At 56.7% G+C, this 138,158-nt stretch overlaps 4 protein-coding genes and 2 long non-coding RNA genes across 14 annotated transcripts in view; 4 read left to right on the top strand and 2 right to left on the bottom strand.

The window, feature by feature from the left end:
- ANKRD11 (ankyrin repeat domain 11) overlaps window positions 1-49,400 on the top strand; it is a 127,835-nt gene extending 78,435 nt beyond the window's left edge. For all 4 annotated transcript variants that reach the window (XM_086847947.1, XM_023934453.2, XM_086847950.1 and 1 more), the window contains 11 exons: window positions 17,203-17,347; window positions 24,384-24,522; window positions 34,269-34,439; window positions 35,527-35,730; window positions 37,693-37,835; window positions 38,501-38,648; window positions 39,387-46,120; window positions 46,864-46,962; window positions 47,054-47,197; window positions 48,250-48,342; window positions 48,657-49,400. In XM_086847947.1, the coding sequence (XP_086704073.1) occupies window positions 17,261-17,347; window positions 24,384-24,522; window positions 34,269-34,439; window positions 35,527-35,730; window positions 37,693-37,835; window positions 38,501-38,648; window positions 39,387-46,120; window positions 46,864-46,962; window positions 47,054-47,197; window positions 48,250-48,342; window positions 48,657-48,842 (8,148 nt within the window). In that variant the 5' untranslated portion in view covers window positions 17,203-17,260 and the 3' untranslated portion in view covers window positions 48,843-49,400. The remainder of the gene's footprint in view (window positions 1-17,202; window positions 17,348-24,383; window positions 24,523-34,268; window positions 34,440-35,526; window positions 35,731-37,692; window positions 37,836-38,500; window positions 38,649-39,386; window positions 46,121-46,863; window positions 46,963-47,053; window positions 47,198-48,249; window positions 48,343-48,656) is intronic.
- Window positions 49,401-52,207: 2,807 nt separating this feature from the next.
- On the top strand, window positions 52,208-55,472 carry SLC22A31 (solute carrier family 22 member 31). The gene is made up of 9 exons (XM_086848047.1): window positions 52,208-52,575; window positions 53,059-53,162; window positions 53,239-53,393; window positions 53,585-53,753; window positions 54,027-54,148; window positions 54,229-54,337; window positions 54,417-54,631; window positions 54,741-54,852; window positions 54,937-55,472. The coding sequence occupies exons 1-9, from the start codon at window positions 52,237-52,239 to the stop codon at window positions 55,283-55,285; spliced, it is 1,674 nt and encodes a 557-aa protein (XP_086704173.1). The 5' UTR covers window positions 52,208-52,236; the 3' UTR covers window positions 55,286-55,472.
- Window positions 55,469-62,252, bottom strand: CDH15 (cadherin 15). Its single transcript, XM_086847983.1, has 14 exons — window positions 62,099-62,252; window positions 60,339-60,482; window positions 60,063-60,218; window positions 59,842-59,986; window positions 59,591-59,751; window positions 59,286-59,414; window positions 58,996-59,181; window positions 58,674-58,927; window positions 58,454-58,596; window positions 58,145-58,381; window positions 57,837-58,076; window positions 56,327-56,463; window positions 56,093-56,248; window positions 55,469-56,018 (listed from the first exon to the last, which is right to left on the bottom strand). The coding sequence occupies exons 1-14, from the start codon at window positions 62,147-62,149 to the stop codon at window positions 55,821-55,823; spliced, it is 2,337 nt and encodes a 778-aa protein (XP_086704109.1). The 5' UTR covers window positions 62,150-62,252; the 3' UTR covers window positions 55,469-55,820.
- Window positions 62,253-66,516: 4,264 nt separating this feature from the next.
- Window positions 66,517-118,192, bottom strand: ACSF3 (acyl-CoA synthetase family member 3). 6 transcript variants are annotated; one of them, XR_015275505.1, is made up of 10 exons: window positions 117,404-118,192; window positions 114,240-114,961; window positions 112,699-112,854; window positions 103,176-103,330; window positions 102,615-102,760; window positions 96,903-97,015; window positions 84,522-84,648; window positions 68,954-69,088; window positions 68,356-68,586; window positions 66,517-67,076 (listed from the first exon to the last, which is right to left on the bottom strand). XR_015275505.1 is itself a non-coding variant. In XM_086848038.1 (10 exons), the coding sequence occupies exons 2-10, from the start codon at window positions 114,930-114,932 to the stop codon at window positions 66,959-66,961; spliced, it is 1,755 nt and encodes a 584-aa protein (XP_086704164.1). In that variant the 5' UTR covers window positions 114,933-114,961; window positions 117,404-118,192; the 3' UTR covers window positions 66,517-66,958. The 6 variants fall into 6 exon arrangements, 5 of the variants coding, with proteins under 5 accessions (XP_086704164.1, XP_086704165.1, XP_023790223.2 ...); XM_086848038.1 differs by having other exon boundaries at window positions 68,356-68,467; XM_086848039.1 differs by having other exon boundaries at window positions 68,356-68,467; window positions 116,999-117,411.
- LOC147650908 (uncharacterized) lies at window positions 77,621-80,982 on the top strand. The gene is made up of 2 exons (XR_015275511.1): window positions 77,621-77,900; window positions 79,436-80,982. It is a non-coding gene; the product is annotated as an uncharacterized LOC147650908 (long non-coding RNA).
- A 4,431-nt stretch (window positions 118,193-122,623) lies between the features above and the next one.
- On the top strand, window positions 122,624-129,140 carry LOC147650907 (uncharacterized). The gene is made up of 2 exons (XR_015275509.1): window positions 122,624-122,851; window positions 127,416-129,140. It is a non-coding gene; the product is annotated as an uncharacterized LOC147650907 (long non-coding RNA).
- Window positions 129,141-138,158: the final 9,018 nt, after the last annotated feature.

Here is a 138,158-nt window from a genome sequence, read left to right as displayed (position 1 = left end):
CCAAAAATGGGCTACCAGGTTATATTTCATAGGTGAAAACTTTATTTTGGTTTAAGTCAGTATATTAAATGCCCGTGGAATATCTTCTTTGCAGTTCAAAGCATGTTAATGTCCTTAAAAATATACAAAAATTAAAAATCTACCATTTAAACTACAGAAGGATGTAGCTGTAGATGTGTTTTTGCCCCAGTCATCTAGTGCACAGCATGTATTGTAGATGTTCACAAGCATTTTTTTTTCCCTGGGAGTTTGCTGCTCTCCCACTGATTATTTTTTCCTTTCCTTTTTTAAAGGAATCTGGCTAAGGCTTGACCTAGTTTGGCTGTCATCACACCGTGAACAGTGCAAGCCTTCACCTAACATAGCTCCCTATATTTTTGTTCTGTAGGCTGTGCAAAAATAGCCAGGCACAGCCAACAGCTGGGGGTGAGCAGCAGCACCGGGTTTGCAAGGAGCGGGGCTGGGGAGGTGCTTTGGCATCAGGGATCTCTCCTGGAGCAGGCAGGCTCTGAACCTGGTCACTGGGCTGGGAGCCTCCAAGGGGCTTTGGATAAGGGGCTGGAGGGACAGGACAGGGCTTCTCACTGCCAGGGGAGAGTGCTGGGCTCTCTTCTGCCATCCCCTCTGGGTTGTTGGGACATTTGAGAGCTCCCACAGAGCCTGTCCCATGTGTGGGTGACATGGGGACCTGCATGTGGCAGGGGGTGCAGCCACGAACGCCCTCCTGGAGGTTTGAGCTTGTGTTCTGGGAATCCAAATATAGCCCAGTGTGTTCAAGTGCTCGCAAAGAAATGGAGTAATCCATACTTGGGACAAGTCCAGGGCTTAAAATTCCTAACAGCCTCTTTCCCGGGCTCGGCAGCATGTCCTGCACTGAAGGCGTTGGGAGAGTCAAGGTCTTTGCTGCTGATGGTTTAATTTGGACAATGAGCATCACTTAAAACTGGCATTTTACTGCATTCGTTTCACTCTTACTTTCCAAAGAATCCTTGTGATCCATTCAGTCTCCTCCCTTTGGATGCTAATGGACTTCTGCTGGGATTTTGTTGTTACTGTGAAGCACCAGGGTCCCGTGTGCAGGGGCTGGGGCTGGAGAGCTGCTCTGCCCCCAGACAATGCCCCCATTCAGGGCCCGGCTCCAGGGGAGGGGAGGAGCACTTCTGATGGCAATTAGTGTGCAAAGCCGCTCCTAATCGATGCCTTTGCTGGGTGTCCAAAGTGCTGAGCTGGTCCTTCCAGGCTGCACTAAACTAAACGTGTTCCTCAGGTGCTTTTTAGAAAGCAAGGGGAAAAAAATTCCCCGGTTCTCATCTCAGCAAGAGCAGAGCATCTGCAAGAATTGTGGTGGGAGAGGGTGGCCAGAGCTGGTTTGGACCGGCCTTTTTGGAAGTAAAACCTGCTACAAATAGTGCTTGGTCCTTACATCCTTCATCTGTGGGGTGGAGGGACTGGCTGTAGTGGGACAGCAAAAGGTGCTCCCATGGGATGAGGGTGTTGTGGGGCTGCCACGAGTTGTCCAGAGAAACTGTGGCTGCTCCTGGATCCCTGGAAGTGTCCAGGGCTGGATTGGACAGGGCTTGGAGCAACCTGGGATAGTGGAAGGTGTCCCTGCCCATGGCAGGGGTGGGATGAGATTAATGTCCCTTCAACCCAGAGCATTCCAGGATTCTGTGGTTTAATTTGCTGTTGTGCATCCTTAGCAGAGGACTCAACAAGCCATGCTTTGCTGTAACTCCAATGGCAGAGTTTCCAGTATATCCCAGTATACGGGATATTGTGGGATGTGCTGTGTGCAAAGCTCAGTGTGGCAGGGAAGCACTGCCTGTCCTGCACAGCTCCAGTGTGTCCTGGCACAGCGTGGCACCTGTGACATCCTGAGCTTCACGGGAAAACCCCGGCATCGGGAGCCGCGTGCTTTGTCCATATCCCAGTCTGTCCGTACCCTGCTGAAGGAAACAATCACACTCTGTGTTTCACAAGCTGGTTTTAATTTCTTGGCTCAATCCCAGTCACGAGGCTCTGAGGTGAAAGGGCTTAGAGAGACCAACATGAGTCGTGACCATCCCCACGGGCCCCAGGAGGTGGCTGCAGGGATGGAGGCCTGGAATAGCCAGACCGTGTGATCCATGTGCCAGGAGCTGCAGGAGGCTGCTCTGCTGCCCAGGTTGGCCTTGGGAATGCTCTGGGATGCAGCAGGTCCCGTGGCAGGAGCAGGAGGCTCTGGAGAACCCTCTCTGGTGGCTCCTGGTGGGGCAGTGTCACTGGATGGGTCTGTTGGCCAGTGGCATTTGAACCAGTCACGGCTGATGTGTGGCCTTAAGGAGTTTGTCACTTGTGCTGTGGGAAGGGAAGGGCTGTTTGACCTCTGGCAAGTGATGGATTAGCCTGGGGGTGGGAACTGGAGACCTGGCCCTCAAGTCCCACCATGCAGCATCAGGATGGAATCGTCACAGAATAATGGAATGGTTTGGATTGGAAGGACCTTAAAGTCCATCTCGTTCCACTGGCTAGCCTGGCCTTGGGCACTTCCAGGGATCCAGGGGCAGTCACAGCTTCTCTGGGCACCCTGTGCCAGGGCCTCAGCACCCTCTCAGGGGAGAATTTCTTCCTTATATCTGATTTGAATTTCTCCTCTTTTAGTTTAAAGCCATCACCCTTTGTCCTGTTGCACCAGCCCCTCCTGTAAGGTTTGTCCCCATGTTTCTTATGGGGCCCCTTTGAGCATTGAGAGGCTATTCTAGGATTTGCTAAAATGAGTAAAAATCACAATTATTTATAGATTGCTGGCAGGTGTAATTCCTACATGGGGGCTACATTCAGGCATCCTTTAAACCTGAGCCTGCCATGACTGCCTGGGGGGGAATCTGTGCTCAGAGGACATTGGGGATAATTGTACGTGGAGTTTTCCTTGGACTTCGTGCAGTTTGTTCCCTTTTGCATAGAAAGTGGGATTGAATGGGAAGAGTGAAGCCCCCGTGTGCTGGGGTAGCTGCTGGAGATGTTTCCAGCTCCAGCTTTGCTCTCTGATGGCTCAGCACACCCACCCCAGGTGATGGGGCTGGTGCAGCACAGTGGGTGGGATGGGCTGGGATAGACTTTCCCTGTACGGCACCGAGGCGTTAACATTTTCCCTGGAATTTTAAATAAATCTCTTCATGTGCAGGCTGGGTTGTGACTCACACCCTTGGGCTGATGGCAGCAGCAGCGTGGCGAGCTCGCACTAAAATGAGGACAGAACTCAGCTTCTTAAGGCTGGTCACATGTTAAAAATGCAAAAAGATGTAAAGATGCAAAAAAGTAAGGCTGGAAGAGAAAACCAGCAGGTGGAAGTGTCCTGATCCAGCAATTTCCATCTGTCCAGAGTAACGAGGGATTGGAGAGCTGCTTCCAGCTCTGGACCTGCAGTGTTCCCTGCTCACACACACACTTAGGGACAGTGGGTTATGGCCCAGAACTTGAAACAGGTGCTTTTTAACATTAGAAAGGCAGAAAATCGCCCTTTTCGTGGTGTGAAGGTCTTTCCTCTGCTCTCTGAGAAATGCTGAGTGTGTCTTTAAATGGAAGAGGGGGGGGGAAATGGTGTTGTGGATGATCTTTGATTTCAGACTATGGAAAACTGTACTGCTCATTTAAAAAAAGATAAAAACCCATAAAACCAAAAAGCAGGCTGGAGTAAATGTGTTGGTTAATGCTGTTCCTGTAAAACCATGTGGCCAGGTCCAGCAGAATAGGGATATACAGAGCAGTTTTGGAAAATCTGCTGGGGGAGGTCTTGAGGAAGAGAGGGAAAGAGGAGAAAATACAACATGAATGGATGACTTGACTTCAAATCCCTGCACTTCAACTTAACTCAGGGAAAATAGGTTGTGACAGTGTGTGAGTCATACAGAAACTGCTTGGAAATAGAGGGGAATGTGGAAATACCTTTGGATTTGGCCAGTGGGGACCTGTACCCTCACAGCTGGGCAGTGAGGGAGGGGAGTGGGAGCACAAAGATCCCATGGAGGTTGTAGCAAGGTGGGGGGCTTGGAGGTCTTTTCCAAACTCAGTGACTCTGGGATTCTATGTGCATGGAGCACGTAGGTTCCAGGAGGAGCCACGGCTTGGTTTGTGATCTCTTGGTGGAGGGGGAGGAAAAGGAGGAGGAGGAGGAAGGCTGGGGAAGCCCTTGATGCTCACCACGCTCTCCAGCCTTGCAGAGCAGCACAGGGAGCCCTTGGCCAGTAGAAGATGAAAGAATTTCTGTGCAGATCTGTTTGTATTGATATTCTCGAGAACGTGGGGGATAAAAAGCTCTGGGAACCACTGGGGAGTTCATTTTAAGTGTTGTGGATATGCAGCTGGATCTTCCTTGCTGAAAACAAGGCACAGGGAGGATGGAGGGTGCAGATGGATCCACGGGCTCTGGTGCCCCTCTGGTGCTGGAGCCTGTCTGGTGAATCAGCAGCCCTGGGTCAGGGGCTGTGCCTGCAGGGAGCTGAGTGCTCCTGTGGGAGCAGGTTTGTACAGGAATCTCATCCAAACCAGGCTCTGACTAAGTCCCATTGCCATGGTGCAATGCCAGGCCGGGTTTAGGATGTGGCTGCACCTTGGAAAAATCTTTGGCTCTTGCTGTGAGGTCCCTTTTAAAGCAGTGCTCATGTGACAGGCTGCTTACAGGGAAAATAGAGCTGCTGCTGCAGCACCTGGTGCATCCCCAAATCCCTGACAACTGCCTTGGAAAGCAATCTCAAAGCCTATCTGTCTTGACAGTGTCTCTTAATGGCTTACTAATAATGCCTGAAGATTTGCTGGAGCTCTGCCACAGCCCTGCTGTAGAATCACAGAATCATGGGATGGTTTGGGTGGGAAGGGATCTTGCAGCTCCTCCTGTTCCACCCTCTGCCATGGACAGGGACACCCTCCTCCAAACCATGTCCAGCCTGGTTTTGGTAGGTTCAGAGTGCTCTGCTCTCCTCCAAACTGAGAACCTCCCAGTTTTCTGTGATTAAACTAAATCCTCCCAAACTGGGAGCTTCAGAAGGTGTTTTCCAAGTGCCCTCCAGGAGGCAGCCAGAGCAGGCAGGGAGGGATCTCCTCAATTGCTGGCAGAGGTGCAGCTTTGTGCTGGGGTCAGGCCCATGGGGTTCACTGTCATCTACAGCCACATCATCATGGGGACATGGGAGTGGCTTGGATTTCTAAGAGTTGAGGTTGTTGTGTGAATCCTAAAGCAAAAATTCCAGCTCCATAAACGTATTTTGCCATAGCATGGGGTTTGTGCCTGTCATGATGGGGGTCATGTAATCCAGGCATGCAGCACTGGATTAAATTATCATGTGCTACAGGGTATTAAATCTCAGGGTTTGCTCTCGTTTTTGGAGGAAATGGGGATTTATGGGACAGAGCAGCATCACTGCCAAGCTGAAGGAGGCTTTTATTGTAAAATAAAATAGGAATCAGAAGACTCTGTGCACACTCAGTCATCACCAGAGAAGGTTTGTGTACAGCCCTGACAGCTCGGGGTGCTCCAGAGTGTTTGTGGGGGAAGAGGGACATTGTGCAAGGGAGGCTTGGGTTGGACATTGGGAAGAATTTATGGTAGAGATTGTCAGTCACTGGCAGGGAGCCGGTGGAGTCCCCATCCCTGAAGGTGTCCGAGGGATGCCTGGATGTGGCACTCGGTGTGCTGGTCTGGTGACAGGGTGGGGGTCAGTCACAGCTTGGACTTGCTGGTCTTGGAGGTCTTTTCTAATCTCAGCGATTCCGTGAAAGCAGAAGCAAATGGAAGCCAAGAGCTTTTCTGGGGAGGAATTGGGATGGTCAGTTTTACTGCTGGGAGAACATGGAGGTGCAGCCAAGCGCATGGAGAATCCTTGGGCTAAACAGGGAACAAAGGCAGCACGAGGCTGGATTTTACATTTACCAAGTCCCAGTGCCGAGTGCTCCGGCGGCCAGGCAGTGCCAGGCTCTCCTCCTGGCCCGTCCTCCTCCCGCTCCCCCGGGCTCCGCTGACGCCGTGTTAATAATTACTAGAATGTACTTTCGGGCAGGTTATTTGTTTTCCCTCCTCATGATGTGCAAGAGCGGATAATGAAATTAATTTGCACACTTGGTGAGTTTGCAAAGCCGGCTTCAGCCACGTTGCCACGATACTGTGGCGGTGCCGGCGGCTCCCGGGGCCGGTGTTTGCACAGCCGGGGCAGCCGGCTGCTGGCGTGGGCAAACAGAGCTCCGAGGGAGCTGGGGCGTACCCGGCCACGAGAAAAGCTCCCTGCAGAGCCAGCACGGAGCGTGCAGGCAGTAAAAGCCCTTCCAGGCTGTAAAACCCCTTTCCAGCCTGTTAAACCCCTTTCTGACGTGGAGTGTTTGGCGCTGCCGATTCCAACCAGTTTAGTAGGTCAGCAGCCCAAGGAAGAAATTCCAGGGTTGCTCCTGCAGGTTGTGGAGCTCGTGGTGGGATCACCTGGAGCCCATTGGTGAATTCAGGTGTTTAGTTGTTGCTTGTCCTGAGTTCTGCGTCCCCCTGCCAGGTGTGTGGTACATGAACCTCGGTGTTTTCCTGGAGCACAGGGCAGTGCTCCTTGGAGCTGGCCAGGCTCTGCTGGGCAGGTTCCAGTCAGGAGGTGTCCGGTGAAGCTGCTCAGCCTGTGGGATTCTCTGGAGAGGTGGATGAGCTTCACGGTGAACTGGGAACTGCAGCTCCAACATTCCCATCTCCCTCACCACAGGCTTGGCTGGCGGGGCAAAATCAGTCTGCGCCAAGTCGTGGTTGGGTTGTTTTCTGTACCCTAATTCACCACACAGGTAAAGGACAGAACCAAGAGCACAGAACTCAAAGGCTGACACTCCTGTCCTGCTCCTGAGGCCCCTGGGGCTGAGCCCTCCATGGGCACCAGCAGCATTTGCTCAGTGTGGCTGTGTGCTCCCGAGCCAGGCTCTGCCAGGGTTCCACTGAGAAGGTTCAGTCCTCAGGTCCCAGGGAGAAGCTGGCTGTGCTCAGCTCTCCAGGCTGTGGTTCCCCTTTGCTTGCTGTGATCCTGCTGGGAGCACGTGTGCCACGTCAGCCTGGCACAGACCTGGGAACCAGGAGTAAATAGCACCGCTCCTGTTGTTCCCTTCCAACCTGGATCCTCATGATCCTGCTCCAAGGCTTGCCTCTGCGTGTCCCTTGCCAGGTTATTTTGGTGTGCTGCAGCCTGGCTTTGGGTCACTCTTGGGGTAGAGGTACCTGTCACTCCCAGCTTATTTTCCCCCCCACCAGGGTCACAAAGGCTGGCTTTGATCCCTCCCTTCTCCGAATTCTGCTACCAAGTGCCACGTGTTCACCCCGGGCTCCTCAGCCTGGGGGAGGCAGGCGGATCCAGCAGGCAGCTGGGAGACAGACCTTGCTTTTTAAGGAAGAGAAGGAGGCGGCAGAGAATCTGTTGGGTTTTTTTCCCCCAATTTGCCACACGTATGTGTTGTCTGAGCTTTGCCTTTTGGAAGATGCTGGGGCTCCTGGGTTTGCTGTGGTGCTGGGGACATCCACAGGGCCACACAGGTCTCACCACAGCAAGTGTCTGGTCAGCTGCTCCAGGTGTTCCTAGAGTTATGGAGTCATGGAATAGTTTGGTTTGGAAGGGACCTTGAAGCTCATCTCATCCCACCCTGTTCCATGGGCAGGGACACCTTCCACTGGAGCAGGTTGATCCAAGCCCTGGCCAGCCTGGCAGTGAACTTCCAGGGATGGAGGATCCACAACCTCTTTGGGTGTGCTCAGTTTCTGGCCAGTGTTGAAGCAATAACTTTATAACAAATTGTTCTACCAGAGGCCTTGTGTCATTTGATTTGGCTCAAAATCAGGAGAGGCTCTCAGGTTTGTGTTTTTGGGGACTCATGTCCTTAGAGAAAAAGCTGTTAGTGCTGTTACAGCTCTCCATTGCTCCTGCTCCAATGGCACCTTCAACCAGAGCTCTGTAGTGAAAAAGGAGTTTCCCCACACAAGAACATTCCCTTTTTGATAAATGCATTCCTGTGTCTTTATACACAATAGAACTCCTTCAAAAGCTGTGTGATTTGGGAGATGGAAAGCTGCAGCTTTGTGGAGGATTCATCTTGCTTTGACTGTTTGCAGAGGAGCAGCAGGGTTGTGCCGTGCCCAAACCTCCCCTGCCGGCCCCTGGCCCAGGATGGCCCCTTCCCCTCGGCCGTGACGTGTGTCCAGCCGGGGTCCTGGCACAGAGCTGAGCCAGGCTGAGCCTCCTGGCACCACCGTGCCAGAGCCACCTCCTGCCGCACCAGCAGCGGGAAAACCGGGCAGGAGCTTTGGCTCCTGGAACGAGGTGGGCACGAGTGATGAAGGTAACGGGCAAGGTGCTTCTCCCCATCCCCCTGGCAGCAGAGGCTGCATGGTTTGCTCGGAGGAGCTCAGGGTTTGCGTTTCCCGTGTTGGCTGTGGCACGCAGAGCCCCACGGAAGCACAGCAAGCGCCTTCCTGTCACACAGCTCGTTCAGTAGCGATGGGCTGTCGTCAGCAGCACAGCTCCAGCCAGAGCTCAGCTTCCAGCTCGAGCTGAAACAATCAGCAAATCCACTGTTGGTATCAGGGAGCCACCGTGGCTTTCGGAGCGGTACAAAAAGTGTGGTGACAGTTCTCACCAGCAGCTGAGGATGAGGGGAGCCAGCTCTGAGTGAGCCCAGAAATGTGCATGGAAGCTTTTCCCTGCCCTTCCCTCCTGCCTGCATGGAGCTGTGAATCTGGCTGGAGCCCGGTGCTCGCCCGGCCTTGGCGCTGCGCCGAGCTGCTCCGTGGTGCGTGGTGTGCTTGGGAGAAGGGCTTCCCTGCCGAGCACTGCCCTGGCACAAGGCTGGAATTTCTCATGGCCCAGGCTTTTCCTCATCTCCCCAGGTGCCTTCCATGCTTACAGAATTCTGGTTTAATGTGAGCTTTGAATCAATCTTTTCATCGAATCGTGGAATGGTTTGGGTGGGAAGGGACCTTAAACCACCCCCTGCCATGGTCAGGGACACCTTCCACTAGACCAGGCTGCTCCAAGCCCTGTCCAACCTGCCCTTCCTTCTGTCCATGTCTATTCAGTTGTTGCCCTGTCACTTAAAAGCTGACAGTAACGTGGCAAACAAATCCCAGTGCTGCTGCAAGTGTTCTGTATGTGGATCAAATGCGAGTCTGGAATCTGGAGGCTGCTGGCCTCAGTGAGAAAAAAGAAAGAGAAAAGCAAAACTCCTGTGTTTGCAGACCCCAAATAAGAGGAAATCACTGAAGTTCTGTGCTGGGTTTTCCCCACAGCCTGATGCCTTCAGGGCCCTGTGTGAGATTTGTTCTTTTCAGACCTTGTTCCTGAATCCACCAAAATATTTCTGAGGTTCCCACACTGGGAGGAAGCATGAGGATGCTGAGATGGAAAGAGGGGTCCTGGGAAGAATTATGCAAGAATGGGAGAATGAGGAATGTTTTGCTGCCATTACCATGGATTTTCCTGCTCACAGCTGGGAGAAGATGTTACTTGGCTGTTGCGACATCATGGACTGAAACCAGATATAAACACAAACATCCCAGGGCTTTTGTCCAAATCCCCCGAGGCTCAAGCAGGGATTTCACTGGGGGGTAGCTGGTGTTGCAGAGCCCTCAGCTGAGGGTCTCCTCGACTTGAAGGACCCTGTTGCAATGGTCACGGCATCTTTTGTAAAATATTTTTGGTTTCTTTCTCATGTAATGAACGTGCTTGGTTGTGGGCTCCTCTCGGGTTGAAGCACTTAAGTCTTGTGGTTTATTTGTAGTTATGGCTGTTTCTTGTCCTAGATGTGGACCCAGTGATACCCAAAATTGAGCAGGACTGCAGTGAGTCTCAGCTGGGTTTTTCTGGGGGCTGTGTGTCCCATGAAATGTGTGTGTGTGCCCGTGCAGGTGTGTCCATGTGCATGTGTGTGTCCGGAGATGGACACTGGGAATACGGAGTATTCATGGAATTCAGGCAGCCCAGACTGCCAGGGCCAGGTCTCTGTTCAGCTGTGGTATGTCAGAGCCTATTCTGAGTGCCCAGGGGCAAACAAGGCACAGAGTTGTCGGTGATGAGGCCACAGAACGGTGCTGCCTGTGCTCATTTAAACAACTAAAAATGAGCCCAAACGCGTCCTTGATCCTGCTCCCTTCCCGAGCCTTCCTCTTGTGCAGCTGAGCAGCAGATGGGACTCGCCAGAGCTGCCACGAGCTTTCTGCAGGAGCAGTGCTGGTCCTGCAGCCTCCCCTTGGGACAGGGCCCTGGTGCCAGCAGTGGGAAGATGGACCATGCCCAGGTGGGAGCACAGAGGATCCTCAGCCTGGCTGAGGACGGAGCAGAGCGAGCCAGCAGCCCCTGCCAGTCCCACGTCCCCGCTGCCACCACGGGGTGGGTGACGCAGGTCGCTGCCGGGGCACCGACAGCCGCTGCTGCTTCATCTGTCACCCTTCGGTCCGTGATGGTCAGGAATTGTCTGTGCTCACTTGTTTCTCTGTCTTGAAAATGGAGTCTGGCTCGTTCCTGGGGCTTGGCTGATGCTCCTGACCCCCTCGAGCTGTGCTTGGAAGCCGCAGCCAGGGCTCTGTGCTGGGCACAGAGGGGCAGAGCCCAGCTCCCCAAGCTGTCCTGGGAATGGAGCTGGTTCTGCAGATCTGTGGTGTTCTCATTTTGCCAGGATAAAGCAGCCCTGGGGGATCCCTGTCTTTCCCAGCTGGTAGGACCTTCAAAGATCCCATTTGTGTCCTGGTGAGCTGCAGGTAAAGGCTTCATCCTCCTTGGACTTCTCAGCTCACCAGCATCACATTTCTCCCTTGTTCTCTTTATGCTGGGTGGTTTGGGCTGCATTTCTCCTCCCATGTGCAGCAGCACTGGGAATAGTCATGTGGAGTTGATCACTGTTTCAAGGAAGTTGATGTGCAGAAACTCTGGTAGTGACTGTGTTGGCAGATTACAGCTGTTTACAGCTCTTCCCTGGCTGAAGCCTGATGGGTGTCCAGCAGGAGCGGAGAGGAGATGGGAGAGGCTCAGGGTCCTCCCTCTCCAGCAGGTTTTGATCTGGGCTGGTGATGCAGAGCCATCCCAGAGAGAACAACAGTGTCATGATCAGCTTTCCCAGCCTGGCTATCAGTGCTGCAGCAGGGCCATGTGCTGCTCCAGAGGTTTCCACATCACAGCTAATCCCGCTCCCAGACCGCAGCACGGAGCACTGACTCAAAGTACAGTTTTGTAACTTGGCCGGGAATCAGCTCATCGGCAGCATCCCCAAATGGAGCAATACCAGAGGCAGCTGTGTACGGATAATTGAGGGAAGGGTTTGTGGGAAAAACTGCTCCCGGAGAAACCACACAGGCAGAGTGGCTGCTTGTGGGTGCAGGGCACTGTCAGGGCTCTTCTAGTCTGGATTTTGTGTCTCCCGAGAATGGTCCCAGCTGGAAGATTCTGAATCACAGCGTGGTTTGGCAGAAATTTCCAAATATAATCCTGTTAAACAGCAACACTCGGTGCAATAGAAATATGTTATCAGAATTGGAGACCACTGACCTCTTGCTGGGGCAGGAGGAGACACTGGCAGGTCACAGGTGTGGGGTTGTGGTTTGAATTGAACCTCTTGGCTGGGATGGGTTTGTGTGGTGGAGCCATCCTGGAGATGTTCATGGTGCAAAGTCACGAGCATCATCTTTGTGGTGATCCTTGCAGAGCTGGGTGCACATCCATGTGCAGCCTCAGCTGCTCCACTCTGTTGCTCTCTGCAGGTCCTGAGGAGCTCTGCGGAGGGACATCTGTCCCACAAAAGATCAAAATACTAAAAGCTGATGGAATTCAATGTTATTATTTAATTCAGTTTAATCTAAAGTAACTTAGGCTGCAGGATCATTATATTTTGTTTTGGTGAGGGTGGAGAGGCCCTGGCACAGGTAGCCCAGAACAGCTGTGACTGCCCCTTCCCTGGAAATGTTCAAGGCCAGGTTGGGCAGGGTTTGGAGTAATCTGATGTATGGAAAGTGTCCCTGCCCGTGGCAGGGTGGAATGAGATGGGCTTTAAGATCCTTTCTGTTCCAGTCTGGCATTCCATGATTCCAGCTGAGGAAGTTCACTTGCCTGGTGTGTGTTTGAGAGAGCAGCAAGCCTTGCCCAAGCCAGTCATTACATGATATCAGGAGGTCAGGATATGTGGGGTAAGGCTGAATAAATATTTTGGAAAGGTGGAAGAAAGGACAGTTACTTGGGACCAGGTAATAACTGAGAACAGGAAAGGAGAAGCAAAAAGGTGAAGAAAGATGTGTCATCTGTAAGAACTGATGAGGAGCTACATCCCCTTTCAAAAGCCAGGACCAGGTAACAGGTCCCCAAGGTAAGGCAGGATGTGGAGTTGAAGGTGAGGATGGAGCTGTGAGACTGGGGTGAGCCCAGCTGTGACACCAGGTGACACTGCTTCCCCACTGACCCTGCCCCAGGAAACGAGGGATCTCCATTCTCCTTGGTTTGAGTTCTGGCTGTAAGAATTAGCACCTTGCACTATCTCACTAATAGCTAATCTTTGTGATTACCCATTGTCAGGTGCTGAGGAAACCACCTGTGTTTGCTGTGCAGGTCTGTGGGGCTCCTGCTGCTCCTGGCCGTGTGTACTCACTGTGGAAAACCATGGACTTTGCTCTTCCAGAGCCGAGCTGGAGCACAAAGAACAATTGTTCCTTGTTCCCCAAACTGCACGTCCTTCTGGTGCTCACAGGCAGCTTTAGGGTCTAGCTGTGGCTCGTGTTGGCCACACAGGTGGAGGATGACCTGGTGCAGGGCAGGTGCTGGGAATGCACTGTGGGCTGAGGCTGGGGCAGTGGTGCTTTTGAGAAGCCGTGGCTGCCTCATCCCTGGAAGTGTTGGGCTTGGAGCATCCTGGGCTAGTGGGAGGTGTCCCTGCCCATGGCAGGGGGTAGAACAGGATCAGCTTTGAGGTCACTTCCAACCCAAACCGTTCTGGGATTCAGTGGTTCTGTGTGTTGAAAGACATCAGCTCTTGTTTTTTTTCCCTTTACTTTCCAGAGCTGGGGGACAAGTGTCAAATTGTGGGTGTGAGTTTTTAATCTAAGGCAATTTTCAAAGATTTAAGACAGCATCCTTAAAAGGAGGCTGAAGTATTAAAATTTTCATTTTTCACAGGCTTGTTCCTATTCCAACCTTTTCAGACCAAACAAACGTGTTGGATCTGTGCAAATAATGTCTGAGGCTCTAATTGCATCGGGGGGTTTGCACGGGCAGGAGCATCCAGCCAACTCCCTCCTATTCTGGCATTTAAGGAAAGCTCCACAATCTTTTTTACTCCAAGCTGGCGGGGTATGGGCAGGCTCTAGTGCACAGATCGTGGGCATGAGCTCATTTGTTGTGGCTTCAGACTGAATGGCAGGAGTTTGGCTGCTCTGCAGGAGGACAGGGAAGGAGGGCTGGGACCAGGAAAGGCTGTCATTCCCCTTGGACATACATCTGGAAACGTTCTTTATTCTTTCCTGTGAGGGTGGGGAGGTTGCCCAGAGAAGCTTCCCCATCTCTGGAAGTGTCCAAGGCCAGGTTGGATGGGGCAGGGAGGAACCTGGTCCAGTGGAAGGTGTCCCTGCCCACAGCACACACACAGATGTTGGGGTGTTGCTCACTGGTTCCATGAAGCAGGAGGGGTAGGGATGGGAAGTTTAAATGTGCTTGGGGATCCATAGGGGTGGTTAATGAGGAGCTGCTCTCCTGTCAGGCCCAGTGTTGGTGGTGTCTGGCTGGGGCTGGAGTCTGTCCATGGGCTTTGTCCTTGTTGTCTGTGCCTGTCCCAGTTTGCCCGTTGCCTTCACTGGGAGCCTCTCCTGGCTAATGGGTGCCACTGCTCCCACGCTGCCTCCCAGCTGCCCAGATGTCCTGGGGTTGAAGCCAGCAGTGCTTTCATCCTCCTCCTCTTCCTCCTCCCTCCAATGATGACACCCCTTCCCCTTCCATCCCTTTTGGGACCGCGGCCTTTTGAGGTCCTTCACAGACGTGTTTGGTCTCAGTGTGTGGCTTGGACTTGGTATGCCCTGGGCGAAATAAAAACCATTTTCAACTGTTTTCTTGGCCCATGAGGGGACAGGGGATGATTGTGGGTGGGTGTGCCCGGGGCTGGCTCTGCAGAGCCCTGCCATTCCCAGCCAGACTCATTCTGCACGGCTCCAGCCCTGCTCCTGATGGTGTTCCAGAGCCCTGTTCCTCCATCCTCTGGGAGGGTGCTCCGGGATGCTGTGGGGGCTCTGACCCCCACCCGGGGCAGGGTGGACCAGGAGGTTCCCCAGTCCAGAGCAGGGTGACTGGGCTGGGTGTCATCCCTGCTCTCCCAGCTTTCTCCTGGCTGGCTGGGACCACCAGAGCCTTCCCTGCTATCCTGAAACATCAGGAGCTGCCATACCCAGGCCAGTCCATCCCAGGGCAGGCTCCTCTCTCTGTTCAGCACTTTGTGTGGGATGCAGCCTCTCCAGCAGTGGGGTCTGCCGTGGCTGGGCTGGGGGGCTGCTGTGCACCGGGCTGGCCATGCACACAGCCAGGACTGGACCCTGGCCAGGGGTAAACAGCTCCTTTGTTTTCCTGGAGGAGTACGAGGGATTGTATTCTGTTGAGCTCACTCCATCTCCCACTTGGTATTGTGCAGCCACATGTGATCAGCTCCTCCGAGGAGCCGAGTTAATTGTTAGTGAAACAGGAAGGGTGCTGCTTGTCCCCTGTAGGGAGCTGAGCTTGAGAGGGGCATGGTGGAAAAGGGGTGGCTCATCCAGCTCCTGAATTAGGAGGGATTGAAGCCAAATTGTCGTTCTGCAGCCCTAGATTTGCCGCTCTGCAAATGCTCTGTCTCGAGCTGGGGAAGGCTCTTCCAGCCAGGAATCTGTGCCTCCGCTCTGACTCTTATTAAACGTGCTTAAAAATGAAACGAACTTATTAAACGTGCTTAAAAATGAAACGAAGGCTGCGTCGTTGTCGGTAATTGTTGTGCAAATGTGATACTCCCTGCAAGCTGTGGAACAGGCCAGGGCTGTGTTTACCCGGAGAGGCAGCCGGCTTTCCAAGTGTAATGAGTCAGCTCCGCGAACAGAAGGGGCGCAGAATTAATCTGGCATCCGTCTGGCCTTTTCTCAGTTAAACAGGTTTTGGAAGCTCCACGTGAATAGGTGCCTACCCTGGTACAAGCAGCCACAAAGACTTGGGAGTGGGCATGATTTTTTTGGGAATACATTGGCAGTGTGCAGGTCATGGGGTGCTTTGAGCGAGGCGCTGGCGGTGACGTGGGGTTGGGTTTTGGCTGCTCGTGGGAGCAGAGCGTGGCCCGGTCCCATCATCAGCAGAGGTGAAGCTGCTTGGGTTTAATATCCCTTGTAAATAAATTTCACTTGCCCAGCACTTCATCTGAATTTCCACCTCTTAGATTTGCAGTGAATTTTGAAGGGAATATTGTCCTCTGCTCCTTTCTCCTGTACCTGCACTTTAATGAGCCCCTGTAAGAGAAACCGAGGGGAAATAATTCTTACATTTCCCCAGCTGGCTAATGATGCCTGGCAGAGAGAGATTCCTGGGGCTGGGAATGGCTGGAGCTGCTCCTGCACCAGTGGATGTTCAGCATGGAGGGGACACTGTGGGCTCTGTGGGCTGTCCCCGTGTTGAGCAGGGGGCACGAGCAGGGGTTTTGTTCCTAAATACGAATAACAACCTTCCCACAGCCCAGGCAGAGGAGCTGGGCTGGAGAATCAGCTGCCTTGGGAAGCAGAGTGTCCTGCTGGAAGCACCAGCACTGTCTGTGCCTGCTGCTTTGGGCTGGCAATTTGTGCTGTTTCAGGGCTGGGCTGGGGCCTCTGAACCACCTTTCAAAACAAAACAAAAAACAAAACCCAAAATGTCCCAAGGCCTCTGAGGCATAAATGGAACAGAAATTTTGAAGGGATTTCCAGGGAACTTCTCAATACAAGACTTCTCTCTCTCCTCTCTGAGAACTCCCATCTCCCTGGACGATTTCCTGCAGTTGTAGCTCTGCAGAGCTGCTGCTGTAAGTGGCTGCAATTTAGAGCTGGCAGGTGACAATTACATGGGGAAAAGTTCCTGTCTGTGCCGTTCCAGCCCCAGGCTGGGGTTTCTGGGGGTCAGTCCTCACAGATATCCCATTGCACTGATGCTTTCCAGCCCCTGGTCTCGGGAGAGCAGATATTCTTGTTCACCTAAAAGGGCCTTGGCTCCAGCTGGTGTTCCTGAGCCCTGCTCCAGCTCCTGCCTCGCTGTATTTCACATGGCAGTTGTCTTTCCAGCCCTGTAACCAGGCAACACACGAGGAGCAGGAGCGCTTTGTCCTCTCCAGGTTGGCTTTCCCAGGCCGAGGTGAGGAGCGGGGTGAAGGAGCCGTGACAAAACCTCCCTGGGAACGCCGAGCCCTCCGCGCTTCCTGCTCCCGTCTCACGACGGCAACGGCTTCCAAAAGGGCATTTTTAACCGAGGTTTTGTAATTTGTTTGGTTCTGCAGGTGTGTCTGGGAATTCAGTGTGGCAGGCTGGGGTGCAGGGCTGTCCCAGGCCGGGGTCTGTCCCCATGTCCCTGCTCAGGACAGAGCTGCAGGAAGCTTTCTGTGGGCTTGGGGTGATGTTGGGGGTGAAGAGCAGGAGGCCTGTTGCTCTTGGGTGGGACTTGATCCCTTCTAGGCTTTCGCTTGCATATGAGACAAGCTGTGTCTGCAGCTGCAGGATCCAATTTGGAGCTGGCCTTTCCTCCCGGGATACAAGCGATAGGATGAGAGGAAACAGCCTCAGGCTGTGCCAAGGGAGGTTCAGGTTGGAAATCAGGAGGAATTTTTTCATGGAAAAGGTTGTCAGGCATTGGAAGGGTCTGCCCAGGGAGCTGGCAGAGTTCTCATCCCTGGAGGTGTCCAAGGAAGGCCTGGACGTGGCACTTGGTGCTCCGGGCTGGTGACAAAGTTGAGATTGGGCACAGGTTGGACTCGATGTTCTGGGAGGTCTCTTCCAAGCTCAGTGATTCTGTGTGATTCCATGTGTGACTCCTTGCAGCACCTGTTACTCTGTGGGAGGTGGCAGGAGCTTTTCCCACATTTCAGGGTGCTCTGCCATCCTGGTGTAGCCATCCAGGGGTTGGGAGGGGGTTTATCCCCACGGGAAGTGCCTTGTCCTGCCCCCCACAGTGGAGAGATCCTTTTGAGATGTCTGACCTCCCTTTTCCTCTCTCCCAACAGACGGTTGATGATGAGGCGATGGCAGCATAAATGAAGATCAAGTAAGGAAGGCAGAACGATGCCCAAGGGTGGGTGTTCTAAAACACCACAGTCAGAAGATTTCTCTCTCAGCAACGACATGGTGGAGAAACAAACGGGGAAAAAGGTAACGTGTTCAGACCACCTGCCTTCCTTTGGGGATGCTGCTCTTTGAGCCTGGAGTCTTGAAGCCATGGCAGTGTTTGCCATGGCAGGAGGTTTTCCTGGGCTCTTATTTACATTGGTGTGTTGGTGCTCTGCCAGCTGATGGGGTTGGGTTTATTTCCCCTGTGGCTGCAGTCCGTCCCAGGAAGCGCTCTGCTCACCTGGACCCGAGTCAGCTGGGCAACAGGGGATGCTTTGGAAAACTCTCTTTTGCGAGTTCTGTGTGTTTTTAAGGGTTTCTGCACTAAGCTGTGGAAGACCTAAGTGATGTGGTGATGGTACAAGTGTGTGCTGGGTGAGGGAGGAGCTTCTCCTCCTCTGGATGGAAATCCAGGTCCTTGTCAGCACGGCTGGTCTGGCTTTCCCCAGCAGCAGGGCTGGACCAGGCTCAGCCCAGGAGTTGCTCTGCTGAAACTGCTGCTTCTGAGGGTTGATTTGAGGTGTTGTCTGTTTTTTGGCGTGGCTTAGGTGAAACTACTGAGGTGAAATCTGAGTTTAAGGATAAATACCTTCACACTTCTCCTCTTCATCCCATTTTGCTCCAAGCATGAGCCCAGTCTGCTCTCATTCAGCTTTTTTCCCCCTTTCTCAGTAGCAGTCATTTCCAGTCAATAGCTGTGCAGAAAACTGTGCAAATGTTACCTCTAAATAAACATGAAAACCTACATCTGCTGAATTCTGCTAAGGAACAAATCTCATCCACTTCCCTTTCATCTCCTTGCTCCAGTTTCTCAGCATTCCCCTGGGAGTTTCTGCCTGGCCCGGGAGCTGAAGCTGAGCATGGTGAGCCCCAGCTCCGTCACTTCCCCTGCAATCCCACCCCAGTGATGGCACCAACTCCTTGTATGACCGAGCTCATATTAGTGACAAAATGAGAAAAATACAAAATAACCAACAGGAAAATCCCAGGCCAGGATTTGGTTATGGAGCACCGCTGGTGGCACGTGCCACATTCCCCTTTCTGTGTCACTGCAAGCGCAGGTCGGTGCAGGAGTGCTGTGGGACAGCGTGGGGCTTCTAAAGAGGACAAAATCTGGGATTAGGGATGTTGGAGGGGGAGCAGGTGCCCGGTAGCATCGGGAAGATGCCAACATTTGCCCTGGCAGAGGAGGCTGTGCCCGGCAGTGCAGGATATGTAAATACAGGCTCGGTCTGGGTAAGAGGCTTAATGCTGGCGCAGGTGCTTGGGGAGGGAGAGGATCAGTTGGAATATGAATCAGCTCCCATTTTATTCCATCCACTCCCGGCAGCTTAAAGGCTGCGTGTTATTTACAGAGCAGGTTTGTCGAGCGGCGCGGGGCACGCCGGGAAGCGGAGTTATCTCCTGCTGGCTAAATAACTAGGACACAATTCCTGCTCCCGTTCAGAGGCCTGCCCGAGAGGGGACAGGGCAGAGCCTCTGCTCCTTTAATTCTGCCTTTTTCAACGGAGGAGACACTCACAGGCTCCTGTGTTCCAGAGGCTGAGCTGAGCTCCAGCCCGAGTGGCTTTTGCCCTGTTTCTGGTTAATTCTGAAGCTGAGCTGGAGCAGTGACTCAGGGGAAAAGCACTTCGACCTCCTCCCTGCAGACGCTGTTGTACCTGCCTGTCAGCAGCTGCTGCCTTGCATTTATCTTGCCTTTGTCAACACGTTCAAAGGGCCGAGCTGGGGCTGGGCACAGCTTCCCTGTGAGACTGGAGAGGGAGGCCAGAGCCCGGGTCGTGCGCAGGGACCTGCCGTGGGCACGGGCACAGCCTGCCAAAGTGGTGCCAACCAAGTGTTTTCCTTGTAATGGGACCTTAATAATACCAGTATTCATTTAGTATTAAATGGGCTTTACATGTCTGGGCTCTGCAGCTCTGGCAGATGGAGGGGGGGTCCTGGTGCTGCAGTGGGCTGAGCACCACAGGGGACAAGGGCGCTGGCCTTGAGCTGAAGGAGGAGAGGTTTAGATGGGATATTGGGATAAAAGCTTCCCTTTGAGGGCCTGGCACAGGTGCCCAGAGAAGCTGTGGCTGCCCCTGGGTCCCTGGAGGTGTCCAGGACCAGGTTGGACAGGGCTGGGAGCAGCCTGGGACAGTGGCAGGTGTCCCTGCCCATGGCAGGGGGTAGAACAAGATGAGTTTTGAGGTCCCTTCCCACCCAGACCATTCCAGGATTCTGTGATCACCAACTTTTACACCTGAGTTCCGTGCTCCATCACATCTTGGGCTCTCAGGGGAGCTGCCCTGCTCCAGAGGGCTCCTGCTCTGAGGAGGAGGCTGTGAGCTGCTGCCTGTCAGCAGCAGAGCTCAGGACAGGAGGGAACTCCAGGCTCTCTGCTCCCTGCCCCTCCTCGGGGGGATTTAGGAATCAGTGGGATGCAGCCCTGGGAGTGGAGTGGAGTAAGGAGCGTGTCTGAGGGCGTTGGATGCTCCGTGCTGTTGGATGAGGAGCTGTTTCTCCCAGGCTTTCTGGAGCCCTTATAAGGCTGCACAAGCCTTGTCCAGGGCGGGCACTGGCAGCCCCCAGGCTCCTCCTGCTTCCTTCAGCCTGAGGGCTTTTGTAAAAATCTGCATGCCATATATGAATAATTCTCCTTTCTGGTCTAGATCCACAGATCCCCGTAGCAGGAGGAGATTACTCATGACTTAGGCTGAGCAGAACACCGCAGCAAGCGTTGTATCAGCTGCCAGAAGCGTTTCCTGATGGGGCTGCATGGTTACACCGTGTGCTCAGCACAGCCTTTGCCTCTTCATGGGGAAATGCTCCCTCTTGCACAGTCAAAAGTGAATTTTTGCTGCAGTGACCACCAAGCAGAACAGCACTTAGCTCAGTTTTTGCTTGTAGGAGCTGGTAGAGGTTAAAAAAACTTGAGGTTTTTTTCTCCTTCCCCTTCTCCCCTTTTCAGAAAAGGGAACGTGGTCCTTATTTTTCTGTTGTCATGAAACCTGCTGTGCTGCCAGGGCTTTCCAGACTGGATGAGTGAGTGCTGGGCTCTGTGTCCAGCACAGTCACCTACTGGGGTGTGAAACCTGCAGGAGTGTCTGGGTGACTGAAGAGATGACATTTCAGTGAAGTTAATCAGCCCATGCTCATCACTGGGTCATATTTCTTGTAAACTTTGGTGCCTGAGGCTCAAAGGAACAAGGCTTCAGCTCCAGTCACCTCCATGCTCCACATGTTTTATTGCAGCATTGATAACCACACAAATTCAGACTTTGTGCCATTTTCTCTGTGTGTGTATGTGTCATACCCTGGCTTTGGGAAGGCTACAAGGGGTCCAGATTTAGGGAATCGTTTGGTTTTCACATCCAGTTGCTTTCTGGGTAAAACTGCATGTGTTCCTTTTTGTAATGCAGGGTGGGAACCCTCTGCCCCCTCTCCCTTGGTGCTGGCAGAGCCAGGACAGACCCACTGGTGCAGGGACAGTCCCTCTGTGGCAGCATTTGCTTTTTGCAGCGTGGGTTGTTTGCTCACTGCACGAGTCTGATGTGGAGCACCAGCCTTGGAGCCCTCCTGGGCTTCTCCTCCCAGGCTGCCCGGGCTGGTTTTATTCCTTGCTGCCTAATTTTTACTGACATCACAACCTGAAATGCTTGGAGCTCGTTTTGGAGAACAAAGGGCTTGGGGGATTTCCATGGCTGGCAAGTGCAAGTCTCTGCATAAGTGCTGGGCTGCAAGTCAGGCTCTGTCTGAGCGAGGTGACGGGGCTGGAAATACAGATTTCTTTGCATGGCTTTGTAAATTGCAGAATCATGGACTGGTTTGGGTTGGAAGGGACCTTAAAGCTCATCTCATCCCTTCCCTGAGGTCAGGTTGCTCAGAGTCCCATCTAAATGGCTCTATCTTGCAGAAATCTGCATCAGAAATCCCCAGAGGGTTGTTTTTGCTCTGAGGGCTGGCCTTTGGCCAGTTTGTGTGTCACAGGTGCCCTGAGCAGATTGGTATCAGGGTCTGTGGTGCTGATGGGGGAAGCCCTTCCATCCCCACCCTGCAGCATCTCGCTCTGGGTGGCTGCTGGGGCCAGGTCCTGGTGGGTTTGTGCTCCAAGCACAGCAGCTGAGAGTGATTTGTGATGCATCTTCTCACTTTTGCAAGAGTAGCTCAGGGTGGGTTGTTACTCATACAGGAACTCTGCTGCAAGTGTAACGTGGCAGGAGGGGATTTTTCCTGCACTCGTGGCTGCTGACTCCCCTTTGCTAAGGCAGCTTTTATTAACACCTGCAAAGGGGAACTTGCTGCTGCTGCTGAGCTCTCAACTCTTCCCCATCCCCAAACTCCTGTCCCAGCCTTGGAGAGCCCCAGCTCTTACACAGGGCTGTTCATACAAGTTTCCCTGCAATGTTGAGGCCAGGCTGGATGGGGCTCTGAGCAGGCTGATTTAGTGGAAGGTGTCCCTGCCCATGGCAAAAAGGGTTGGGATGAGCTGAGCTTTGAGGTCTCTTCCAACCCAAACCATCCCAGGATTTTTTGATTCTAATTTGGATTTGTTCCATTCGTGAAACCTGATGCTGATGAGCCTGAGCTTACTTTAAACATGAGAAGACCTAAAAATGAAACCAGGTTTTACTCGAGTAAAGGATGACGTTCTTCATTACAGAATTGGAAATAATTAGGGAAGCAAAGCTTCAAATAAGACAACGAAAACTTTCAGGAATTGGACTCCCCAACTGCCTTGATGTTCCACCCTCTGCTGCAGGCATCCCCAGCAGGTCGCTGCTTTCCAGGGGGAAGCAAAGTCTGGATCTTCCTTGCTCCAATTAGTAGGAAAGGTTATCGTTGTGCTACTGTACGAATTAATCTTCAAAGCGGTGCCGGCGCTGCCGCCGCTTCCTTCGCTGCCTGGTATTTAATTGTGCTGAGCTGACTGGATCAGCAGCTCCCAGCCCTCGGGGTGGATGCAAAGGAAGCTCTGCCCGAGCGTGCCCGGCGCTGGGATTCACACGGACACTGCCAGGGCCACGCTGGGCTCACCTCTGCTCTCACATTTTTCACAATTCCTCTACTCTGTCTCTCCTCCAGCACGGAGATTTTAGCAACGTGGCAATAGCTATGGCTTTAAACTGACATTGGGGATATTGGGAATAAATCCTTCTCTGTGAGGGTGGGCAGGCCCTGGCACAGGGTGCCCAGAGCAGCTGTGGCTGCTCCTGGATCCCTGGAAGTGCCCAAGGCCAGGCTGGATGGGGCTTGGAGCCCCCTGGGATAGTGGGAGGTGTCCCTGCCCGTGGCAGAGCTTGGAACGAGATGAGCTTTAATGTCCTTTCCAACCCAAACAATTCCATGATTCAGACTTCTAGAATGAGCTGCAATTTTACCTGTCCTGCCCTTTTTCTCACTCCTGAGTGCACAGAGATCCCAGGCAGCATTAATCCAGCAGAAAACCCACCTGTATGTCTGAGAGCATCATCCAGATGCTTCTTGAACTCTGACAGCCTTGGTGCCCTGAGTGCTTCACCTTGCAGGAACCTCACAGACTCCTGTCTGAAGTGTTCAGAGATGCCTTTTATTCAGGTAGATATAAGGAAAAGTTAAAAATGTGAATGGTCACTGTGGAAAAAAGGTGCATTATTTATTTGGTGGCTTTTTTTTTCTAGAAATACACACATTTTCTTTTATTCCTTTGATAAAATATTTCATAGACTCATAGAACTAGGACAGAGCAGGCTACCTGCTCACAACACGACATTCCTGGCAGGTGATGGAAGCTCCCTGGCCTCGCTGCCACCTCAGAGCAGTACAAGTGGCATCATTTGTTATTCTGAACTATTTTTGTTCACCTCAGAAAGCATAAGTCAAAAGCTTTTCAAATCTGGAGGGTTTAAAGGAAATGCTGGAGTGTTTATTTTGGCTGTGGGGGCTCCGTCCCGTCGCTGTGGGGCCGGTGCTCGGCAGCTGCTCTCGAGCAGGGCTGCCCTTGCTGGGGCTCCGAGCGTGCCTTGGCTGCCTCCCACCACAGAGCCCTGGCAGGTTTGTTTCTCTTGCTTTACCAAAAAAGGGATTCCCCAACCCATTTCCTTCATCCTCGCCGGAGAGCGGTGCTGGGGCCGTGCAAACACATCCCCCTGGGGCGAGTGTCCTTCTGCTGTGGGTGAGCTGTGGGCTCCACACGGACACGGGAAGAGGAAGGAGTGACACGCACGGTGACAGTGACACCGCAGTCCTGTGACACCGGGGCCACCTGCCAGGGCAGGCAGCAGGACTGTGCCTCTCTAAACAAGGGAATGCTCTTAGGTTGGCTCCTCTGAGCTTCCAGCCACTCTCTGGCACGATTCCGTGTACTGAGGTTCTTGTGTTTAATCTCACTCTGCCTCCCAAGCGCAGAGTCTGGGTTTTGCTGGGTTGTTGAACTCAGATCTGTGACAAAGGGGCTTGTGCTGCCCTTGTTGTTCAGGCAGGGGCACAGTGGTCAGTCCAGAACTGCTCACTGAAAATAATCCTGGTCCTCACATGCAAAAACACAGGGCGTGACCTCGGGCTGTGCATTCCCAGCACACTGGACTCCTGGAGTTTGAGCTGGGAGCCAGCTCTCCCTGGTCATGTGAAAAATCTCACCTGTCTCAATATCTGTAATTTTTGCTTGGAATGTTCATTCAAAATCTCTCCCTGCTCTCTGAGCAGTTTGCAGCATTTCTGTTTCACATTAAAATCCAAACCAGCCCAAACAAGCAGGACTGATAGAAAGCAGGAATGGTTCTTGTGGTGTGGCTGCGTTTGGAAATCCTCAGATTCCTCCATCCCAGCCTGCCTTCCCTCAGTGCCCGCAGCTGGGTGCATCCTCAGCCTCACGAAAAGTGTTGGCTTCATTTTCACATGAATTGGTTGGAATTTGGCACCACACAGCTGCCTTGATTGGCCTGGCTCTTCTCTGGTCGAGCTTTGTATCTTGGTGGAGGCTGTGTTGGCAAACCCTGATGCTGAAAATCCACAGCAGAAAGGGAAGGGATTTTCTATGAGGCCAGTGCAGGATTTGGGGAATCAGGTGAGCACAGTCTGGAGAAGGCTCTTGTTGACCTTGGTCTCTTTTTTTTTCCAGGATAAAGATAAAGTTTCTCTAACCAAGACTCCGAAGTTGGACCGGAGTGATGGCGGCAAAGAGGTGAAAGAGCGAGCGACCAAACGCAAGCTGCCTTTCACTGTCGGAACAAATGGAGATCAAAAAGACTCGGATACAGGTACAGAAATGCCACATTCCACCCTCAAACCCTGACTGTTGGGGCTGCTGGGGAGCACACAGTGTCCAGTGTGCAGCCAATCCATGTGGAAGTGTTTCAGACTCCCTGTATTTCTTAATTGAAGGAAGAAGCGCGTGGACAAGGGGCTGGATAACTGCTCTGCTCCACATGTGCACATCTCTTCTTAGTGATGTTTTTAGGTGGAGCAAGCCATGGCTGTGTGAGGAGACTCCCTTCCTTCAGGTCTTGCCTGTTCTCCTTGTTTCTAACTATCCCAGTTCAGGAACTGTGGCTGGGACAGGCTGTGGAGAGCTGCATGTGAGAATCTGGAAAACAAGGGAATAAAGCTCAGTAGTCTTTAAAAGAAAATCAGCAAGTAGAATCTGGTCAAGCAGGTCAGTCTTGTAGCAGGAGAGTGGCTGGTGCATGAGGCTCCTGGATGGGCTGTTGGATTTGTTAGCAATTGGGAAGTGCTGTCACAAAGTTCTGGCATGGAGAAAATGGTCTTTTTTGGTTGTAAGGGGCTGAGCTGTGGGTTTCTGGACAGGAGTTTGTGTGGTCCTTACTGTACATTCCTAGGAAATGTGCATTTGGAAATTGTTCCAGTCAGGTAAAGCTCAGTGATTGTGTAAAGAGATAAAAACAGGTTAAAAATTGGGATTGTGCTTGGAAATGGTACAAGGGGTGTACTTGGTGGTGCTCTGTGGGGAGCCTGGGAGGTGAGCTGATGTGGGATGTGTCTCCTCTGCTTCAGGAGGGCAGGTCAGGAAGGGCCAGGAGTGCCCCTGCAGCAGGGAGAGCTGTTCCACAGGCAGGACACTCGGCAGAGACGTGTCCAGTGTTCCCATGGGTTTGTGTTCCTGAACTCCCTGGCTGGGGAGAACGTTTCCAAACGCTCATTAATTCTCTTAAACGTGTTGGCTGATTGCAAGGTTTGGGGTTGCTGTGGTGTGTCCCTTGGGGTGTCACCTTGTGGGGGTGGCTGGGGCCAGGCAAAGCTGATGAAGCAGAGCTGGAGCTGTTCTTTGTCAAGGGTGTTTGTGCCATGTTCAGTACGGGGCTGAGAGCTGAAGCCTGAACTCGCTGCAGGGCTGTCTGACCCTCGTGACAGCTGGAACGTCACGACAGGGATCTGCTTTTCCCAGGGCTCCAGTCTCTCTCTGGCCTCAGAGATGTTGGAAATGTTTGCACTGGCAGCAGCCAGAAGGAAACCAAATGCAGAGGAGGGCAGAGAGAGCTGCTGGGAGAGGCTGTGGCTGCTGAGTGAGAGCAGCAGCCCATGAGAATCCCCTGCTCAGGGGCTCCCCCGTTAGCCCTGTGCTTTCTGCAGCCGTGTGACTCTTATCTCATCTTCTCCTTCCTCTGCAGAGCTCTTCCCCTTCCTCTCCAGAGCTCATCCTTCCTGAGGAAGTGGGTGAGCTGAGGGGTAGCAGCAGCCCCAGAGGAGACCCGGAGGGGCTCATGGCACTCAGAGACACATTTAAAGACAAACTCTGGCAAGGTGTATGGGAGGTGCAGGCGAGTCTCAACAACCTGTTTGGTGGGGACTGGGGAGGGAGTGACTCTGGGCTGGAGATCCCAGCAGGGAGCTGCAGGTCAATGTGCATGGTCAGACCAGTGCTTAGCAGGAGCCTGTTTGTCTTCCCTGACATCCTTTACTCCAGGAATCAGCTGCTGGAGACGGGAAAAGACTTAGTGATAGGAAAGGACTTCCTGGCACCTTGCTCTGCTCTTGCACCACCCCAGTGTGGCTGTTTCAGGCCTGTCTGGTCCTTGGCCTGGCTGGAGGTGGAGGCAGGTACAGACATGTTTGTGGTGCTCAGAAGCTGCACGTTCTGGGGTGGAGGGGTCCCCCCAAGTCTGTGCCATCAGTGGCACCTGGCAGAGGACACAGGTGTGACACGTGGGACAGGCTTTTGTCCGGAGCAAAGGCTGCCGTGCACCCACCCCGTGTTCCTGCAGGAGGGGGAGGCTGCTGCTGCTGCTTGTTCTGCTCCTCAGCTTTGCTCCCAGCCCTCGGAGAAGCGGGATTGCACCATCGCTGCTGGCTGACCCCAGGTGGTTTATGTAACGTGGTCCTGCTTCCCAGGCTGTCCATGGGCTGCTGGGTGTGCATGAGGGGGTGTGCCAGGATGTTCCACAGCCACGTGGAATTCAGCTGTAGGGACGTGGGAGCTAGCAGAGCTCTCTCTTTGCCTCTAGTGGGGTATTTTTCTCCTTTTCAAGTGTTTAAACAATAGCGTGGATCCTCATCCTGATGTGTTCAGTGACTCATTTTCCTTAGCACGGTGTGTGTTGCTTTTTTCCCGCATGGCTCTGGCTCAGCCTTGACGTAGGGGCTCCATATGTGGGGTGAGAAACATCAGAGGTGGGTTTGTCTCCCGTGGAAGGGCAGCAAAACCCTCCCTGGCCAGGTGTGGGGCAGCAGCTGGTGCTGCAGGATGGCTGGGGGGCAGATGGATGTTGGGAAGGAATTCCTTCCTGTGAGGGTGGGGAGGCCCTAGCAGAGGTGCCTGGAGAAACTGTGGTTTCCCCATCCATGGAAGTGTCCAAGGCCAGGTTGGACAAGGTTTGGAGCACTCTGGGATAGTGGAAGGTGACCCCCACCGTGGCAGGGGATGAGACAAGATGAGCTTTAAGGTCCCTTCCCTCCTAAAGCATTGCAGGATTCTGTGGTGTGGGCTCCCAGAGGCACTACTGGCCAGCACTGTGCTGAGCCACGTTTGGGTACAGTTGGTTCAGAGCTAAATCTTTTAAAATAATCTTTCTCAAAATGGTTTCTAGAGCAACAATTCTGCCTCTTGGGTTCCTCAGAGTTAACTAAATAAACTGTCTTTAGGAGAAAAAAAAAAAAAAAAATAAAAAAAAAAAATGGCATTGAGCCGTGAGCCTCCAGACTGTGCATGTTACAGCTCCAGCACTGTGGGAGCAGCATCTCTGTGCCTCAGACTTCTCCTTCTTCCTTCTCCTTCCCTCATGTGGCATCTCCCCACATCCACAGGCGCTGCCCAGAGCCTACGTGCTGCCTGGCAGCCTCCAAACGAGCACAGCCAGCTTTTCTCCCAGCAATTCCAGCAGCGCGCGAGGCTCCGCGCGGCTCCTCGGCCGTGTGCCGCTCCGGGAGGGGGCTGCAGACCCAGGAATATTGGATAATTGTGGTGTTAACAAACACACAGAGAGCGAGCAGGGAGAGGGGAGTGGTCCTGCTGGGAAGGCACCTGGCAGGAGAGGTGGGCACGGGCAGCTGGCGCAGCGGTGCCGTGGCTGCGGCGCCGAGCTGAGTCACGGCTGACTCAACGGCACCAGACTGCCGGCGTGGGGCCGGGCACTCCCCACCTGCCTCGGGCTGGGACGGGATGGATCAGCACCAGCAGCTCCCTCTCTGCAGACTGGGGCAGGTAGCGCTGCTGGGGAGCAGCTGTGAGGCGCACGGAGCGCAGAATTCCGCGTGCCCTCTCCTCCTGCGGACGGTTTCCGTAGCTGGATGTCACGCTGGCACTTGAGTCCCTTGGCTTGAGGTGCAGCTGTTGTTTCCAGGCCTTTAGTCATCAGCAGGGAGAGTTGGGGCTCCATACAAATCTCGCAGCATGCTGAGATAATTTTGGCCTCTGACAGCTCTCCCTGGGAGCTGGGAAGGCCTGAGCGAGGCTGGGTCAAAGCTGGTGGTCCCCTCAGTGTTGGGGTCTCTCCTTGGGGTCCCACTGCCTTCCTGGGGTCCTGCTCCCTCCCTGTGCACCCAACTCCCTCCATGTGTCTTCCAGTCCCTTCCTCTTTGTCCAGCTCTCTTCCTCTGTGTCCATCTCCTTCCCTGAGTGCTCTTGGAGGAGTAAGGGAGAGAGAAACCCCCAGCAGTTCTCCAAGCTGGTCTGTGCATATCAACCTTTCTGGGCTCCAAGGGCTCTCCTGGTGCCCAGGGCTGATTCCGGGCACTTGTGGCCAGCCAGAGAGGTGCTGTGGTGGACGAGGGCCAGCCTGAATGTGGTTGGCAGGAGCTGGCCTTGGAGCTTCAAACTCCTTCTCTCTAATCCCCCGAGGTTGTTACGTGACGCTAATTAGTAGGTTAGAAAATGCTTGATGAATCAGCTGACCCAAACCATCCTCTCCCGGAGCCGGCTGCTGCTTGCCTAATGCTGGAGCGTTTGGAGCGACACGGCATGGGAACGGGCTCGTTAGTCCCAGGTCGGCAAGGCTGGCGAGGGAATCCGTGAGAAGCAAATTGCTGGCTTATTAAAAAAGGCATCTGCATCCCACAGTGGTGCTGGTGCCGTTCCCTGAGCCCGGCTGCGCTCCGGTGTGTGCAGCTGGGGGCTTGGAGGGGCCGCGCTGCAGCGGGGCTTTCTTTGCTTCTGTCATTTCAATCCTTTTACTAAAATAGTAAGAAACTGTTCTCACCTAGCAACCAGGGAGAGAGTGAATGTGAGAGCTTCTCCCTTCCTAGCTGGGCTCCATAATGCCGGTACAGTGTGGAGATCCTGGCACACACCAGCCTTCAGATCACCCTGAGAAACTCCCCGTGTGCAGCAGCCATCTGGGAAGGGCTGCGCAGAAAACCAGGTCGTTTTATGACGGGAGCTGCCATAAATCTCCCTCCTCCCCCCTCATCACCTCCTTAACATGCAGAGGGAGAGGTTGCAGTGTGCTGTGTCTCTGTGAACCAAAAATCTATCAATGATGGCTTTTTCCTTAATACAAGAGCTTTTATCAGCGCTGTCTGCAGAGTGTCCTGGCCCCAGCTCCGGGAGGGGAGGGCTGGCCAGAGCCTTCCTCCCCCGTCCTCCCTCCTCCAGCTCTTTCTATTTCGTGGGAAATGAACGGCCTGGACTTCAAAATTGGTTTTGCTCTGAATAACTCACTTTTAACATGGAGATTGTTGTTTGTGATGAAGCCTCTGGGTTGCTCTCACGGCATGTTGGGAGCCAGTGGCCACTCTGGGAAGGAGCTGCTTTTACACATCAGGGCACAGCTGTGGGGTCTGGCCTACAAGTGTAGGGAGAACACCTGGATTTGGACTTCAGGCTGTCACACGGCATTAAACCTCTCTAGTCAAATTATATTTTAAAATACTGCAGCCAGTGGGGTTGGGCCTTGCAGATCCTCATCCCCAGGGAGCCCAGCTGAGCACTGGGGATGGTGGGCTCAGCTGCACACAGTGATCTGACATGGTTATAAAGGGGCTTGTTCCTCCTGCTGGCACCTTTTCTCCACTCCTGACTTGCAGCCAAGGTCTCCATCACCCTTTCCAGCAGTGTGGGATGAGGCTCTGGCTCTGGTTCTCCATCCTTCAGGTGGGAATGATCTCCCCACGCTATGGGAGCAACTCAGGGTGCCTTCTGTCAAGGCAGGCCTTGCTTTTCATCTTGTTTTCCTTTTTGGCACTAGGTTGATAAAGCAGAGCACCTCCTGGCTGTGCCCCTGGTCTGTTGGCCCCTGGTGCCAGAGTGTCCCCCCAGCCTGAGCCATGTTCCTCTGCATTCCAGGGGTCTCCTGCTCCCCCTCCTCTGAGCTCTTCACCACCGGGTGCTCTGGCCTGTCCTGCTGCCCTGTCTTGTTTGTCCACCTGTGCCGTGGTGCTGCTTCCCATTCCATGCCGCTCCTGCCACCTGCAGCCTTCCCCTCAGCCTGCTTGTCCTTCTGTTCTGGAGTGCCCCAGAGCCCCGGCTCGTGGTGGGACCGTCAGCCTTTCACCTCCAGAGTCACGGCCACACCCTGCAGGTGCCCTGTGAGCCTGGCAGCGCATCCTCAGGCCGCGGTGCCGGGCTGGACCTGCTCTCCGCTGCTTTCAGCCGACATGCTCCGAAAGGTTTTATGCCCTCCAAGTTCTGCAGCAGGAATGAGTCACTCTTACGCAGGCTGGGCCGGGCTGGGGGGAGCGCAGCCCGCGCGCTCTCCCGGGGGTGCAGTGCAGTCTCTGTTGCTGTCTGTGCCGCTCTAATTTATTCCTATTGATCTCCTGGTCCTGCTGGCTCGGCAGGCAGCGCTCGCCAGGCCCCTCTGGCCGCTGAGCTCGGTGTGGCCGAGCCGTGGGGCACGAGCCGCTGCTTTGGGAACGGTATTTCTCCTCAGGGTTCCACGTTCCGTGCGTGTGTTGTCATGCCCAGCAGTGGGAGCAGATGCTTTCTGCATTACAGGGTGTGCGTGGGGAGCGGGGAGCCGCGCAGCTCCGGCGTCCCCACCACCTGCCAGCGCCTCGCCGTGCGTTGGACAAGCCTCCGAGAGGTTTTCCAGCGCCGCCCTGCTCTCCTCCTGCTCCTCTGCCTTTCAGCTGGGGCTGGGCTCAGCCTGTGTCTGCACACAGAGCCGGCCCAGCAGCGCTGAACCCCTCTCAGTCTGCCCTGGGATCCCTATGGAGCTGCTGAGGCGCTTCCAGCAGCTCTGGATTTGTGCTCCCCATTGCTGCGCTGCTCGTGTGGGCACGAGAACCACCCTGAAGCTGATGCCGAAGCCCCTTTGTCCTGGGAATGTGCTCCTGCTCGGCCTTTGCAGCCTCTCGGGCTCGGCGTGAGGAAAGGCAGGAGCAGTTCCCGGCTCAGCTCCTGCTTTCCCCTTTAAGCCTGCGCACGCGGTTCCTGCTGGCGTCAGCGTGAGGGAAGAGCCGAGCAGGATCCCCGAATTAAACCAGGGCTGATGCTCGGGAGGTTTGCAGAAGGGCTGAAGCAAGCAGCAAACAAGCTGCTTTAAAAATAGCTGCATGGAGGTGTGGCTCATCCCGGGCTCATGGAGCATCCGTGGGCTGCCGTGGTCCTCCTCCCACTGGGATCTGTGTGCACAGTCCTGCTGGCACTGAGGGCTCCCTGCCTGCACACCCCCCTAGCTCTGGGGTTTGTGCTTGCTGAAGGGGTTTTAGTGTCAAATAAGGTTTTTTTCTGTCAGCTGAGGTGGGTAACACTGGGAGAGTTTCTCTCCATGAGCCTCTCCATGCTGCTGCTGCAAGGTGCTCCAGAGGCGCGGTTAATTGGAGGCACAGGAGCAGCCGGCAGGAGAGCTGAGATCTCTGTGCAGGGACACCTTTAAATCTGCTGCAAATCTGACTCTGAGTAAAATCCTCTGTGCTGGAATAACACACGTGCAGCTCTGTGATTCTGGGACCAGCCAGGGCTGGGAGAGCCAGCCCAGCGCCAGGCAGGGCTCTCACCCTGCTGAGGCTCAGCATGGGAGCTGGATGATGATGGGAGCAGCTCTGTCTCCATCCTCTGCTTATGTTTCAGACCCAATTAAGGATCTTCCTTATGTGGTCCCTCCACATTACCTGAGGATTTTGCCGTGCAGGGAGCCAGGGGCTGCCCCGCTGCCCACACCAGGGTGCCAGCACTGGAGCCGTGGAATCATGGAATGGTTTGGGTTGGAATTGAGCTTAAAGCTCATCTCCAACCCTTACCACGGGCAGGTGCACCTTCCACTGGACCTTTAGGGTAGGCTGTCACACCAGGTTGCTCCAGGTCCCATCCAGCTGGCCTTGAGCCCTTCCCAGCAGGAAGCACGAGCCCGAGTCCTCGGCTGCCTCCCCATAGCGAGCGAGAACACGGCAGCCGCTTTCCAATTTATTTTTATCTTGTTGATCACATGCTTTGTAATGTTAAATGTTCTGTGGAGGAGGAAATTTCTGCAACTGCAGAATGAATAGGAGTTTAGGGGGTTTCGTTTTGAACTTGATAATCAATTTCTGCAAATCCCAGGCTCGTGCTGACAACCTGCAGCAGCCAAGGGATATTAATGAAAATGTTCCCATTCTAATTGTGGCTCCGTACGTGCAGAGCAGGCCTGGGCATCATGTACTTCAGGGACTCTGCTTGGTGGCACCAGCCAAGATGTGACCCCTTGAGTGTCTTCATGCCTGGCTTTGGGGCATGGCTGGATGTGACCAGGGCTGGGGGAAGCCAGGCCTGGCTGAGCAGGGTTTACAGCTTGGAGCAGCAGCTCAGAGTCTCAGGAGGAGCAGGGAGGTGCTGCACACATGGATCAGGTGTCCTTGTGTCCCCTGGCAGGAGACACAGTGCAGCAGCGTGGCTCCTGGAGCCACCCCGACAAAGTTGTCTTCCCGTAAGCACACTGGATTTAATTTTATTTTAAGCCATTAAAAATCCGTCCTGGGATCTGATTTCATCTTCCAGCTCTGTTACAGCTGCCAGGATGACCAAAATGTGGTTTCAGAGTAGACTGGGATTCGCTTTCAATGCAGACATGTTTCCAGGGCTTGCATTTCATAGAATCATGGTTTGGGTTGGGAAGGACATTAAAGCTCGTCCATTCCACCCCTGCCATGGCAGGGATACCTCCCACTAGCCCAGGGTGCTACAAGCCCTGTCCAGCCCGGCCTTGGGCACTTCCAGGGATGCAGGGGCAGCCACAGCTGCTCTGGGCAATGAGCAGAGCACTTTGAAGAGGGGTGGCTGTTGCTCTCTGGCTCCCTGGAACAGTTCTTTCTTAAATGTACAGGATCCCAGGAGCAGGGCTGGATGGGAATCACCTGCTCCAGGTGGCCCTGAGCAGCAGAGGTTGGCAGCTCTGTGCACTGTGCCCAGAGAAGGTTTCTGGATCCGGCTGTGCCTCAGGCGCGGAGCTGCGAGCGGCAGGAGCAGAACGTCCCCACACGCTGCTGCCCTCGTCTGCCAGAGCCCTTTGCTGGGCTGCAGTTTGGTGGGTGAAGGAGGAAATCTGTGCTGTGGTGCACAGTCTGGTGGCCGCGTGTGACCCCGTCCCCTGGCGGTTCCACCTGACCCGCTGGACTTTGTGCGGAGGCACCACAGGCTCCGTCCCGCTGGCCGCGTGCCCCTGACCCACATGGAGCGTGACAGAGCTGGGAGACGCTGCAGGATTGCTGCTCTCTGTTATGGTGAAGGTACTGAGGCACCTCCAGGTTGTCCAGCGGAGCTGCTCCATCCCTGGGAGTGTCCCAGGCCAGGCTGGACAGGGCTTGGAGCTACCCAGGATAGTGGAAGGTGTGTTCCTGCCCATGGTGGTGGGACTGGATGAGCTTCGAGGTTCCTTCCCACGCACCCATCCCATGGTTGTGTGACTGTGGTTTGGGGTGGTTGCTCTTGGTCTCTCAGGAGCTGCCTTTACAACTGGATGATTTAGGAGACCAAGTGTCAGGCTGGGATTTGGGATGACAATCCAAGCACTTCTGGGGCTTCTTCTTCCTCTTGTGTTTATTTGGGATTTTTTTAGAGGGTTGCAGAAGACCAGAGCAGGTGGGTGCTGTGGGCCAGGTGGGAGCAGCCACTTTGGGAGGAGAGGACCAAGCTGGTGCTCCCCACACCTGTTTGGCTGCAGCCTCCTCGTTTTGATGATGATGATGATGATGATGATGATGATGATGATGATGATGATGGGTGTGATGACCACATTCCTGAGCTGTCAGCCTGTTATCTTTCTCTCTTTGCTGATGCTGTTCAGTGTCTCCAGCTGGATCTGTGCTGTGATGGTGTCAGTCTGAGTGGGCTCCTCCAGGCAATCCTGGAGGCTCCTAGAGCAGGGTGGGAGCTGCAGCACCAGCTGTGGCCCCTCAGAGGGTCTGTTCCCTCTGTCCTATGCTGCTCTTGGGTGGTGGAGGAGAATGGGAGGCTGTTGGAGGAGCAGGGCATGTCCCAGCTGCACCCTCAGCCTGTGAGCTTGGGTGGCTGCTCCAGGTGCCAGTGCTCCCAGTGCAGGGATCCATCACACAGCACAGGCTATCCAGAGCCGTCAGTCCCGTGCCCAGACAGGACCATGACACTCATGGCTTGTGTCCCTGTGTCCTTGTCCCACAGAGAAGCAGGGTCCCGAGCGGAAGAGGATTAAAAAGGAGCCCGCCACCAGGAAGCCTGGCCTGCTCTTCGGCATGGGCCTCTCGGGGATCCGCGCAGGGTACCCGCTCTCCGAGCGCCAGCAAGTCGCTCTCCTCATGCAGATGACAGCAGAAGAGTCTGCAAACAGCCCAGGTGAGACTGGGGAGGAGTTTGTTCCCAAGGGTGGGCAGACAGGTGGGAGCTGCAGCGAGGGGATCCCAAATGTCCGGAATTCCCGGCTCCCGGGGTCAGCAGAGGTTCAGGTACAGCAGCAGGGCTGAGCTGCCACCCCTGGCATGGTGCAGGGGGGCCCTGGGGGTCTCACTGCTCCCACAGGGCTCTGCAGGTGACTCCAGGTACGGTGTCACTGGGATCCACATGTGGCTCTGGCTGCCCTTCCCTTTTCCACTGTCCCTTGGGCCCAATCCAGCCCCAGCCCAGCCCGCCCTGGCTGCTCAGCTGGAGCTTTGGTTCCATGGGAGCCTCCTCCACCTCAGCTTTGTGTTTCCCACTGGCCTCTCAGGCTATCTCAGTAAAGGAGGATTGTAAATAAAGACAAAATATCATCCTCTGTACGTTTTTAATGTTTCTTCTCTTGGAAGGGGATAAGATGTGTAATCAGCACAGCTGTAACTTGAGGTGTGGAGCAGCTGGAATGTGTTTACCACGGATTTTGTGTTCTAGTAATTTTTATCTGTTGCAAACGTGCCCTCCCCCCGGTTTTTGGAGGCTCTGTGCTATCCGTGTGCTCACATCCGCATCCTACACACAACACTGCAGCTTTTAGCCAAAAAACCACCAGACTCGCTGCTTGTGTTGCTGTTATTGGGGAGAAATGAAAGGGAAAAAGCTGCAGAGCATTCCAGAGTTCTCCCAGGAAATGCAGTCTCCTCCCAAGGCCATCAGACCTCACATGTGCTTGGTAAAAGGCCGCTTCCCTCGGGAATTGAGGTTTGAGGGTAAGGAGCTGCATTGTCTGCTCCCGGATCACGGGATTGCCCACAGGGTTTGCCAGGACTGCAGCTCTCCAGTGGGTCTGGCAGCCCGTGATTCCCATCTCCGTGGGACACACACAGGCTGCTCTGTTCACATCCACTCCAGAGCTTGGGTCGCCTCTTGCTGCCTTGTGGTGAATATTTTGGGAAGAGCCGAGTTGAAACGTGATGCGCGAGCTCCCTCTAAGGGCTTTAGGAGTTCCCTGGAATGGCAGCTCCTGACGCTGTTTCTCTCCTCCCTGCAGTTGACACAACACCAAAGCATCCCTCTCAGTCTACAGTTTGTCAGAAGGGAACTCCCAACTCTGCCTCCAAAACCAAAGATAAAGTAAATAAGAGAAACGAGCGAGGAGAGACTCGGCTGCATCGCGCTGCCATCCGCGGGGACGCCCGGCGCATCAAGGAGCTCATCATCGAGGGTGCAGATGTCAATGTGAAGGACTTTGCAGGTAACAGCCCAGGAATCCCAACTTTTTTCCCCACCTGGTTGCATGTTTCACCTCCAAGAGGGATTCTCAGCAGAAAAAGTAGTTTGTTTCTAACATGGGTTGCGCCTTGGAAAGAGGGGATTTGCCAAAAATTGTGATTTTGCTCTTTGAAGACGAAAAAGTCTTTTTGCCCTTTAGAAAAAAAAACCAAGAAAGCAAAACAAGAACAAGAAGCCACATAAAAAATCCCCCAAAGCATCAGTTTTTTTGATGGAGCTTGGGAGCAGAATTCCCAGGCTGTGCAGTCTGCTTGAGGTGGTGAAGCTGGCCTGGGAAGGATCCAGAGAATCCCTGGAGCTGTGGTAGCTCCGCACACCAAAACTGACCAGACCACTCCAGACCATTTCCATCTGCCCTTCCACGGGGTTGCTGTGTTGGAAGTCTGGAGGGGGATTCGCAAAGGGAGGTGGGCTGGTTTAGCTCTGTTTTCACTTAAAATAGAAGGAATTATGTGTACAGAAATACTGCTGAGAGTGGGTTTGTGAAGTCATCGCTCTGGAGTTGGGGGGCTGATGCCTGAGTTGTTTTTAAGGACTGAATGTGGGGGTGCTGCTGATGGGGAGGGAATGCGAAGGGCAAGGTTAGGCACCCAAGCTGGAGGAGTTGTTGACCATCCTGACCCTCAGCTCAGGAGTAGTACCACCTCCACCTCCTCCTCCTCAGCAGCACTGCCAAGCTCCTGCTTAGGGTGGGATGAGATGGGAGCAGCCCTGAGTCCTGGCAGGAGGAGGCAGCCATGGGATGCTGGTGAAGGGGTGATGAAGGTGCCGTTCGGTGGGGCTGGATCAGCCTTTCTCCAGCACGTCCGAGAGCTTGACTTTGCTCTTTGCTGTTCTCTTCTCATGATTTTGGGGCTATAAATAGCTGTGGCTGTTCCTCCACCCGTATGATTAATCCCAGTGCCAGACTGAAGTATCAGTTGTGATTAATTCCGGGCACAGGTGCCCCCTCCAAAGGCTCCAAGTGAAGGTAACGGAACACGCTCCCACGGCGCTATCAGCAAAACACCGGAGCAGCCGCGCTGGGAAACTTCAAAACAGGCTCTGCTTAAAAATAGTCTGTTTGAACACGATAAAATATTTTGTTCTGTGCTCTTCAGAGATTTGTTTGAGAGCTGGAGCTGCCGTTACTGTGGAGACGTTGCTGTTTGGTTTCCCCCCGAGCCCAGGCTGGTGTTGCTGTGTTTGGAGAGCACACAGAAAATCTGTGTGGGGCTGTCTCGAGCCCTTTCTGCAGCTCTGAGCTCAAACCTGATCTGGGCACCAGGCTTTCCCTTACAGAGGGATTGGAACCTAAAACCAAACCTAAAGGAGCTTGAGACAGGGCTGGAGAGGGATGTTTCACAGGATCATGGAGTGGCAGAACAAGAGGGAATGGCCAAGATGGGATATTGGGAAGAAATTCTTCTCTGTGAGGGTGGGAAGGCCCTGGCACAGGTTGCTCAGAGAAGCTGTGGCTGCCCCATTGCTGGAAGCATTGAAGGCCAGATTGGAGGGGACTTGGAGCAACCTGGGATAGTGGAAGGAGTCCCTGCCCATGGCTGGGGGTGGGACTGGATGAGCTTTAAGATCCCTTCCAAGCCAAACCATTTTATGATGGTATAAAGGGGAATGGATTTAAGACCTGCCTTTCACATGACATCAGCAATTCTCCTCATTTCCCATATAAAACTTTGCATTTCCAGTGGCTGTGTCAGGCCTGGCAGATGCTTTGACTGTAGCACACGGTATGACCAGAGAGAGAAGTGGGATTGTTTCTATGACTGCCTGGCAGGAGTAGCAGGCCAGAGCCACAGGATCCTTCCTGGGGATCGGGGCAAACAGCTCAGCCATGAGCACACAGCCCTGAGCACGCTGAGCCTGCAGGCTCTCCCTGTGTCCCAGTGTCACTGAGGCCGTGTCCTGAGTGTCCCTGTCCTTGCAGGCTGGACGGCGCTGCACGAGGCCTGCAACCGGGGCTACTACGACGTGGCCAAGCAGCTGCTGGCGGCGGGCGCCGAGGTGAACACCAAGGGGCTGGACGATGACACCCCCCTGCACGACGCGGCCAACAACGGCCACTTCAAGGTCGGGGTGCTGGGATTCACTGCTGTGCTTTAAATGGCTCTTCTGGAAACTTGTGCTTCGAGCAGCCCACTGTGAAAACACAGAGATTCTGGGTATTTTTGTCTCATTTCCCATGGAGCGGGCAGGAATTTGTGTTCAAGGCCAGGCTGGACAGGGCTTGGAGCAGCTTGGGTTAGTGGAAGGTGTCCTTGTCCGTGGCAGGGGGTGACATGGGATGGGCTTGAAGGTCCCTTCCAGCCTAAGATATTCCCTGATTGTGTGAATTTCCCTGTCTCAGGGCTGTTGAGTGTTTTAGTTGGTGCACAGGGGATGGTTCATTCTTCTGGAATTGGGACAAGAGTATGATTTTGGGCTTTGTTCTTCCCCCTTCTTTCCTGCCCAGGATCATTAGGGTTGGGAAAGACCTCCACAATCATCGAGCCCAACCATTAACCTGATGCTGCCAGTGTACCACTAAACCCTGTCCCTGAATGTTTTTTGAACGCTTCCAGGCATGGTGATTCCACCACTTCCCTGGGAATGTTGCTGGGACTTCTCCCTTATGTTAGTACCACAAGGCATGTCCTGAAGACAGGACTCTTTCAGTTATGTATGAAAATCATGCAAAAAAAACCCCTGGAATCAAAACATTCTGAGCATCTTCAAGCCTCAGTTTCTCTTTTCAGGTGGTGAAATTGTTGTTGCATTATGGAGGGAATCCTCATCAAAGCAACAGGAAGGGCGAGACACCTTTAAAAGTAGCGAATTCTCCCACCATGGTGAACCTGCTCCTGGGGAAGACCACGTACCCCTCCAGCGAGGAGAGCTCCACAGGTGAGACTGGCCTTTCTGTGGCTGTGACAGCTGTGGCCTGCAGCTAACACAGAGACCTTAAGAGGACAGTGAAGTTAGACTCTGGTCAGATGCTGTCATGGGCAGGAGCCCACCTGTAGCTGTAACCCAAATTCAGACAGCATAACCACCAGCTTTAGCTTGGGGGGCTGTTTGCCCCAGAAGCCAGCATTGAGATCACTTCCCTGGTGCGGTTGGGATGTAGGATTGCAAGCCAGTTGCAGGTAAATGGATGTCTTACCTTTGGAAGGTGGGTAATTCCGGTGGAGAGGACGAGGTTTGCCCTGTGTTCCTGTCCTTCAGCTGTCCCAGCAGTGGTGTTTCAGCTTCTCCTTCCAGGCTGTCCCTGCTAGAGTCTCTTCCACCAGTGCCACCAGAGTGGGACATTCTGCAGGTTTTAATTAGTGCAAATTAGAGTTTTCAGTCTATTGGGAGCCTTGACCTACACTGTGTGCAGTGGAACCCTGTTCCAAAGTTCTCATGATACCCCCAGGATGGTATTTTGAGGAGCACCCCATGCAGGTTGGAGCTGGAGAAGCTTCCTTCCAAAAAGATCCCCCAGCCTGGCATTCTGAGCTGTTGGCTACCAACTTGCAAAGGCTGGGTGAGGCCAAAGGGCACCAGGGCTGTTTGCAGGGGTTGGTGTGTGGAGGAGACCAGTGATGGTCCCTCCCCAGAATCCGTGGCAGTCCTTGACTCGCTGTTCTTCTCTCTCTGCAGAGACCTCAGAAGAGGAGGATGCCCCTTCCTTCGCTCCCTCCAGCTCCGTTGATGGCAATAACACAGACTCAGAGTTTGAGAAGGGTTTGAAGCACAAGCCCAAGGCCCAGGAGCCCCCCAAAACCATCACCCCGGTGAAGGATGAGTATGAATTCGATGAGGATGATGAGCAGGACCGGGTCCCGCCGGTCGATGACAAACATTTGCTGAAAAAGGATTACAGGAAAGAGACTAAAGCAAACAGTTTCATTTCCATACCCAAAATGGAAGTGAAAACTTATACTAAAAATAACACAATTACACCAAAGAAAGCTGCCCACCGCATCCTGTCGGACAGCTCGGACGAGGAGGAGACCAGCGTGGCCGTGGGCACGGGGGAGAAGCTGCGCCTCTCCACCCACTCCATATTGCCCAGCAGCAAAATTCGGGAGCCTGCCAGCACCAAGGCACCCAAGGAGAAAAGCAAAGTAAAAAAGAAGCGGAAGAAGGAGACAAAAAGCAAAGAGGTTCGGTTTGGCAAAAAAAATGACAAGTTTTGTTCCTCTGAATCAGAGAGTGAAAACGTGGAGAGTGAGGAGGATGATAGAGACTCTCTACAGAGCTCTAGCTGTGTAAAGGACTCAAGGCTAGTGCTAAAGGAATCCTCCTTGTTTAACTCTCTGTCTGCCTCATCGACCTCTTCACATGGGAGTTTAGCCTCCCAGAAACATAATCCCAATCTTACAGAACAGCACTCCAAGCACTGGAGGACGGACAATTGGAAAACCATATCTTCTCCAGCTTGGTCAGACGTCAGTTCCCTATCGGACTCCACCAGGACGAGGCTGACGAGCGAGTCAGACTACTCGTCCGAGGACTCGAGCTTAGAGTCACTAAAGCCAGTCAGGAAGAAACCAGAGCACAAAAAGAAAAACACCCCCCACAACACTGTTTCTGAGAAAAAGAATTCATTCCATAGCAATGTGGATGGAGCAATTCCAAAGCTGGACAAGGAGGGCAAGGTTGTTAAAAAGCATAAAACAAAACACAAACATAAAAACAAGGAGAAGGGACAGTGTCCCATCAGCCAAGACATTAAAATAATCAAAACATTTTCTTTTGAGTTTGAGGACTCTAAACAAAAGCCTGAGAAAGGCTTGATAGTAGAGACAGAAAATCCAGTCGAAAACAAGTTGAAAGTGTTAAAGCACGATCGGGAACATGGTAAGAAGGAGGAAAAGCTCCCCAAAGGTAAAACAGAGGAGAAGGAGTGGTTGTTTAAAGATGAGACTGGAAAATCCTCAAAAGAGGAAAAATCGTTAAGAAAAATCAAAGATGGTAGTAAAGACCTGAGCAAATCCTTCAGAGAAGGATTGAGTAAATCAGAAAAAGAGAAACCTGTCAAGGAGAAATCTCCCAAGGAGGAGAAGCCAAGAATACACAAGGAGGAGAGAAAGAAGAAGTCAAAGGACAAGCAGTCCAAATCTGAGAAGAAGAATGAGCTGAAGGAGGAGAAGGTTTCTAAGCTAGAGAAAGAAAAATCCTTCAAGGAAGAGAAGGAGAAATGCAAAAAAGAAAAACTTTACAGGGACGAGTCTGGGTTTGATGAGTTCAATAACAAAACTCAGTTTGCCGAAAGCGAGGACACGAAGTTCAGCCTTTCGGACGATCAGCAGGAGAGGTGGTTTTCAGACTTGTCCTCTGATTCATCCTTCGATTTCAAGGGTGAGGACAGCTGGGATTCTCCAATAACGGATTTCAGGGAGATTAAAAATGACACCGTGGCAAAACTAATCATAGAACCCGTGAAAGAGGAAATTAAAGACAAGAAAAAGGAAAATAAAATTAAAGAGAAGAAGGAGTACAACGAGAAGCGGAATGAAAAGGACTCTTTCTTAAAGAAGAAGGAGAGGGATTACGTGGAGAAAAGCTCCGAGAAGAAAAAGGACCAAACAGACAGACACAAAGTTACTCCCAGTTATTTGCCTGAAAAGGATAAGAAAAGGAAGGATTCTGTGGAGACTGGCAAGGAGCGGAAAGAAAAAGACACAGGTGAAACCAACAAAGACAGAAAAGATTCCTCTGACGGCTCTAAAGAGCGAAAAGATCCCAAGACGAAGCAGGAGGAGCCCTATCGAGATGACTTCAAGGAGTATGGCTGTGAAACTTTCTTCAAGGATAAGTCTGACCCTGAGTTCAGTGGGAAAACCCTGGAGAGTTGGGAGAGGCACCATTCTGGGAAGGAAAAGGAGAAGAAAGATGCTCCTGATAAAGAAAAAAAAGAAAAAGTGAAGCCAGAAAAATACAAGGAAAAATCCAAAGAGGGCGATAAGGAGAAAAATGAAAAAGCTGCTCCAGAGAAAATCCTGAAGGACAAAGAACTAGAGAAGAGTTTCAAAGAGAAGAAAGAAACCAAGGAGAAGTACAAGGATCTTCACAGCAAAGACAAGGAGAGGAAGAGTTCTTTTGACCAGGTGAAGGAGAAGAAAGAGAAAAACTTTTCCACAGACAGAGACGATTTCTCTGAGAAGAAGGATGAGAAAAAAGGCAAGGAGAAGAGCTGGTACAGCATCGCTGACATCTTCACGGATGAGAGCGAGGACGAGAGGGACGATTACAGCCTGAGTGGGTTCAAGGTCGGCGACTCGGCCGGCAGCGAGATGCATCGCCTGGACAGCCTGCAGGACAAGGACGACGGCGCGGCGGCCGAGAAGGAGCTGTACCCCGACAAGCACCGCAAGTACTCGTCCGACCGGCAGCACTCGGAGAAACAGAAGGATAAGGAGTCCAAGGAGAAGAAAAAGGACAAAGGAACATCAGAAGGGGGAAAGGAGAAGAAGGAGAAGAGTTCCTTTGAGAAACACAAAGAGAAGAAAGATAAAGACTCCAGTGAGAAGTACAAGGACAGGAAGGAAAGAATGTCCATAGATTCCACTCAGGAGAAGAAAAACAAGCAAAAGCTCCCAGAAAAGGTTGAGAAGAAACACACCAGTGACGACAAGGTGAAAAGCAAACATAAGGAGAAGCCAGACAAGGAGCATTCCAAAGAGAAGAAGTCTTCAAAAGGAGGGGAGTCAGAGAAGAGCCTGCTGGAGAAACTGGAGGAGGAGGCTCTGAACGACTACAGGGATGACTCCAATGACAAAATCAGCGAGATCTCCTCTGACAGCTTCACCGACAGAGGGCAAGAGCCAGGACTCACCAGCCTCTTCGAGTCTTCTAACCTCTCTCTGACTGATGCCGCTGAAGAAAAGTTTAAGGACTCTCTCCCTTTACCCTGCCTTCAGGACAAGCTCAAGGAGAAGGAGAGGCACCGACATTCCTCATCTTCCTCGAAGAAAAGTCATGAAAAAGAAAAAGCAAAGAAAGAGAAGACAGAGAAAAAGGAAAAATCAGAAGAATTCAAGGACTCCAGCAGCAGAAAGGATTCCACTCATTATGAAAAGGATTTCTCTGTGGATGGGGAGGCTTTTGGCTCTTCCTACAACATGAAGGCAGACGCTGATGAGGAACCGGAGAAGAGCATTGATTACTTATTTTCTGAAAAGAAGGATAAAAATGATTCTGAAAGAGAACTGTCAAAGAAGGCAGAGAAAGAAAAGACGTATGGTTCCAGCACCATCAGCACAGCTAAAGAGAAAAAGAAGCGGGATAAACACAAGGAAAAATGGAAGGAGGAAAAGGAAAAGCATAGGGACAAACACACAGATGGTTTCTTTAAACATCACAAAGATGAGCCAAAGTCAACACTCAAAGATAAGGATGGGCCTCAAGTTACCACCTTTAAAGATAAGTCCAAGGAGGACAACCTCAAATTCGGTGAAACCAAACTGAAGGAGAAGCTTAAGGAGAATCAAGACAAAGACAAATCAGAGTCCATAAAAATCAGCAACGGGAATGAAAAAATAACCCTTTCCAAAGACAGTGGCAAGAAGGACGCCAGGCCACGGGAGAAACTTCTGGGAGACGGTGATTTGATGATGACCAGCTTTGAGAGGATGCTGAGCCAGAAAGACCTGGAGATCGAGGAGCGCCACAAAAGGCACAAGGAGAGAATGAAGCAGATGGAGAAAATGAGACACAGGTCTGGAGACCCCAAGTTAAAGGACAAACTTAAAAGCTCGGAGGATGTGCGCAAGAGGAGCCTGGATCTGCCGACCAAGAAGCCGCTAACACTGGACACGCAGCTCAAGGACAAGAAACTCAAGGAGTTGGGTCCCCTGACTCCTATTCTGTCACCGGAAAACAAGGCACAGCCTGCTGTGGGGACAGACTCCAAGGACTGGATCACGGGTCCTCAGCTGAAGGAGATCCTCCCAGCATCTCCCAGGCCAGATCAGAACCGGCCCACGGGCGTCCCGACCCCGGCATCCGTCGTGTCCTGCCCGAGCTACGAGGAGGTGATGCAGACACCCAGGACTCCATCGTGCAGCAACGAGGACTACACGGACCTGATGTTCGAGTGCGCGGACTCTCAGCACTCGCTGCCCATCTCCACCATGTCCATGAACGCCTGCTCTCCTTCCTTCTTCGACAGATACACCAACGTTTCCAGCGGGCTCCCCGAGAACCCCAGTCAGACCCCAACTCGCACCATACCCTCCTCAAACCTCTACCGTTCCATCTCAGTGGATATCAGGAGGGCGCCTGAAGAGGAATTCAGTGTTGGAGATAAGTTTTACAGACAGCAAAGTGTCCCAGCAACATCAAATTATGATTCTCCAGGGCCACATACAGGGGATGAGAAAGTTCCCTCTGTTCCCTCTGTTCCTGCTGAGAAGTTCCAGTGTTTATCTCCTGGGTATTATTCCCCAGATTACGGAGTTTCCTCACCCAAAGTGGAAGCTTTGCACTGCGCGCCGGGAGCCGTCAGCGGGGTCGCCCAGTCGCCTGAAAGTGTCTTCTCTGGTTTACAAGCAAAATCCTCCCCTTCACACAGGGATGAGTTGCTGGCTCCTTCAGTGGAAAGTGCTCTTCCCCCCGACATTGGCATGCCCTTGGATACCACAGAGGAGCAGCAAGCCACTGCCTCCATCATGCCACCAGAATCCACCTACCTACCACCCATCGAGGAGAACCATTTTAGTTCGGGAATGCCCGAACAAAACAACATAGACTGGGATAACCCTCCTTCCCGAAACCCGGACACCGCCATTCCTCCCAGCCTGATGGGCAACCCCGCAGAGCACTCTGTCACCTGGTCCATGGGCTCGGAGCTTCTGATGAAATCTCCACAGAGGTTTTCCGAGTCCCCTAAACCTCCGCTCTGCTCCCTAGAGCCGATTCATCCCGCGCCGGTAGCCTTCATTCCCACAGAGACTTCCTACCCCGTTTCTCCCATCTCATACCCTCTGTCAGTGTCGGAACCGAGGCTGGAGGAAGTCAAGGAGGAGCCTGAGGAAGCAGTTCCAGGAGAAATTGCAAATGCCGAAGAGCAAGCTCCATACATGTCCCCTACTAGGTTAGACACCTTCTTCAACAACTGCAAGCCTCTTTCAGAAGAAGCGCCAGAGATCCCTCCAGAGCCCCCGTGTGTGCCAGCAGAACCTCAGGCCGAAGTTGTCGCCGCACCAGAAAACAACTATTTGGAGAACAGCAACGCAGCACCTGCGAACGCGGAGGAGGCGGTGACGTGGCCCGACCCCTTCACCAACACCGAGGATGAGTTGGACCTCGGCCCCTTCTCGCTCCCAGAGCTGCCACTCCAGCCTAAGGACGTTGCGGAGACGGAGGTGACCGAGGCGGAAGCGGTGGAGGAAAGCCCAGCAGCAGCTTCAGAACCGAGCGCTGGCATCATCAAAGGCGGCGTGTCTGTGATAGCGTCCGGTGAGCCGGAGGAGCCGCCGGCCAGCCAGGCAGCGGCCACCCTGCCCACGGACACGGAGCCACCAGCAGAGGAGCAGAAAGCAGAAGTGGCAGCACAAGAAGCAGCCTCGGAAGCGCTGAACGCAGCTGAGGAGAAGGCAGCGGAGGACTCGGAGGCGCAGGTTTTCCAGCAGACCCCGTCCGAGCCCGCGCAGGCGGAGAGCAAAGAGGTGGAGGCCGTGCACGAGGAGCTGTCATCGGCTGGTGGGGTGGCAGAGGGCAGCTCCCAGCCCTGTCCCGTGCCCGTGGCCGGCTCCGAGGCCGGTGTTCCACAGGACAGTGCCACGGCCCGTGCTGGGAGCCAGGCCCCGCCATCCCAGGGGGACACGCCTCCCGCCAGCGCTCAAGCAGAAATTGTTGAACCAGTACAAAAACCAGTAGCAGAAACTCCCAAACCACCCAAAATAGAAGAGATTCCTCAGCGGATTACCAGGAACCGGGCTCAGATGCTCGCCAACCAAAACAAGCAGAACGCCGCCGCATCCGAGAAGGAATTTCCTCCCGTCTCTGCGCCCGTCACGCGTGCCAAAGGCCGCGTCACGGAGGAGGACGATTCCCAGGCTCAGCACCCGCGGAAGCGCCGCTTCCAGCGCTCCAACCAGCAGCTGCAGCAGCAGATCAACACGTCCACCCAGCAGACGAGGGAGATGATCCAGCAGACACTGGCAGCTATCGTCGATGCCATCAAACTGGACGACATCGAACCTTACCACAGCGACAGGTCCAACCCCTACTTCGAGTACCTCCAGATCAGGAAGAAGATTGAGGAGAAGCGGAAAATCCTGTGCTACATTACTCCCCAAGCTCCGCAGTGCTACGCTGAGTATGTCACCTACACGGGCTCCTACCTGTTGGATGGCAAACCCCTAAGCAAGCTCCATATTCCAGTGGTGAGTCGCCTTCTCTCTTCAGCCTCGGGAGCTGTTCCCCCCTCACTGTTACAAACACATCCAAGTTATCCCCCTTGCCCTGTGACCACCTTGCAGTGCCCAACCTGCCTTTAGAACATGACACCAAACCTGAGCCTGGGTAACTGCCTGGCTGTGTGGTAAACACAGCCCCTGAGTTGTTGCATTTTTGCAGAGAAGACCTTGGGCTGTGCTGAGGGACCAGAGGTTTGGTCAGGGTTTAGGGCAAAGTTTGTAAGAATCCACTGGATTTGAGGCTGGAAGGTAAAACTGCTCCTGCAGCAGTGTAGTAACAGGATAATGAACCTGGAGCACGGGAAAAAGATGGCTCTAAACTCCTGCCATCATTTTCCCAAGCTCTGCTCTTTGCCTTGACACTGGGGTCAGCATTTCACTGCTGCAGGAGCAGCCTCACTAATACAAATGCCTCAATAAACTTGGTGCTGCAGGTGAATCCAGGCTGGAGGAGAAGGGTCAGTGTGACCAGACTCCATTCCTCGCTGCACACCCTGCCCTGAAGCACGAGGGCGGGTCAGGCTCTGCTTGTTCTTGCCCTCCCTGAGTCTGAGCACTGGCAGGACCTTGTCCTTGGCAGAGCTTCTCCCCAGTCTCCATAGGCCCCCCATGGGATGTCCCTGCTCCCTCTGTGGCCAGCACACATTCTGGGGGAGCCCCTGGGCAGTGCCCCACAGAGGTCCTGCTCTCACCTGTGCCTGTGCCCGCAGATCGCGCCGCCGCCGTCGCTCGCGGAGCCACTCAAGGAGCTCTTCAAGCAGCAGGAGGCTGTGAGGGGGAAACTGCGGCTGCAGCACAGCATCGAGCGGGTAAGGGGACACTCCAGCTGGGCAGCAGGCCCCAAATTTCCCCTGCTGGCAAGGCTGAGGCTGCCACACTCACTGCTCCGCTCTTCTTCAGGAGAAGCTCATCGTCTCCTGTGAGCAGGAGATCCTGAGGGTGCACTGCCGGGCAGCGAGGACCATTGCCAACCAGGCCGTGCCCTTCAGTGCCTGCACCATGCTGCTGGACTCTGAGGTGTACAACATGCCTCTGGAAAATCAGGTCAGTGCCTGGCTCAGCGGTGAGGAAATGTCTCAGGGGCTCCGCGAGACCCTGAGGGAGATGGGCTTTTCTGGAGGGATGGAGGGAAGGGTGGAGGCAGGAGTTACTGATGCTCTCCTTGCTCAGGTCACCCACCACAGCACATGGGTGCAGGATGTCACCTCCCCCAGAGGACAGGGTTAGGTGGGATATTGGGAAGGAATTGTTCCCTGTGAGGGTGGGGAGGCCCTGGCACAGGGTGCCCACAGAACTTGTGGCTGCTCCATCCCTGGAAGCGTCCAAGACCAGGTTGGATGCTTTTTGGAGCAAGCTGGGACAGTGGAAGGTGTCCCATGGCAGGAGGTGGAATGAGATGGGCTTTAAGATGCCTTCCAGTACAAACTATTCTATGGCTTGGAACATCATTTGCCTAATCTGCCTGAGTTCCCACATGTGTGCCAGAGGAGGAAATAGATCCAAGAATGTGGGATACAGGGAGTTCACATCTGTTAGAGGCAGAGATGGCTCAGCTTTATCAGTGACTCTTGGGACCTCCATCCTTCTTGGTCAGGATCCTCTGCACACTGGAAAGGTTTCCTCTGCTGCACTCCGGGGTGTCTCTTCCTGTGGAAGGAAGGGAAGAGAAACCTTACACTGCTGCATTGCAGGAGAGATCCTGGGCAGGGACAGGATCCTGGGATTTATTAGCGAGCTCCGTATTGATCCAGGAGCTCTGATTTATCCGTCGGCATTTCCCAGCCGAGTGTCTGTGCTGCTGCTCTCCTGGTGTGAGCTGGAGGAGGCAGAGAGCTGCAGGTGCTGTGATGGGCTGACATGGACAGATCCCCTGCAAAACAAGGAGAAGCAGGGAGTGTGTGCACATGGGAACATCCCCATCTGAGGCTGAATCCCTGGAGGGGGCTGCAGGAGCAGCTGGCAGCAGTGATGTGCGTCCTCCCTCCCTGCAGGCACCGCAGTTCTGAGGAGTGTGAGGGGCCTGAATATGGCCTGTGAGACCTGTAACTGCCTAAAGTACAAAACTAATCCCGTGCCCCTCCCTTGGCTGTCCTTAGGGAGATGAAAACAAATCGGTCAGAGACCGTTTCAACGCGCGACAGTTCATTTCCTGGCTGCAGGACGTGGATGACAAGTACGACCGGATGAAGGTGAGAGCTGTGGGAGCCCCGTGCTCCGGGCAGGGACATTCCAGGAGGGTTGAGGCAGCTGCCTTAGTGGTTCCCAGCACAGAGTGGGTGGCCAGAGATTGCCAGGGTGGTGTTGCATGGGAGTGGATGACGAGGCCTTTCGGACCCAAACTTTGTCTGGGCTCCTGCTGGAGCTGGGCTCAGCAGAAGTTCCAAAGCCGGGTGTCCTGTGTGTGGCATCCCTTGCTGCATTTAACACTGTGCCCACTGTGTGTCTGTCCCCTGCCTGGGCCTGCCACTCAGCCCTCACGTCCCGCTGTTGTTTCCCAACCCAGACGTGCCTGCTCATGCGACAGCAACACGAAGCAGCCGCCCTGAACGCGGTGCAGAGGATGGAGTGGCAGCTGAAGGTGCAGGAGCTGGACCCCGCGGGGCACAAATCCCTCTGCGTGAACGAGGTGCCCTCGTTCTATGTGCCAATGGTCGACGTGAACGATGACTTTGTGCTCTTGCCGGCATGACAGTTCCACCCCAGGAGACATCACTGAACACTGGCAAGGACGGGAGCGCTCCGAGGTCGGGCGGTCGAGCTCACATTCACCCTTAACCGCTTGCTGATGAATCCCTGGTCAGAGGAGGAGGAAGCAGCTATCGGCAGAAAACAAAACAATAAGAAAAAATAATTGCACTTTCTTCACGACGTGTCCCTCGCTTCCGGACTGGCGCGGCTCCGCGGGGCAGCGGGCCGGGCGGGGAGGCTCCGGGCAGCGCGGGCAGCGGGCGCTCAGCGGCCCCGGGACTGGCCGAGGCGCGGAGGGAGGAGGCCAAGGACACCGTGTGTGTGTTGCAGAAGCTGCTGAGCGGGGCCAGCAACCACGTGAACCATGTACTTGTGAACACCGTGATTTCCAGCTCTCTGTTTTCCACCGGATCTCCTCTTGGAGAAGCTGCAGTAGGAAACCATGGGGGGAGGGAGGGGAGGGGGTGTTTGAGTTTCTCGTTCCATCATGGGTATGTCTAAAAAAAAACAAAACAAAAAAAATACTACAAAAAAAAAAAAAATCACAAAAAAAAACAAACAACAATTAGAAACAAAAGGACAGTGTGTCCACGTTGGGCAGCGGCGGCTCCGGAGCGGGGACAGCTCCGGGATGTGCCGGTGGCCCCACAGCAGCCGCTGCCACCGCTGGGGACGGGCAGAGGAGACGCCGGGGCGGCACGGCCGGGGAGACGGCGACGCAGAGAAAGGACTTTGCCAACTGTGTTTTTAATGGAGTAAAATCCACGTGGTTTATATATTTTTTCCTTTAATCTTGGGCATTTCGTTTCTCTTTCTGAGAACATAACTTGAAAACACTACAGAGCCAATACTCATATAAAGAAAAATTGTATCCCATAAATGCTGTACAGTTTTTATATACATTAACAATGTACTTTTGCTGCCTTCTAGATAATTTATTTTGCAACACATTACTGCACAGTTGTAAATAACTTATGTACTGTAACATCACTTTCAGTTATGTGTAAAGAAATAAATAAATTAATTAAAATTATCTTTGTATTTATAGTTCACCCTGGGCAGCAGTTTCCCTGTCAAAGGAAAAAGTGTCCCAGATCAGCTGCCCATGGCAGGGGCTGGAGCAAGATGAGCTTTGAGGTCCCTTCCAACCCAAGCTGTTCTGTGATTTTACACATCACTGTCTCTTTTCCTTTCCTTTGTGTGCAGTGGGATTGGAACCCTCCAGGGGTGGGTCATGAGGAGAGGGGACCCTCCTGCGCTGGTGACTTCACTGCCCCCAGGGTGACTGAGCAGGAGAAGCTGTTTTCGGGTTGCAGAGTCTGGATCCGGGCAAGCTCGGTCCTCACTCAGCAGCTCAGGGATGCAGCTGGAGGCAGATCCCAGTGCCTTTCCAAGACCTCTGTGCCTTCCTTCCTTCCTCCTGCCCAGCCTCTCCTGACGGCTGCAGCTGCCAGCCCCAGGCAGGAGTGAGAGGTGGCCCCCACTGCCAGCTCTGGGATCTCAAACTTCCTCTGTTGGGTTTTCCAGGTGCTCCTGCTGGCCAAGTGTCTCAGCTGCCACTTTGGAAAGCAAAGATGTTCCAAATGCCACTTGTTCCTCTGCTGGCATCTCCTGGCTGGGGGGACCAGAGGGGACCCCTGGATTCAGCCCCCAGCTCCCCCTCACTGCCTCCAGCTTTGCAGCCACTTGAGGAGTTTTCCACGGTCAGGGCAGGGGGATGCTGGAGGTTTTCACTCCAGCACATCACAACAGCTTTGGAGAGCCAGGGGTGTCCCACTGCTCCCTGGCCAGCCCTCAGCCCCTGCCTTGGCACCGGGACTGGGGCTCACACAGCCACAGCAGGACGGGCAGTGCCATGTCCCAGCTGCAGCCAGAGGGATTTTCCCCCCATCCTTGTCCTGGGCTGTGGGATGGGTGTGGGGGGGCACTGGAGCAAATGCCGGGACCGGGAGCTGCTCCTGTGTCAGAGCCCTCAAAAAAGCAGCCACAGGTAACACTCATTCTTTGGTTAATTTCCATCCTTGGTCTTTATTTTGTTAAACAGCCATAAATTTGTCTCTGTAGTCACAGAGAGGCCTTTTATGAGCATCTAAAACTGGAAAGTCCCATAGGTTCATCTGCCCGCGGTGCTGGTGACCTTGGGAGTCCCCAGGGTCAGTTTTCCTCGGTGCTGGAACTCCCAGACCTGTGCGGGGGTGTGGATCCCTCAGATGGGAGCAAAAAAATGCAGATGGGGTTTTTTTTTAGTGTGATTTTCAACGTGATTTTGCAGGTGGAGTATTTCCACCATTGCAGGTCTGAGGCTGAGCACCCGAGTGATGCTGCTGCCCCCAGAAATTCACGTTTGTGAGTAGATTTTAAAAGGAAGAGGGAAATAAAGGCTGTTTGCAGTTTGGCTGCTCTGCTGGCTCTTGCCACGGGCTCACGTGGTGCCAACACGTTCCCTTCCCGAGGGGGTGTCACAGTTCCCACTGCCCCCTCTGAGGTTTGGGGGGACCTGGGTGCATTTGTGGGTGTTCACAGATGGGTCCTGGAACCCCCGGCTGCACCCCCGGACCCCCGACAGCAGCTGGGCCGGGGGTCCCCCGGTCTGGGAGGGGTCTGGAGCACCCTGGGTGGGGGGAACTGGGGTGGGGGCGGTGAATCGGGGCTGGGGAACGAGCAGGGCTGGGGGAGAGCAAACTGGGGCTGAGGAGGCTTGGAGAACCAAAGTGGGGGGCGTGGGAGGGGGCAAACCAGGCTGGGGGAGCCGGGTCTGGTGCTGGGGGGAGCGAACCGGGGCTGAGGCAAACCAGGCTTGAGGGGCGATCAGACCGGGACTGAGCCTCGTATCGCGGGGGTCCGAACCGGGCTGGGGATCCGAACCGGGGCTGGGGATCCGAACCGGGCTGGGGATCCGAACCGGGCTGGGGATCCGAACCGGGGCTGGGGATCCAAACCGGGGCTGGGGATCCGAACCGGGGCTGGGGGTCCGAACCGGGACTTGGCGGGTCCGAATCGGGGCTGGGGGTCCGAACCAGGCTGGGGATCCGAACCGGGGCTGGGGGTCCGAACCGGGCTGGGGATCCGAACCGGGGCTGGGGATCCGAACCGGGGCTGGGGGTCCGAACCGGGGCTGGGGGTCCGAACCGGGCTGGGGATCCGAACCGGGGCTGGGGATCCGAACCGGGGCTGGGGGTCCGAACCGGGGCTGGGGGTCCGAACCGGAGCTGGGGGTCCGAACCGGGGCTGGGGGCTCGAGTTCCGGAGGGAGCCTTCGGGGCGGTGCCGCGGGGCGGATCCGGCCGGTGCCGCCCCACCTGGCCGCGCCGAGCCCGAGCGCTCTGCCTGTGCCGGTGTCGCTGCCGGTGTCGCTGCCGCTGCCGGTGCCGGTGCCGGTGCCGGTGGCCGCGGCGATGGCGCTCGGGGGGTCGCGGCCGCGGGCCCGGCGGGCAGCGGGGGGGTGGGTGCCGTGCTTGGCGCTGGCTCTGGGCTGGGCGCTGGGGTGGGCGCTGGGCACGGAGCCCCCGCACCGCTGCCGCCCCGACACCGCGCTGCTGCCGCCGCCGCTCCGCCGCCTCGGGGGCCCCGCGCTGCTCCGCGCCGCCGTTCCGCGCCTCCGCGGCGGCTGGAGCCCCTGCCAGCTGTACCGGTACCCCCACGGAGACCCCCGGCCCAACGGCACCGGGCCCTGCACCCGCGGCTGGCACTACGCGCTGCCCGCCGCCGGGCTCCGAGCCAACCTCGTCACACAGGTGGGGTTCGGGGGGTGGGACTGGGGGGCTCCCGGGGCTGGGGACAGCGGGGGACCCCCGGGCCTGGGGCAGCCTGCGCTGCTGGAGGGGGCGGAGGGTTCCCTTGGGTAAAGGAGGGGTTAAGGGAGGGTCCTGGGAAAGCTGGAGGGTGAATACCTGCGAGGAGCAGGGGGGAGCAAATGGGGGGTCCCAGCTACCGGAGCAAGCTGGGGACTCCAGTGAAGGATCCCACGGGGAAGCTCTGGGTGCGCAGGGGGAGCGAGGCGGACGAGCCCACGGATGGGTTTGGAGCTGAGGGGCTGGAGGGTGTCCAGGGCTCTTGGAGTCACCAGCACTGTCCCCTCACATCTGTCCCCACATTTCTGTTCGTGGGGTGGAGGCTCTCCAGAAGCCCTCCAGGCTCATCCATCCCAGCCTTGTGGGCAGTGCCAGGGGGTCTGCCAAGCCCCCCACGCTGACCCCTCCCTGCTGTGTCCCCCGCAGTGGGACCTGGTGTGTGCCTCTCGCTGGAAGGTGCCCCTGGAGCAGAGCACGCACCTGCTGGGCTGGGCACTGGGCAGTGTCACCGCCGGCCTGGCCTGTGACAGGTAGTGGGGGTCCCCGGGGAGCCCCCGCGGGCAGGGCCCACCGTGCCCAGCCCCTCTCACAGCCCGTCCCTGGCAGGTTCGGCCGCCGTCCCACCTTCCTGCTGTCCCTGGCGCTGGCCGTGCCCCTGGGGCTCGGCGTGGCACTGGCTGTGGATTTCCTCATGGTCCTGGTGGCGCGGCTGCTCTTCGGGGCCGCGCTGGCAGGAGCTTTCCTCGCCCTCTACGTGGCACGTGAGTGTGATGGGGGCGTCCAGGGGGGTGTGGGGACTGCGGATGCTCCGGGATGCTCCGGGATGCTCCGGGATGCTCCGGGATGCTCCGGGATGTGCCAGGGTGCGGGACGGTCTGGAGCGCAGGATGCTCCAGGGTGCGGGATGCTCCGTGTCCTCGACACCCACTGTGTCCCCCTGACCCCCTGCCAGGGCTGGAGCTGTGTGACCCCCCGCACCGGCTGGGGGTGACAATGGTGGCCGGATTCTTCTGGATCGCCGGGGAGCTGCTGCTGCCGGGGCTGGCCCTGCTGTGCCGGGACTGGCGGGTGCTGCAGGGCGCTGTCACCATGATCCTGGCCCTGCTGGCCGCCTGCTGGTGGTAAGGACACCCCCCCCCCCCCGGGCAGGGGGCTGCGTGGGGCTGCGCTGTGCCCGGGGCTGCCCGGCACACCCTGCCCGGGGCCGCGGTGGGGATCAGAGGCCACCCGGGGCTCTCCAGAGGAGTGGGAACCTCCCCACCCTGGGTAAATGTTTGCTCAGGTTTGAAGCTGAGGGTTTCTGGGCAGCGTTGCTTTGAAGCCGGGTGGGAAGGTCAGTGCTGGAGGGTGGCCAGGCCCATGGGGAGCCCGGTGACCCGACACTCGTGCCCCAGGTGCCCGGCACTGCTGCTGGAGTCACCGCGCTGGCTGCTGGCCACGCGGCAGCTGGAGAGGGCCAGGAAGACCCTGCAGGCTCTGGCCGAAGACAACTGTCCCCAGGACAGCCTCCTCGCGGGTGCGTGGGGGGCTCCGAGCCGTGCCTCTGGGGGTGCTGGAACAGGGCCGGCTCTACCCTGGGTTCCCTTCTCCCGGCAGAGCTGGAGGGCCTGTCCGAGGGGCCCCCGCGGCCCCGGTACCACTCTGTCTGCGAGATCTGCGGCACCAGGGTCATCTGGAAGAACGGCGTCATCCTCGGCTTCGCGGCGTGAGCGCCGGGGGGTGGCGGAGGGTGGCCGTGGGGCGGGGGGTCCCACTCGCGGCCCCCTGACCCCGCTGTCCCTTAGGTTCATCGGCTCCGGCATCCGCCACTGCTTCACCCGCAACCTGGTCCCCCACCTGCCCCACTTCTTCTCGTCCCACCTGGTGCTGCTGGGCACCGAGGCCGCCGCCTGCCTCTTCGTGTGCCTGACTGCCGAGCGCTTCGGGCGCCGCGCCATCCTCCTGCTCTGCACCGTCCTCACCGGCATCTCCTCCCTGCTGCTGCTGGCCCTCACCCAGTGTAAGGCCCCGGCGGGACCCCCGGCACGCAGCCCCCGGCCCGGGGAAGAGAGGGTCCCTGTCGAGGTGGGTGCGGGATTTGCCCCCTGATGTGCTTCACCCCCTCCCAGACCTGCTGGAGCTCATTGTCCTGGCGCTGTCCGTGGTGGGCACGGCCGCCTCCCACGCCGTCACCGTGCTCAGCATCTTCTTTGCCAGCGAGGTTCTCCCCACCGTGGTCAGGTAAGGGGGAGCTGCCCCCCTCTTGTGCCAGCCCGGAGCGGGGGGCACGGGGCAGGGCCCCCTCTGAGCGTGTTCCTCCCGCAGGGGCGCCGCCCTGGGCTTGGTCCTGGGCGCCAATTTCGTGGGCAAAGCCGCGGCGCCCATCACCGCCATCCCCAACAGCCGCGGCTTCTTCCTGCACCACGTCGTGTTCGCCTCCTTCGCCATCCTGGCCGTGCTCAGCATCATGTTACTGCCCGAGAGCCAGGGCCGGGCCCTGCCCCAGTCCCTGCAGGACGGCGAGAGCCAGCGCCGCCCGCCCCTGTTCCGCCGCCCCGCCCGCGAGGACCACCTGCCCCTGCTGCCCCCCCAAGCCATTCCCCACGACTATTCCCGCCTGGCCGCCTCCACCAAGAGGATGCTGCGCTCCCCGGACGCCCCCCGCGAGGTGTAGCCGTGCCCCCCGCGCTCCCCGGGGGTCTCCCCGCTGTCCGGGGGTGTTACGGGAGCAGGCGGGGGGAGCAGCGCCCACCCCGCGCTGGGGCCGATCCCGCCCCAGGAGCAGCGGTGCTGGGAGCCCCGGGGCGGGGGTGAAGCCCCCCCGAGGGTGCTGCCGGCTCCCAATAAAAGTGCCTTGTTTCTACGGGTCGCTGCCGTGGGGGGGTCACACACCCCCGCCACCGACCCCCGCTCTTTATTAGGGGGTGACCGCCCCCTCCCCAGCTGTGTGGGGCTCACCCGGGCGTCCCCCCCGAGGTTTGCTGGGCTGGGCTCTGCGGGGTGGGTGTGAGTGCGCATCCCTCGCACGGAGGCCTCTCGTTGCACACGCGTGTGCAAAGCCGCTCCAGCCGCGCATCCCGTGCGGGTCCGTGCGTGAAGCCGCTGCCCCTGGGCATCTCCTGTGCTCCTGGGCGTGTTTGTGTGTGAGCTGCCCGCCGTCCCGTCCCCTCCCCGGGCACTGGGGTGTCCCCTCCTGCCCTCCAGCCCCGCTAGTGCCCGTAGAGGTCGGCCAGGCGGCGGAAGCGGGGCCCCCACTCGCTCAGGTAATCGTAGTCCTGGTCCTCGTCCGTCAGGCTGGACACGATGGAGCTGAGGCGGCTGGCGACCGAGCCCGAGCCCTCGTAGTCGTAGATGAGGGCGGTGTCATAGGGGGGCACGCTGGGGTCACTGTCAGCCGCCTCCAGCCCCTGCAGGGACGGGGGTCACCGTCAGCCCTCCGCCCACGGGCGGCTGAGGCCGCGGGCACCGGGCCCTGACCCACCTCGTTGATGAAATCCTCGATGTCGGAGGGGCTGCTGGGCAGCTTGCGGGGGGCCAGGGGGGTCCCGGAGCTGAGCGGGGCGTCCCTGCGCAGGGGGGGCTTGGCCCGGGGGGAGAAGAGCTCGGGGTGCCGGAGCTGGTTGATGTCGTAGGCGTCCTGCGGGGCCGGGAGGGGTTTAGAGGGTCAGGGCTGAGCTGCGGACCCCCGGGACCCCCTGCCATGGGTCCTGCTCACCTGGTCCTCCTCGCCCCCGCCCTGCTCGTCGTAGTTGAGGATGTTGTCGCGCATGTCGTCCCGAGAGCGCTGCAGGAGCCCCTGGCGCAGAGCCCGGCGGCGCCCGCGGACCCGCGCAGCGCCCAGCCCTGCCAGCACTGCGGGGACACGGGACATGGGACACGGGGACACGGGACATGGGACACGGGACACGGGACATGGGACACGGGGACATGGGACACGGGACTTGGGACATGGGGACATGGGACACGGGACATGGGACATGGGACATGGGGACATGGGACACGGGACATGGGACACGGGACACGGGACACGGGGACATGGGGACATGGGACACGGGACATGGGGACACGGGACATGGGACATGGGACACAGGACATGGGACATGGGACACGGGACACAGGACATGGGACATGGGGACATGGGACACGGGGACACGGGACACGGGACACGGGACACGGGGACATGGGACACAGGACACGGGACACGGGACACGGGACACGGGGACATGGGACACAGGACATGGGACACGGGGACATGGGACATGGGACACGGGACACAGGACACGGGACATGGGACACGGGACATGGGACACGGGGACACGGGACATGGGACACGGGACATGGGACACGGGACATGGGACACGGGGACACGGGACACGGGACACGGGACACGGGGACATGGGACATGGGATATGGGACACGGGACACGGGACATGGGACACGGGACATGGGACACGGGGACACGGGACATGGGACACAGGACATGGGACACGGGGACACGGGACATGGGACACGGGACATGGGACATGGGACATGGGACACGGGACATGGGGACATGGGACATGGGACACGGGGACACGGGACATGGGACACGGGGACACGGGACATGGGACACGGGACACGGGACACGGGACATGGGACATGGGACATGGGACATGGGACACGGGGACACGGGACATGGGACACGGGACATGGGACATGGGACATGGGACATGGGACATGGGACATGACATGGGACACGGGACATGGGACATGGGACACGGGACATGACACATGACGTGGGACAAGGGACATGGGACACGCGCGTGGGCATGTGGAGGCACGGGGGACACGGGGTGATGGCTGGGGTGGGATGCAGTTGGGAGGAGGGGTAAGGGTGGAGATGGGGGTGGGATTGGGGTGGGATTGGGGTGGGATTAGGGTGGGATTAGGGTGGGATTAGGGTGGGATTGGGGTGGGATTGGGGTGGGATTGGGGTGGGATGGGCAATGAAGGAAATGGTCACGGGGGTCTCGGTTGAGGTCAGAAGGGGTTGCTGGGTAGGGGGGAGGTGTTGAGGGTCATGGGTTGGGTTGGGTGGGAGGCCAGGATGGGGTGATGGGAGGGGGTCAAGGTGACAGAATGTGCTGGAGGGGTTCGGGAGGGGCTCGGACCAGGACCAGCACAGGGCTGGGGTGCCGGGGGGCGGGATGGAGGGGTGGGGGAAGGACGGTGGGGGTCTCACTCACCAAGGAGGAGGATGGTGCTGCCCAGGATGATCATGAGCGCCCCGAGGGTGATGCCGGCCCCGGCGGTGGCCGCGGCCAGGAGCCCGTCCAGGCAGGTGCCGTCCCGGCCGCAGTGACACACCGAGACGTTCAGCAGCTGCTGCTGCTCCCGCGGGGGGGTCCCCGAGTCCCGGAGCAGCAGCGGGAGCGAGTAGGGCCCCTCGGGCAGCTCCGCCAGCACGGCCAGCACGGCGTGGGTCACTGCGGGGTGGGCAGGGCGTGAGCGGGACCCTCTATGCAGCATCCCCCCCTCCCCGGCTCACCCTCACCATTGAAGCGGGCGAGGCTCCAGTTGCGGGCGAGCTGGGGGTGCTGGGGGCTGAGCTGGAAGTGGAAGGGGGCTCCATGGGGGGGTCGGTCATCGTCGGTGGCCCCCAGGAGCAGGGTCCCCCCGCGTCCCGGCCGCCCGCAGAGCAGCCCGGCCTGCGGCTGCAGCTGCGGAGCGTGGTCGTTCACCTCGAGGATCTCGATGGAGAGGGTGCCGGTGGCCGAGAGCGGGGGCTCGGCTGGGGACAGAGCAGAGGGGTCAGCGGGGGCGGCGGGGGCCAGGGGGGCAGCGGGGGCGGCTGCTCGCTCACCATCGTCGCGGGCGAGCAGCAGGGCGATGTACCAGCCGCCCTGCAGGAAGGCGGACGGGTGCAGCAGCTCCCGCTTGGTGCGGACGGTGCCGGCGTGCGGCTCCAGCTGCAGCCAGTCCGCGGGGTCGTAGAGCAGCGCGTAGCTGTGGGCGAGGGGTGCGTGAGCCATCCCCGACCCCCGCCCGGGTGCCGGGGGCGGCGGGAGGGGAGCGGGACTCACGTGAGGGTCTGGATCTGGTGGGTGTCGGGGTCGCTGGCGGTGTAGGTGGTGATGGGGGTGCCCGGGGGTGTCCCCTCCAGGACGCTGATCCTCCGCGGGTTCTCGCGGAACACGGGAGCCTCGTTGACGTCCCGCACCCGCACCCGCACCGTGGCCAGGGCCCGGGGGCTGGCGGGGACCGAGGGCTCCAGCGGCCGCTCGTTCTGCACCGACACCGTCAGCTCGAAGCGGTCCCGCACCTCGTGGTCCAGCGGCTGCGGGAGGGGCCAGGGGTCAGCCGAGCCATGAGACCCCCGGTGCCCCCCGGCTGCCCCGTGCCCACCTTGACCACGGAGAGCACGCCGTCGTTGGTGTGGGGGTCGGTCCGGATGGCGAAGGCGCCCTCGGGGTCGCCCTCCAGGATGGTGAATTTGGCCAACCAGCTGGGCGAGCCCGCCAGGTCCTTGTCGTGCACAAAAACCTTGCCCACGTCCACACCCGCCGCCTGCTCCTCCACCTCCATGGAGAACTGGGGGAGAGAGGTGTGGGGTGGGCTCTGCCCCTTTGGGATGCTGCAGCTCCCCGGGGATGGGGGGGCAGCTCCCGCCCCGCTGACCCCGGCACGGCCGCTACCTCCTCCTTGGTGAACTCGGGAGGGTTGTCGTTGATGTCCTCCAGGTAGATGACGGCCATGGCCGTGGTGGTCAGCCCGTCCCCGGACATGTCGGCCGCCTGCACCGTCAGGTTGTACACCCCCATGGTCTGTGGGGAATGAGGGGGGCGGAGCTGAGCCCCTCCAGCCCCCAGGGAACACAGAGATCCCCCAGCTGCTGCCCACCCACCCTGCTCCATGGAGGGAGCTGTGGTTTCACCACGTGGGGCGTCCGTGGCTGCCCCGAGTCCCCCCCAGTCCCACCGGGGTGAGCCCATCCCGCTACCTCGCGGTCCAGGCCGGGCCGTGCGGTGCAGATCTCCCCGGTGGTGGCGTTGATGCTGAACATCCCGGCAGAGCCCTGCTCCAGGATGGAATAGCGCAGAGCCGCGTTATCCGTGTCGGGGTCGTCGGCGTCGGTGGCATCCACCGTCATCACACAGGTGCCTGTGACCGCAGGAGCGCCCGTGGGTGCCGGCACAGGGCTGGCTCGGTCCCCCCAGCCCAGCCCAGCCCAGCCCCCCCGGCTGGCCCCACCTGGCTCAGCCCCCTCCAGCACACGGCCGGTGAACACGTCCTGCCGGAAGAGCGGCCGGTTGTCGTTCTGGTCCACCACGATGATCTCCAGGTCGGTGGGGTCCTCCAGGGTGACACCGCCCAGGTCCAGTGCGAAGGCTCTCAGCTGTGGGTGCAGAGCGGGGGGCTCGGGGTCTGGCTGGGGACCCCGGGGGGGCTGTGGGCACCACGAACATCCTTACCCGGTAGCGATCGTTCTCCTCCCGGTCCAGCATGGCGTTGAGGAAAACCTTCCCGCTGAACTTGTCGATGGAGAAGATGCCCAGGGGCTCCTCATCCACCCCCGGCCCTTTGATGCTGTAGATGACCCCTCCGGGCTGCTGCTTGTCTGACTTGATCTGCCCCAGGAAAATCGGGGCTGGGGGTGTCAGGCTGGGGGTCTGTCCCCTGTGCAATCCCCCTGCCCGAGGTGTCCCCGCCCTGCGAGCCGGGAGGGAGGGTGGGGGGCTCTCAGGTACCTGCACCAGGAGGTGGGGGATGCGCTTGTGGTTCTCCGAGACACTGATGGGCGGGATCACCCAGGCCCTCTTCACCCGCCGAGGGGCCTCGTGCTGCCGCCAGGCCTGGGGGGCTGCAGCGCCGGGCTGGGCTGGGCTGGCACCCTGGGGGCACACGGGGCTGCCAGTGACCCCCAAACCTCCGGAGTGGGGCAGAATGCCAGGGCAGCGGGCAGGGGGCTGGGCTGGGTGTGCAGTGGGGTACACGGTGCTGGGGTGCTCAGTGCTGATGGGGTCGGGTCTGGGGGAGTGCAGAGGCCACCCAGCCTCTCCAGGAGCCTCGTGTCAGTGTCCCTGGCACCCCGGTGTGATGGTGATGGGTGTCCTGCTGGGCTCACCAGGAAGGGGTGCCCCACAAATGACCCTGGTGGTGCCCTGGGCGTGGGCTGTGCCCCACAGGACCCCTGGGGGGGCACCTCGGGCAGGCAGCACCTACCGTGGTCTCCCCCCCATGTCACCGTCACCACACGGATGTGGCAGAGAGGGTGGGGGGTCAGGGATCAGTTCGGGCTGTCACCGTGACCTGGGGGACAGGGCTGGGCTGCTGGGGGGAGCAGAGGGAGTTGGGGGCCTGGGGTGGAGCTGGGGGCTGTGAGGGATGGAAACAAGGGGAACAGGGGTGCTGGTGGGCTGCAGTGGGGTCAGGGAGCTGTGGGGACAAGGATGGGTTGTGGGGATGTGCGGGACAAAGGTCAGGGATTTGGGGGGATTGGGGGGGTGGGGCGGAGCCATGGGGAGTGTGGGAGGTGGGAGCTGGGGGTGGGGAGGGGCCAGGGAACCTCGCATGGAGCCGCCGCCCCCCAGCCGCATTCCTCCCTTTCCTGCCCCGGGGACAGGCGCTGTCCCCCCCGCCCCGAGGAGGGAGCACATCTGGGCAGCGCCGACCCTGCACCCACATCTGTGCCCAGCTGTGCCTGCACCGCTGGCTGCCGGGGAGCCCTGGAGCCCCAGGGGCCGCGTGTGCGCCCCGATGGGGCACGGGTGGCTGTGCCGGGGGTCCCGGGGATGGGGATGGGGGGGGTGGGCTTGCACCAGCCCCACGGGGTGAGCAGGACAAGGGGCTGGTTCCGAGGCTCAGGGGTTGCGCTGTGGCCTCCAGGTCTTTCTCTGAGCCCTTCTCCAGCAGGAGAAACCCCCTGCCCGTCCCTGGGGACGGCTGGAGCTGGGGGGGATCGGGATGTGAGGGAGGGACACTGGGGACCCTGTTCTTGTGGGGGCTGCCCTGCAGATCCCCTTTCCTTCCGCCGCTCGGAAGCAGCCGAGCGCAGGATCCAGGCCAGAATCCCAACGGCCCCGTGCGGCTCAGGCCCGAGCGCAGGATGAGGGGCTCTGGGGGGATGTGAGTGGGCAGGGGGTGCAGGGGGGTCTGGGACCACAGTCGGGGTGGATAAAAGAGGAGCAGGGTGTCTTTAAGTGCCTAACCCTCCCCCAGATCCCATCTCAGCCCATCCCGGTCACAGGCACGGGCAATGTGCCGGAGCCGCAGGCCCCCCCTGCCGCCGCCATCTGTGGGGTGGGAAATGCCTCAAGAGGGGCTCCGAGCCCCCATCGCCCCCAGCCCCATTCCCGCTGCCCCCAAGGACGAGCGTCCACCCGGTTTGGGGTCCGGCCGACCCCCGGCTCTGCCTGCAGGCTCCCCATCCCAGCCAGCCCTCCCGGGGCACGGAGCTGGGGGTCCCCATCCCACCCGCTCCCACCCTGGGGGTCCCCGCGCCCCTTACCCGAGCGCAGAGCGGGGCGAGCAGGCAGGCGAGGAGGAGCGGGGGGCCCATGGCGGAGCGGGGCACAGCCCGGCCGCCGGCCCCGAGCTAAAATAGCGGCGGGACTGGCTGAGTGACAGCACATGTGCTGCGGGCACCCGACCCCCCCGCGGGCAGCTGGCCCCGCCGCCCCCGGCCCGCAGCCCCTGCCCTGCCCGGCCCGGCGGGGGCCCGACGGGGGAGATGCGGGGGGCGTGGAGGGATGCAGGGGGGCGCGGGGGGGTCCCCGCTGGCCGGGCCGGGGGTGCGCAGCCCCGGGCAGGGCGGGCGGAACGCGGCAGCTGCCGCCGGGCGCGCTCCGGGGATGCCGCGACGGGGCGGGCGGGAGGGGGAGAGCCGGGCCCGCTGCCCCCCCGGCTGCTCCGGAGCCGGGACAAGGACCGGCATCGGCACCGGGACAGGGACCGAGACAAGGACAGGGACCAACTCTGGCAGCGGGACAAGGACCGGCATCGGCGCCGGCACCGAGACAGGAACAGGCTCCGACACCGACAGTGGGACAGGGGCCGGGACCGGGACCAGAACCGGGATCAGGACAGGGAGAGGGACCAGAACCGGGATCAGGACAGGGAGAGGGACCAGAACCGGGATCAGGACAGGGAGAGGGACCAGAACCGGTTCTTCCCGCCCCGCTCGGCCGCGCCTCCCGTCGGGGCGAGCCCGTCCGTCTATTCCCGGCCGTTCCCGGTGCCATCCATCAGCGTTGGCGTCGGGGCCCGTCCCGGTGCGGGGTCGGGGTCGGGACCGGCAGCATCCCGCGGTCTCCTGGTCCCGCCGGGTTCCCACCGGCCGGGGGCTGCTCCGGGAGCCCCGACAAGGCTCTCGGCCCCCGCTGTCTGTCCCAGCGCTGTCCCCCGACTCCCCGGTCCCGGTGCTTCCCCCGCCCCCCCCGGCCAGTCCCAGCGCTGTCCTCGGGCCCCGCGGCCGGTCCCGGTGTTTTCCACAGCCCCGGTGCCTGTCCCGGTGTTTCCCCCGAGCCCCGGTGCCTGTCCCGGTGTTTCCCCCGAGCCCCGGTGCCTGTCCCGGTGCCGCCGCCGTGCAGTGGCACCAGGTGGCAGCATCGTCGCGGGCACCGGCCCCGGTCCCGGCGGTGCTCGCAGCTCGCGGTGCCGCACCGGGGAGCGACCCCCGCCCGCCCGCCGGGGCAGGGTCCCGGGGGTCCCGGTGCAGCAGGGATGGAGAGCCGCGAACCCCGCGCAGGGCGAAGGGGTCGGGAGGTTCTTGCCCTCCCGGGAAAGCGAGTCCTGGGCCTGGCAGGGAAGCGTACAATGTGACACTGGTGGCACCATCTCGTCCCTGCTCGGCAGCTGTGGGGACCCCCGCCCCGAATTGTCCCTTCCTGGGAACAAAGCCCTCGGTGCCCCCCCGTGCGCGTCACGGGGACGGGGGAACAAGGCTTAGGAAAAGGGACACAGGAGGAGGGATGCAGGATGTGTCCTGTCCATACCCAGGAGCTGAGGGACGGTGGCAGGGCTGTCGGTGTCCCCAAGGACGTGTCACGAGCGGGTGAGCGCCGGGCACGGGTGACCCGCGGCGTGGCCGGGCCGTGGCTCGGGCAGCGGCGCTCACTTGCCCGTCTGTCTGTCCGATGCCATCCGTCCGCGCCGCTGCCCCGTCACCCCGCATCAGCGTCAGGGCGAGCAGCCGGCCCGGCGGCGCTGGCCGGGGGTCCTGGCGGCTGCCCCTGACGAGCCGTGGCAGGGGGCGGCCGAGCAGATGTTCCCTGCCACCGGCACGGCGGCGCGGGGGTGGCAGATGTGACAGGCTGTGACAAGGCGCCAGCCCCGCTCGTGGGGACGCGGCTGCGGGGGGAGCACGGCAGCGGCTGCAGCGCGACAGAGACCCCCGGGTCCCCTGCTGTCCCCGCACTGACACCTCCTGTCCCTTCAAACCGGGCTCCCACTGCGGCACAGCGACTTGGGGTCCCAGCAATCTACAGGACTACAACTCGCCTCGCCGCTCTGGGCGCTGGCTCACCCGAGGTTGGAGGGTTCCCCAAGCATCGGGGGCGGTGGGAGCAGTTTTACACCACAGTTTGTGATGGGAACCAGTTGTACCCCACACTGTGTGATGGTGTCACCCTGAAAACTCAGCTTCTGAGCTTGCTAACAGTTCTCTAAAGACTTTCCCAGGACAGTAACTGTAAACATAGAGATGTGTACATTCCTTCTGTTCCACGTCTTGTGATGGGCATCTCTCATGGCCAGTGCAGGGAGAAAGTGTTATCCTGACCATCCAATCCCTGGCTGGGGTCAGAAACCTATAAATCCTGGGAGGAAAAATAAACTTGCTTCTTTTCACCACACCTCGACCTGTGTCCGTGTGATCTATTCATCTTCAGCAGCAACATGGTGGGACCAGTTTCACCCCACAGTGTGTGGTGGGAGCAGTTGTACCCCACAGTGTGTGGTGGGAGCAGTTGTACCCCACAGTTTTAGCTGTTTTAGGAGCAGTTTTACCCCACAGTGTGTGCTGGGAGCAGTTTTACCCCACAGTGTGTGGTGGGAGCAGCCACAGCTCCAGTGCAGGGGCAGCTGGACCCGTCACCACCCCAGTGTGGCACCAGCCGTGTCCCTCACGTGTGGTGCAGTGGGGCCAGCTGTGACCCCGGGGCAGAGGCTGGGGGTCAGGGCAGTGCCCAGGAGGGCAGAGGGAGCAGCTGGGAGTGCAGAGGTGCCGCACGCCGGCACAGCCCCATAAAGCCACCGGAGCTTGGATTTTATATGGCAATAAAAGATAATGTCAGCTATAAAGTGCTGGAGAGGAGGGGACAGAGGGGTGGGCAGCCCCCAGCTCCTCGGGGACACCCCAGCAGGGCAATTCCTCCTCGGGTCCCCAGCTGCCCCAGGCTTGGGGACACCCCCGGCACTGTCACAGGCTGAGGTTCCGGTCAGTGCGTTAAAGCTGCTGCTCTGGGTTGTTGTTGTTGTTGTTGTTGTTGTTGTTGTTTTAATGGTTTTATTGGGTGATGCTGGGCCGGGCCTGGCAGGCCCTAATGAAGGAGATTGATGGCTTAATCGCCTGCAGCCATTACCGGGTAATTGAATGGTTGTGTACATATGATCCCACTGCCAATGCCGATGTGGCTGGCAGGAGAAGCTCTGGGGCTGGGGGGACACACGGAGCCCCCCCTGCACCCCCAGGGATGTGGTGTGGAGGGAGCAGAGCCCACGGCCTTGGGACCCCCATCCATCCCCGCGGTCCCGGCTGTGTTGGGTGTTCCTGGAGCTCTCCAGGTTCATCCAGTGGCACCAGGTCACCCCATCCAGCTCAGCTCCAGCCAGGCCACTGTGTGCAGGTGCTTTAATGAGGCTTTTAATGAACAGCTCCCACCCACAGGGATGCACAGCACGAGGGTCCAGCACGGATGGCAAACCGGGGGTCACCCCTGACCACCCTCCCTGCGGGAATCCCCGAGGAGCAAACCTGGCAGGGCCCCAGGCAGGTCCCTGCACTGAGCCGTGAGTCAAACTACTCATTCTGTGTGTGACAACCAGGTGTTTTACAGTATTTGCTACCTGTGATCATCCATCAAAGCAATCGATAGCGTTCCTGCAGAGTTTTATTAATGATCTTGTCACCGGGCTGGTGCGGGGTGCCCGGGGTTGTCGAGAATGATAGATCATTAAGAGCTTTTGCTGCTATTTATTCTCCAGTGACCTTGTCTCTCTCCATTGTTGCTTGCTTAAGAGTTATGAATGCGAGACATGATAATTTGATATTGATCTATTTGGTAAGTTAAAAAATTTACTGCATCGTTGATGTTTTAACAAAGGATCGGCTCGGGCCCTCCCGCTGGTGCTCGGCTGCACTCGTGTCCCTGAGCCCGGGGGGTGGGACACTGAGAGGTGGCTCTGAGCTCTGCTTGTCCCTCGTGTCCCCATCTCCTTCTGAGCCTGAAGCACCGAAATCCAGGAGATGCTGCTATGGGCAGGGTGTTGGGATGGACAGATCCCTGTGCAGTGGGGTGGAGAAAGCCTGTCCCCATCCACATCCCCTTCCCCTTTTTCCCAGCCCCACTCTCATCCCATCCCCTCCCTGCCTGCTCTGGCCAGCACCATGTGCCTGCCACGGTCCTCTCCATGTTCTCTACGTGTCCTCCCAGATTTTTGTGGCTCTGGTGACCCTAACAAAGGAATCCCTCGTGTTCCTCCTGCCCTTCCTGGTGCTTCTGGAGCCTCAGCAGCTGCTGGGAAAGGCTGGAGCTCCCTGTCACCCCCTCAGCACTGGGCAGGATCAGACCAGCCGGACCCACTGGGGCTGGCAGCTCGTGTGTGGAGTCAAACAGGGACAAACTCCCATGGACAGAGGTGGGATTTACCAACAGCACACTGGGACCACTCGGTGCTGGCAGATGCACTGGATAACACAGTCAGTACTTATGTGTGATTTTGAATTTATTTAGTTCTGCTGGGAAATCATTCCCTGTGAAATTGGGGAGGCCCTGGCACAGGTGCCCAGAGCAGCTGTGGCTGCCCCTGGGTCCCTGGAAATGTCCCAGGCCAGGCTGGACAGGGCTTGGAGCACCCTGGGACAGTGGGAGGTGTCCCTGCCCATGGCAGGGGGTGGAACATGATGGGCTTTAAGGTCCTTTCCAGCCTCAAACATTCTGGAATCCTGTGATTCCTACAAAGGGCTCCCACACATGGAAGCCCTAACTGCAGCTCTGGCTCAGCTCAGCCAGGCAGGAAAAATCGTATTTTATTGGACATTATTCAAGGACTAGGCTGCAGTGAGCCCAGACCTGCCCAGGACCATCCCCGTGGCTCCTCCTCAGGGGCAGAGCGGCCGTGGGTCGGGGCCAAGCCCCCCAGGTGGGCACTAGGCTGGGTAAAAGCGCTTCAGAAGCTCCTTCTTGTTGACTTTGCCCATCTGGTTGCGCGGGATCTCGTCCACCACGATCAGCTCTGTCGGGATGCTGTAGGGAGCCATGGTGTCCCTGCAACACCGAAGTGCAGCTGTTCCAGGTGGGGCAGGACGGGCTGAGCCTCCCCGGGAGCGCCCTCAGCCCCACCTGCGACCCCCGCCCACATCCCCGCAGCCCATTTAAGCCCGGCCCCTCTGGAGACGGGTGGTGGGATGGTTTTTTTTCCCAGTCTGTCTCTGCAGGGAGCAGCTGGGGACTCCTCAGTGGCTGTCCCCGAGGGCAGGGACAGCAGCAGCCGTGTGAGGAGCACAGAACCCGCGTGTTCCTGTGCCCGCTCCGGAGGGGCCGCGCCTGAGCCGCTCCCCCGGGAGCGTGCGGGGCATTTACCGGAGCTCATCAGCCCGGGGCTCCTCCTGCTGCCCTGTGCCACCAAGCTCCGGCAGCGCCCTGGCACCGAGCCGAGTGCGAGATGCCGAGCGTGCCGAGCCCCCGGAGCCCCGGCCGGCCAGATGGAGCCGCTAACCCGGGATGGCGCCGGGGAGCGAGAGCCGCAAAATGAATCACTCTGAAGAGGGACATGTGTCTCCTGCCAGGGAGTGCGAGAACGGGGGCCAATTGAAGCTAAGTGACAGAAAAAATAAAGGGGAGAGACAGGGAGAGGCGGGCGGGGGCCGGAGCACAGCCCGACCCTCCGGGGCTTTGCGTTCAAGGGCACCGCAGCAACGTCCCTGTCACAGAGCAGGGGACAGCGATGGAAGGGACGTGCAGGGAACGCTCGGGGAGAGGGGCAGGGGGCTCAGCAAAGTCCCCTGCCTCACACCAGGGATCCCCAAGGGTACAGGTGGGGCATGAAGGGATCTCCTTGTTCCTGGCAAGAAATTTAGGGATGAGCAGCCACCTTAAACATAGTGAGCATCTCTCCTGTGAGGAAAAGCTGAGAGAGCTGGGCTTGTTCAGATGGGGAAAGAGGAGACTTTTTATGAGAGACTTTATAGGGCCTGGAGTGCTCGGACAAGGGGGAGTGGAAAACTGCCAGAGGGCAGGGATGGATGGGATACTGGGAAGGGATTGTTCCCTGGGAGGGTGGGCAGGCCCTGGCACAGGGTGCCCAGAGCAGCTGGGGCTGCCCCTGGATCCCTGGCAGTGCCCAAGTCCAGGCTGGATGGGGCTTGGAGCAGCCGGGGACAGTGGGAGGTGTCCTGGCCATGGCAGGAGGTGGGACTGGATGAGCTTTAAGGTCCCTTCCCACCCAAACATCTCCATGACTCTGTGATCCTGTGACATGTCCGTGACGAGGACACTGCTGGCTTTGAGCCTGCTGTCCCTGTGTCCCTCCCCATGGGGGTCTCACCTGGCCCAGTCCTTCAGCTCCCTGACGGAGAGCATCTCGCCCTTGCGCAGCTTCACCACGGCGCTGACGCGCTGGCCCCACACCATGTCCGGGGGCCCGATCACCGCCACGTCTGCAGGGACAGCAGGGCTGCACTCAGCAACCTCAGCAGCTCCACGTGGCCACAAGAGGGGTTCAGGTGTGAGGAGGAAAATGCCACGGGATGTCAGCGCGGGAGAACACCGTGGGATTCTGTGCTGGCACAAGAGCAGAGCTTTTCACCATGGAAAAGGCAGGAAGCTCCGGGATTTCAGGATTTAGACTCAAGGGGGAGGAAGATGATGTAGAGAGTGGTGTGGAGCTGGGAGCACCACGTCTGACCCCTTGCACAGGGTCATGCACAAGGGCAGGGCAGATCTAATTACAGCCTCATTTCCAAAATCAGCCCTGAGCTGCTGCCGACTCAGCTCCGGCCCTGGGAGCGCAGGAGCTGTGGGATTTCAACATCCCCTTGTGGGAGGGGGCTCCAGGCACGAGCTCTTGGGAGCCTGGTGCACCTGCTGAGGCAGGGCTGCCCCCAGAGCAGTGTCCCCTCTGGGCAGGGAGCAGGAGCACAGACCTGTGATGTGGGGGTGTGTGAGGAGGTGACGCTCCACCTCCAGCGCGCTGACTTTAAACCCTCCGTTCTTGATGATGTCCACGGAGGTGCGGCCCCTGATCCAGTACACTCCATCCTTGTACACTGCTGTGTCTCCTGGAAAACAAACAGCTCCATCAGAGGCTGTTCCCTCTGCCCTTCCTGGTGGTGCTGCAAGGGGGAATGGCTTCCCACTGCTACAGCAGGCGTAGATGGGATATTGGGAAGGAGCGTGGGGAGGCACAGCTTGCCCACAGCAGCTGTGGCTGCCCCAGCTCAGGAAGTGCCCAAGGCCACGTTGGACAGGGCTTGGAGCCACCTGGAATAGTGGAAGGTGGAATGAGATGAGATTTTAGGGCCTTCCAAATGAAACCATCCTGTGATTCCACAAAAAAACCAAAAAGGTAGGGAGTGACATTGGGAAAATGAGTTTGTCCTGAGCAAGGTGTTTGGTCCAACCTGTCCTTCCCACAGGTGTGATTCCCATAATCAGCCCAGGCACCACAGGATGTGCCAGCAGTGATGCTGTTTCCACAGCCCATTTCCAGCTCACTTCTGGCACTCTGGAGTTGGCATGAGGTGCAGCAAAGGCCCAGGGATTTACTTGCCAGGGCAAGGAAACACCAGAATCAGTCCTGAAAATCCAGGCTGTTCCCCAGAAGAGCTGTGTCCCTGCTCAGCTGGCACCTGCCAAAATCCTGAGCAGCTCAGCCAGAGGATGATTAATTGTTCCTGTATTTGCCTGCCCCTTGGCCCTCTGTGGATGCTGAAGGCAGTCTGGAATGTTCTGAAACTGAGGGAAAGTTTGAAACTGGGGCTCTCTGGGTGTTTGGCTGCTGGGAGTGGGAACAAGTTGTGGCTGCTGTGATGAAGTGCCTTCTGCACCCAGCTGCTGTGGTGTGTGACTGACACATGATGGGACAGGGGACATTAATTGAACGGTGGCACTGGGAGAGGCAGGAGCAGGAGCTGCTCATTGACACGGACAAGATGGAGAGAGGAGAGAGAATTCAGCCCTGGCTCAGTGGCACCCAGTTCCCGTGTCATTCTTTGGGATGTCAGCACAGGAAAACAGCCACATTTGCTTTTCCTCTGCCCTGATGGGGTGAATGATCCCTGGGCAGTTCTCTCTGCTCCCCTCCCACCCCCGTGCTCCCCACAAGCTTCCCACACGGATCCCTCCGTTCCACCGGCAGCACAGCACAGCGAGGGGATGTCACATTATTATTGTGACTATTGTGAGCTCCTGGGACCAGCTCTGTAATTCCCCCCGTCTCTTCCTTTTCATCTCCTCTCCAGCATCAGCTCCTGGCTGTCACTTCCCGCGCTGACAGCCCCGAGTGCTCTGGGGGACACCATCCGCTGAGGACAGCCCCGTTACCCTCTGCCCTGCACCATCTGCCTCCAGCCCAGCACATCAGGCAGCCTCTGCAGTGCCACATCCAGCACTCCCCGCTTCCCAAGCCAGCAGGGAATTCCCAGGGAGTGGGAGAACTCTGGGAACTCCCAGACCAAGGAGACCAGTTAAAAGGATGCTGAATTTGCTCAAGGACTGTCCCCAGCAGTGCTGAGTGTCACTTCCACGGCGGTGCTGCCCCGAGAGCCACAGCAAGGACTGTGCCTGTCTTCCCAGGGCTCACGGGTGAGTCTCTTGCCCCATGAGCCCAGCAGCCCTTGTGCTGTGTTCCATCCATCCCAGCTGCTCCATCCAATGGGATGCAGCTCACAACCACAACCAGCACTCCCTGCCCTCGGCCAGCTGCACCAGAAAGGGAATTTTGGCTTATTTGGTGTCTCTGACACCCCACCTCCTCCTCTGCCTGCCTGGGCCACTCCACCCAGCTCCTGTCAGCACACAAAGCCGTGGCAGCAGAACCTCACGGCACGTGGCTGACGCCGGAGCTGCTGAGGCCGTGGGATTATTGCTTCCCTGACAGCAGCCGGCACCGCTACCTTTGGATTTGTTTCAAGATGCTCAGTGGGCATCTGTTCTGTGAAATGTTAAAGGCTCTGCTGAGCTGCATGTTGAGCAGGCTCTGCGCCGGCGGGGGCTGCCCTTTGCTGGAGTTACAGGCGGTTATAGATATATTTATCCAGTTAAAAGCATAGAATTAGGGAAAGGTTTGGGTTGGAAGGACCTTAAACCCATCCAGTGCCACCCCCTGCCATGGCAGGGACATCTTCTACTAGCCCAGGCTGCTCCAAGCCCTGTCCAAGCTGGCCTTGGGCACTGCCAGGGATGCAGGGGCAGCCAGAGCTGCTCTGGACAACCTGTTCCCACCCCTCACCACCCTCCCAGTGAGATACAGAAGGAGACACGTGCAATGGAGACATTTCCCAACTCAGAGAGCAGAGATTTCTGCCATGAGGTTCTTCAAGTTGCAAAATCCTCACTGCAAACACGAAAAGGCCCTTGGGACTCTGCTGTAGTTTGAACACCATCCTTCACTGAGTGCTGAGACCTCGTGGGGACCAACAGGCTGCCCAAGCTGCTTCCCAGGATGTGGAGAACAAGAGCCCCTTTTGCTCCTTGAGCTGAGCTGCAGGATCAAGCCCTCACCTGTGTCAACACCCTCACCCACAGGGCAGTTTGTTCCTGGCAAACACAGCACAATCCCCACATCAAAGCTGCAACCAACTATTGACCTAGGGAACACTTTGGCTCGAGAAAAGCAACGCTGAGTGGCTTCGGGGAGCTCTGAGATAGCTGAAGTATGCATAAAAAAAGACTTTTTAGGTAATTCAGGTGACTTCAGCCTGGTCTAGATAGAGGCTCAGGAATGTTCTAGGATCTGCTGGACAAACAGGGATGGTGTTGGCCTCGCACTGGGGCTGAGTCCAAGAGTTCAACCCTGCACACGGGTGATGAGGAGAGGTCAGCATCCTGGAGCTGCCCCCAGAAGGAGCCCACCCCAGGCACACCAGCCCTGCTCTGGGGGACAGATGTCACTGGGAAGCCTGGGAGGCTGTTTGGTAACAGGTGTCACCAGCTTGGTGGCAGTGACAGCGCGGCTGCGACGCGCGAGCCGAGATCTGGCACGCGGAGCCGCGCTGAGCTGCAAACTGTCCCACGGCGCTCCTGGAGCTGCTGCCCCACCCCACATCATTCCTGCACCCACTGCTTTGTGCTCAGAGCTCCAGAGGGGAGCTCCAGGTGTTTCCCAGCTCAGAGGGGATGGGAGGAAGGACAGCGCAGCCACCTGAGGATGTGCACTCTCAGCTTTGAAACCAAATGCCACCAGCAGAGCCTGGGCCAGCAGCATCATTCCCAGGGGATTTGGCTCTTTGCAGCTGTGATGTTCCCCCCACGCCTGTCACAGCTCCAGCAGACCAAGTGCTGCTCAGCAGAAAATACCAAGAAACAGCAAATCTCCCCTTTTGAAAGGCAAATGATTTTGCTGATTATTTCAGCCTCCTGCTCTGGAGGCTGTTAATGCTCTAGTCAGGAGCTCCAGGGGCCGGAGTGGCGCCGGGAATGCTGGGGGGCTCTTCCCTGCCAGCAGCAGGATGTGGTTGGAGCACTTTCAAACATTAATTAGACCTTTTTGCTGTTAATGAATCACTCCTGATTTTTGCAAACTCTTGGCTTTCAAATGCTCCACGCAGAGCTCAGCCCAGTGCTCCTCAGAGCGGGGACAGAGAGCAGGAATGTGTCACAGCCACTTTTCCAGGTGACACGGACCTGCAGGGACACAGAAGAGCTCCTCTGGGGACAGTCACCACGTGCCACCCACGGGCAGCCAGCAGAGCTCCTTCAGACCACAGAGTGCACCTTGCTCTTTTGGGAGCCTTTATGGTTTGTTTTTCCCAAACTCCAGGAGGAATTCCCTGCTGTCAGCTGTTCTCCTGCCGCGATGATCCCTCATTTCCAGAGGCACTCACCCTCCTGCATTCCTCTGGAATTGCTGCTCTCACCAAGTGAGTGTGTGGGGGAACCAGCAAGCTCCCAGCTGGAAAACCCCCGGGAAGCTTGCAGGAAGGCAGTTGGAATAATCAGTCTTTGCCCTTCTCTGGTGCCTTTCAGCAGAGGATCTCCAAGCACACTGACCCAGAGGCTAATCAGGCAGAAAGGGAGCAGCTGGCAGGACAGCACTGGGATGTGAATGGCCTCGGTGGGATGAGGAGTGGCCTCACCCACCACGGAGCAATGGGCAGGAGGTTCTGGATCTCTGCTCTACCCTGGCATTAACTCCTACCTGCCTCCCACTTCCCTGAAATCACTGTTGATGCTGCTGGTCCATCAGGCTGAGGCAGAGCTCACAGAGACACACCTCGCTGATTACCATTATGATTTATTTTCCAGGTAGGATTGGTCCAACAGCCTGGGCAGGTGACGAAGAGCCTGAGCCCTGGTCCTGCTCCTCACCAAGTGGGAGAGCAGAGCCAAAATCTGGGAGCTCAAACCCCCTTTTGCCAGGTGAGGATTTTGTGGGAGCAAGCCTCCAACCCCAGCACCCACATTTGGACGGGACACACAGGGGCCCAACCAGGGCTTGTGATGGTCCCCTGACCACTCAGGGGCAGCTGTGGGACCCCACCTGGCAGGAAGGTCCTCCTCCATCCTTCTTTCAGCACGGTTCTCCTGCCTGCAGATCAGCTCCAGCAGCACACCACGGAAATACTCCTCCACAGGTTTTGGAATTCTCCTGCAGCCACAAGCTCCATGTGCCCATCACATTTCTCTTGTCCTTTCAGGTTCCCCTGCTCCTTCCAGGGCAGTTCAGTGTCTCACCACTTTCTTAAACCCATGGGAATGACTTTGTGCAGGTAGCACAGGCACAGTGGGGCTGGGAAGCTGCTGAGTGTGGCACAGCAGTGACATTCCTGTGGTCACTCTGCCTCTCTTCCCGTCCCTCTGGGCACAAGCTCCCTGTGCAGCTCCCCAGCCCAACGCTGTAAGAAATGGTTTCTTCCCATTCCCAGAGGTTCCTGTGCTGGAGAAAAGCCACGTGGGGTGGATAAATCATTATAAGGCAAGTGCTAAAGGCTTTTTATAGGAATTAGATAATCCATCCCCTCTGTGGCCGTGCCGTGGGATGGGCGGCCAAGCGCTGCCTCTCCGTCACGGACATCCACCTTTCCCTCCCCCCGTGCCATGAAAACTGCATCCACAGATCCCCCATCTGCTCACATACATCACACACTTCACTCCAGTTTATTAGCTGGAATAAATCATAAATATTTCATTATATATCAACGGCGCTCGACTCTGGGAAGGCGCAATCCATCACCCCGACGTTCCCCGCGACCTGCCGCCGTGCAATAAGCTTTCCAGTCTATTAAACAAGATTGATACAGTGTGCCAGGCTGGACTGGGGGGATTTATTTATGGAGCACTGGGAGAGGGAGGGCATGGAAAGCGTGGGGCTGCTCCTGGGCAGCCCAACCACAAACCCTGGAGCAGTAAGAGGCAGAGTCCTCCTCCAAGCGTGTCGTGGGAGTAGAAGAATCGTGGAATCGTGGAACTATTTTGCTTGGAAAAGGCCCTTAAGACTGTCTGGTTCACCCATTGCACAGCACTGCCAAGCCCAGCACTAACCTGTGTCCCCAAGTGCCACATCCTCATGGTTTTTAAAACTCTGCAGGGATGGAGACTCCACTGCTGCTGTGCCTGGACAGCTCTTCCCATGAGGAAAGCTCCCCTAATATCTAAGGATGTTGGATATTAGGGAAGGCTGTTTACTCTTGTCCCGTTGCTTGTTCCCTAGGAGAAGAGATGGCAAAGCAAGGTGCAACTGAAGCAACATCCTGCCTCCAGCAGGGACATTCCAGAATGTCCCCAGCTCAGGAAATTCCACCTGATCCTCCCAAGTGAGACCTCTCTCCAAGCCTCATCTCCCCGCAGGACCAACAGAACTCTCAGTGTGAGTGACTCTGGTTGAATCCTGGGCCTTGGGTGAGTTACCAGCACTCGAGAGATGTTTGGGAAGGTGCAGCTCTCCGTGATCCAGAGCCTCTCCAACACTGCTGGGATTGATTGGAGGCATCCCTGCTCCTGAAGGGATTGACGCCGCCTCGGCAGCGGTGATGTATGTGCACAGATCTATTTAATGAAATGCTAAATGATAGGCTAAATAACTGAGCAACTTTAGCTTGATTTATTGGGTGGAAGTGAGGAATGCGTGTCCCTGCTGTCAGCCATCTTGGCTGCCAACAGAGGTCACGAGCACTAATTGTAGCTAATTAACATTAATTAGACTTGGGAAAGACTGGGTCTCCTCTCCCCAGTCATCCCCATCCACCCCAGCCCTTCAGCACTCACATTCCCTGGAACCAGGCTGCATTCCCAGCAGCCCAAGGTTCCCCAGTTCCTGTTAATCCCAGTCCAGCTGAAATCATCAGCTCCTGCTTTTCCCCAACTTTTCCACCCTGCTCAGACCATGAGGGTGAGACCTGCCAGGCTCCCAGAGTCCAACTTGCTGCTCCCTTTGGAGCGTGTCACAACCTCAAAGTGACTCTTGGGGGATCCTCGAGTCCATCCACCCTCCCCAGATCACCTGGACCAGCAAATTCCTTCCTTGGGCTCACAGGAGGCCCTGTCCAAAACCACCGGGGCTGCTCCGAGGCCCGGCTCCCTCAGCGGAGCACGGAGGGTTCGGAGAGCGCCGCGATCATTAATAAAGCATCAAAGGCTCCTGAGGGGGAGAGTTTGAAACTTCCTCAAAAAACCACATGTTTATTAATACCACAGCAATTATTCATGAGGAAACCCTGTCCCCAGCAGCTCCCAGGGCTCCCACTCGCTCCCTGGGTGCAGGACAAAGCCTTTCCCGGTGTCCCTGCCCTGGCCAGCAGAGCCGCTGGCACCGGGAGAAGGGCCGGCACTGCGCTCCTGGATCCAGCTGCTATCCTGGCACCGGCAGCCCTGGCTGGCAGCACAACTCCAATCTGCTGCCAAACTCCTCCAGAGGGGCCTGGGAGGAGAGTGGCTCAGCAGCTGCAGCCCGAGATCTGTCCCTGTGCTGGGAACAGGCAGGTGAGCTCGGCATGGAGCCGCTGTTCTCCAGGCAGGTCCCACCTGGAGAGCACAGTGTAAGGATGTGGAGGTGCTGGAGTGAGTCCAGAGGAGCCCACGGAGCTGCTCCCAGGGCTGGAAACCCTCTGCTCTGGAGCCAGGCTGGGGGAGCTGGGGGTGCTCACTGGAGAAGGGAAGAGCTCAGAGCCCCTTCCAGGGCCTACAGAGACTCCAGGAGAGTCTATCTGTCCACATGAAGCTGTGGCAGGGCAGGTTTGGGCTGGAGATCAGGACAAGGTTCTTCCCTTAGAGGCTGCTGGCACTGCCCAGGGAATGGTCCAAGGCTGCCAGAGCTCCAGGAGAGTTTGGACAGAGCTTTCAGGCACAGGCTGGGATTGTTGGGATGTCTGGGCAGGGCCAGGATTTGTATTTTGATATTCTTAATGTGTCCCTTCCAGCTGAGGATATTCCATGACTCCGTGATTGATCTGGGAAAGGCACTGGGTCATCTGCAAGCTGCCTGCTCCCAGGAGAAAGGGGTTAAACAATGGACTCCCCACTCTCCAAACTTCTCCAGAGACTCCTGGAGCAGCCAGCATGAGGAAAAAAGAAAATCAGAAATAAGGAAAAAAAAAAAAAAAAGCAAGCCCCAGCCTGGAATGAATTCCTGTCATGCTCTCTAACAGGGAACTTTGTATTCCACAGGCAGCAGCGCTGAGCCTGCTGTCAGAGCCACGCTGGGAGAAAGGGCAAAACCCTGCCGAGATGAAAGAATGGGAAGCACTGGAACAGCCTCCCCTGGCATTTACACCTGGAAAAAAAATAAATCACTCAAGGGCATCTCACAAAGAGCTGTGCTAATAAGGCTCTCCTCCCCACGCTGTGTGGCTGCGCCGGCGGAGCGGGACGTGGAGCGGTGCCAGCAGTGCTGGCAGCAGCTCAGGTACCTGCCAGGGGAAAGGAGCAGGTAAGACAAGCCTGATTCAACCCTGTGCTGAGCTCTGCCCACCCTGCTTCCAGCCAGGGGACAGAGGGGGACTGCCCAGGAGTGCAGCTGGCCCTTGTCTCGGCTGGTCTAGCAGACATTCCTTCCCCTCACACATGTATTTTCCAAAGGTTCCTCAAATTTACTGCGCCTCTCAGGCAGGGTGAGAAGTCAGGGTGATGCCCACTGACCCTCCCTGGCTTGTCTGCACATCCTATTTCCTTCACCATCCAAATTCCCCCTCCACAACCCCGTCCTGGCTCCTGTGAGAGGGCTCATCCCACCACACAGACCTTTCCCAGCTCCCAAGAGGATTTTTCTCCTTCTCTGAGCACAGGGAAGAAGGCAGAGCAGTGTTTAGGTGTTATCCTCTGGTGTCACTGTCCCACTGTACCCCTTCCCCAACCCCTCTCCCTGCAAACCAGACTTCCCAACACATCCCACTGGGCAGCAGGATTGGTTTCCAAATACACAGAGCCTGTCCTGTTGTTCTGGGGCCTCAGGGGCTGCTGCAGATGGTCCCTGCTCCAGCCTTGGCCTGGGCTGGCATTGGGCACCTCACACAGCCCGTGCCAGCCAAGTCCTGGGCACCCAGCCAGGAGAGGACAGCACCAAATGGAAACTCAGCCTTGGCAAAGCCTGGCAGCACCTCAGATCCTGCCTGCCCTTGGCAGAGATGCTGCTCCTCGTTTTTATCTCGTTTCTTCAGCTCAGCATGACCAGGAGCCTCTCCAAGCCCTCAGAACTGAAGGACAAGAGCAGATGAACGCTCCCCAGGCTGCACGTCCTGCTCCAAGGGAAAACAGTGGCTAAACCAGGCAAACCTGGAAGCTTCCTGCAAAGCAGGCAGCCAAGGGTTTGGAGGTTCAGTCCTCACTAGCAGGAACTCATGGGTGACTGATAAGACACAAGCAGGGACCCCCCCTGCTCCTCCAGCCTGAATTATTGCAGATGGGTTTGCCCAGAGGATCAGCCAGAAAAGAAAATGGGTAAGTAAAAATGAAAAACGCTTCTTTTCTTCACATTAGCATTTAAATATTTATGGAAATCCCTGCAGACAACGAGACGAAAAAGAAAACTCAAGGAGTAATAAATAAATCAGTGCTCCAAGGTGTGGCTGGTGGAGCTTTGAAGAGCGTGGTAACAAAAAATAATAATGGTAATAATAAAAATATTAGAGCAGATCCCTCTGCTCCCTGCAGCTACTGAGGGATGATCAAACCTTAGCAAAAGGCAGAATCACCTCTTCTTTTCCATGCAGTGACCTGGGGCCTGGCCCTGGGCACTTCCAGGGATCCAGGGGCAGCCACAACTTCTCTGGGCACCTGTGCCAGGGCCTGCCCACCCTCCCAGGGAAGAATTCCTTCCTAAATCCCTGAAATGGGATGGAATTAAGTAAGATGGGATGGGAAGAATGATTCCCAGCAGTCAGGGGCTCGTTCCAGGCCCTCCCTCCAGGCTGTGAGAGCAGCACTGCTGTAGCAGAGCTCGAGGGGTAAAAGCAGACACAGCACAGGAGGGAAGAGCCTGGATTTGGGAGCTGCAGGTGCCTGCTGTTCCCACCGACTCTCGGCTGGGGAGCAATTGCTCCACGCCTCTGGAAACGAGCCTCAGTGCAGCAGAGGTTCTCAAAGAAGGAAAGGGTTGGCATCCAAGATGTTTGATACGACGAGAGCAGAGCTTTAGAGAGTAAACAAATTCTGTGCCAAAAGCTGCTCTCATTTACAGCTACAAAAATCCCAAGTCACTCTGAACTGCTGAAAACATCAGTTTCACCAGCAGTGAAACAGAATCACAGAATCACAGAATCAGGGAATCACGGAATGTTTTGGCTTGGAAGGGAACTTAAAGCTCATCTCGTTCCACCCCTCCCGTGTCCTGGTGACCCCAAGGCTTCCAGCTGTCAGGCAAACCTGGAAATACTGAATCCTCAAGGAGAAGGAAAAAAATACTCAAGCATTAAGCAGAAAAAGGGAATTCTCTCTCCAAAGTGTTTGAAGTGTGTGTCTAAGGAACCTCTGGGGGTGAGAAAGGCTGAAAATCAGAAAATCTTCCATCTTTATGCTCTTAATTTCAGAAACACTTCTTAAATGAGGGCTGGGTGGAAAGGGGAGCCCAGCACATGCCTGGTCTGGCTTCTGTTCTTGCCTCTTCCTACAGCAGCGTGTTTGGGGTCTGCTGGCATTTTTGGGGGTGTCCTCCCATGGCATTTGTGGGAAGGTTGGTCCCGAAGGCAGCAGCTGAGCCATGCAGCCCCACCCGTGAGCTGATCCCTGCCAGACTCCAAAAGAAGCTCCTCCAGGCAGGAGCCCCCCTCCATCCGGTGGGATCACACCGGTAACTCACATAATTTCAGCACATTACAATTAAGGAATCATTTCTTTAAAAATAGAATTTGCATTAGCTGGATTTGTGAGTAGGAAAGCCACTGCAAACAAACAGAAAACCTGCAGATTAAGATGCTAATTAGATGCATTTCTATTTATAATCTGCCTTGATCAGCCTCAAGTATTTTCTCTTTCAGGTGTCTGTGCTCCACCCACGGATGTGAGCAATTCCCCTGGCAGGGAAACACCTGCTGGTCCCTGGGGACAGCCAAACCTCGGGAAAAGCCTGTGCCAGAGGGATGGGGGTGCATCCCACTCCTGCTCCTTAGGGAGGAGGGAAGAGCTGTGCCTGGCCAGGGATGACCTGCCCAGGACCTTTCCTACAAACACCACATTCCTCACTGCTGGAAAACTGCAGGAAGCTTTGCCTTTCCCATCCAAAGGGGTGGGAATCATGGAATTAGCTGGAAAATATCTTTACTATCATCAAGTGCAACCATCAGCCCTGCACCACCACCCTGGTCACCACTGACCACCCCCCCAGGTGTCACATCCATGTTTTTTGAACACTTCCAGGGATGGGGACTGCCCTTTCCATGAAGAAATTTTCCCCAATATCCAACTTAAACCTTCTCTAAGACCATTTTTTCTCATCCTGACCCTTGTTTCCCCACCCTGGCTGTCCCCTCCTGGCAGGGAGTTGTGCAGAGCCACGAGGTCCCCCCTGAGCCTCCTTTTCTGCAGGCTGAGCCCCTTTCCAGCTCCCTCCTGGTGCTGCAGTCGTGGTGGGGGTTGGACTTGGTGGCCTTGAAAGGTCCTTCCCCACCCAAACTATTCCATGATTTTATGGAATCTCCAAGAGCCAGGGCTGGGAATGGCAAGGATCTGCAGCTGGTGTCAGTTGTGGACTGGAGAGCTCAGTCTGAAAATGACAGAGAGACAGCAGGAGGTCGCTGAAACCACTCAGAGTCACTGGGATCGCTCCCTGCACTGGGATTCATGGCTGCAGCAACAGCATGTTCCGTTTTTGGAGCAAGCTGGGAATTCAGTGCTGAGTGGGATGCTCTCAGCTAAACCAGGGCTTGTCCTTGGTGCTTGGATTTCTAATCACAGTGGAAAAACAACTCCTTTTTGTTGTTGTTGGGTTGTGGTTTTTTTAATTTTGTTTTCCTTGGAGTTTCCTCTCTCACTGCAGAACATCCAGAAGGAATAAACAGACACCAGCTCCACTCTCTCTCCAAAGCCTTAATGACAGGATATGAGAAGTGTTTTGGGCCATAGGATTTATTATTAATGGGGTTCAGGGGCATTTGTGACCTCTGCAAAAAGATCCAACAAAAATTCACTGATAAACCAAGATTTAACAATGTGAAAAACAGCTCCAAGGTTGTGGGGGTTTCTTGAAATGCAGCTCAAAGAAAGAAATTTAAAAGATATGAGTCATCATTCCGAAATGTGCATCAAACAAGTTAAATAACTCTTACTTTCTTAACGACATATTAATCAAAGTGCATTGATTCTTGAATCAGATTCTACTCCCAACAAGCTCTCTATCTTCTCCATCCTGATGCATGCATTAAGAGAGTTTTATTCTGACAGATACAATATAGCAATCAATAAAATCTTATTATATGGAGCACAGATACATGGATTTGTTGCAGGATTTACGCACTGCTTTCAAACCCGGTGCTATTTCATGTCTCAGCCTTAACCTGTAATTGAAAATAAATCTCCCTGAATACACCAGATTCTAATTTTCTGGATGTATGGGCAAATGTGAAAGGCAGCTGCCCTTCCCTCAGGAGCAGGCCGCTCTGGGGTGCTGTCACTGCCCAGGGAGCACAGCTGGGTTGGCAGATCCCTCTGCAGAAACCCCAATGCAGGAGGGAAATGTGGGGAAAGGGGCAATGCCTGGGCACTCCCAAATCATCCTCGTGCTTCCAAAGCCTCCTGGACAGGGATAACAGCATCTGACAGTGCCAGAGCCTGGCCCATGTGGGATGGATGGATGGATGGATGGATGGATGGATGGATGGATGGATGGATGATGGATGGATGATGGATGGATGATGGATGATGGATGGATGGATGATGGATGGATGATGGATGGATGGATGATGGATGGATGGATGGATGGATGGATGGATGGATGGATGGATGATGGATGGATGGATGGATGATGGATGATGGATGGATGGATGATGGATGATGGATGGATGGATGATGGATGATGGATGGATGGATGGATGGATGATGGATGGATGGATGATGGATGGATGATGGATGGATGGATGGATGATGGATGGATGGATGATGGATGGATGGATGGATGGATGGATGGATGGAGGGATGGATGGATGGATGGATGGATGGATGGATGGATGATGGATGGATGATGGATGGATGGATGGATGATGGATGATGGATGGATGATGGATGGATGGATGATGGATGGATGATGGATGGATGGATGGATGGATGGATGGATGGATGGATGGTGGAATCCATGGATGGATGGACAGACGGATGGACAGACATCAGGGTGACCACAGAATCTGCTGTTTCTCTGCTGCTTTTCCTCCAGGTTTGATTTTGCTCATAGGATCATGGAATGGTTTGGGTTGGAAGGGACCTTAAAGAGCACCCAGTGCCACCCCCTGCCATGGCAGGGACACCTTTCACTATCCCAGGCTGCTCCCAGTCCTGTCCAGCCTGACCTTGGGCACTTCCAGGGATGCAGGGACAGCCAGAGCTGCTTTGGGCACGTGTGCCAGGGCCTCATCCTAAAAAAACACCTTCCCTCTTTTCTCCTCTCCTCCCCTCAGAGCAGCACGGAGTGTTTGGAGGCTGCCTCTCACCTGGCAGGACCTGGCACAGCTGGGAAGGCTCAGCAGGGACAGGAGCCAGATGCCCACGGGTGCTGTTCCTCTGGGCTCGGCCTGCGAGGGCTCGGTGCCACTTGGATGTATGACAGCAGGTGGAAACCCAGCAGTCTCCCTGGAAATGGCTAGAGGGGACTTTGATCTCGGCAGCTCTGTCAACAGTGTTAATACAATAAAAATAATCAAATTCACTCAGATGGAAATGAGAGATGGAGGGATCGGCAGACAGCAGCGCAAATCCCAGGGAATAAAGAGGATGGGAGCTCATCCCCTCTGCACAACCAGGAGTTCAGAGGCTTCTCAGAAGAGCCACAATCTTGAATTCATCAAAGTCACTGGTTTTTCCCCCTGATTTTTTGGGACAGGATTTGGAGCAACCTGTGGAAGGTGGCACCATGGCAGGGATGTGCTTTAAGGTCCCTTCCCATCCAAACCATTCCATAATTCTGTGAAGCCCCAGCCCTGAGGGTCTTGGCCAGCAGCTGCAGCCTGCAGGTCACTGCTGGGGACACCCACGAGGGTGGGCAGTGAGCAGAACGCTGGCACGGAGTTGGGAATGCCATCGCCAGGGTTTTGGGAACACTGTGTGCTGGCATTCAGCCTCCTCTGTAAAACACTCACCTGGATGACCTGGAAGTGGCAGATACAGGGAATTACAGCCTGGCTGAGGCCAGGATTCACCTCTGTTGGATCCTGCCAGTATGGTTTTGGCTCCAGGGTAACTAATCTGTGCTTAATGGGGATAATTCACCCTCCAGATCCAAACCCTGTGACAGGACACAACCCCTTTCATTCCCTCAAGGCTTTTTTACCTCCACTGGACATTTGCCACCTTTGAGTGATCTCCAGAGGCTGCTGATGAGGCTGGGGCAGGCAGGGTGAGGATGGGGCCATGGGATGGCTCCTGGCACTGCTGGATAAATGAGGCTTGGGAAAAACCCAGTCCCATCGACCTGATGTCCACGAGAGACGGAGCAGGAGGGAGGAGAGGAAAGGAAGCTAAGGCAGAGTGGGGGTAGGGATGGGGAAGGGAGTTCAAGCCTCCTGCCCGAGGGAAGGGGGACATCAGGGAGGTCACCTGGCTGCTGGGGGGTTCTCCAAGCACCCCTTGACCCACCCTGAACCCCCCACTCCTGTCACTGCTCCCCTCCCTTGTTTCCAGCGCTGAGCTTTGCTCGGTTGGCGAAAGGGTTAAGTTTAATTTATACTGATTTCTATTTAATATCATTCTCTCCCCGTAGGAGCCGGCAGCTGTGAGCTGATTGTAGTCCCTCATTATGCAGTCTGTATCACTAATGGCCTGTGACAAAGGCATGCCATCTTCCCGGCCTTACCCCCGAGAGCCAATTAAACACACATACTCCCTTCCTGTTTGCGGCGCATTACAATGAAATTAAACTGAATTTCAAAATCATTTTCTCCTAAAGACATCTCTTTGCAATAATTAATGCACGCTATTCCTTTGCAGCTGAAATATTCATCAGGAGTGTTGACTAAAAAAATTTTTAAAGCTGATTGCCCTGCACCCCACGTGAGGGTTGGTGACGCTCCGGTCCCAGCCCGCGGTACCCGCCTGGCCCGGGGACTCGTGGTGACACTGCTGGCAGAGTGAGCTCTGCTTCGGGAGAACAATTAGAATAAATCACAGCTTCTTCAGGAACCAACAATAAATCAGGTTACACAGAAGGGATCAGAAATGCAGCCTGACTCCAGCCACCACAGCGCTGCTAACACACAGTCAAGAGGGGAGTGGGGAAACCAGAGCTGTGGATAACATGGAATCAGAGAATCCCAGAATCACCGAGGCTGGAAAAGACCTCCAAGGTCATCACGTCCAACCTGTGACTGATCCCCACCTTGCCACTCATCCCAGAGCACCGAGTGCCACATCCAGGCATCCCTTGGACACCTCCAGGGATGGACTCCAGAATCTCCCCAGGCAGCCCCTGCCAATGAACAACCCTTTCCATGAATAAATTCCTCCTGATGTCCAACCTGAGCCTCCCCTGGCACAGCTTGAGGCCATTTCCTCAAATCCCTGGAAGCCTGGAAGTAGACCTGACCCCCATCTGGCCACACCCTCCTTTCAGGGGTTTGTAGCTGGTAGTTAATGATTCTGTGACACAGTCCCTGTGTAAATTGAGACAAATCCCACCTGTCTGCAAAGCTGAATTCCCAGGAAAACATTAAGCAGTGGTATTTCATGCTTAGGAGCAAAGCACCCCAAACACCCCCCACTACTCGGTGACTCACTACAGCCAATGCAGGCAAAGCCCCTTCCCCAGCCAGCGTGTGGAAACACATCCAGCCTGCACTCCCAGCTGCCAGCCCCAGTTCCAGCCCCTCTCCAACCCTGTGCACCCACCCAGAGCTGCTGGGGGAGCCCTCCCCTTCCCTGTACCTGTTCTGAACCATCCGTCGGGCGTGAAGGCATCCGCGGTTTCCTTGGGTCTGTTCCAGTACTCGCGGAACACCGAGGGGCCCTTCACCAGCAGCTCCCCCTCTTGTCCCTCCAGGCCCGGTGTCACCTAGGACAGGCACACAGTGAGTGCATCTCACCCTCACCTGTGAGGGTGACACACAGGACCCACAGCACGGGCTCCACCACACCCTGCCCATCTGCAGGACCTCTCTCCCCGGGTGAGAAGGGCTCATCCAGCTGCTTTAGATATTCCAAAGCACTGGAAATGAGCACCTGTGTTATATGAAAACAAGGATTGACCTCCTGGAAGTGCAGGCCAGGGTGAGGCATTCCAGCTGCTGGGAGAGAGGTCAGAGAGATGTGCAGGAAATAACTCTTGGGAAAGGGATGGTCCTTTCTGACCCCTTCCAGGGATGCAGGGGTAGCCACAGCTTCTCTGGGCAACCTGTGCAAGTGCCTCATCTCCCTCATAGCCAGGAATTCCTTCCCAATATCCCATCTAAACCCATGCTCTGTCAGTTTAAACCCACAACCAAGGTGTGCAAAGCCACTGCTGGGATGGAAGGGTGTGAGGGATGTGCCTGGACACTCTGCTCCATCCCTCTGTGGAGAACAGCTCAGTAGCAGGAATTCCAAGCCACTTTCCCAGCCACTTTGTACTGAGCTGTTGCAATGGCCAGGACCCATCTGGGACCCCAAAAATCAGCAGTGCCAGAAACAGGGCCACGAGGGAAAGCTGTAATAGCAGCGCTGGAGCGCCAGGCAGTCCCAGGGCAGAGCAGGCTCTCCGCAGCCTCTGAAGGAATCGAAGCTTCCCTAATGGAAAACGCTTAGAAAACTGCTTCTAAAGCATCATTTTCAAGTATTTTCTTCCTGATGTCCTGTTCTGGAGGATGGGGTGACAAGGGGATCTTTGCACACACAGCCCAGGCTTCTTCCAGAGCCTTGGTTGGGGATCAATTCCCTGCCTGGAAGATGCTGCAGGAAAGGAAAGTCATTAATGCCAATTTTGCTGAGTGATGGCAAGGTGGGGACGGTGCTGGGTGAGGTCTCTTCACAGATCTGAAAGATGGAGCTGAAGTCTAGACTATCCATGAGAGAAACCTCAGGTCTGGAGAGCCTGGAGCAAAACTCCACACCTGCAGCAGCAAAGAGCACAAAGGTTCTAAAAAAAGGAATAAAGAGGCACAAAAAAAAGGCACAATGGGCATAAAAAAGGGCACAATGAGCACAAGAAGCACAAAGCCTCCTTGGACAAGCGTGGCAGGGACGTGGTGGGTGGCACAGAGGGACCAACAAGGGGCTCTTAGAGGCTGTGTGGGGTTTTATGATGCAGATCTTTCTTCTCACCCCTTTTCCTGCTGGTGCAGCTGGGGCATCACAAAACAAGCAGCTTCTCTGAGCAGTGTCCTGGTGTTCAGGCTCCTTCCCACTCCCCAGAAGGGCTGGGGAGGGGATGGCAGAGGTAAGAACCTGCAAAATTCCCTAAGCTTCACCCTGCTGGGCTCTGGCTTCTTCTTGTCAGTGCTGAACACAAGAAGAGCTGTAAATCTGCTACAACCCCCTCCAGCCCCATCCTGCCCAGAATTCTGCAGTGCCAGGTACCTGCACAGCCCCAGGGATCAATCCTGCCCAATGTTTACCTGCACAGTGCCATGTCTGGTGTGAATCAAGCCTTGAACCCGCTCCAAATTTCCTGTCATATCAACCCAAATTTTGGCAGTGGCTCAACCCACATCTTATCTCGAGCAGAGCCCCTTGGCAGCAGGCACCTCCCTGTTGTGTAATTTAATGATGTTAGGGCTGGCTTGCAAACAGTAAAACAGAGAGGCCGTGACGTTATCTTAATGGGATTTTGCTTGCTGCACTCGGAATGTCACCGGCACTGCTCCCCAGCGTGGCACAGGGGCACAAACCGCCCCGGCGCCGGCTCCCCGACAGCAGCAATTAAAATTCAAGGTTCACTGCATTTATCTCCTCCAAGCCCTCGTGTCTGATCCCTCTACAGTCCCAGGTACAGCAGGCTGGCTGGCTCTGGGAGCAGGGATGGCAGCACACGGCTGGGCTGGTTGTTTCCTCTCTCCCTCCAATTCCGGCGGCTCCCGTTGTTGCCGCGTGGCTCCACGGCAGGAGCAGCTGCTGGAGGCATCACATTGCTGAGTGCTCACATCTCCCCCTCTCCCAGTGCCATGTTTTAATGCATTCCAGCAAGTTTAACACCCAGGCACGGCCCTGAAGGTTGTTTGAGAGCTCTCTGCTCTAAACCCAGTCGAGCTGGACCAGCCTGCTCACGAGATAAGATTCCATTTTCCACGCATGGAAATAAAAGGTTGTAATAAATCCTTTGAAGGCCTAAATCTGGGTGATTAGAAAATGCATATTTTCCCCCCCTCCCCATTTTACCTCTTTATTAGGAGGGTGGTTTGTAAAGAGCTGGGAATCCCTGCCTGGCACTCGGCCCTGGGATTTGTTGAGAGGGGCCGTTTGTTTTCCTGCGGTCTCTGCCCCGCGCTCCTCCGGGAGCTGTGGCAAGGAGCTCCTAATGGACTCTAATGGAATTAGGGGAGGCTCAGAGCAGCGTGTCCTTCTCTGGGAAACAGGGAAGGCACAGTGGATTCCTAAGCAGAAACACGTGGGAGACACAGAGGGGAAGCTGGAAGGTGAGGTTTGAGGAGATGAGACCAAGTTCTTGGGCTGGGGATTGGTAGGAAGACAGACTTTTAGGAGAAAACCCAAATACCTTCAGGTTGCAAAGAGGTTTTAGACAGATACACTTAAACTCTACCAGATGCCTCCTTCCCCCTTCATCCCCCAAATACTCACAGAGCCATGGAAGGTCTGGGTTGGAAGGACTTCAGAGTTGATCCAGTCCCAGCCCCTGCCATGGCAGGGACACCTCCCACTGTCCCAGGCTGCTCCAAGCCCTGTCCAGCCTGGCCTTGGACACTTCCAGGGATCCAGGGGCAGCCACAGCTTCTCTGGACACCTGTGCCAGGGCCTGCCCACCCTCACAGGGAAGGATTTCTCCCTGATATCCCATCTAAGCTTACCCCCTTTGTTTAAAGCCATTCCCTGTGTTCTGTCCCTCCATCCCTTGTCCCCAGTCCCTCCCCAGCTCTCCTGAAGTCCCTTCAGGCCCGGAAGGGGTTCTGAGCTCTCCCTGGAGCCTTCTCCTGCACAGGGACCTGCAGCTGGTTTTGCTGAACTTCTTTCCTGGGGGGGAACCAAAGGCTGTGGATCAGAGCATCATATCTCAGCAGGGACCACAAAAGGGACTTCATAACTCCATGAAGCAAAAGCATTTTGACTTGTGGGTAGGAAAGAAATGCTTCTGCAGCCCTGCCTCCTTCCTGCTGTGCTGCTCGGCTTGGAAGTGCTTGGCATTTTTCCCCACCTTGTAAATAAATGATTACTGTGATCAAAATAATTAAGCAACCGAGCCCTTAAGTGACTAATAGAAGACAATAATTTATGTATGTGAGGTTTATGGAAGTGACGGAGCCCTTTTACCTCTTCTGCCAGAGAAGTAACTTTTTCCTGGTGTTTGTTGGGCTTTTTTTAAACACACCAGAGATGGGAAATGATACAAGAAATCCTGAAGGACTGTTCCAGCTCTGTCCTGCACCCCAAGTCAGGCTGTGCAGCATGGATGCCCTGCAAGGGCCCCCACTCCTCTGCTGGACCTTAATTGCCACCAGCACCTCCAGACATCTCCCTGTCCCCTCAACCAGCCCTTCAAGGCTTTGGTGGCCCAGAGCCCTGTCCCAGAATCCCAGGATCACTGAAGCTGGAAAAGAGTGTCAGGATCATTGAGTCCAAGCTGTGCCCAGTCCCCACCTTGTCCCCAGCCCAGAGCACCGAGTTCCACATCCAAGTGTTCCTTGGACACCTCCAGGGATGGGGACTCCAAAATTTCCTAGGCAGCCCCTGCCAGTGAACAACCCTTTCCATGGGGAAATTCCTGCTGCTGTCCACCCTGAGCCTCCCCTGGCCCAGCCTGAGGCCGTTCCCTCTCCTCCTGTCCCTGTTCCCCCCGGCTGTCCCCTCCTGGCAGGGAGCTCTGCAGAGCCAGAAATTCCCCCTGAGCCTCCTTTTCTCCAGGCTGAACACAGCATCCAACACCTCAGCCCCCAGTGACCTGGAGCAGGGCAGCTCCAGGCTTGGCCCACACTTTCCCAGATCCCAGCACATCCAGGCCTGGTGTGGGAGGTGAGGACATGCTCACCTGCCCCCTGAAGGAAGCTGGAGATAATAACCTGCTTGCCAGGGCCTTTAATCACCGTCTCCCAGGGCCATACTGGAATGGATGTCCTAGGACTGGGAGGCTTGTTACAGCATTACCAAATTCCCAGGCAATCTGAACTTTCCTGCACATTCCTAATTAAAAATTCCCTGCTAAGTTGCCTGTTTTTGTAAAGGCATTATCGTTCCTTGGAGCTCCGTGTCCTGCAGCATCCACACAAGCCTGGCAGGAGGCAATTTAGACACAGAACAATTTTCCTCCTGCTGGAAAAAGGCAGATTTCTGCTCCTCAGGGACACAGCACAGAAAGAGTAAGAAAAAAATAAAACCCCAACCTAAAAACCCCAAGCTCAGGCTGTAATCTGCGAGGCCACATTTCACATCTGTTTTTGCAATGTTAACTTTTATAAAAGGGTTGGGAATAACACAATCCATTTACTTTTCATTTTGGAGAGTCATAAATTTAAAATCAAGGCTGGTGCACAGTGGAGCTGGAACACTGAAACTTGTTTTCAAACAACCCAACCCTCTACTTACAGCAAATGTTGTTCCACTGAAAACAAAAGTGATTGTCTATATTTTTAGGCAAAACTGATTTTTTTAAGTTAGCAGCCTGATTAGCTCCAGATGATCCCAAAAGCACGACAGAAAACAAGCCAAGTTTGGGAAAGGTCAGTCCTCCCTGCAGCAGTTCCATGGACACAAAACTTCTTGGTCTATATTAACAGCATAAATTAAATGTGTAACACTATTGCAGAGATGCCAACAGCTCTCCATGCTGCTGTTCTCGTCCCTCTCATTTGCAGGCTGCCTGGGATAATAAACAAGGAGAGATGTCAGCACATCTTCCCACTCCCTCAGCTCTCCTCGTTAGGGGAAGGCTCCTGATGTGCCCTTGCGCCGATTCTGGGCTCGGGGCAGGCAGAGGACCAGGCAAGGACTCAATTAGTGGCCCACCTTGGGTTTGGTTTCCATCAGCCTCCCCTCCAAGTGCAGTTTGGGAGGCTGTGATGAGCTGTGACTGCACACACGCTGCCCCACAGCCTCTGATCACTCCCCACGCTGAGCCATCCCCTGCTCCCCTGGCTGCAAGGGACAGGGACAGCTCCTCTCCCCTCAGCCTCCGCTTCAGCACCTCCCCACCACCTCCTGGGCTCTTCCACAAACACCACAAACCCTCCCTCAGCTCCAAAGGGGAATATTCTACTGGAAGGTGTCCCTGCCCATGGATGAGAGAAGCTTCATCCTTCCAACCCAAATCAGTCTGGGATGCTACGGAAGAATAAAACAACAATTAAGAGATTCATAGAGCCCCTGAGGGTGCTGTGACAAAAGTGAGCTCAAAGGAAACACTTGTGGAAAGAGGGTTCTTCTTGACAGATGGATTCAACTTCCATGTGCAAGGAAATATTCTCATGGAATTGAGGCTGTCTCTGTGGTGAGAAGAGTTTTCAGCTGAGAAACAAGGGGATGTGATGCTACTGCAACCTCTGCCTCCACTTTTACTAGCAGGAAGAAATAAAATAGAGCTATGAACACAAATTAAAAGAAAAAAAAGAAATATCAGGGCAGACAGAAAGAAGGAAGGAGATATAAATACATCTGAGAATGGAATCAATGCCCAAGTTGAGTAAGGAACTGCATGTGATCAATGAGAAGCAGCTAAAATGTTTATACAGGAACAAAAGCAGACTGGGCAACAAAGTGAAGACTCTTGAATTACTTGGGCAGGACACAAAACAGGATCCTGAGGAGATGAGGGAAATATGGTGAAAAAAAATATTAACTGGAACGTGCACAAGTGCAGCACAGTGTTCAGCACTGTGAGGGCTTTGGAAGGAGGTTTGGAAGAAGCTGAGGCAAATGGAAAAAGGGAATAAATGCAGAGTGTTTTTATCAAAGGGGGATTGTGCCAGAAATCCTGAGGGCTGGGGCTGCAGATAGAAGAAAAGTTGCAGATCTAATCCAAATTGCCTTCAACAACACATTCCCCACACTGCCTGATGGAAGAGATGATGGAGCTGAGAAAAAGCTGCTCATGGGATGCTGGAGGTCAAGTTCACCATGGAGGCACCAATCCATGAGGATGGGATGGAGCAGGGACAAGAAAACCAGTGAAAAACTGGAGGAGAGCTGTTCTGGAAGTGCAGGAGCAGCGAGGACAAAGACCTGATCTAGGCTGAGGTGTGAATGGGAAAGGAAAGGAGCAATCCAAGTGTTCCTCTGGGACAGCCAGAGCCAGGACTCCCTGGGCCAGGTGATCACATCCTGCCCATACCTGGCCATTCTTAGGAATGCCAGGCACGGGGGGCATGTGCCCATCTCTGGCCTCTGGAGAAGAGCCAGCTACAGTCTCACCAACTGCTATGGATGGATGGATGGATGATGGATGGATGATGGATGGATGATGGATGGATGATGGATGGATGGATGGATGGATGGATGGATGGATGGATGATGGATGGATGGATGGATGGATGGATGGATGATGGATGGATGATGGATGGATGGATGGATGGATGATGATTGGATGGATGGATGGATGATGGATGGATGGATGGATGGATGGATGATGGATGGATGATGGATGGATGGATGGATGGATGTAGGATGTAACCATGGATGGATGGATGGATGATGGATGGATAGATGGGGATGGATGGATGGATGATGGATGGATGGATGAGGGATGGATGGATGGATGGATGGATGGATGATGGATGGATGATGGATGGATGATGGATGGATGGATGGATGGATGGATGGATGATGGATGGATGGATGGATGGATGGATGATGGATGGATGGATGGATGGATGGATGATGGATGATGGATGGATGTAGGATGTAACCATGGATGGATGGATGGATGTAGGATGTAACCATGGATGGATGCATGGATGATGGATGGATGGATGGATGGATGATGGATGGATGGATGGATGGATGAAGAGAATCCCACAGGAATACACGTGCCAAATACCCAGACCCACACAGCCACAGGGGTGCCCAGTCCCCCAGGAGAACCCTGGCAGCTCCCTGTGCACCTCCCCACAGGTTCTCCAGATGAACACAAGTGAGGTGCAGCCGCTCCTGGTCCCCTCCACAGGGACATCAATGACCAAGAGCTGCAGTCACAAGCACGGGTGACAGTGCCAGCTGCCCCCAGCCCCGCCGAGGCACTGGCAACCAGCAGCAAGCTGTGAGCAGATGGCACAGACACGGGGGGCACGGGGAGGAGGGGACAGAGACGCTGGTGGCTTTCAGGAGGGACGGCCACAGCCGAGCCGGTTCCCATCCAGGACGACAGCTTGCATATGGATAAACAACGAGATAATTACAACCTTTGGAAGGGGGGGAAGCCCGTGGCACAGCGTCCTCCTGCTGCCAGCTCCTGCAACCCATCCTCCCCACGCTCCCTCCGCAGCCTCAGCGCGAGGAAATTGCTCGCCATAAAAGCCCTGGCTGCAGCCCTGCCTCGGCTACAGCTGTGAAGCCATTTAGCTATTGATAGCCCCCCATTGTCAGCACCAGGGTTGGGCTTTCGTGAGAGAGAGCAATTTGGGAAAGATGAAAAAGAAATAAAAAAAAAAAAAAGAGAAAGCCAACAAAAATGACAACCCAAAAAACCCAACAAACAAACAAGTAAAGAAGGAGAGAGACAATACCCGACAGCTTGCAGGGTTTCCAGGCCTCTGCCAGCTGGGAAGCTGAGCGTATGAAATATGCATTGCACTGAACAAAGCAAACTGAAACGTTTGGAGCTGGAGAGCTGTAACCCTTTCCTGGGCGCCAGAGCCACAGGGAGAGCTGCCAAAAATCCAGGGGAAAACACCCCAGGGGAAGAAGCACTCTGGGCTGTGGGTAAGGATTACGGAGCCTGCACGGTCAGATGGGCTCAGCAGGCGGCTGCCTACGGAAGGTGGAAAGCTGAGGAGCTGCTTTGGATGCCAGTGGCTCCAGGAGCAGGATGTGGGATGACTCAAGGCAGGTAAAGCTGTGCTGCCCCTGACACCATTTCAACACCTCAGTGTTGGGTGGAGAAGCCCTTCTGGCAGGACTCCCAGAGCAGCATCTCTCCAGGGGACAGCTCTGTGTCCCCATGCTCCTGCACAGGCACTGTGACCCCCATGGGACTGTCACCTCCTGCCCCCGCTGGCCTGGCACAGGTGTCCCCAGGCTGCTGCACATCCCCGGAGCAGCGAGTGGATCTGTCAGGCTGCAGCACCTCCTTTGGGTGCCTCGGGCAGCCTGACCCAGCCCGAGCCACGTGTCAGCCCCAAAAACCAGCACAAGGCACAAAACACCCAGAGGAAGCAGCACGGGAGCGGCTGAAAACCTGAGCAAGTGGGATGCAGGGAACACAGGGCTCCTGAGATGAGACCCAAGGACTGGAGGAAAGGAATCCAGCACTCCAATCAAGGGACGGGAGAAAATGCAGGGAAGACCAGAGATCCAGCAAACTTTCAGCTAAGTAGATTATTGATCTTGAGGGTGTGCCAGGAACCAGCTTTGCAAATTACAGCGGTCCCCTGCTGCAAGCTCAGGCAGTTACCGGATGGCAGAGCAGGAACACTCCCTGCTCCTGCCACCCACAGGCTGCCTCCTCCTCCTCCTCCTCCTCCTCCTGTTTGGATCCAAAGGGTGCTGGCAAGAAAGGAGAGGGAGTGATGGCCCAGCCTAACGGGAGAGCCGGGGTTAGTGGGGAAGGAGCAGCTCGGTGGAGCAGGAGGCAGAACTCAGCCCAACGCGGGCGGGAAGGCGCTGACCTTGCGAGGCTCCGCAGACAATTCCCTTGGCAAAGGCAGCGCTCTGTGCTCGCTGTCGGGAGGGCTCTGCAGGCACAGCCGAGGTGTGAACGCCTCGCAGATTGTCCTGACAGTGCCTCAGCCCCGGCACAGAGATCAGCTGCTCACAGGAGCCCGGGGAGGAGAGATGGCTCAGAGCCCAGCTCCTGCCGGGGTGCTCAGCATCCCCCTGGATCAGCCCCATGGTGCTGGAATTATGGAATCACAGAATATCCTGAGCCAGAAGGGACCCACAGGGATCACTGATCCAACCCCTGGCCCTGCAGACACCCAACAATCCCCTCTGGGCACCCCTGGAGCGCTGTCCAAACTCTCCTGGAGTTCTGGCAGCCTCGGGGCCGGGACCATTCCCTGGGCAGTGCCAGCAGCCTCTGGGGGAAGAACCTCTTCTGATATCCACCCTAAACCTCCCCTGACAGCTCCAGCCCTTCCCTGGGCCCTGTCCCTGCTCACCACAGGGAAGAGATCAGTGCCTGTCCCTCTGCTGCCCCTCATGAGGACACTGAAGACCCCTGAGGTTTCCCCTCAGTCTCCTCCAGCCCTCAACCACAGTCAGGCTCAGAGTTCTCCTGAGAGGGAGGCGAGGAAGGATTTGTTCATCCTTCCCACAGGAGGCAAGGAAACAGCCACGGGGTTATCTGGTGGCACAGGCAGGGTGACACCAACCAGCTCTTCCCATCCCTGGGCCAGCCCCTGATTTGAACAAAGATCTGATTTGAAATAAAGTCCTTTCTCGGACTGCTGGAGTGTGATGAGCACTCGGGCTGCCAGATCTGCCTTGTTTTAAATAAATCCCACTGACGTTGTCTCTCCTGACATGAATTATTAACTGAGCACACGGTGCCAGCAGCAATGTCTGGGGCAGGCACTGAGCAGGTGAGGCTCTGCCTGGGACCGCAGGTGTGAGGCACTGGAATTCCAGCATCCCTGGCAGCAGAGGTGTTGTCACCATGGCTGCCACCTGGTCACGCCAGGGAAAGTCACACTCTGTGCCCAGGGCATATAAAACCCAAACTCCTGGCATCCCCACACAACCATCTGTGCCAACACATGCTGGGAGCGGGGACTGTTTTTCCCACCTTGTGACAGTCCCAGGGACAGAGGCAGCTGGCTCTGCTCTGCTCCTGGAAATGTTGTGGATGTCCTGGAGGTACCCAGCCAGACACTCTCTCCTAGGGTGGCCTGAACAGATGGGACCATTGCTCTCCCTTCAGCCTGAAGAAACTCCCAGTTAAACTGGGACCAGAGGAATGACGGGTGAGACGGAGACAGCTTTTCAGAGAGGGACCAACCCATGAGCCAATGCCCAGAGGCAAATTACCCTCCCCTGGCTGATGACTCGAGAATTCACCAGAACATTCAAAAGATCCCCAAGGGAGAGCCTGACGGAAAGTGAACCATCAGCAAGGGGCAGGGAGCCAAGGTGGGAGCTCCTGGAAGAATTGTGAACCGTGGGTATGGACCTCAGCCACCCACACTGGTGAGAAATCACCAGGATAAAGGGCAATTCCTCTGCCCCCAAAATAGACCCCAGCAGCCTGAAGCCAGAGGAAAGAGAAGAGTTTTGTGAATGCCAGCTCTGTGAAGCCCTGAGGAGACTTCCAGCACCAGACACAGATCATCTGGGCTTCCCTCCTCTGGTCACTCCGTGCAATGAGAAGGAAGGAGTACTGAGCAGAAAAAAATATCATTCCATATTTTTTCCTCTCATAATTCAGAAGAACAACATCCACATTTCATCCTGGAAGGAGCTGCACTTTGGGGATTCTCGTGTCTGAGACCTAATTTGTAAAGCGCCCAGGGATCCCTGAGGGGAAAAAAGCATTATAGGATCATTATTAAAAGGGACACGTTATATTTCATGCCTCAGCTCCACACAAGTGGAAAAAAAAAAGGCCAGGAGCAGTCTCTGGGATCAGAGGACAAACCTGTGAAATGTAACATGCATCCAGGAAGTGGCAAAAACAGGACATGGGGAGTCTCCTGCTCTGCTCACTGCCTGGCCACAGCAGTGACACAGAGTAAAGAGCAGCAAAAAGTTTGGGTTTTTTTAATAAAAGCCATGATCCATGGTCCCTCTCTGCTGTCCCCTGGGCTGTTTTACAAGTCTGGGGTGGATCCAGCTCTTACAGCATCGGAACACAAAACACAACCTGAGCACAGCCCACCCACAGGGCTGCCTGTGGTCCTGCTGGCTCCTCCACCTGCCACCAGATAATTCAGACAAAAAAAGCTTTTCTTGAGCCTCTCAGCAGTGCTTACACCAGCAGTGTCCCTGCCACAGCCCAGGAAGCTCCTTTCAAACCCTCAGCATGTAGGTGGCTGGGTGAGAAGCCATTTCCCAGGGGAATGAGTGAAGGAACCTATTTCAGGTTGAATGTCACGCCTGCCTGTGTGCCACCCACGCGGTGTCACCTGGGGTCACTTCTGTCACACACAGCGTTCATCTGCTCAGCCAAGCCCAGACACCAGCAGAGATGGATGTGCCAGAGCAGCACAACACCCACAGGGAGGGTGTGGAGAGGAGGGGGCTGGAATGCAGACCCTGCTCAGCCACTCCTGTGGGAAGAGACAGGCTGGACCGTGGGTGGGGGCTGCTGCTGCAGCAGGGAACACCCAGCACACCAGCACAGGGGTACATTATGCTTCCCCACCCCAGACCCCTGGCACACCAGAGCTGTATCATGTGGAGCTCAGCATGCAGCTTGACCTCCATGGAAACCTGATGGGTTTCCTCCAGCTGTTTCAAAATGAGTGCAACTCCCAAGGCCACCAGTCCTGCCCTTCCAATCACAGAATCATGGAATGGTTTGGGTTGGGAGGGAACTTAAAGCTCATCTTGCTTCATGGGCAGGGACCTTCCACTAGAGCTGGTCTTCAGAGTGGAACTGAATAGGTGTAGATTGGATATTGGGAAGGAATTCTTGCCTGTGAGGGTGGGCAGGCCCTGGCACAGGTGTCCAGTGAAGCTGTGGCTGCCCCTGGGTCCCTGGAAGTGTCCAAGGCCAGGCTGGACAGGGCTTGGAGCAGCCTGGGACAGTGCAAGGTGTCCCTGCCATGGCAGGAGTGGCACTGGGTGGGCACTGAGGTCCCTTCCAACCCAAACTATTCCATGATTGCATGGACAGCACTTGTCCAGTCCATAAAGTACCACACCTACAGGAACCCACAAAAAAGTACAAGAAACTATCACTGAATTCCTGGGAATAAGAGCAGCACGAGCCTCAGTCCTCGGGGTTCCAGAGGGCTGGGAAGGAGAGAACTTTTCCCAAGTGAAGAGCTTTTCAAAGTGTGGAGAGCATGGCAGTACCTGTGTGCTGTGTTCATCCCCCTGGGCGTGGGTGGTGTAGGATCGAGCCCCATCCCTTAAGGTCTCGCTGGCGATGCGCACTTCCACGCCGGGCAGCGGGGTGCCCACCGAACCTGCGGAGGAGAACAGCATGGAAACGGGGCACAGCCTCCAGGAAAACCCAGAATCAGGGGTGCAAAAGGCTATCAATGGCATCTGCAGGCTGTGCTGGCACTGGAGAACTTCCTAGCAGGGGCTGTCCCTTCAGGAAGGTGTCGATCCCACGAGTGTCAGGACGCTGCCTCCGTTTGCTGGGCAGGCAGTGCTGGGAATGCCTCTGAACACAAACGTGTCTCCAGCCCTGAACTGTCACTCTTGACCACTCTTTGAAGACATCTGCACAACTTCAGAGCTCAGGAATGAATCAGTTTCTTTCCTTCTAAAGAAAAAAAAAAAAGAAAGGCACCACAAAACCTACACGAAGCTGTGAAAAGAGAGAGCCCAGCGATTACTCTGCTCCTCCAGAGCCTGCACCTGACAGGGGAAGCAAAGGCTTAACAGCTGAGAATTGCCAGGGATTATCTCAGTTTTAGGAGACATCAATACACTGGATAGAAAAACATCACAGGAGAAAAGCAGGGATCAAAACCAGCCCGTTCTCCCACAGGTTTCAATTTCAAAGCCAAGGATCTGCCACAGTGTCACAAGGACCGCTACTGAGCTCCAAGCTGTGTCTGTGACCTGGAGCTCCCCAGCCTGCAGCTTTCCCACCCCCTGGGTCAGTGCCTGTTCTTCCTGGGGAGCACCTGAGAGCTCAGCAGGGAGGGCAGCTCGGTTCCTGTGACCTGTGGGATGGGCAGCTCCTGCCTCAGCAGACTCCATGGCATGAGGCAGCTCCTGTGGCAGAATGGGACCTGTGACCTTCATCCCCTGTGAGCAGGGAGGGGGACAGCAGCTCACAGCAACCTGTGGCTCAGCAGGAGTGGACAGGACTGAGTTTCAATTGGAGAAGGACTTTCCACAAGGGCCTGGAGTGCCAGGTCCCACTACCAGATGAGAAACCAGGGAGAAATCCCTCCCTGTGAGGGTGGGCAGGCCCTGGCACAGGTGCCCAGAGCAGCTCTGGCTGCCCCTGGATCCCTGGAAGTGTCCAAGGGCAGCTTGGATGGGGTTTGGGGCACCCTGGGACAGTGGGAGGTGTCCCTGCCCATGGCAGGGGGTGGAATGAGATGAGCTTTAAGATCCCTTCCCAACCAAACCATTCCATGATTCTATAAATTGTTAACTGTGCTCTTTATTCTAAAAGATGATCAAGTTTTTTTCCCCTGAAGCACCTCCAGCTGATGCTTCCCAGGTCTGCCAGCATCATCTTGACACTGGGAATTCCCTAGAGCAGGGAGAGCAGGACCTGGAGCTCAGCCCTGTCTTCCTCTTGTCGCTCGTATTTCAGGCATTTGGGTTCAAGTGGCATTTTCCCTGGGCTGGTCTCATTCTCCTGCTGAAGCCCTGGAGATCTGCTATCCGTGACATCATGATTTTGTCTGCTACATTGGTCAGTTGCCATGGAAATGGATGTGTCGTCGTAGCCCAGATTTATGGCATCCCTGCAGGATCAGCCAAGAGCAGATGGGCTATGAGGGAGTGAGATTTTATTGCAGCGAAACTACCCCCGAACAATTAGTAAATCTGGCTGGAAATAAACACAAAGCGACGTGGCAGCTCTGTGATCCGTGTCTGCTCTGCTCAGAATTGCCTTTGGCATCCTGGTCAGCCAGAACAGGCACGTCCTCTCCTCACCACCAGCACCCCTGGGCTGCTCCCACCTCCAGGCCAGACACTGCCAGGACTCCAAGGGCTGCAGCAGGGGAGGGAGGGAGCCAGGAGCCAGAAGTGCCCTGAGGTACCATGTCGAGGTATTTATGGAATCAGAGAATCACAGAAGTTGGATCCCACAAGGATCATCAAGTCCAGCTCCTGGCTCTGCACAGGACAACCCTAAAAATCACACCATATGTGTTATAAACAATCTTGCACCTGCCATGGGAAGCTCCAAGAGGCCTCAAAGCAAGTAACAAGTCACAGAAAACACCCTCAGTGTTGCTTGGAAGGTTGCTGGAGCCACCTTCTCGACTTCTGTGGGAAAGGTTTCTCCAGGGTGAAAAGCTGTGTGTGAACAGACTCCAATCTGCCCACAAAACATGGCACGTCTGTGGGCAGGCACCACAAAATCAGTCCTGGAAAGCTCGTGGAGGGAGCAGAAAGCAATGCAAGGAGCTGCCAGGGACTGTCACAGACTTGGAATTTTTCAAATCAAGAGCAGCCAGATGCCTTTCTGGAAGATGCTTCTTCCCTGGATGCAAGCTGCTGACCTCAGCATGGAAATGGGCAGTGATTCATGGGCAGGACTGCAGGATTAATGCCCACTGCTGGGCCCAGCCCCTGGGAATGAGACACCAAAGATCAGCACAGTGCTGGCACATCTGAAGGCACAGAAGAGGTGGTGACGTGTTCCCCACAGAGATTTGCAGATCACAGTCACTAACACAGCCCCACCAATTCCTCTCCTACTTGGCTAAAATAAAACCAGCATGTAAAACAAGTCCCTGGTGGAGAGCTGCTTCCTTATGTTTCTGTCTGGAGAAGCTTTTCTGGTATTTAGGAAAAGTGACAAACTTTGAAATCAACATCTGTAAAAGCTCCTACAATTGATTAGAGCTCCACAAACCTGACAGGATTAATAGAATTTGTGCAAAAAACAATGACTAGAGCTTCCTTCCACCGTGTCAAAATATATCCCGTGCCAATTCCCACAGGTCAGCAGAAATTTGGGCTCATTCCCAAAGGAACGGCCCGGGAGGTCCTGCCTTCATCAAGCCACAATTGGGGTGATCAGAAGGGGTCAACACTCTGCACTGGCTTCCTTTTGTCCCCAGCCATAATCCTGAGGGGAAACTGGGGAGAAATCTCTGCTCCTTCCCCTGTGCATCCCTGCCATTTGCAGCCTCCTGGATGTTAAGCGACGCTGGCACCTCGCCCGTGGTGTCACCAGGCTCCAGGAGGTGACACCGTTCTGCTTTCACCCGCTCTCCTCTGGTTAAAAAAGTTGTCAGCTCTTCCCAGATAAATTTAATTGGCCCCGTGCTCTGTGTCCTTCGGTATCTGGGTAGCTCGGTGCTGCTCCGTGCCGCGGTGTCCCGGGAGGATTGGAACAGGCCGGCGATAAGGCACTCAAGGATCTCACTGTCAACAATACACGGAGTCCCCGCTGTAGCAGCTATTAGCTGCCTCTGATCTAAACCTCCAATTAAAGTGGTGATTAGGCCCAGTGAGGCATTCTCCGGCCATGAATTATTCATCTCCCTTCACAGTAACAGCACCAGGGGGGATTAGAATGAGAGCTGGTGAAAACAGAGGCATTTTAAGCAGGGTTTTAACCATATACAAGCAAACATTTATCTTTCAAATCTTTCATCTTTGCTGCTTCTGGAAATGAAAGCTCCCACACCCCTGTCCCTGCCACCTCAGACAGTGCTGTGGGTGGAGAGTGGGGACACACTGCTGGTGACACCGGTGGGGACACGGGCAGGACAGGCAGCTCCAGGGACTCGACCTTTCTCCTGCCACACCAAGTGCCTGGAAGAGGGCAAGGGAAGGGCCAGGATCTCTCCTCAGAGGCTCATGAATCACGGAATGGTTGGGAAGGGACCTTAAAGCTCATTCCATTTCCACCCTTGCAACGGGAAGGGGCAGGGACACCTTCCCCTCTCCCAGGTTGCTCCAAGCCCCATCCAACCTGACCTTGGGCACTTCCAGGGATCCAGGGGCAGCCACAGCTTCTTTGGGCACCTCTGCCAGGGCCTGACTTCCCTCACACCCAAGAATTTCTTACTAATATCTAATCTGAACCTAAAGTTAATTGTGAAGCCATTCCCCCCTGTCCTGTCGCTCCAGGCCCTTGTCCAAAGTCCCACTCCATCTTCCTTGGAGGCCCCTTCAGGAACTGCAAAGCCACAATTTGATCACCTTCTCCATGCTGAACAATCCCAATTCTCTCAGCAGAGGTGCTCCAACCCTCTGATCATCCTGGTGCCTCCTCTGGGCTCACTCCAACAGGTCAAAGCAGTAGAGAAGGATGTGTGCTGCTCCTAATCCTGGAGAAATCCTCTGGCAGATGTCCCAGCCCACCATCAGCTGACTCTGAGATCTCTGTGGTACCTGGTGACCTCCTACCCAGCCTCTAACAGGGCACTGGATCAAAAGCTTTTTCACAGCTCCAGCAAATTATGCCTCAGCTTCACCCATCTGCTTCCCAGCTGACACTTCCTGAAATAAATTAATCAAGCCGATTCAATTATAGCCTCCTTTCTGTACAGTTTCTTGCTGATCCCCACCTTCATGAGACACTTCTCGCCCCCTCAGGGCTGCAGGAGCCCCTGGATGGGGCTGGAGTGACAGTCCCCAGCCCCTGTGCTTTGGCTGCACAAGGGGATTTGTCCCCAGGTGCCCTGCAGGATCCCAGGATCCAGTGGGATGATGCCTCAGCAGCACAGCCCCCAGCTCTGGGGCAGGAGCTGCCCTTCGGGGTGCCAGCCTCTGCATTGCCACGCTGCTTTCAGTCTTATTCCTTTTCTCTTTCAGTCCCCTGGGAAATTTCTGGAGTCTCCACTCCTTTTTGCTCATGAAAATCAATAGGAAGCAAATATAGGAAGGCCACAGGGCCAGTGAAATGATCCCTGCCCTGTCACCCTGGGGTGTGGGGTGCACACAGCTCGAGCTCCTGCAGATGGGAGCCTTGTTTTTCCTGCCTGCTTCCCTCTCCTGCCTGCAGGGATGGGGCTGCTGGAGGAAGATAAAACTGGCTGAGGTGGGGTGAGGGAATGACAGTTACCCTGCAAAAGTAAAACAGAGTTTGTGTTTCAAGCTGTTCTCAGGCTGAGGAGTCAACGAGGGGGAGTTTTGGCTTCTCCTCTCTCTGTGCGACCCCCACGAGACCCAGCTCCTGCATCCCATGGGATTGGGGTGCTGTGGGAAGCTGTGACACCCAGGACCCCCCCTGGGGTAACACCAGTTCCCCAGGAGGCTGCATATGGTGCCATGCCTGCAGAGACAGCCTGTGGGGAGGCAGGTGGCACAGGGTGGGCACACAGATGGCCACGCTCCAACCACAGGGAGAGTGGGGGCATTTTGTATTTGCAATGTCTCAGATCAATTTATTTCTAGGTTCTAGAAAGTACAGCTATGGAGAGGAATCACAGAGTGTAGCTCAGAGGAGGGGGGGAAGACAAGGAGAGAACAGGCCCAGAGTGTACAGCGAGGTGTGACAATTTTGAATTCCTGAAGAGGCAAGAAACAGGCACTAAAATAAGAGTGAGCAGACGTCCTATTTTAAGTGTTCAGCACTGATGGGTTGGACAAGCACTGCTGTGTGGAGAATCCTGTATGACACCACCCAGAAACACAACTCAAGGCAGCAGGAGCTGAAGAAACACTCCTTCAATTCACGAAGGTTTTGGAAGTGATAAAGCATCAGCCTGGAGCGTGGCAGCCTGGTCAGGCCAGCGGGCACCACTGCCACACACAGCTTTGATCCCTGGGAAACCCAGCAGCCACTCCCCACACATCCATGTCCTGGCTTCCCAGTGCCAATTCCCAGCATCCTCGTTCCTGCTGTGGCCTCTCCTCACTCACGTGCAGAGAACACCCCAGACCACGGCAGCCTCTGGAGACTCCTACCTGGGACACGGACTCCATGCAAAGGGTTAGAAAGCGCCATCCCAATCTCAGTCATCCCATACCTCTCCAGCAAGGTGTGCCCCGTGATGCTCTTCCACTTCTCCAAGACAGGCACAGGCAGGGCTGCTGAGCCTGACACCATTAACCTGCACAGGGAAAGCCCAGGTAAGAGAGTATCCAACAGCACCTTTGCTCCAGGGAATTTGCAGCCTCACACAGGGACACAAAAAGCTCTATGTAAAACCTGCAGCTCCAAAATCCTCACATCACAATCTGTCCCTCACATTCTCAGGGTGATATGGGGTTTAAGTTAACCAGGACAGACTCTAAAAAGAGATCCTGGGATACAAGCCTGGGCTGCAGGACAAAGTCCTCAGGGTGACACACAACGAGCCCCTTCTGGCTTTGCCATGCAAGAGTGGCTCATAATTAAATAATGTCACCCTTGTTCCTGTCAAAAAGACACCAAAGCACAACAACCAGCACTGAAAGAGGTGATGTTAAAAGGAAAACCTGGAGCATCCAGCGAGGCAGCAGCAGCTCTGCCCACAGCTCACTCACCTGATGTTGTCCTGGCAAAAGGCATGCACAAAATCCTGCACTTGGGGCTGGCTGAAATGCTCGTCATAATATTCCATCAGCTTGGCATAGATGGTGGGCACTGCCATGAACACACTGACACGGGGAGCTTGGGAGCTCAGGAGCTTCTTCCACACCTAGGAAGGAAGGAAGAGAACACACATGGATGAAAATACACCTTTGCTATCTAAGATTTCTTGGAAGTACAGCAGGAAGCTGTTGTGTGCCCCTCGTCCCTGTCCAAAACAAGTTCCCAACTTTCATCACGCCCTCATTTCCCAAGGCACAGCGTTCATCTCTCATCCCACCAGTGGATCCATCATCCCACCAGCACTCATGAGATGATGGAAATGGCATTTTTCAGTCCTGTCACACTGCAGCCAAGAATTTGCTCATGAAGATGGAAGTTTGTGGCAGAATCAGTTCATTCCCTTATCAAGCACAGCTCTTCAAAGGCTGCACAAAGCCTCCAGTTTTCCAAAGCACAGGAGCTCTTCTTTGGAAAGGCACAGCCCACATCTGATACACAATACACAGCTTGGAGCTCAAGGACTTCAACCTCTGAGGCAAAACTGGGAAGAGGGAGATCAGGCACTGGGAGTGAGACTCCATGAGAATGGTGAGGTGCAGAGAGCCGTGTCCCTGGTGAGCTCAGAGGAGCCACCAGAATCCACAGGTAAAGCAGTGGCAGCAGGAGACAACAGCTTTTTGGGAGGGCCACTACCCCAACCACGCTCTTTGTGAGTGGAATATTCCCTGTGGGAATAAAGTTCTTCAGCTGCAACTCCTGCTGACCTATGGGAACTACGAACGGGGGCCAATTCCAGCAGCCAGCTCTGCTGGGATGTGGACAACAACACCTCTGGAATGCGCAGCCAACCACGGGTCAGAGCCACAAATGTCACACCTGAGATTGCTCCCACACCTCACCACTCTCCCTGCCAGGTAAGCTCTTCCCAAGGCAGGAGTGATCCAAAGCCATCAATAAATCAGAGCCCCACTGACGGCGCCTCTGTCCCCGCGCTCCAGTCCCTGCCCCGCCGGTGACAAATGTATTCCCTAACAGCTCCTGACACGAGCGCTGCCTCGGCGCTCCCCAACACGCTCAGCTGCACACGAGCCAGGCCAGGCAGGGATTGATTGAAGGTGAGCCAGGGATTCTCCTTCATGCTGTCACTCTGCCCCTTCCCTCCGTTCTGCTCGCTCGGGCTCCGTTTCATCCCTTTCTCCTTGGCTGCATCTTGCACTCTTCGCTGCTCCAGAACAATCAGCTCCTAAAAACCCTCCCAGCACCGGGTGGTTGTTGTTAACAGAGCAGGACACGGCCACAGAGGCACCGTGGCACCCAACAGGAGGGAGCTCACGCTGCCTCCCAGCCCTTGGTGGGGAGAGATGAATGCACAAGGTGCAAACCCACTGGCCAGCCCGGGAGATGGGACATGAGCACTGCAAAATCCCCTGGGAAGGGAAAGCAGAACTGGAATGTGACTTCCTGCACTGATGGGTGATATGTCCAGAAAGGGAACACTTCACTCCCTGCAGAAACACACCTACCAGCAAGATCCTTACCAGCCAGATTAGGTCAAAATCCCATTTAGAGGGGTCTAACCTCCCCATGCTCCTCCCAGTCCCTTTTCTCCCCTGTTTTGTTCCCATTCTAGGCAGCAGGGTGGAGAAGGATCTCTGCAAAGCCCTGGCTGAGTGGATCTGCTCTCCTCAGCCTGGTGGGCAGGGAAGGACGCGTGATGGCAATAAGGGATCAGGGCTGTGCCGAGGGGATTGAAGGGAAACAGATGCTCAGGGGTTGTTCAATCCTTGCTGTGTGATTTTGTTTTGCCTTCCCAAGTCCCTAGCAGCTGTGGGAGCGCAGGCAGACTTCCAGTCTGGCCATGCAGCAGAGTTTTTGTCACATGACTTTGGATCTGAAAAACCCCAAATCCATCTAAACAGAGCAAGCCTGTCTTGCATCCCAGAGTCCCCTGTCCCCACGTGCCAGCTCAGCTCCTGCCTGCCTCAGATAAAATCCTCCCTCCTGCACTGCGGCCACGGGAGCAGCTTTTTCCGTGTCAGTCCAGCTCACCCAGCAACAGCCCCTTCCTGAGGATAAGCAGCTGCCTTTGGATTTGTGCCACCAGCTGCTGGGGTGATCTGCTGACAGCCAAACCTCTCCACCTGTTCTGCTCCCGCTCAGCCAAATCTGGATCCTTCCCATGTGTTTCTGCAGGACTAAGCCGTGGTACAAAGCTGGCAGCCCCGAGCCCAAGCTGGCCAGAGGGCTTGGCACTGTCCAGCCAGCTGGAACAGCTATTCCTGGCTTCTAACTGTAACTTCACAGTCGAGAGAAGGATCTGGGAAAGTCTCATTACCTGGGACTAATCAATCAGTCCAATCAATCAATCAATCAATCAATCCTGTGTAAGGCACCAGCTTTGTCCTTGCAGCACCCAGCATCTCCTGAGAGTGCCAGGTTTGGAGCAGCACAATCCATCTCCCCCTGGGTTATCCCACTGTCACCATCACCACGTTAGCTCCCCGTGCACAGGGCACTGGCAGCCCAACATTCCGTTCTGTTTTGCTCACCTGATACCTCCAAGTGCTTTTAAAAAGCCATGGATTGGGGAAGCAAACACAGCACCGTGTGCCAGGGCTGCCAGGCTCTGCAAAGAGGGGAAGCAGCAGCCTTCCAATGCAATATGCTCAGGAGATGGATCAAGATTCCTTTTAAGATAACCAAGGGCTAGAAACAAAAAGTTTCTCACTGCAAGAAAGCAAGAGTTGGAACAGCTTCCCACCAGCAATACCAGCAGTGAATGCTTTGGGTCAGGGCTGCCTGTGCCAGCAGGGAAGTGGGAGACCCAATGTTCCCAAGAGCCTTCCTGTCAGCATGACATTCCTGATTTTCCTCCCCTCCCACTGCTCAAAAGCATACCATGAGCTGGCCAGTGGGATTCTGCCATCATTAAAGCAAAAAAAAAGGAGAAAATGACACCAGTGGGTACAAAACAAGTGCAGCAAGGCACAGCTGGGAGATTTTTCCCACGTATTTTTCCCAGCACGCAGATGGTGAATGAGGAACATAAAAGCTGCTCCAAGGGGTGGTCAATCCATACAGCAACTTTCCCAACCAGCCTCCAGACCTGCTAAGATCACCTGAAGAAGGATATGTGAGCACAGAGGAGGAAAGGCAACAGCTTTTCCCTTTAGAGAGGGAGATGTGCAATGCCATGAACCAGCCAGAAACACCAAACTCAATACCTGGGCATCTTCTCATACAAAAGGAGAAGAAATGGTGGCTAACCCAGTTCTGTGTGAAGCCATGTAAGATTTTGGCTGATAGAAGGTTCCCAAAACCAGCCAGAAGAACTACAAGTTGTAAAGGAAGCAAATATCAGCATGGATTTTTCCATCAGCTCACAAACAGATCGCAGCCAGCCCACGGTGCAGCCTCTATTGACAGACACAACAGCTCCTCTCTTCCATAAAATTATTGTGCCATTTTCAGTTGTAATTGAATCTTTTCAAGCCCTTTCAAAACCAACAATGCCTCTGATGCAAGGTTAACTCAACCCTTTACTTCCCTCTTGCTCGGGGACATGGGTCTGTGTTTAGCACTGACTGCTGCCGTGTGGGAAGCACCATTGAGGAAAAGGGATGCTGGTGATTTTTGGAATGTCTGTGGGAGCAACAGGGCTGTGGCCAAGCCAGCTGCTTGTTTGGTGAGATCCTGTGCCAAACACAAGGGTGGGAAACTCCTGTAACTCAACAGCAGCAGCGAAGGAGCTGCAGGACCATGCACACACATCCAACACCGAATTATCCCAAAAAAGCAGATGGGCACAAGAGACAGGAGAGCACCAAGGGGAGCTCTGCTCTCTCCCAAGGACTGAGCCTCCAGCACTTCATGACCAATATGCACAGAGAGAAACATTCCTCTCTTCAAAGGGAAATCAGGCCCTCGGTGGCTTCGTCTCATGTTTGTTATAACCCCAAACTGTTTGCGCTCTGTGCGACTCTGGTTTTAATCATTTATTCATCAGCACAGTTTGATGGCCCCTCTGCATTCCAGGCTGAAGCTTTAAAACCCTTCCTATGCTGGAGGCATACTGAAAGGAGCAAGTGCTTTCCCTGGGACCTGGAAATATAAGTAAATATGACAGGCTCTGGTTCCATTTTTTATATTTCCCCACACACATCAAAAGCCATTACTTGGGAACAGATGCTGAGGACAGACGGCAGATCTGGGGAGATGGGGAAGAAAACCTCTAACTTTTTAAAGCCAGGTCTGTGAGAAGTGATCAAACATAATCCATTCACCAGTGACCTGCTCCTCCCTCCACCGACTCCTCTTTGAGTCTGAAATAAAATTACTTCTCTGAAGCCTCCCATTAACAGATGAAAAGACTTTCAAGCTCTCTCCAGCTGACACTGGATGGGGGCCGTGATCCCCAGCGTGCCTGGATATTGGAGCTCAGGCTCCTCTGCTCAGATTTGCTTTTCTTTTAAAAATAAACCAAAAGAGCTGCCCAGAGTGATGTTTGCAGAAGTGACAGATCCAGGGGAGAGGCTCAGTGCAGTGCATGTTTCTCCTTCCCTGAGGGAACTGCCGAGCCCTGGATCTCCCTGCGCAGCCCAGCCAAGGTAGACAGCCCCAGCACCCAGCCCAGCCTGGCTCACACAGAGAACACCAGTAACAAGGACAAAGTTTGCTCCCAGATACAGCACTGGAGCTCCTGGCCTTCAGGAATTCAGGGCTGTGAGCACACGATGCAGCCTCACCCCAGAGCAACACCTCCCACTCATCCTGTGCCAGGTCTGCAGCTCCCTCGTACCACGGGGAAATGGTGCCACGGGGGACAGAACTGCAGGGAAAGCTTGTCCCGGATCACACACCACCTCTGGGCACACAGCATTCCTATTTCCCTAAAAAGAAGAGTCCAAACAAGATGATTTTGATGGCTTTGAGTGTGACATTGTAAAACAGGGCATGGTTTTTAGAGGGCTTGCTCCTCGGAGCACCTTAAGTCAGACACGCAGCGAGGCTGGCACTGAAACAGCAGCTCCTGGAACTGCAGGGCAGGAAATCTGCATCTTGGCATGTTTATCATGGAAGGGGTTGCAGGGCACAGCCAGGGCTGTCACTGCACAGGCAGCACATCACAGCTCAAACCTGCCCAGCAGAGCCGAGCGGGCAGCACGCGCCACAACTGGGTCACCCGGAGCCGAGATTTCCATCAGCTTCTCCCATCACTCAGCACAGCAGTTTCCTCCTTCAGGTTTTACAGTACTCTTATTTCCCACTCTGCACTGGAAGCTGGAAAACCTCCCAGGATCTGCTCTCGTGTTTATCACTGCAGAGAGCTGGCAGGGAACCTTTTGCCATTAGAAAATCTTCACCTCCAGGCGTGATCAGGGGTGCCCAAGGCAAAGACAAGCTCTTCCTTCTTGCCCAAAATGGATCCTCTTTGTCCAAAAACCACAGCACAGGATCCTGTAAACCAGACACTGACCTCACAATTTGCTCCAAAAAGTTCCTGTCCAAGGAATGCCTGGTCTGGAATGGGGACATCAGTGGTGACTGTCGCAGCAAGCATAGGGGACACCTGGGTCTGTCTCCACACTCACTGACACACCACAGGCTGTGCCTGAATTGATGCAGGGAGGGAGTCACCGGGAATGGATGCTCCAGAACCAGTGCTTGGTGCTCAGAGCCTTCAAAAAGCACTTGGCCAGGAGGAGAAAGCTCACCCTGCACTCCTTCCTTATCAGAGACATTCACTTCTTCTCTTCTGGTCACTAAAATGCACAAAATTTGTACAAACACAGCACTTTTAAAATCCCTACTCCTGGACAAGAAATTCCTACTCCAGCATCTGGGACAGGTCAGCAGCAGCTGAGAAATGCAAAGAGGAACAGAGCAGCTGAGAGAATAAACTCAGCTTGGGAGCAGGTTCCAGAGGGAGGATCCTACAGGGATGCTGAGGCTGCAGCTTGCTCTGGCTCCAGAGGAGGTTTCTGCCCTCCCACTTCTCACCCTTGAAAACCAATATAACAATAAACCAGTAACACCACAGCCAGCCATGGCAGAACACCCCTCGGGCTCACTGCTGCTCTCCTGACTGCTCCATACCCACCTGTGCTGAGAAGTCTCCCCACCAGCCATCCCTGCCATTCCCAATCCCAGAAGCACAGACAGGAGATGCTGCTGCCACGGGCTCCCTGTGAAGACACTGCACCCCAAGGAGCACAGGCACCAGAGGACTCGGTACATCATGTACAAGTTGACTAATTCTGGAAACTAAGGGTCCATTTATAAACCCTTTATTAATAAATGATTAATAGATGCAGCCATATTTTTTAATAACTTGCAATAAAAAAATGCTACGAAAAGCTTAAGCAAGACAGTCTTAACAGATGGTGCTATAAAGTGAATTATAACATGTACAGTAGCTAGTGCAGCGTAATGGATGTCCTCATTTAATAAAAAGAATCTGATTTTATGCAGCAACTTTCACGCTTGAGGCACCTCAGCACACTTTAATGAGTCCTCGTGGCCTCAGCAGTAGCCACGGACATCAGATGCTGTTCTAGTGAGAGGAAGGATGTTGGTCAGGACACCAGGGCTACTCCACAGTCCTGATTTTTAACCTTGCCTTGGACAGCTCCCAAAAACAGACGTAAAAGTCTGAAAGCTGCCACCTCCTACCCCTGCACGGCGGGGAACAACAAGCAAGCCACGGTCTGGGGCTGGGAATGTCTTCTCAGGGGAAAAAAAAAAAAAGAAAAAAAAGAGCATTATTCCCACCACCAAAACCAGACTGCCATCTGTATCCACGACTATAAGGCACGCCGCAAATTATGTAATTTAATAAACACTGTAATAATAAAGTATTTATTTTGTATAATGAAGTGTTAGTGATTAGAAACCAAACACACATCGGGCGTGCTGCTGCGGTTTCTCTTGAACCTTTGCCAGTATCACTCAAGGCTAAATATGTCTGCAGCAGGTTGAGAGTAAGTTGCTTGCCTTGTTTTGATCAGCCTGTCAAGTGTTTTAGCTGCCAGTCGAGTTTCTTTATATCACACTATAATTGGCTGCTTTCTCAAGGTGCAGCCAAGGAAAAAAAGCACACGGCAAAACTCAGGCTCCTTTGGCAAAATCCTCCAGTGCTGCTTTGCTGCAAGCTGATTTCAGTAGCAAAGGGCACTTTGTAAACAGCTGGTGAAAATAGAGTGGAACTGAAAGGCAGCTTGCAATAAACTCCAGGAGAAAGCCTTATTTACCCTCCCGTGCTCGCTTTGGAGTGTCGATCAAACCACCTGCAGCTCCCGGGGGAGGCCCTTGGAAAAATAACGGGAATAAAAGACAGGGGAGAAGCAAATGCCATCCGTGCACCTGAGAGCCCTGCCTGGAGCCCTGCCAGCCCTGCCCAAGCTCCAGGGTCACACTCTGAGAGCCCTGCCCAGTGCCCTGCCAGCCCTGCCCAATCTCAGCTCCAGGGTCACACCCTGAGAGCCCTGCCAGCCCTGCCAGCCCTGCCCAATCTCAGCTCCAGGGTCACACCCTGAGAGCCCTGCCCAGAGCCCTGCCAGCCCTGCCCAAGCTCCAGGGTCACACCCTGAGAGCCCTGCCCAGAGTCCTGCCCAGAGCCCTGCCAAATCTCAGCTCCAGGGTCACACCCTGAGAGCCCTGCCCGGTGACACATCTGGAAACAGCTGTGATCACAGCAGCCACGAGGAGGGGGGTCCCGCTGCCCCCATCCCTCAACGTCAGCTCATCGATTCGCAGATGTGGGGAGAGAGCAGAGGAAAACGCAAGGCTACGAGGGAGCATCAATCACTGGTGGCACAGGATGTGGAGCACCGCGCCCTCCAGAGGCTCTGCTCCATCCTCAGCGCCGGCCCCGCCTCTCAGCGGCACCTCCAGCGCTGCTCCGGCTGCACCCCGAGCCTTCGGGGTCACCCTAAAGTCAGGGAGGACAATTTGGCACCCATCATCCGTGTGAGAGCACAGGCTGTGGCAGCCAGGGCTCTTCCTGCCTTCTACCACAGCATCCTAGCAATTTACTCTGAATGCAGAGCGGCTCTGCTGGGATTCCGGGGCTGTCCCCCCAGAAAGGATCAGTGCTCAGGTGTCAGAGCCATCCTGACAGAAGAAGGAAGTGTGCATTTTCTGTGGCTGCTGCTCTGAGAAGCAGAAATGAGCCATGAAGAATCACCCGGTCAGAGCTGGGCCCGCCCTCGCCTGGCAGCAGCACAGCCAGAGGCTCCAGGTGTGTCCCACACCTGTGCACTTTGTCCTTTCCATGGGACAAACCTTCCCAGCGTGTGGATAAACACAGACAGGGAGAGCAGCCCGGCCACTTACCCAGCACAAGCTCCTTTGGCTTTCCCAGGGAGCTCTGCAGTGACAGCACACTCGTGCTCCGAGCGACAGCAGCACCTGAAAACCCAACTGTCCCCTCACAGTGACACTGCAGCCACCCCCCCAGGACACTGGGAGATGTGGATGGACACACCCTGCATCCCAGGGGCTGCAAAATGTAGAACTTGTTCCACCTTTAGTGCTGCCTGTCCCTTTCCTTCCCCCCTTTCCACGGTGTGCCGCTGCCGCAGGGAACAAAGAGAAGCAGAACACTGGCACTGGTGTTTCCTGGCTCAGATAGAAAACAACATTATAAGAGCATCATTCCAGTAAGGTTTCCCTCCTGCCACTTTTCTTAAAAGCTGCAAGAAGGTCTGGTTCTGCAAAGTCTCTCTCACATCACTGAGTCCAACCCAGCTCTGTTAACTCTTGTTTTTCCACAGAGGAAGAACCATCTTTCCACGTTAGGAAAACCAGGCTTCTCTTACCTGGGCTGCAAAAAACTCCAAAGGCTGTGTTCTGTCATGTAATGCAATATAAAACACTAAGGATGAAGGTCTGGAAGGGGAAAATTTGGAAGGGGCTGCCCAGGGAGGTGGTGGAGCCCCTGTCGCTGGAGATGTCCAAGGAATGACTGGATGTGGCACTCAGTGCTCTGGGCTGGGTGACAAAGTGGGGATTGGCCACAGGGTGGACTTGGTGACCTTGGAGGTCTTTTCCAGCCTCAGTGTTCTGGGGATTCTGGGAAATGCAAATCACTAAAAAATTCAGCAAGCAGCACACCACTAACACACAAGAGAAAATCCAGTATTCCCACCTCTCTTGGCACTAAAATATAAAAATCCACAACCCTAATTCTGGATGGAAATGCTCTTGGAGGGCACATAGAAGGGTCCACCCACCCCCAGCCAGACCCCAGAGCAGGGCTGGGAGGGCAGTGCAGCATTCCCATTCCAACATCACATGAGCTGCACCCTCTGGAAGAGCACATTTACCCTGGGCTGAGCACCCAACCAACCCACTTTGCTGTCAACCACACACAGCCAGTGGCTAAAGGGGCTGGAATTCTTTAGGAATTTGTTCCCAGAGTTGCTCTGAGTGCAGTGCCCGGGGTCCTGCTGTTTGTTTTCCCCCTGGGCTCACCATCTCAGCGCTGAATTCCGGGAACATGATGCAGGTGGCTCCCACCCACAGCGGGCACAGCAGCTTATTGATCACCCCGTGGACGTGGTGCAGAGGCAGCACGTGCAGGATCACATCCTCCTTCTTCCACTCCCACTTCTCAACCAGCCCCGTGGTCTGCAGAGGAAAACAAACAGCACGGCCTTAGGGCACAGAGAAAGATCCTCCCGAGGTATTCCCGAGTTATTCAGCCCCCAAATCCCCTGGCAGGAATTCCAGGCCTATCTGGGCACAAAATCATTCCCTTAGGATCAGCAGAACAGCAGAACACAAGAGGAACACCTTCAGCATCCTGTCAGGATTTGTCTTTAAATCAGCAAAGCCCTTCCTTGTTCCTGAGAAATATCAACAATGATTTTAAGTAGGACATACAAAAATATTAATCTGCTGCTGCACATGCAGATTTGGCAGAAACAGTAATCAAAAAGCCAATTTTCCCAGAATTCTGTTGCCATAGTTAGGACACTGATGACATCAGGCTTTTAGCACCTGTAAGGGATAATCAGTAGGAGCAGGAAATCGCTGATAAATAGAAAGCAGGTTTCATGTTAGTAAAAATTATGGGAGTATCAAGCTTCCAAAACACTCTGCTCTGAAGGGATAATTATCTGAAGGGATAATTATCAGGTTTCTGGGTCAACAATGCCCTTCAGAGCCCAGTGCTGGCAACTGCAAAGCTTATTTCCAGCCACCTAAAAATAAGAAAAGCATCTGAACAGAGGAATTTGGTCGTGTCCCTCACAACCCTCTTCCACAGGGCAGGGAGCAGCTTTTAGGATTCCTGCAGGACAGCACAAAGGATGGGGACTGCTCAGGCCACCCCCCAAATAATCAGCATGTTTGTAAGGGAACAGATTCTTTGCCCAATATAGCCAAGCCCTGGCTCCATCCATCAAGGCTTTCATTCCTGTTGGGACGCTGCGGGATCCGAGCACCCGGAGCAGCAGCAGCTCTCGGAGGCATCCCTGCATTCCCTGCCCTCCTTCCCTAATGGCAGCAGTCTGGCAGTTGCAGGCACTGATAACCAAGTGGTGAGGTAGTCAGCAGGCTTATTCAAACTTTTAATTCCTTTTGGCTCCGAGAGCTAATGGATTTTTTTGCCTTGGGGATACAGAGCTGAATAATGCACAGGCTTCACACAGCACTGGGCTGGGCTGAGATATTTTCCAATTAGGAGCAAAGATTCTCTCCTAGTCAGAGGGTGGAAAAGCAAACTGCAAAGAAATCAGGTTTTTTACAACAGGTTTCATCCCTTCTGCTTTCCAGGAAAGAGGAGAATCCACCTGCCTCAGGATGCAGCTGCAGCATGAACAGGCCAAGGTTTAGAGCCTCACACGCTGCTGTGTGTTCACCTTCCAAACGTGGGGGACCCCGGAGCTGCAGCCCCACAGCTCTCTGCAGGAATTTGGCAGTGGAAAGGTGTTTGCAACCCCAAATCCCCTCCAGATTCCAAGACTCTGTACCTTGGCAAAAGTTTAGAGGGGGAGGACAGCAGCACTCACCACAGCCTGCACGTTCTGGTGGGTGCTGAGGACACCCTTGGGCCTCCCCGTTGTCCCGCTGGTGTAGATGATCATGGCTCCTCTGTCCTTCCACGAGGAACAGCTTGGCAAGGGCCCCTCCTGTGTGGCTGCAGGGCTCGTGGATCCATCACCACCAAACCTGGGAAGTGGCAGCACAGGGACTCCCAGTTTCTTGGCACTGGGGGTTATTTTCCCCACGAATTCCTCAGCTGCAATGACCAGAGCACTCTGGGAATCCTGGATCACGTATTCCAGCTCGGGCACGGGGTGTTTCCTGTACAGGGGCACCGCTATGCCCCCGCTCATCCACGAAGCCCACTGGGCCACCACGTAGGAGGCATCATTGGGGCACAGAAAGGAGATCCTCTCTTCCTTCAGGTCCCTGCTGGGGCACTCCAGGAGCCTGCAGATCTCCTGGGATAAGCGGAGGCTGCGGCTGAGCAGGTGCCTGTACGTGTGCTCCCCGTTCTGGTCAATGATGGCCACTTTGTCCCCAAAAGCCGGAGCCCTGGTGAACACAGGGGTGATGTCACTGCTGCAGGTGGCCCAGGCTGTGTGCAGAGCCCTGTGGGGACAGGCAGCCCTCTTCCCATCCCATCTGCAGCGGGACAGGTCCCGGAGGAGGCAGCGGAGGGGCCGGCACACCTGGGGGAAGAGCAGGGGGAGCAGCATCCTGCCAGCACGGCTGGGCTAAAGCGATTCTGCAAAAAACAATGATGGGAACACATCAACAGAGGCAGGGATCACCCAGGGGGTTATTCCCACCCAGGAAAAGTGGCAGCCCTCATTTGAATAATACCCACTGTATTATTTATGTCCCTGCCTCAGAGTGCCACATCCTGGGCAGCCTGAGCATCCCTGGGTCCTGCCACGATGGAGCAGGAGGCAGAGACCCTTCCCTGCACAGCCTCTTATCACTAAAATCCAGCTAATTTAAATGATGAACCAGCTTCCATAGAATCCCAGCATGGTTTGTGTTGGAAGGGACCTCAAAGCCCATCCAGCTCCACCCCCTGCCATGGGCAGCGACACCTTCCAACGTCCCCTGGCAGGCAGGGGGTGAAACGAGAAGGGCTTTAAGGTCCTTTCCAAGCCAAACCATTCCACGATTCTGTGAAGAATCCTAAACCCCTCTGCACAGCCTGGAGCACCCTCTCCATACAGCAACGGGGAGCAGAGAGGAGAGGACAGGGCTGTGGCAGGAGAGAGGGATTTGCTGCACAGAATCCAATCAGCACCAAACCATCCCCAGAGAGATTCCATGACAAGAGGAAGCAGCCAAAGGATGACAAGCTCTCACTCTGCGAGAGCGTCCGTGACACTTCCTTGACGCTGGCAATAACAACCTGATTTTTCCCATTTTTTTTGATAAATGCCTATTAGTGGAGCAGCTCAGCTCCAGGAGCCTCCCAGCCCAGCTTCCCACTGTGGGGAGGAGCTGGAACAAAGGAGATCCAGCCCAGCAGCTCCCCAGGGAAGAGCTGGCCAGGGCTGCCCTCAGCTCAGGCTGCACAAGAGTTTATTTTCTGTGAACGCTGCGGTCTCTCCCCTCCACCTTCAAAGCATTTCCCCACCCAGACACTGGCCCTGCTCAGATTTTCTTTTGCAAATCAACCTCGATTTCTGCTTCTGCAAAACAAGCTTGTGATTTAGGGTGGAAACATCTGGGGGTGCAGAGAGGTTTCAGCCCCAGAGCGGGGTGACCGTGGGAACTCCTGACATTTGCCACCAGCATGGAAAAAAACAAAGCAGCTCAAGGCAGAGCTCGTGTGACATCTTTGCACTGCTCTGGAGAGACTAAAATGTAAAAACCTGACCTAATTCACAGCCTAAACTGAACCTGTGGCCTTGGCAAGGTGTCAATGCCCTGAGCATTAAGAGGGGCATGAACTGGAAGCTGTGTTTGCCCAGGAGCAGCGTGGCTGATGCTCTCAGTGCTCTCACTGTTCCTCCAGCTCCTTCCAAAAATCAAATTACCCCATTCCCACCAGTCTGTGTTTAATGGAGCAATTAACAGCTGCACCTTCAGCCAGGCCTGGGAATGCTGGGCTCCAGAGAGCTGGGGATGTGTGCAGACACTCTGGGCACAGGGAAGTAAATCCAGGGGCTGTTTCCATCCCCTCCCATTGCTCAGAGTGCCACAAAGTCTGGCACAGCACACCTGGAAACAAAGTCTGTCCCTAGAGCCCATGGGAAGGTGGTGGCAGTGCAGAGATGTGGCTCTGCTGCCTTGGAAGGGAAGGTTCAAATCCCCCTGGAAGGGAAAATCCAAGTCCTCCTCCTCAGGCTGAAGATTTGAAAGCAGCTGGAGGGTCCTCCCGAGCTCCCAGCACAACAAAACCAGTGCAAACTGGGAGCTGCACAGCCCTGTGCACTTTGTGCAGCCCCCTCTGCACCTTCTGAGCATAAAGGGCATAAAATGCATCCCCAGCTGTGAGTGTGTGCCAGTGTGAGTCTGACCTGCAGGATTCCCCCCTTTCCTCATTTACAGCCATGGCAATACCTGGGATTCCTGGCTGTTTCTACAACAGAGATAAAAAAATATTTTATTCTTATAAAAAAAAAATTATATATATATATATATATTTTATTGTAAAATCATAAAGTAACTAAGAGAAAAAGACTTGGAAAAGATATCAAATAATGCCAGGGATGCTGACTGTTCTGCCCTTCTCATAAAGCAAAAAAACAGGGAAAGTTTTGGATTGGACAGCAGCTTAAAGCCCATCCAGTCTCACCTTCCCCTGTCCCAGGTGCTCCCAGCCCCAATGTCCAGCCTGGCCCTGGACACTGCCAGGGATCTGGGGGCAGCCACAGCTGTGAGAGCCTCCCCACGCTCAGGGCTTTATTCTTCTCTCGTTCCGGAGCGGATTCCCACCCTCCTGCCCGCAGCCTACTCACGGCACATCCCAGAGCAGGAATAGGAAAAATCCTCTCCCTGCGATTCCCGAGGAACCGCGGGCACGGGCGCGGCCCCGCCGCGGGCCTCGCAGCCAGCGGGGAATCAGGGCCGGGTCCGAGCGCACCGGGCCGAGGGCAGCAAGCCCCGGCTCGCTCTGCCTTTGGGATACCCCGGGGCCATCCCGGGGCCGTTCCGGGCCCGTCCCAGCCCCGCCGCCTCCCGCAGCCCCGCGGGGCCTCACCTGCCGCTGGGGGGCCGGTCCGGCCGCGAACAGCTCCGGCGGGAACGCTGCGCCGCGAGCCGAACGTTCCGCGCACGGATGTTCCGCCACCCCGCCCCGGGTTTGTTGGGATTTGGCCCCAAAACATCCGCGGGGGGCGGGGCCGGGTGGCCGCGGGGGTGACTGTCCCTGCAGCCCCCCCGGAGTGTCACCAGTGTCCTGGGATGGTGTGGAGCTCCATCTCCGCCCCGCGGGTCCTGGGGCCATGGGCCCCGTCTGCAGCGTTCCGGGATTCGGGCAGGGTTCAGGGATGGCCTGGACTGGTGGAACCTTAACGTGGACATCCCAGGGATGCACAGAGACCCCAGAGATGCACCCTGGGGACGCCCAGACTCCCTGGGGCCACACAGGGATGGCGGGGAGGCACAGAGGTCGCGGTGGTGGCACATGGCGCACCGTGGCCGGGCCCTGCTCTGCTCTGGAGCCGAGGTTCCGTGGCTGTGTGCGGCGAGCCGTGAAGCGGCACGGCCGGGGTGACCCCCACCCACCTCCACAGCTGTGTTTCCACCGGGGCTCGGCCGCAGCCCGCGAGGTTCAGCGGGCTGGGAGCGGAAACGCGGCCGGGATCCCAGCGCTGCTGGGGAGAGCAGCCAGCGCTCCTGCACGGGCCCAGCTCCATCATGGCACGGCTCTCTCCTCATGGCACAGCTCTGCAGGGGCCCAGCTCCATCATGGCACGGCTCCCTTCTCATGGCACGGCTCCCTCATCATGGCACAGCTCTGCACGGCCCCAGCTCCATCATGGCACGGCTCCCTTCTCATGGCACAGCTCTGCACAGGCCCAGCTCCATCATGGCACAGCTCCCTCATCATGGCACAGCTCTGCACGGGCCCAGCTCCATCATGGCACGGCTCCCTCATCATGGCACGGCTCTCTCCTCATGGCACGGCTCTCTCCTCATGGCATGGCTCCCTCATCATGGCACAGCTCTGCACGGCCCCAGCTCCATCATGGCACGGCTCTCTCCTCATGGCACGGCTCCCTCATCATGGCACGGCTCTCTCCTCATGGCACGGCTCTCTCCTCATGGCATGGCTCCCTCATCATGGCACAGCTCTCTCCTCATGGCATGGCTCCCTCATCATGGCACAGCTCTGCACGGGCCCAGCTCCATCATGGCATGGCTCCCTCCTCATGGCATGGCTCTCTCATCATGGCACGGCTCCCTTCTCATGGCACAGCTCTGCACAGGCCCAGCTCCATCGTGGCACAGCTCCCTCCTCATGGCACAGCTCCCTCCTCATGACACAGCTCCCTCCTCATGGCACAGCTCTCTCCTCATGGCACAGCTCTCTCCTCATGGCACAGCTCTCTCCTCATGGCACAGCTCTCTCCTCATGTCACAGCTCTCCATGGCACAGCTCTGCATGGCACAGCTCTCCACGGCTCCCTTCTCATGTCACAGCTCTCCATGGCACAGCTCTCCATGGCACAGCTCTCTGTGGCAGAGCTCTCCTCAGCACAGCTCCCTTCCCGCTCCATCCCCATCTCTGTGGTCCCCATGGCACAGATCCTTCTGTGTCTCTCAGCTGTGGCCCAGCTCCATCCCCACGGCACAGCCCTGTCCCCATTTCCTCCTCACTGCACACTTCCCATCCCACACCTCCTTCCCCAATTCCTCCCCATCCCACACCTCCTTCCTCAGCTCCTCCCCATGCCACAGCTGTGTCCCCATTGTGCAGCTCTCACACCCTTCCCGTTTTACACCCCGTTCTCTCTCCCCACCACCCACCAGCCCCGTGCAGAGCTGCTGCCGGAGGCTCCCAACACTCCCAGCAGCTCCAGGTGGCCCCAGTGCCAGCAGGTGCCACCTCACTGCAGGTGTGCCCGGCCCTGCCACCCCCAGTGTCCCTGTGCACCCTCCCGTGTGCCAGCAGGTCCCTGCAGGGATGAGCCCCCTCCCCGGGGTCTGGGGGGCTTCCAGCCACCACCCCCGTGGTGCCGCAGGGACTGGCAGGGACAGCACACACGTGCTGGGGACAGAGCTGGGACACCCCAGGATGTGCCAGGAGCTGCTTCCCGCCCCGTGGGGGTGACAGGGCCGTGCTCCCCACCATGGTGGCAGGACAGCTGGCCGTGTGCAAGGCAGATGTCACCCCAGCCACCCTCTGCCGCCCCGGCCCCCGGCACCTGGTGGCCAGCGGCCATCTGGAGCCCGCCGCATCCCCGGAGACGATGCTCAGCCGCGGTCACTGCCCTCCAGGCCGGGGCTGTGGGGCTGCAGGCTGCTCCCGGGGCCGGGAGGAGCTGTGGGGACTCTCCCGGAGAGAGGGAAGGAGCAGCTCCCCATCTGCATCGGGAGGGGACAGTCCAGATGTGCCCTCACAGCTGGGAGCAGAACCCGAGAGCCGGCTGCAGCACAGCCCTGCCCACCCACAGACCCCCGGCCTCGGCTGCTGCCATGGTCCCCGGGGCACTGCGCTGTCCCCAAGCTGCCACCACGGCTTCTCAGCTCCCTCCCCGCAGCCCGCACCAGCAGGAGGCTTTTCCGCCTGCCCTCCCCGCCTTGCTCAGCTCGGTGATTAATTATGGATCCAGCAGAAAGCTTTTATTGCGCTGGAGTTTACTTGTGGCACATCCGTATTTATTAAAGGAAAAAAAAAATAAAAGGAAAGTAATTACTGGGGTGGTGTAAACACCACAAACACTCTGCTGGGCTGTGGGAATGCTCAGGGTGACTGCGAGCTCATCCCAGGGCTCTGGGGTGGGGTGGGATGGGATGGGATGGGATGGGATGGGATGGGATTGAGGGATGGGATGGGATGGGATGGGATGGGATGGGATGGGATCCATGGGATGGGATGGGATGGGATGGGATGGGATGGGATGGGATGGGATGGGATGGGATGGGATGGGATGGGATCCATGGGATGGGATGGGATGGGATGGGATCCATGGGATGGGATGGGATCCATGGGATGGGATGGGATGGGATGGGATGGGATGGGATGGGATGGGATGGGATGGGATGGGATGGGATGGGATCCATGGGATGGGATGGGATGGGATGATGGGATGGGATCCATGGGATGGGATGGGATGGGATGGGATGGGATGGGATGGGATGGGATGGGATGGGATGGGATGGGATGGGATGGGATGGGATGGGATAGGGGCACTGGCAGTTTCCACTGCTTGGAGTGAAGACGCAGCACAGCAAGGTGGGAGCCTGCCCATCCCCACTGGGAACACCCCAAAACCATGAGAAGTGTGTCCCTATCCCCATGCTGCCCCAGCCCGAGGAAGGACAGAGCCAGGGCAGTGCCGGGGTCCCCGATGGCTGCCCAGGAGGGTGTTGTAAACAAGGAGCAGTGAAATGTTTGATCTGGATCCATCTGCTGGCCCCTAATCCCCCACCTCACCACTTCCCAGCCTCCCTAAGCTGCTCCCCGCCAGGCAGCAGAAGGTCAGCAGGGGGTGCTGGCCCTGTCCCCTGCCCACGTGGCACCGCGACACTGCTCTATTGTGACAGAAAGCAGACTGAGCATCCCCATTCCACGCTTGAACCCTGTGCTGCTGCTCCCGTGGCGGGTGGCAGGGACAAGATCTCCCTCTGTTTCCCTCCGTGGTTCAGAGGTGCCCCCTTGCCCACATCCCTCCCAGGAGGAGCATCCCTTCCCTCCCTGCTGCAGGCGCTGCGGGGCCGCTGTGTCCCCGGGGGCCCGCAGGGGACACGATTGCCATGGGGACTCCCCGGGGACCGGAGCAGCTCCGAGCTGCTCGCCGTGAAGTGCAGCCCTAAGTGGCTCCTGCGTCACGTGGCGAGGATAAGTGCAAAATGGCCCTATTATGATAATTGCCCGGAATTATGATTGATGGAGATTAGCTGCTTATTTGAGGAAATGGCAGGCGCACGTGTGACACGGGCAGGCCGGGGACAGCCACCGGGCCACGGGGGCACGGGGCACGGCGGGATGGCTCCGGGAATATTCCGGGAATAGTCACTGCCATCCCAGGAGCTGCCACATCCGCAGCCTGGCATGTGCCACCACCCAGGGACAGTGGGTGAAGCGTGGCAGGAGCATGGGAAGGGTCAGTGTGACCCACTCACACCTTGTCCTACCCCATGGAGGGCTCCTGGCTCCTCCTGCCAGCTCCATTAAAGACATCCCTGATCGGGGGGAAAGCTGTTAACCAGGGATGGCCGCAGCTCTCTGTGCTCCTGGTGCCTGGCCCAGCACCCCTGTGCCTCCCAGTGAATGTGGCTCCCAGGAAATGAGCGATTTTGGGAGAAACTGAGCAGAACTGGGCTGTTCCCCATCTCCTGCCTGGCGATTCCCATCCGTGTCCCTTGGCCTTAGGGGCCCTCTGAAGGCATTGGCAGCAGGAGCATCCACGCTCCGGGGGAGGCACAAGCCACGTACCCACTTCTACCTTCAAAAAAGACACCCAAGGCAGGAGTTCTGGGAAGAAAAGCTGGAAAAGCAGCGTTGGCTGTTACGCTGATGGCTGGCCAGGATGGAGCCATGGCACGAGAACCGCCGGGGCCGGGATTTTGGCACGAGTTGGGGCTGCTCTGTTGCACGAGGCTGAGACGGCCAGAGGGCACCCCAAAACCCCCACCCATCGCCAGAAGTCCCTCCTCCGCTCTCCCCTTCCCAATTTCCCGGGCCCCCCTGTGCAGCAGACGGATGCTGGGTAAGAGGTGTGTCTGTGGGAGCCGTCCTCGCCACGCAGCATCGCCGGTCTGCGGCGGCGCTCGCCATCCCTGCCATGGGCTTTCCCGACTGGGCTGGGGGCACAACTTGGGACAGACGGGGCTGAGCCTCTCCACGCCACGCCGGCACCGGGGACGGGCTCCGGAGCCTCCGCCGAGGGACGAGGACGTCGCCCAGCTGGCCTTGGCGAAGGGAAGGGGTCCCTGGTGGGTCCCCGCCACCGGGCACGGCGAAGCCAACTCCTTTCTCTGCCTTCTCCCCTTTTCCTCCCCCCATTTGGCATTTGGCAGCGGAGCCGTGGCGGCGGCTGGGGCGCGCAGTGCCGGGGAAGGGCTGCCAAGCCTCGGCAGCCCCCCGCGGCCCCCCGGCCCCCCGTGCCAAGGCTGGTGGCTGGCAGAAGGGCTGCCTGCGCCTGGCAGGGCTCCGTCAGCTGCGGGAGGATCCCTGTGCCGCGCTCGCTGCCAATTTCCCTGCGAGCTGGCACCGCAGGCGGCTCCGGAGGCACCGGCAGAGAAGGCTGGGGAGGACGGATTGTGAAAGGGAGAGAGAGGGGAAAAAAAAAAAAAAATAATGGACACATGCCATCGCTGGAGCGGCGAGGCTGCCAAAACGCCAGCAGGCAGCGGGGGCCAAAACCCACCGGCGGCGGAGAGGAGGCTCTGGCAGCGCGTCCCGGCGTGGGCACATGGAGGACGGGCGGCGTGGCCGAGGCAGGACGGGCGGCAGCCGGAGGAGCCGCAGAGGACAGAGGTATTTGCCTTCGTTTTGCAGGGTGTGCGTGTGCGTGCATGTGTCTGCGCCAGGCTGCGCATCCCGGCCGGCTCCGCTCGGCGCAGCCTGCCCGCGGCCTCCCTGTCCTTCCCTCCACCTCCTGCCTGTCCTTCCCTCCACCTCCTGCCTGTCCTTCCCTCCATCTCCTGCCTGTCCTTCCCTCCATCTCCTGCCTGTCCTTCCCTCCACCTCCTCCCTGTCCTTCCCTCCATCTCCTGCCTGTCCTTCCCTCCATCTCCTGCCTGTCCTTCCCTCCATCTCCTGCCTGTCCTTCCCTCCATCTCCTGCCTGTCCTTCCCTCCACCTCCTCCCTGTCCTTCCCTCCATCTCCTGCCTGTCCTTCCCTCCACCTCCTGCCTGTCCTTCCCTCCACCTCCTGCCTGTCCTTCCCTCCACCTCCTGCCTGTCCTTCCCTCCATCTCCTGCCTGTCCTTCCCTCCACCTCCTGCCTGTCCTTCCCTCCATCTCCTGCCTGTCCTTCCCTCCATCTCCTGCCTGTCCTTCCCTCCATCTCCTGCCTGTCCTTCCCTCCACCTCCTGCCCGGCCTGTCCCGCAGTCCGTCCCTGCCCGCAGCGCTGCGTGGCACGGGCAGTCACACTGCCGGGCTCGCCATGGGCTGCACAGAGGCTCTGCCGCACGCGGGGCCGGCCAGCGAGGTTGTGGCTTTGTGTGGCTGGGCTTTGTCTGCCGGCGGCGGAGGGGCCGGGGCTGGCGAGGCTGCAGGAAGGGAGGTGCGAGCCAAAGTCCTGCCGCCAGCAGTGCTGGCACGTGGGAAATGCGCCCTGCTCCCAGCCCGGGGCTGCCCCGGAGCACAGCCTGGTGCCTGGGTGAGAAGGAGAAAGGGAGGGTGGGCAGGGAGCCCCCAGATCCATCACCATGCTGGGGAAGAGGAGGAGGAGGAGGGAAGGGCAGGATTGCAGGGCGGCAGGAAGCTCGTGGTGCATGGCCATGACTCGCACGATGCCGGGTGAAGGTGGGGTGTGAGTGGGTGTTTGTGTGGGGCTGGGGGTGTGGGGAGCCTTGAGGGGGTTGAGGGTGCAGGGCAGAGAGCTGGTGCTGCTGTGTGTCCTCCTGGCTGCCCGGGGTGCAGGAGCAATGTGGGAGCCATTCCCAAGGCAGGAACAGCGTGGCATCACCGCTGCACTGGCACTGGCACTGAAGTGACTGCAAAAGGGTCCCCAAGCACCAAACCTGGCCTGTGCTGGGGGAAGGAGCTGGTACCGAAGGCAAACAGATGCTGGCAGTCCCAAATCTCACAGCACCCCGGTTCCTGCTGCTCTGCACCCCTGAAGGACCCTGGCTGTGCCTGGGGATGTCCACTCTGCACCAACCCCAGCAGGACAAACCTCCCTCAGCACCCATCACCTGCAGGAGCCAGGGCAGGGATCCCAGCTTTGAGGGCATCAGCATCTCCCTGGGAATGATGAGGAGTGAGGCAAGAGATGTCCCATCCCATCCCATCCCATCCCATCCCATCCCAATGCTCCAGCATCGCTGATCACCTGGCCACTCAGCTCTGAGCAGGGGGAGCAGCTCTGCCCATTCCTGCATTGGATATCGGGATTAAACACAGCGGCCTGCTGCAGTCTGGTCCCCAAAATGTTCAGGGAAGGATCCTCCTGGATGGCACCACCGCAGCCTTTCCAGCCCCCGTCATTGCCCAGAGGACGAAGCCGTGCGCCCGCCCCGCGCTGCCCAGCGCAGGGCCAGGAGGGCAGGAACGCTCCCCGTGTCACGGGATGATCCCCCCATCTCCCCCTCTCCCTCGTTTTCCTCCGTATTTCACAGTTCCTGCTTCCTGCACAAGGCAGGGGTCTCCAGGGACTCCAGCCAGATGTTCTCTGCAGCACACCACATTGCTTTCCTAATGAAATATTCATGGAGCCTCTCCGCCTCTTGCCATGAAAGCCTTCTGCAGCTCCCAGCCATGGAAACGCTGCGCAGGCAGCATTCCTGCAAAGCTCCCGGCCCCCTGCTTCCCGCTCGACTCCTCCACCTTCCTCTTCCTCCTCCCACCAGCGGGGGCTTTGTCCGCTCTCGCCTTGCAGGTGAGGCATCACCAAGGGCACGGCCGGGGCCACGTGGGGGGACAGCGGTGTCCCCACGCGGCTGTCGCCCGCCCCGAGGAGGGTCCCTCCGTCGCTGGGAGAAGGGGACAGGTGGATGCAGACCCCGGCGTGGGGCACGGAGGGGTTTCACCAATCCCCTTCCCATCCCAGCTCCCGGTGCCCCCGATGTTCCCGGTTCTCCCGGTGCCCCCGGTGTTCCCGGTGTTCCCGATGTTCCCAATGCCCCCGGTGTTCCCGGTGCCCCCGGTGCTCCCGGTGTTCCCGATGTTCCCAATGCCCCCGGTGTTCCCGGTGCCCCCGGTGCTCCCGGTGTTCCCGATGTTCCCAATGCCCCCGGTGTTCCCGGTGCCCCCGGTGCTCCCCGCTCCCGCCGGCTCCCAGCCAGCCCGCGGCATTAGCGATGCTGTGCACTATAATCCAATTAGGTTGTTTATGCAAACAATCAGGTTTTATGTTTTGGTAAAAAGCTTAAATAACCTTAATCAAAGTGAAAGACCTGAAGCGATCACTGGCAGGGGCTGGTGGGTGGTGGCAGGACCCTGTGCCTGCCTGGGGACACTGCCTGGGGACACTCTGACTGCCTGGGGACACTCTGCCTGCCTGGGGACACTCTGCCTGCCTGGGGACACTGCCCGGGGACACTCTGCCTGCCTGGGGACACTCTGCCTGCCTGGGGACACTGCCCGGGGACACTCTGCCTGCCTGGGGACACTCTGCCTGCCTGGGGACACTGCCCGGGGACACTCTGCCTGCCTGGGGACACTGCCCGGGGACACTCTGCCTGCCTGGGGACACTGCTCGGGGACACTCTGCCTGCCTGGGGACACTCTGCCTTGCTGGGGACACTCTGCCTGCCTGGGGACACTCTGCCTTGCTGGGGACACTCTGCCCAGCTCACACCCCCACCGACAGCCCGGGCTCAGCACCAAGGGCCATGGCGGGTGTGCTCTGCTCCATCCCAGAGCTGCTGCCAGAAGGTCTGAGTTGTTCTGCTGGTGCTGGGGGCTCCTGGTTCCTTTCAGTGTCACACCCAGCAAGCCCCAGCCTGGCCTGGACATCCTGGGACACCTTGTCACCTCTGTCCCTTAATGCAGGAGCACTGAGAGGTGGCATCAGGCCAGAGGGATGCAGGAGATGCCAGCCAGTGACTGACCCAGCACACTGCCACCATCCTCCCTCACATCACCAGCTCTGGGTGTTCCAACAGCACCAGAACATCCTGGACTGGCAGAAAATCCCTGCAGCTCCAGCTCGAGTCAGTGTGAGGTGGCACAGGGGACAGCGCCGTGTCCCTGTGCCCGCCCAGGGATGGGCACGGCGAGCAGGGGAGCAGGGCTGGCTCTGCAGGGCCGTGCCCACGGCGCTGCCTCCTGCACACCCCGAGTTTCTGGAGGAGTAATAAGCTATGCATGTAGTGTAGAAATAAAACATGTTCTGCAGAACAAATGATGTTAATTTGCTGAGAGGCTCTGAAGCCGAGTATTAGCGAAATGCCTTGAGGGAGAGAGCGGCAGCTGTGCTGGAATTAATGGCAACGTGCCGAATTAGCACCGCTATGCATCATAGTCAGAGGGAAAAATTACCGGAGAGATGAGGAAAACAACCCCCTCCGTGTGCCAGCCCCGACCCCGGGGCACGCTGCGGAGCGCGGCCGGTGCGGCGGCTCCCGGTGCCCGCGGGATGGCCTGGCCCAGCCCTGCCCGGGCACACCACAGCTCACTCCGAGCCCAACAGCGTCCCCTGCCAAGGTGTGTGTCCTCAGGACTGCTCAGCATCTCTCTGGGATGCTCGACATTGCTCCTGGAGCTCTGCATCCCCCTGGACCAAACCATTCCATCCCACCCCACTCCCAGGGATCATCTCCTCCAGGATGTGTATCCCTGCTGCTCCCCCATTCCTTCCCCTCCTTTCCGGGGTGTTATTCATCTCCTTGTCTGTTTATTCCTTCTCTTCATTCCCGGTGGTTGAGTGCCTAAAGTCTGTAGCTCCTCATTGATTCCTAACAGTGCATCTGGTTTACGGCTCCTCAGCCTCCTCCGGAGCATCCGTCTCCCTCCCCCGCCGCCTTCCGCCCACCTCGGCATGGCCCGGCTGCGGGAGCACGCTGTGGATGGGGCGTTACCTCCTAATGGATGCTTCCAGTAAATTCCACACCTCTGATGAATATTTAACACCGACATCCGTCTCTGCTGGTCCCACGGTGCTGCTGTGTCTCATGGGAAGCCGGGTTTAGCCCTTGGGTGGCTGCATCCAGGGCTGTGCAGATGGCAGGGAGCAGTTATCCCAGAGGAGACTGGGACTGGTGACATCCTGAGCCAGTATTCCCGTGAATCCCTCATCATCCCCTGTGCCTCTTGCAGCTGGTGGCTGCTCATCCTCAAAAATGCTGCTCATCCTAACCCATCCCCAAAAATAAAACATCTCCCTATTCGTCTTGTCACCCTCAACTTTTTCTCCCTCTTTTCCTCTGCAGCTCTTGGGCCCGTAGGAGCTGCCCCAGCCTGTCCCTGGATGCCACAGTGCCACCCCCGGTGTTGTGGGACAGTCCTGGGGCTGTGGCTCTCGTGATGTGATGGATGTGGATGTGCCACCAGCCTGGTCCTTGCTGGGATGTGCCAACAATCCCTGAGCACCGAATCCGCTGGGATGTGGAGATGGGAATAGGATCCCTGTGACCCTCCTGCAGCCATCAGGATTCCCTGGGAGTGAAGAAGGTTCATTCATCCAGAGGTTTATCCATGCAAGCACAAGTGGAGCTTTTCCAAACACACCCGGGCCCTGTCGGTTGCCTTGGGGGCCAGGATTCTGCCTGGGGAGGAGGAAGGTGCTCCCAGCCCTGCTCCAGACCATGGCAGCGCAGGAGCTGATGTCAGCATCAACCAGGGGACCTGCCTGGACACTCGAGGGCTGTGCCAGGAGCTGCTTGGCTCACCTGGAGCACCATCAGTCCCAACCCTTCTCCGTGTCCTGGGGATGCTCCGGGTTGTCTGCCCCATCCCTACCCCACGGCAGGAGCTCTGGGTGCTCAGGGCCATCCCACCCTTCCATCCCCGAGGGAAACGCTGTGAAGGATTTTGTGGAGCTCGTGGGGCGGGGTGGGGGAGCTGGAGGAGGCTCTGGGTGCTGCGGGTGCCCGGGAGCTGCCGGTCACTGCCAGGTTACATCTGCCGGGGCACGCAAGAGTGACTCCAGATGCATTAGAAGTGCCGTGCTCCAATTTCAATTTCATCGTCTCACAATCATTTTCAGGCTCCTCTTAGTGCCACATTAACGAAGCCTGCTCGTTTGAATGCATAATTAGCCCAAGCATTCTACCTCGCTAATTTCGAAGCAAGGGGGGGGGGGGGGGGGAGAGAAGGGGGGGAATTTGCATATTAATTTAGCAGAGGGAGAGAAAAACTGTTTACCACTTGCTTCTTGCTGTTGATCACAGCGGACTTAACTCTTTCCCGGGTGCCATCTGGAGCTGCGGAGCCGGCGCCCAGCCGGCACGTGGGACGGGCTGCAAAGGTTGCACACAGCGATGAAACCCTGCCGACCACCCGGGCTGCCCTCGGGGGCTCGCTGGGAACACCGCGCTCGGCTCCTGGGAGCACAGGGCACGTAAAGGGAGCCTGAGGCAGCTCCAAGGTGGCCCCGAGCCCTCCTCCCCGTGTGGGGCTGAAAAGTCACCCATTGTCACCCCCTCAGGGTGGCAGGGTCCCATCCCAGATGGCAAAGCAAGGAGAAGGGATTCCCGACAGTGCCATCCCTCCTGCAAAGGCTGGCTGGGTCCACTCTGTCACCCCCGGCGTGTCCCTTTCCAAGGGACACATTTGCCCTCACATTTCTCTGATTTTGAACGTCATCCACCCGTGATACGAGGTGGGGTGAGATTGTGCCTCCCCCAAACCCCTTTGCAGCGGGAGTGCCCCATGGAATCCACACGGGATCCCCGCGGATGCTGCACACAAAGAACACCCAAGGACCAGGGTGGGCAGCCTGGCTGAGCACTGATAACTCATCACAGCCCCCCAAACACCGTCTCCCTTTGTTTGGGAGTCTGTGGGCGTCTTGAGCCGAGGTTGGAGGTAATTTGTCTGTCTCCCGCAGCGGGCTGTCATCTCGCATCTGTGAGCCAGTTCCATTTGCACTGCCATTAAAAAAAAATCTCAGGTCTGACAGGTAGTAAAAAAAAAAAAACAACATTAAAAAATATCAGCAGGATGTTGGGAATATCACGGGCTCGTGGCAGCTGGACCACCCTCACATCCGGCTATGGCTATCCAGCTATTGCTGGATTTGAGGCTGGTCGCAGCTGCAAAGAGCCGTATTTTTGCCTTTGGACACGTTTCCCCAGGGATATCCCCTTTGCACCTCCATCCCAGCTCCCCAAAATGCCTTCCTCACCCCTGGAGACCCCCTGCCCCACCATCCACCCCGTCTCGCTGGCTCGGAGCCATCCCAGCGCGTCACAGCGATTTGGGGACACCTCGGTCCTCGGCATCCCTGTGCGACTCCCGCATCCCGCGGCACCGAGCGATGCCCGGGGGGCTCATCCTGCCCCCCGCTGCGGGAGCTGCGGGCGAGGGGCACATCCCAATGTGGGTCTGGGGTCTCCGGAGTGGCCGGAGCGGTGCCGGCGCTGAGGAGGAGCGCGGGGCCGGCTCGGAAAGGGTTAACAGTTGATTACAGCCTTTGTCTCCGCATCAGTGTACATAATGCGCCCGCATTTGCATACTGCAGTGTGCGCTCAATTAAAATGAACTTTTAATTTCTTCTAAGTAAATTACTTCTTCCCGCTACGTGACGCGCACAAAATGTCAGAATAATGGGAGAGCCTTAATGAGCTGGGAATGAGGGGCAGGGAGGGGAATGCTGGGGGCTCCGGCTCCCCTCCGGGCCGCTCCTGCCGGGGGAAAGGATGGATCCTGCTCCCTCCTGCCTTCCCTGCTGGGCCACGGGACAGGGCCGGGGGTCGTCACCTCCTCCCGCCCGTGTTTCTGCAGGGAACGGAGCTCTCCGGGCTCTGCCCGGCACCCAGGGATGTGCGGGAATATCCCTGCACGGCTTGGAGCCCCCCGGGATGGGCGGGACAGAGGGACAGAGGGACAGAGGGACAGAGGGACACAGGGACAGAGGGACACAGGGATACAGGGACACAGGGACAGAGGGACAGAGGGACACAGGGACAGAGGGACACAGGGATACAGGGACACAGGGACAGAGGGACACAGGGACACAGGGACACAGGGACACAGGGACACAGGGACACAGGGACAGAGGGACACAGGGACACAGGGACACAGGGACACAGGGACACAGGGTCACAGGGACACAGGGACAGAGGGATACAGGGACACAGGGACACAGGGACACAGGGACACAGGGAGGTCCCTGCGCGGAGCTGAGTTCTCCAGGTCCTGCCCGCATCCCGGCACTCCGCACCCTCCCAAAAATGCTTCCTGGGGCATCTCCTTCCCAGGCGGCCTCGCAGCACCTCAGGGAGCCACAGCCCGCTCCGGGGGATGCTCGGGGAGGGTCTCGGAGCCCCCCGACCCTCCCGCCCGCCGGGGCGGTCCGCGGGGGCCAGATGGCAGGCGAGATTACTGGAATTTGATTTTCAGATAAATCACAAACCTGGATGAGCGAGCGCTGCTCCAGATGCATTATCCGTAATCCCCTGGAAGGGAACCTTTCTGAGGAGACGCTCCCCGTGCCAGCTCGGCAGCAGCTGGGTAATCCCGGCCGGCGGCACAGCCCGCACAGCCCGGGGGGATCAGCTGCTGCCCGGCCGCTCCGCGCTGTGTCACCCGCGCTCGCCACGACCCACATTCGGTCCCGCCGAGCCCGGGCGGAGCAGATGGAGCCAGATGGAATCACACCAGGAGCGCACGGGCACCAGGACGAGCCCGTGCCCGCGGTGCCCGTGCCCGGCTGTCGCAGCCGCTCTGCTCGGCGCCGCGGGAGGAGGGTGAGGGGTGCAGGGGGTCTCTGCCAGGCTCCCCAGTCCCACCTTTCCCAGTAAGTGATGCCCGGAGCATCCCAGCGCTGCCGGTGTGGGGGGCACGGAGACCCCCTCTCCTCTCGCCCCACCACGCCTCGCCGAGAGCATCGCTAAATCCTGAGGATGCACCTCCAGCTATTCCACAGATTAACTGGGATGTGGGAATGACTCCCGGGCTGCAGGGCCAGCAAGGACAAGGGAAGGGACAGCCAGGCACCCCTGGGGGCTGCTCGTGGCCCTCCCTGGGGTGCCGGGGCTCTGGGCTCTCCGGGGGAGCTGGCACCACAGAGCTGGGAAGAGCAGGAGCTCTGCAAGCCCCAGAATTTCTCGGGGTGCTGAGGGCCATGCTGGGGACTCTCCCATGCTTTGGGGTGCATGTTTTGGGGGCGCACTGCATTTTGGAGGCGCTGAGTTGGACACATCTTCCTTGACCTCAAGCTTGACCCAACCCCTCCTGCCTCCTGCAGCTCCTCCTCTCCTTCAGCTGCCCCAATTCGGGGAACGCCGGATAAATGTCACCTGCAAGAGGTGGGGCTGCAGGGTCCAGCACAGAGCCCCCCTCTGCCCGTCACGGACCCCGAGCTGAGCCCCATTTCCCAGGTGGTGGTGGCAGGGTGTGTCCCCCTGGCACGGGACATCCGTCACCCACAGGGGTGGCAAAGCCAGCCCGGTGCAGAGCCGAGGCTGGAGGATGCACCACGGCGCTTTAACCTGAGCCTGCACCTCCTCCCCGGGGTCAGGGGGGCTGGGGAGGCCAGGGGAAGGTGACAGATAGGAATTCCTCTTCATCTGCCAAGGGAAAAGGGGATGGGAAAAGCCGAGTTGGGAAAGCAAAGCTTTGTCTGGCCCCAGCGTGCTCTGGGAATGTCAGCACGGTGTTTGAGGATGGTCCTTGCACACCTCAGGGTCTAAAGGACAGTCCCAACCATGTCCCCCCATTAGGGAAGGACCCCCAGGCTGTTTGTGACACTGAATGCATTAAAAAACATTTATTTGTGGGGGGGTCAATGATACTCCCACCCAAGGCCAGCGGTTGCTTTTTATTTCTCCTCTCCAGCCCTCCTCTGTCTGCACACACATTTGGAGGGAACGGCAGCTCATCTCCCCGGGCTGGTGGCCCAGCTTCCCGGGCTGGTGGTCCCTCTCCCTGGGCTGCTGATCCATCTCCTCGGGCACAATCCCTCTCCTTGGGCTGGTCACCACCTCCCCGGGCTGCTCCCCACCTCTCCATTGTGCCAGGGCCGGGGTGCAGCACTGCCAAACCCCCTCCTCACTGAGGACACCCACTCCCCACCCCTCGGCCCCCTCGCCGGGCTCGGTGCTCCCCCAGACCCCCGGCAGGTCCCGCTGGCAGCCAGGGAGCACGTGCCAGCTTTCCCCCCAACGCCAAAATTTACATTGAACCACAAATTAATTTCATAATTTTTTCCTCTCTAATTATGCCAACATCTGCTGCGAGGCCCAAGCTGTGCGCATGCATTTTAATACATCCCTCCCCCCGCCTCTCTCAGCACTGAACTTTTCCGTAATTATCACCGGGAGAAGGGCTCCTTTCCGCGGGAGGGAGAGGCGGAGGCAGAGCACACGGAGCTGTGCGCACAGGGGCTGTGCCCGGCCTGTGGGCTGGCATCAGCCCCTGCTGAGCCCTGGGGCTTTATTTCCAAGAGAAAAGGGGAGGAGAAGGGCTGAGGCTGCTCCAGAGGCAGCTTGGGAGAGCAGAGGGGCAGCAGGGACCCTCCCCTGTGCCGGGACGGGGCTCCCAGGAGAGCTCTGCCCCAGGGATGCTCCTCGCAGGCCATGGATGGCAGTTCCCAGCTCTCCGGGACACTGAAGGGTCCCTGCACACCTCGGTCCTGTTTCCACCTCGGCCTCGTCCCCGTCACCCTGCTGGGGTGAAGCTGTGTCAGCCCTGTCACATTCCCGCTGCTCCCGCGCCGGGAGACGTTTCATGGCCTCGCTGGAAGATGCAAAAGGTCATTTGGCTGCCAAGTAATTAAACCCGGCAATTACCAATGTGGAGCAGCGAGCTCCTGGCCCGGCGGGAGCTCCGGGGACTGCGGGTGAGCCGCGGGATGCAGCGGAGGGGCAGGAACGGGGCAGCGGGACAAAGCTCATCCCCCGTGCTGGGACCTCACCTCCTGCACTGGCAGCACCTCCGGAGAGCCCACGGGGCTGCCACGCTCTCATTAGAAAGTTCATCAAGTGCTTTAATTAAAAGGCGAGGGGATGAAGGTGTTGCTTGGATACAGGATGAGCTCGGCTGCCGTGCTCCAAGGAGGAACGTCCTGCTCTGGGCACGGATGCAGGGCCCAGCCCCAGATCTGGGAGCAGCTCAGAGCCGCCTGTAGCCTGCGAGGGGCCGGGGCACCCAGGACATCACCCAGGGCGTGCAATCTCTGTTCCCTTTCCCTGCCTGGAGGAGCGCACCCCGCGGGGCATCACCCGGGGACACCGTGGGGACACCGCGGGGCATCACCCGGGGACACCGCGGGGACACCGCACACCCTGGGGACACCGCGGGGCATCACCCGGGGACACCGCGGGGAAACCACGGGGCATCAGCCGGGGACACCGTGGGGACACCGCACACCCTGGGGACACCGCGGGCATCACCCCAGGGACACCGCGGGCATCACCCCCGGGACACCGCGGGGGAACCGCGGGGCATCACCCGGGGACACCGCGGGGCATCACCCTGGGGACACCGTGGGGACACCGCGGGCATCACCCTGGGGACACCGCGGGGGTACCTCACACCCTGCGGGGCATCACCCCGGGGACACCGCGGGCATCACCCCGGGGACACCGCGCACCCCTCGCGGCTGCCCGGGGTGTCACCCCCGCTCGGGGCGGCTCCGGTGGCAGCCCAGGTGTGACAGCAGGAGCGGGGCCGCGCAGCCCCGTTCGGCTGCTGCCGCCCGCCCGCCGCGCAGCCGGAGCAGATGGCAGGCGACAGAAGCTGCCGATGAATAATACACATCTAATGAGCGCCGCTCCCGCCGCCGCTGCCCCGCACACCCCATCTGCGCCCGCCACCTCCGGCGGTGCTGGCCCTGCCACGTCCCTGGCACCCAGGGGTCCTGCCCCACACCCTGCGGTGTCCCTGGCACCCAGGGGTCCTGCCCCACACCCTGCGGTGTGCCTGGCACTCATCAGCCCTGCCCCACACCCTGCTGTGTCCCTGGCACCCAGGGGTCCTGCCCCACACCCTGCGGTGTCCCTGGCACCCGTGGATCCATTCCCAGACTGGAGTGCCACTGCCATACAACTGGTACCCACCCAGGATGTCCCTGCCGTGTCCCTGGCATCTGTGGGTCCTGCCCCACACCAGGGTCCTTCCTGGCACCCGTGGATTCATCCCCGTGGCGTGGTGGCCCTGCCATGCACCTGGCACTCCTGAATGCCTGAGCTGCTCCTACCTCCCTGTGGATGCTGAGGCAGGGAAGAGTGCTGGGGACCGAGCAGTGTCCCCGGCCCGGGGCTGGCAGGGAAGGAGCCACAACGTGTGGCAGCCCAGATCCAGGAGCAGAGGAGTCAGGATGGGGATCAGCTCCCCAAACACCTGCTGGATGCTGCCCATGCCACAGGCTGCTCAGGGCTCCGGGAGGGGCTGATTCCCTGCCTGGGGTCCCTGGGGCTGCTTCCCTGCCTGGGGTCTCTGGGGCTCATTCCCTGCCTGGGGTCTCTGGGGCTGATTCCCTGGCTTGGAGCCCCGACTTTTTCCTGGTGAGGAGCACACAGGTGAATTTTCCATCACATGAGGGTTGTGGCTCTCCAGTCCTGGGATGCTCCACTCACCATCTCCGAGGGGTTTGTGCCTCCATGGGCTGAGCTCCCATCATCATCATCATCATCATCATCCTTCAGCAGAGCTCCCTCCTCTCTCCCAGCCCGGAGCAGCACAGGTCAGTGGGCACCCAGAGCCAGCACCTCGGGAAGGGGAGGAGGAGGGCAGAAAACAAAACGCTGATGGATTGTAAAGCTATTGAAGTGCCAGCGAGTAAACTCCATATTTTTAACGGCATTTAAATGCCTGCAAGCAGATTAATAAGGTCTAGGTAATAGCAGCACCAGTCTATATTTATTCTATCTTAAACGCCAGTTTGTCAGGCTGTATTAATATTGATGGTAAGGCTTGGATTGAGGACAGGAAACGCTGGGACTTCACTTTATCTCTCCCAAACAGGCTGCTCAGCCCCTTTATCAGGGCTGCGGCTGCGGCAGCAGCTGCCTCTTCAAGGGCTCAGCGCATCCCCTCTTCCCCCCCTCCCCACTCCCTCTTTTTAATCAGAGGAGGAGAAGTTGCTGGCTTGATCGTTCCATTTTTATCTCTTTTATTTACTCCATTTTCATGTCTTTCAGTGCATATTTTATTCCCATCAAGGCAGGACCATTGATAGCTTAAGCTGTGTCCCCCCCGGCTCCCTCCATGAGCCTGGCTGGGAAGGACGAGGGGTAATTACCAGGAAAGAGCCCTCCCCGCCCTCCCCTCCTGCCCCACGGCAGCCACACACAGAGTGCCCCCCCAGGAGGGGCTGAGCTGCCATTTGGGGGGTCCGGGGGGAGCAGCCACTCCTGACCCAGCCTTGGGGGACCCCAACCCCTGGAACTGCTGTCAGTGCTGCTGCAGAGGGTCCTGTGCCCACTGCCACCCTCATCCCACCCCAGCCTGCCCCACTGGGCACCCCAAAAACTCCTTCAGTAGCTGCTGGGCTCCGCGGGGCTCTGCCTCGTGGGGAGATCCCGCTGGAATTCCCACCCCGGAACCCCCCGTGGGCCGAGGCGAGGCTGAGGACAAACCCGTTTTCCTCCTGAATATTCCCCAAAGCCCAGATTCCTGCCTGGCTCTTCCCTGGCAGCATTTGAAATGCAAAGTGCTCTGGGTCTTGATTAATGCTACAAATCATCCAGCTGGGGAGCAGCCGCGTGGCTGGGGCGCTCCCCAGGCCTGGAATATTCAAACTGTGCAGCCCTTCCCCTGCAAGGGTGGGAAAAGTGATGCAGAGGGAATTTGCACATGATTTCAGATGGGCTAGAGCGCTGGCTCCGCGGGTAATGAATGCAAAATAATCATAATAAATGCTAATTGCGGCGGGAGGGAGGCAGCCTGGCGTGGGGTTTGGAGATAGGCTGGAAAAATCCGTGTGGAGAGCAGGGCAGGCTGGATGGACACGGGGCAGCCTGGGGGTGCTGGGTGCCCCGGGGATGCCCAAGGGTGCTGAGGGTCCGTGGGATGCAGGGGGATGAGCACAGGGACACGCAGGAACGCTGGGTGCTGTGCTCATGTGCAGGACAGCCCAAATCCTTGTTCCCACATGACCCTGGTGGGGACGTGCTGGGACAATCCCTGTCCTCTCTCCACAGTGGCTGGTGGCTCCCAGGGCTTTGGGCACCGTGACTGGAGCAGCTCCTGCTCCCATCACCCTCCAGCAGTGGCAAAGCGAATAAGTTGAATTTAACAGCCATTAGTCCTGGAAACATCAAAGGGCTCCTCTGCCGGAAAATGAAAATCCTCATTAACTAATAAAAAGCCCATCGCTCACTCTGCCTTTAATATAATTAACACCAGCCAAGACTTCAATTAAGGTTTTATCCAAACTTCAAAATGCCACTCTCCCTCTCTCTCTCGCTCTCTCTCTCTCTCTCCACCATAATCACGGTGGGCACAGCAGCTCCAGCCTTCACTGGAATAATCCAGTCTTCCCCGGGACCCTCCAGCCTTCCCTGGGACCCTCCAGCCTTCCCTGGGACCCTCCAGCCTTCCCTGGGACCCTCCAGCCTTCCCCGGGACCCTCCAGCCTTCCTCGGGACCCTCCAGCCTTCCCTGGAATAATCCAGCCTTCCCTGGGATCCTCCAGCCTTCACTGGGACCCTCCAGCCTTCCCTGGGACCCTCCAGCCTTCCCTGGGACCCTCCAGCCTTCCCCGGGACCCTCCAGCCTTCACTGGGACCCTCCAGCCTTCCCCGGGACCCTCCAGCCTTCCCTGGGATCCTCCAGCCTTCCCCGGGACCCTCCAGCCTTCCCTGGGACCCTCCAGCCTTCCCCGGGACCCTCCAGCCTTCCCCGGGACCCTCCAGCCTTCCCCGGGACCCTCCAGCCTTCCCCGGGACCCTCCAGCCTTCCCCGGGACCCTCCGGCCGCGCACACGCGGGGGCCGCGTCACGGCCGAGGCTGCGGTGTGAACATCCCGAATAGGAAATGTTTGTCCTTGGCAGGAGCCGGGGGTTGTGTCGGGTGCCTCTGACTTCAGCAGGGAAGAATGCTGCCGGGAGGGAGCGGGACGAGGGGCGGTGGGAACGGGCCAGTTCTCACCACCCTCCTCCCTGCGGGGCCCGGGCCGGCAGAGCTCCTCTCGCTCCAGGGATGGGGAGGTCAAGGGATGGCAAAGCTCACAGGGATGTGTCATCCTGATCCTCGGCAGCATCCCGGGAGTGTGGAGGCGGCCCCGAGCCAGGACATACCGGAGGGACGCCTGAATTCCCCAGGGATGTGCAGGGATGCAGGGATGCTGGGTACCCGGGGCTGCAGGGATTCTGAGTTCCCAGGGATGCAGAAATTCTGGGTTCTTAGGGATGTGCAGGGATTCTGGGTTCCCAGGGATGCAGAGATTCTGGGTTCTTAGGGATGTGCAGGGATTCTGGGTTCCCAGGGATGCAGAAATTCTGGGTTCTTAGGGATGTGCAGGGATTCTGGGTTCCCAGGGATGCAGAAATTCTGGGTTCTTAGGGATGTGCAGGGATTCTGGGTTCCCAGGGATGCAGGGATGCTGGAGATGCAGGGATGCTGGATTCCCAGGGATGCTGGAGGATCCCGGGTTCCCAGGAATGCAGGGATGCTGGTTTCCCAGGGATGCTGGGATTCTGGGTTCCCAGGGATTTTGGGTTCCCAGGGATTCTGGGTTCCCAGGAATGCTGGAGGATCCTGGGTTCCGAGGGATGCTGGGTTCCCAGGGATACAGGGATGCTGGGTTCACAGGGATTTTGGGTTCCCCAGGATTCTGAGTTTCCAGGGCTTTTGGGTTCCCAGGGATGCTGAGTTCCCAGGGATACAGGGATGCAGGGATGCTGAGTTCCCAGGGATGCTGGGATGTTGGGTTCCCAGGGATTTTAGGTTCCCAGGGATGCTGGGGCTGTGCTCATTGCAGAGCTGCCCTTTGGCCACCCCTGATGGCCACGAGCCCTGCTTGCCACACGATCCCGGTGGGGATGGGGCGGGAGGTGCAGCCTCGA

The sequence above is a fragment of the Cyanistes caeruleus genome, chromosome 12 (genome assembly GCF_971803275.1).
Source record: "Cyanistes caeruleus chromosome 12, bCyaCae1.hap1.1, whole genome shotgun sequence".
NCBI lineage: Eukaryota > Metazoa > Chordata > Aves > Passeriformes > Paridae > Cyanistes > Cyanistes caeruleus.
This window is presented reverse-complemented; position numbering and strand designations above follow the sequence as displayed.

Coding starts and splice junctions, on each gene's coding strand:
- SLC22A31 (XM_086848047.1), top strand. CDS start 52,237: ATGGCGCTCGGGGGGTCGCGGCCGCGGGCCCGGCGGGCAGCGGGGGGG. Junction 53,163..53,238: donor GCCGGCCTGGCCTGTGACAG/GTAGTGGGGGTC, acceptor CGTCCCTGGCAG/GTTCGGCCGCCGTCCCACCT. Junction 54,632..54,740: donor GCTGCTGGCCCTCACCCAGT/GTAAGGCCCCGG, acceptor ACCCCCTCCCAG/ACCTGCTGGAGCTCATTGTC.
- CDH15 (XM_086847983.1), bottom strand. CDS start 62,149: ATGGGCCCCCCGCTCCTCCTCGCCTGCCTGCTCGCCCCGCTCTGCGCT. Junction 59,415..59,590: donor GGCCCGGCCTGGACCGCGAG/GTAGCGGGATGG, acceptor CATTCCCCACAG/ACCATGGGGGTGTACAACCT. Junction 56,019..56,092: donor TCGAGGATTTCATCAACGAG/GTGGGTCAGGGC, acceptor CCGTCCCTGCAG/GGGCTGGAGGCGGCTGACAG.
- ACSF3 (XM_086848038.1), bottom strand. CDS start 114,932: ATGCTGCTCCCCCTGCTCTTCCCCCAGGTGTGCCGGCCCCTCCGCTGC. Junction 112,855..114,239: donor ACCAGAACGTGCAGGCTGTG/GTGAGTGCTGCT, acceptor TTTCCTCTGCAG/ACCACGGGGCTGGTTGAGAA. Junction 103,331..112,698: donor CGGAATTCAGCGCTGAGATG/GTGAGCCCAGGG, acceptor CTTCCTTCCTAG/GTGTGGAAGAAGCTCCTGAG.